The sequence below is a fragment of the Polypterus senegalus genome, chromosome 18 (genome assembly GCF_016835505.1).
Source record: "Polypterus senegalus isolate Bchr_013 chromosome 18, ASM1683550v1, whole genome shotgun sequence".
NCBI classification, from domain to species: Eukaryota; Metazoa; Chordata; class Cladistia; order Polypteriformes; family Polypteridae; genus Polypterus; species Polypterus senegalus.
The window spans coordinates 73,011,217-73,142,309 of NC_053171.1; the positions used below are offsets into that span (position 1 = coordinate 73,011,217).

At 42.3% G+C, this 131,093-nt stretch overlaps 2 protein-coding genes across 2 annotated transcripts; both read left to right on the forward strand.

Annotated features, from left to right (window-relative positions):
- The first annotated feature begins 1,923 nt into the window (after window positions 1–1,923).
- On the forward strand, window positions 1,924–70,501 carry rab15 (RAB15, member RAS oncogene family). The gene is made up of 7 exons (XM_039741170.1): window positions 1,924–2,520; window positions 34,239–34,299; window positions 39,966–40,026; window positions 43,169–43,246; window positions 45,653–45,742; window positions 64,674–64,739; window positions 68,516–70,501. Exons 1-7 carry the CDS (start codon window positions 2,397–2,399, stop codon window positions 68,672–68,674), a joined length of 639 nt encoding a protein of 212 aa, XP_039597104.1. The 5' UTR covers window positions 1,924–2,396; the 3' UTR covers window positions 68,675–70,501.
- Window positions 70,502–91,511: 21,010 nt separating this feature from the next.
- Window positions 91,512–99,868, forward strand: gpx2 (glutathione peroxidase 2). The gene is made up of 2 exons (XM_039741171.1): window positions 91,512–91,827; window positions 99,271–99,868. Exons 1-2 carry the CDS (start codon window positions 91,606–91,608, stop codon window positions 99,619–99,621), a joined length of 573 nt encoding a protein of 190 aa, XP_039597105.1. The 5' UTR covers window positions 91,512–91,605; the 3' UTR covers window positions 99,622–99,868.
- The last annotated feature ends 31,225 nt before the right edge of the window (window positions 99,869–131,093 follow it).

Genomic DNA, 131,093 nt, shown 5'->3' on the forward strand with positions numbered 1-131,093 from the left:
TGGCCTGGGGGAGGTATTGTCTCTCTCCCGGTTTTTCCAGGCGTCCCGGCTGGGTAGGTTCCCCAGCCATCCACCACAATATTCAGCACACAAAAATCACTTTCCCCTCTTAATCCCTGAGTTGTGTTACTTCCACAAGTAACCCATTGATCCAACTCTCCTTCCAGCTCAACCCTAAATACAGGGTGGCCCACGAAAAAGTAGCCTGCCTTCCTGCCAGAGTGGCGCACCTCATCATGAAAGCTGTGTAGACGTAGTGCAAACGTGTGAGTACGAGCTGAGCGACGTATTTCATTCCACAAAGAATCATTTTTGAGCACTTTCTGTAAAGAGTGAGTAAAGATTTTTGAATTTCAAGTTCTTTCTTTATGGAAGGGCGCCTTTTTTCGCCAGGGAGGCGGGCTACTTTTTCGTGGGCCACCCTGTATAACTGTGGCCTGAAAGAGCTTTAAATTCATGTCTGGGACATTAACAGACCAAGGGCAAAGATATGCCGATTAGGTGACTGACAACTCTAATATGAGCCACTTTGTGAGTGTGTGTGAGTGTGTGAGTTGTGAATGTGTCTGTGAGTGTGTGAGTTGTGAATGTGCTCCAGTTCAGTTAACCATACACCTAAATTAAACTAGCTTGGTCAATGGATGGATAGATGAATGGATATTCAAGATGGCATTTTGCCAATGTGAGGAGATCCGGAATTGAATATTTGTGGCCCTACATGTTTGTTGTTTAAAGGTATCATCTGTTTTCCATAAAGAATGTTTTCTGTACTCTTTTTTTGTTTACAGTTAACAAAAGTATAACACACAAAACATAATTCTTCATTGTGTAAGTTATTAATGCCAGTACCAGAAAAAACGTAGGCAGATAGAAAGCTAATGGTCTGAAAACAGGAGTAAAAGATTATGTCAGGTAAGCTAATTTATCTTTTATATTAAATAAAGCAAATCTGCACTTCAAAGCATTCCTGTTTATCAAAGCCCCAGACAGTGAAATGATGGTCAGACGTGCAAGGAAGAATGCTGCTGTACTTGGTAAGTACTGTAAGTGTAGGTGATACTCACAAGATGTCCTGTTGAGCCTCTTTGTTCTGGCCATAAAATGGTAGAGTTGTCTGCTCAGTTTCAGCAGGTGGACCAGTCAGTTACTGGGGTGGAAGAATTTCAGTTTTTAAATTGTGGAGGCTCTGACCCTACCTGGCTTGGTGTAAATGACCTACAGGGAGGAGAGAGAAGATCTTAAGGTACCATCCACTCCATTGCTTGCTCCAGCCTTTGCAGGGCTTTGCAGTTTTGGGTAAAGAAGATGTCAAACCAGGATATGATGTTCAGTGGTAAGATGCTTGTGTAGAAAATCGGCCCACAGAAGACAGACGAGGACAAAACATTCTATGTCAGAAAGAGAAAAAGAGAAAAATAAAAATAAACAAATAGGATTGAAAATTCGGAACTCAATATACTACCTCGTGTGTGTAAATGATTTTATTGGTCTGGTAACTTTCTGTATTTTTATGTCTGTAAAGCACCTATAGTGACAAGAAAAAAGTGTGAATCCTTTGGTTAGAAGTGCATTTTTGTGTCTTAAAATGTGAGCTGATCTTTACCGAGCTTACAATAATAAACAATTAACATCTGTTTTACGTAATAACACACACATTGTTGTCATGTTCTTGTATATAATGAGTAGAGTGGCGCAGTGGTAGCGCTGCAGTAAGCAGCCCAGGTGTCTCGTTCCGGCTTCTCCCTGCGAGAAGTTTCTGTGTATGGGTGGATTTTCTCCCACAGTCCAAAGACATGCAGGTTATGTGAAGTGGCGACGCTAAATCGTGTGTACATGTGATTTATGCGACTCAAAACCGAAAAGCTCCTGGACCTGTGTGACTGCCGCCGAGGGGCGTGCACGAGTACACGCCTGCGCGTACCTGTCAGCAATTCGCGCGCGCTCCGCGGCCACGCGATTAAAAGCAGACTCTGGTCGAAGCGAGGTGCTGCTCAGCGTTGTCGTGTAGGCTTTTCCTTTTATTAATTAATTCATTATAAACTTCTCTCCTAAACGTTTGCAATCGAGTTTTGCTTCCACTGCAAACTAACCCGTTATACTTGGGAGGCGCCGGGCCGTGGTGCATTTTTTTTAGTACCGCCCGCCTGGCCGGCCATCCTCCCTTAGCTCTTCTGCGCTGGCGCTTCTAGCAGCAGGGTGATGTTGAAAGAGCTCCGCATCCTGGGCTGGATCCACCCTGTTTACTCGACCTGCGAAGAGGAATTAGAAAGACTCCGAGCAGAAGGACTTGCCGATGCTGGGCTAGACATGGGAGAGCGAGGCGCTGCCATCGGCGCACCGCTTCACGAGTAACGTTCTGAGTCTCCAGCTCCCTCTCGGTTCTCCCTCCGCTCATCATGGCCAAGCAGTACGATGTCTTGTTCCGGCTGCTTCTGCTGGGCGACTCGGGCGTTGGAAAAACCTGCCTGCTGTGCAGGTTCACCGACAACGAATTTCATTCATCGCACATCTCCACCATAGGTAAGTAAGCGTGTGCAGCCCACCCTCCTGCGCCCTTTTTTCGGGTTTCTCGCTCCTCTTTTGCGCGATTTCGCTCCCGATGTCTTGAAAAGAATGCAAGCACGCGTAAGAAATGGAAGCATCCATTGATTTCATTGGCTGTTCGTTGTTGAATGTGTTTTCGGAACCTTTGTTGATCCTGCTTATGAAAACGGGGTTGGCTTTGTGGCTTTGGCTTTGCTAGGGAGCAGAGGCAGGAGAGGGCACTTGGATGGCAGATTACTCGCGCCAGCAGCTGGCTCACTAGCTACCCTGTTGCTGTGTAACATCCATCAAAGGTTTCTTCAAAGATGGGATTCCACATGGATGAGCTCTGACACCTCAGCACTGGCATGCATCTGAGTGTCCTGGCACTACATGTCAAGAGGTTGTTGTCACAGTTCTGACACCACATTTGCATTCATTCACAAGCTCAGTTAATCCACTTGAGGGTCATTGTGAGACCAGAAATACCCTGGCAGCATTTAAAGGCCTGTTTCTGCTTCTGTTAGTTTGAAATATTGCTTAATATTAAACAAACTGGCAGTATATACAGTAAGTTTTAGATGCAGATCAGGATTTCATGGGCAGGAGCCTATCATGGCAGCACTCTGGGCAAGATGCCAGTCCATCACAGGGCCCACTTGCACACACACACCCCCACACTGTCATTCACACAGGGTGCCATATTGGTTTGATTCAGTTAGAAGTTACACTGATTTTCACGACAACAGTTGTCCATCAGGAGCTTGGCAGTGTAGCACAGTGGTTAAGAAAATGAAAGGAACTGGACTGTAAGCCACAAGGTTGCCCCATGGCAAGTTATGCCACCATTTACCTGAGCCGGCACATTACTAAGTACATATACCAATTTTACTGTGTCTGTATTGTAAAATGCCCCCAGGGTTTGTGCTCACTCTAGAATGGTATGTGATGGTCCCTGCTCCCTTACCTGGCCTGGAAGCAATAATAAGAGATGGATGATATGGAAGAACGCTGCGGCAGCAGATGCACCAAGCATTCCTTCCAGCAGGCCCCAGTATGGATGCCTGCAGGGCAGCATTGGAGTTGTGTTCCGAAATGGCTGCCCTTTTGGGGTCTGTAACAACTGTTTTGCTGGTTTGGGATTTGACTGCTGAGCAAGCAGGGTGGTCCTGCCTAGCCCCAAAGTGCTTCCTAGGTTGGCAATTAAAAGAGAGAGCCATTCACTTTGCACGGCTGGTCGGAGTCGGGAGCATAGAAGGGCAACACTTGTCTGTGAGGAGTAAAGAGAAAAGGAAGACAAAAGGAAAGAGAGAACTGTGTTATATTTTGAACAAAAGATGTGCACATGACGGTATTGTTGGAACTGGGACTGGTGTGGTACATTTGTGTCTGTGGCTCAGTAGTGCCCCCTAGAGGCTACATACACTATATTATCGTTGTGTATTTGACTGATGCCTTTTACTAAGATTAACTGAAGTACTTGGCATTGTTTGGGTATAAATAAACCATGGCTAATGCGTCCTTTGGTAATTCAACATGGATAAACACAACTCATGATGAGACAAAAGTATACTCTTATACATAATAGGGTTGCATGGTATAATAAAAAGCACAATTTTTTAAAACAATACAGTAGCAGCATTTCAGGAAGTAAACGTTAATATTAAACCCTCACCTTCTATGTCAGTAGAAGCCCCCCTGCTTGCTTCGACACAGTCGAGACACTCACGATGACCTGATACCAAATGCTTTGTCATGATCGAGACTTCACTGCCCCTGACATGGTCAAGACCTCATGGGGGGAAACAGTCCAGCTTCGACACTCACTGGATGCTCCGAGAGGGAAGCAGCGTTGAGTGTGCTACACCAGCAAGGATGGAGTACAACTTTGGAGTTATCCAGTATTTGCTTCAGAACTGTTTTGGTACCAGAATTGATAGTGATATCTTAGTTGAAATTTTTGTATCTTAGTCACCAAAACAAAAGCTGTAATTCTGTGTGACCGTGCCAGATTAACTGAGAAGAATACGTGTGCATGCCTTCTGTTTGCACACGCTGATGATGGAATCTTTGTCCCAGTGTGCTCGTGCTGCCTGATGGGAATTGTAGTCCCCATGTTGGCACTCTTTTTTTTTTTTTTTTTGGTTGACACCCCCCTTTATAACCTTACTCCATCGATTTTATTGAGTAATCAGATAAGAAATTCTTTTGCTTTATTAAAGACTGATAGTAAATATACAAAAGAGAAACTAAGACAGGTCTCTTAAAACGAGCTGCTAACTGACTTACTTTTTAGAAATATTTGGTCAGCTTTCTCTTGGAGGCCTTTTTCAGGCATTCTTTCCACTGACTGTCGGATCCAACATTACCACTGGATTGATCCGAACTGGATTGGTTGCCTCAGACAAGAAGACATTATGTTGTCGCAAAGTAGTGACAGCAATGTGGCTGGTAAATGTCTGTCATTTAATTAATTGTAACTCTTTGGATAGTTGAATTTAAATCTATATTTAATATAGTGCCTTACTTCTTTATCTATTTAATATGTATTAATATATCTAATATAGTGCCTTGCATGTCTGTTCTGTTTTAGATTAGACTGCTGAGCAAGCAGGGTGGTCCTACCTAGCCCCAATGTGCTTCCTAGGTTGGCAATTAAAAGAGAGAGCCAGCCGTGCAGAGTGGATGGCTCTCTCATGGCTCTCTCTCTCATACATATCTGTCTATCTGATTTATTGACTTTAATATCTACATTATATAAATATTGCAGTGCCTTGCATACCTAATTGTCTTTAATAGACTCTTTCACATTGTGTCCACCAGGGGTCCACTATAAATCCTTGACACAGCACCAGTCACAAGTTCAAACTGAGCATATTTTATTATTCAAAAGTACCTTTACAGGCCTTATTTGGTGTGTTTTCACGGCACAAAAAATGATTTTAAACTCATCCTTTGTCCTACTGTTCTTCCTTACAGCAAGGTGAGGTGGCAGACTCCTTTTAAAGCTGGAGCCAGGAGTGCTTCCGGTATCGGGACTAAGCCTGCAGGAAGCACTTCTGGGTCAGGCAGAAGGTTCCCATAATTGGAACAGTCTACCCCTCTGGCAACACCCATGAAACCCGACAGGACTGTGCCATGGGACTACGATTCCCAGCATGCCCTGCAGGCAGAGAAAAGGAGGCAGGAGTGCATAAGTGCTGCCATCCATCGTATAAGGGTAGTTATCTCACTTGGACCTTCCATTATTTTGGTGTCAGAGTCAGGTGAAGAACTTCCATCTCTACTTCCAGAAATACCAGTCCATTCATGCTGGTCCATTATGTTACGCCAGTCTCTTGTTTGTTTGGCAATGGGGTTCATGGCTGTTATGTCATCCATTACAGTATCTATCTATTATATAGTGACTTTAGGATCTATCTATACATACAGGAATCAAAGCAAAGGAGGAAGGGTGGGTGTAGGAGAGGTAGATTAGTAGGGTGGGGTTCTTCAGAGGGTGTTAGTCTTTAAGCTTTTTTTTCTTATTTGTATGTTCATCTTTTTAAGCCTGCATTTTATGGGTTCATGTCCAAATATCTGTTAATGGTGTTTTCATTTGATAGTCACAATTCAGCTAGCTGTCTGGCACTCTTAGTATTTGCCTTGAATCTCACTTGCACTGTGTCCCAGTTAAATGTGTGCCCGGTTGAAATGGCATATGGTTATAGCAGAGACTGTGGGCCATTCCTTCTGACAGCATTGCAATGTTCTTGTATATGTGTTGCAAGTATTTTAGGCATTTGCCCCATGTATGCCACTGGCATAGCATGGTATACTGTATATTATGTTTGGTGTCTCTGCTGCAGATTTCTTGCTTTTGGCATTAATAAGAACTGTCCACAGAGTATTTCCTGGTTTATATGCTACATTAATGCCTGACCTGCAGAGGATTATCTATCTATCTATCTATCTATCTATCTATCTATCTATCTATCTATCTATCTATCTATCTATCTATCTATCTATCTATCTATCTATCTATCTATCTATCTATCTAACAGTGCCTTTCACATCTGTCTGGCTATCTATTATATAGTGCCTTGCATAGCTAGCTACCTAGTATTGTGTATCTATCTAGCTATCTTATAGTTTCCTTTGTATTATCTCTCTTATATAGTGTCTTGCACAGCTATCAATCCTTATATCTACTTGGCACCATTTCTGCTTTCTTTATGCACAACTATGTTTTAAGAGTGGCAGTCCTGAAATTTGGAACTTCTTGCCATAGGTTAGGCTTTTTGACCTGAATTTTGGGCTTGCCAAACCAATTGCCGGAGAGAAGCGAGGATGGCTTGGGGTCGGAGTGAGTGGTATGAAATTCTAAAGAGTGATCTGTCAGTGGGGGAATGGTACCACATGGATTGTAGTACTTGAAATCTTGGGGTCCCTCACTCTTTTTGTGGAGGGGCCATATTACCTCTGCAGGGTTATCGTTAAAATTAAGAGCTGCAAGTATAATCTCTTACCATTACACTATGATGGCAATCTGCCTGGCACTGTTCCTCTGTCTTATTTGAAACTGACACATAACACCACCGCTGAGTTGCACCTCAGAACGGATTAAAATCACCGATTGCATTTGTTCCAAACACAGTAATTTTTCTTACTTTACAGCCAACGTTTGAAATAATACCATAATCAAAGCTAGTGAACACAGCCAAATGTAAATCAGTCAGACTTGGTGTCTGCTTGTGTGGCTGTTTCAGCTTCACTCATAAATGGCTGTTCAGAGGGTCCTGAGGAGTGAAGCAAGCGTTACTCGGGAGCCCTCCAACTTTCAATATGGCCTACATGATGACAGGGAGCGCCTATGAGTCTGACAGAATTGGGTTTTTATTGTCATGCATTAAGTCCCTTGAAGCTGAGTGGTTAAAGGTGTGCTACAGAGTAAGTGGCCTGGCCACCCTCTTAAAGGGGTATAATAATGGAGAATCCATTTTTATAATGCAGATGATTTCTTTCCTTCGGTTTCAGACCTCTGCAGTTACGTGTTATTCTACGCTTTCGTAGCCAGCCATCTTTGTTCAGGCTGTTTCTTACATGGGGCGCCTGCTCTGAAGAGTGTTAAGATGACATTTTGAGTGAGGTTTTGAAATTAAGCTCAGGAAGTGTCAGGAGATGTAGCTGGTTTTATACAGGCCCTTGAATACCTGTCACTGTTGTATAGCGCCTTATGTAGTTCCTTTCATATTTAACGTGGCACCTTGCTTAATTCTCTGGTCCTGATGGTCTGCAGGCAGCTACAGAGTTTTGCTCTAGTCAGATTTTTATTTGTTGACTATTAAAGCAATGTGCTTTTTTGGGTTAGTTTGATTTAACCCATCGTCTTACATAATACGCTACCATGGCTGTTCGTTTGTCTGTCCAGGATTTTAAAACACCTGTAGCTCCCAACCCGTTTGACCAATTGACCTGAAATTTGGTACACATATACTACATGATGTGTATTATCTTCTTTTGGGGTGATGATTGACCTCCAAGGTTATTCCTCTTTTTATTTTTATTTTATTTATTGTTGAATCAACTCTCAGCAGCGGCCAGCAGGGCGGTCATGTGGTGCATGTGTACAGGTGCCGTTCTCATTCCCTACCACCTTTGGCATCACTTCCCCTACCTCTTCATATCCTAAATCATTTTTGCGGCAGATTGAAAACTTAAGTGCCAGCTTAAGTGAAAATTTTAAGAAAATGTACTAAATAAATGCAACACAAACACTGACTTAATCAGTTTTAATGCGAAAAGATGCCGACGAAAGAAGAGAAGCAGCAGGCCGCTAGGGTGGGGATAAGAAGAGCTGCTCAGGAAGCAGCAAGCGCATCAACCTCTGAGCAAACGAATGCTAAACGTTCAGAGAAAGAGTCTGAAAACTAGGAATGCTCAAGTCAAGTGTAAGTGCAGTGCACTGTTACAGGTTTATTAAGATTCAGAATATGTAACTCTTTAAATCCATGTTTTGGACCCACTGGTGGAACTGAACAATAATGCAAAAATAAAAAAAAAACAGCATAAAAATCATTCATTTCCTCATTGCTATAGTTACAGTGTTTTTCTATTAAAACCCTGTATCGTGTGCAGTGATAATCACGTTGCAATGTTTATTTTTCCCTCCTCAAGGATGCCTGAATTGCTGTATCGTATCCTGATTCAGTAGCATACAGTTTGATGGACAGACTGTACGAGTGGGCTGCTTCAACTTTTAAATAACACCACATTCCACTTTGTATACTTCATAATTTTTTGTATTTGTTTTTTGCAAAGACAGTTTTATATCTTGCAACTACTGGTGTTTGTAATTTGGATACACAGTATAATTTCTTTACCAACTTTACAGATTCTGACAGAGGGAGATCTGCCCTTCAGAATGATACTTAGGCCAGGGGTCTTCAATAATGCTATTAATACTTACTTGAAAACCGTAAACGTGGAGAAGAAGAATCTTGTTTTTTTTTTTGCTCCTTCAAAATCCATTAATGCTAGATATAGTACCTGTAGGTATTTTCTAGTAATTTCCCTATATACAGTATTCTTTTATAGGTTTTCTAGTGTTTGGAAGCCTTTTAGCTTATTAAGAATAATTGTACAGTTTATTCTGCTGTAACATATGAGTACAACATAACTAGGTGTGAAAATTTGGAATTTTATTTTGAGGAATTGCACATGAATATTGAATGAAGGATAACGAGGTTAGAGCCAGTTAAATCAAAGTAGTAGAAAACAGACAAACCGAGGCTGAGTTTAAAGGGTTAACTGCCCGTATTCGTTTTAAACGGCTACATTCCGGTTAGAATCATCTCCCATTTTCTTAACCAGCTCTCTGTTAATAATGAGGTGCAAATATCTAGAAGGTTGACTGTTCAATTCCCATTACTGCCAGAAGGGATCCTACTTGAGCAAGGTCCTGAACCTTAAAATTGCTCCCGGGGCGCGCTGGACCAAGGCTGACCCTGCACTCTTTCCACCAAAGGATCATGTGGAAAGACCGTTTCCCCTTGGTGGGATTAATAAAGTATCTCAAACTCAAGTAACAAAGGGGCTACCAGCTCTCCAGCTTACACACTTCAGTTTAAACCTGTAGTATGGATCATGCTGCATCTGTGCCAATATAATGTTTTGGAAGGGAAAGACTGAGACCACCAAACACACAGATAAAGTTCTCCAAAAGTGATACAGGTTGTTGAAGAAGAATGAAAGCACTAAAAAGTTATTGTCACACACAGTGGATCAGTGTCTGGGGCTCGTCTAAAAACAGGTAATATACCACCCTGAGCTGACAGGGGGCACTTGTGCTAACCTTCTCATCTTCTTTTCCCTTCACAGACCCCCAGCGAGTGTAACCGACTCCGCCCATTCCGTATTCCAGCTTTAAAGCTGTCAGAGTGAGAGAGGTAGTCTGTTTTGACTCAACTGAGCCAACGGACAGAGTTACGTGTTTTTGACTTAAACGAATTGGCTTCTTGTGTTCACTGGGTTTGTAACAGATGTGCCCATAGCAGCCCTGTTTGTTTCATTTAAATGGGGACGATCGGCTTGACGCGTCAATACAACTTCTGGCACCTGCAGTGCCTTACTTTGACCACCCCATATACAGCACTTAAATCCTAAGTTTTGTTATCTGCTTGGCCTGGCTACTATTTAAGAAATTGGGTCTGATGAAAACCTGCACCCACTGTGGACCTCCAGGACTGGAATTGAGTATTTGATCTATAAAATTGAATTTCTTACATGTGTATGTATTTATCCCTTTGAATTGAATATAGTGCTTTGCATTCCTATTCGTTCACATCTGTTGAATGTGTCTAATTTATTGTCTTGCATATCTGCACTGCCAGTCAAAGTTTGGACTCACCCAGAAATTTTCATGTTTTTGATAGAAGTCAATACCTGCTTTGATCAAAGTTGTTTTAAAAATACAACCCGTAACATCCCTAGTGGGGTTAATGCCTAAAATGACTGATTTATTTTTGTAATTACAAACGAGTATAAGAACTGAACTTGGGGAATGGCAATCCCTTTCAACACAAGTGAACAGAATAACAGGCGTCAGTGGTGGGAATGCAATTAGAAAGGTTTCTCTAATAACCAATGTAACCAGGACTAAGGATAAGCAAAGAGAGCTGACCATTAGGACACTGAAGGAATGGCTACTGACATATGTGAATAATAAATTAAATATCAGTTATTCCATGCAGTAATGGTCATTAGCAACACTAGGAACGTCTTATATGTGGTTTTTTTTTTTTTTAAATTAATTTAATGGAATCTCTCTATTATAAAAGAAAATCTTGAGACAAGACTATTGCCAAGAGATTTTACAAGTCCCACCCTCCTCTCAACCATTGCCGGTTAACAGCCCACGGTCCTCTGCTTTTGTCAGACACAGTTCCTGCTCTCTCAACTCTTATAATTTTTACATTTTCCTCACTTTAAGTTCCTAATAAAAGAAGACTTATGTCCAAATCTAATTGAAGAATTTTATCCTGAAGGGTTATCAAGAGAAGAAATGAGTACACGGGCAATTCTAGCACCGAGAAATGATGAAGTCAAACGAATTAACGCGAAAATTGTCAATTGGTTACATGGCAAATTGGTTAAATGTGTATCAATAGACTATGTTGAAATGGTGGTGATCGTGTGGAAGATGAAAACATCAGCTTACAATACCACGAAGAATATCTACAACTGTTAACACTGTCCAGTCTTCGACTGGCCGAATTACTGTTGAAAGAAGGATGTATCGTAATGTTATTGTGTAATAAAAATATGTGCGTCTTGGGAACTGCAGGTCTGATATTGTGTGCAGCAATACAGGGGTGCCGCAGGGGGCTCTACTTTCTCCGGTCCTGTTCAATCTATATACATCAGACTTCCAATATGACTCGGAGTCCTGCCACGTGCAAAAGTTCGCTGATGACACTGCTATTGTGGGCTGCATCAGGAATGGGCAGGAGGAGGAGTACAGAAAGTTAATCAAAGACTTTGTTAAATGGTGCGACTCAAACAACTTACACCTGAACACCAGCAAGACCAAGGAGCTGGTGGTGGATTTTAGGAGGCCCAGGCCCCTCATGGACCCTGTGATCATCAGAGGTGACTGTGCAGAGGGTGCAGACCTTTAAATATCTGGGAGTGCAGCTGGATGACAAATTGGACTGGACTGCCAATACTGATGCTCTATGTAAGAAAGGTCAAAGCAGACTATACTTTCTGAGAAGGTTGGCATCCTTCAACATCTGCAGTAAGATGCTGCAGATGTTCTACCAGACGGTTGTGGCAAGTGCCCTCTTCTACGCGGTTGTGTGCTGGGGTGGCAGCATAAAGATGTAAGACGCCTCACGCCTGGACAAACTTGTTAAGAAGGCAGGCTCTATTGTAGGAGTAAAGTTGGACAGTTTAACATCTGTGGCAGAGCGACGGGCACTAAGCAAACTCCTGTCAATCATGAATAATCCACTGCATCCACTGAACAGTGTCATCTCCAGGCAGAGGAGTAGCTTCAGTGACAGGCTTTTGTCACTGTCCTGCTCCACTGACAGACTGAGGAGATCGTTCCTCCCCCACACTATGCGACTCTTCAATTCCACCCGGGGGAGTAAATGCGAACATTAATTTTATTTTAATTTTTTTTCATTTTTACTACTATTTAATTTAATATTGTTTCTTCGTATCAGTATACTGCTGCTGGATTATGTGAATTTCCCCTTGGGATTAATAAAGTATCTATCTATCTAATTTATGTCTGAGTGATGGGCTATGCAATAGGACAAGATAAGTTGTATTCAAAATTGGTTGAACAATTCTAACATGTAAAATTTTAACAGGCGACAAGAAAGGCAATGTAGTACATCTTCAGCGGATAACATTAGACACCAAAGGAGATCTTGATATGCCATTCGTATTAAAACGTTTACAGTTTCCCATTAGAATAGCTTTCACTATGACAATTAACAAATCACAGGGACAAACATTCAAAAAAGTCAGTTTATTTATTAGAGAGAAAAAACGATATTCACTCACGGGCAGTTATACGTTGTGTTGTCACGATGCAAGTCCAAACACGGAATCAAAATTCAATGTGATATTGACGAAAAGTTCATTCATAAAATTGTTTTTACGTGTTAATTTCAAATCCAAACAGAATGAAAACATATAGCGCCACGAATACCTCTAACGCAACATTAAACATAATTTTCTTTCAATTTATTACATTTTACTATTTTTTTACTATGATTACTCACTGTAATGTAAAATAGTTCTGTTATGCATATCTAACAATTCCTGTGTAAATAACAATCTGTTTAAATTGTATATCCTCTTCCCCATACGCGAGCGGCAGAGCCATGAAGTGGCTAGCGCGTAGTGCCTGCCCGGGGGTTGGTGAGCGAAGTGAGCAGGGGGCAGAGGTCTTGACGAAAAAAAAGAATTTCTCTTAATAACATGAGCAATTCTGGGTGTGTCCAGACTTTTGACTTGGATTGTTCTGTCATCTTCAATAATTTTGTCTCTTATCTGTCCTATCTGTCTGTCAGGCCATCAACTGTGACAGCCCACTGGGTTACATTTCTGTCAGCCTTTCTGGATGCACTTAATTCTAATACTGAACTCTCCCAGCGGAGTCAACTAATAATTTTTCTGTCTCCATCCTGATTTGTTTTACAGCCTGATAAGTCCAGAGTTTAAGAAAAAAATGGAAAAATGTTGTTTAAAATATTTAGAGGCCAAAAGCATGTGGCGGCCTGCCAATATGTTTTGTTGTGTCTTTTGGTGTGTGATTTATCACAAAGTTCACTGGGAATTCACATGCTGAGTGCAGCAATGATGGGGAGTTTGCTGAGAAGAACGCAGTCAGCTGTAGCCTCTGTGAGTGGGTCGCGTTATCCTGGCCGGTGGCCCTCGTAGGATTAGCTCCTTGAAGAGATGGGATGGTGGAACATCACTTCGGCTGGTTCTTCCTGTATTTGGGGCAGATATACCCCCAAAGATGTACAGGTTCAGCTGATTAGGAACTCCTAAGTGGTGTGATGGGAGTGTGGGTAGCTGAATGTGCCTAGTGTGTCTGCAGCAAGGGAGAGCAGAGTGGTCTGCTGTTTCCTAATATGCCACCCTTTCAGTTTAATATAGGAAAGTGCAAAGTGCTGCACATTTAGAAACATCAGTTATAAATACAAGATGGGAGACACTGAGCTACAGAGAGCAACCCCTGAGGTTTTAGAGGTTTATGTTGACGCAACATTTTCATTACCAAAGCAGCATGCAGAAGCATTAAAAAGGCAGACAAAATGTAAGATTATATAATTAATACACTGAAGGATGTTATGCTCAGACTATATAACACACTAGTGAGACCACATCTGCAATATGTAGTTCTGGTCACCACAACAGAAGACGGACATAGCAGCACCTATAGCTGTGCAGAAGAGAGCATAGAGAACTTAGCAGCACCTATAGCTGTGCAGAAGAGAGCATAGAGAACTTAAGGACATCTTGTATTGTGATAGACTCGGATAATTAAACTTGTTTAGTCTCGAGCTGAGGCGATAGCATGGAGACCTAATTCTGGTCTTCAAAATCCTCAAGGGCATTGATAAAGTAGATCCAGCAGAATTCTTTCATGGTAACAGTGAATCACATTCTCGAGGACTCCAGTGGAAATTAAAGGGAAGTGCACTTAGGGCTGAAGCCAGGAAGAACTTTTTTTAAGCAAAGAGTTGTGGCAATCAACAAAATTTAAGAAGTACCTGGATGAGTTAATTGTTGATGGCTTGAATGGCCTCTTTTTGTTGGTCAAATTTCTTACTTTATGTTTAGTTTAGAAGTTGCTTAGCTAAGTGGATGAACAGCTGCTTACATCCAGTGGCATCTGCTGGCAAATGTACTGGCATCCATCCTGCCTTTTGTCTGCTGCTGCTGTATAGGCTCCCATTACATACGTTGGAGGGGGCGGGGACGCAAAGGGGCTGTTTGCATGCCATAGAAAAGGCAGTTTCCCCTTTTGCTTTTCTCCCTTACATTTGAACCCTAGAGAAGAAGGGTATTTTTGTTAATAATGAATGTAGAGGAACATTTCCAAATTCAATGCTGTTTGTATCTTCACATTGATTCTTTTTTCGTGTCTGCGTATATTATATTTTCTGAATCCATATAATGGCCTTGTGTATCATTTTACCTCGAGTTCTGTGCTTCTGAAGCACTCCCTCCGGGGGTTTTGTTAGTCTTGCCGAATATGAGAAAGCATTACTTAAAAAAAAATGCTCCATTTTTTTTTTCTTTTAACACTTTGTGAATTGTCTCACACCAGACAAGCATCGTCTGCCATGTATGTGACATACTTACAGGAAGAAATCCTTTAGGGCCCTAAGACTAACAAAAATAACCCATGATCGATCACTCACTCCTTGGTGGGTCACATACACAGTCCTTGAACCCTCAAAAGTTCACTTCCAGCGGCTGGAATACAGAGTTGCCCCCATATTGTTGAAAAGTGAATTTCGTTGTAATCCATTCATTCTTCTACTGTAGTAGCACACATCTAACTATGGAGACTGGGCACAGGTCAGGGTCCTTCACCGATTATACAAAGCCTGATCTATCTATCTATCTATCTATCTATCTATCTATCTATCTATCTATCTATCTATCTATCTATCTATCTATCTATCTATCTATCTATCTATCTATCTATCTATCTATCTATCTATCTATCTATCTATCTATCTATCTATCTGAGCATTTCCCATTTGTCCATCTTTTACAGTATACAGTACTTACTCCTATCTATCTTTCTGTCTGTTGTGTAGTGCCTTTCACATTTATCTGTTATATAGTGCATTTCCTATCAATCTATTGCAAGGAGTCAACAGAAGGAGAGAATTAATCACCTATCTTAAAACAGTCTTTTATTCCTGAGCTTTCAACAACTATCAGGTATCATCATCAGAGGATAATGATTAGACATACAGGAATCAAAGCAAATGAGGAAGGGGCGGTGTAAGAGAGGTGGATTAGTAAGGTGGGATTCTTCAGAGGTTTTAGTCTTTAAGTCTTTTTTCTTATTTGTATGTTCATCTTTTTAAGCCTGCATATGATGGGTTCATGTCCAAATATCTGTTAATGGTGTTTTCATTTGACAGTCACAACTCAGCTAGCTGTCTGGCACTCTTAGTGTTTGCCTTGAATCTCACTTGCACTGTGTCCCTGTTAAACGTGTGCCCGGTTGAATTGGAATATGCTTATAGCAGAAGCTGTGGGTCATTCCTTCTGGCAGTATTGTGATGTTCTTGTATATGTGTTGCGAGTGTTTTAGATGTTTGTCCCATGTATACCACTGGGCATGCATTGTAGGGTATACTGTGTTTGGTGTCTCTGCTGCAAATTTCTTGCATTTGGCATTAATAAGAACTGTCCACAAAGTATTTCCTGGTTTATATGCTACATTAATGTCTGACCTGCAGAGGAATATCTATCTATCTATTAGTGACTTTCCTCTTCTCTTTACCTATCTATTATATAGAGCATTAGGGATAGAGGCCTTATTTTAGAATTGTTATAGACCACCCAATGCAGGCAGTAATAATAAAAAGGCAGGTTTACAGGGGTATATTATTGTCATCAGGGACTTTAACTACGCGAATATTAACTGAGCTAACCTTGAAAATAGCAGAGCCAAGGAGCAGGAGTTTTTAGAAGTAATCAGTGACTGTATGTTAAAGCACGTAACACACGCTATAATGTGTGCTCACCGTGGAAGTCCATCCAAGTGTGTGAAGATGACAGGGGCGCAAATTGCATCATGTGATGGATGGAGTGGACCGGAAACGTCACCTGACGCTTGATGTCACATGACCTGAGGGCTCCCTGGGACTTTGACGACGCATGAGGTAACGCGGCACTCTTTGGTCACTTTTGTATACTCCTTTGTGATTTGTTTTTGCAAAGAACTACAATATTTAAATAAAACTAATTAAGCACCAATTTACTAGTAATAGTTTGTTGGATTTGAATGTGAGACATGAGGACTGATAATTTTAGAAACCCAAAAAGGAACAAGTAAGAGAAATGCTGATGAATTTTGCAGGAAAGACAAAAGCAGACAGTGAACAGGCACAGGCGTCCGCTGCCACGTTAAACTGAAATATGTGGGGGATTGTTGCTTATTTTTTTGTTTATATGACGTTTGCTGCACGGAATACGTGTACATATAACGAATGCAGCAAAATTTATAACATTCTACTTCCATCCATCCATTTGCAAAGCCACTTATCCCAATCTGGTAGTGGTGGTGTTAAAACTTAACGCAGTTAGTAACCTGCCACCTCAGCAGCATCTTCAAGAATCGAGCACACCATAGCTGATCCTTACAGGTTTCACTCATCCATCTTCTTAATGCTGATGAATATTTTTGCTTATCCAGGGTAGGGTTGTTTGGCAGCTGGAGCCCATCCCAGTGAGCCCCTGGTGCCAGGCAGGAACAACGGGATCAAATATCAATCCATCACAGGACAAACACACACACACGAGGAGAACATGCAAACTCCACACAGGTACCTGCGAGGTGAACCCTCATCTCCATTGCCCCGCATTGTCCTTGCTTTAATAATATTTAAATTATTGATAATTTTTTACAGCCTGAAAGGAGTCCCTGTGGTGTTGCTTCTACTGTTTTGACCTGAGGATTTATGCCGAAAGTAGTGACACATCCATTTTGTTGGGTTTGGGACTTGGGGGCATAGTGAACCCCACTTCTGGTAGTTTAGGCCTGTTTAAGCAGTTTATTCTCATTTTGCAAGTGCAGATATTTATTGCATTCAAACATAAGATTATGCAACTGATTGCAGGATGAACTCTTTTTCAGTGCACTTGAAAATTTGGTATTTTTATATTTCTACACCAGTGTGGCATATGAACATTAGCCATCCCAAATTACATTCTAAAGATAAGCATTTTCAGTAAATTAAAAAAATACACTCTGACGCTTTACATGGGAGACTATGGGGCATGGAGGAAAACCTTAAAAACTTACTGAATATGTCCAAGACAGTTGTTGAGTATTAATCCAAATCTTTCGATCACACACACACGCACACACACATTATTAAATCGTTTATAAATGTCATGTTTGGAAAACGCCACCCAACAATTTGAAATTTGCCCATTTAAGATGAAGACCAAGTCTGCCTCTACAATAACTTTCACATTTAGTGGCATGGTCTCTTCTCGATTGGCCAAATCACAGTAAACGTGACGTGCCAAGTGGTGTGTTTTCATTTACATGTGCCTCTACATCAAAATGTAAATTGTAGTTGAATCACGCTCAAGATAACTCATCGCCAAAAATTCACTAGAAAGGACGCTAAACTGCCCACGAAATTTCGGTTTCAGAATCCGAAATCTCGGCCTGTTTCCTTCCATGTGATGCTAGAATTGATGCCCTTATGAAGATGATATTACCCAATGTAACCTCCACCTACCATTGTGCAACAAGTGTGTCACGTGTTAATCAGTTAATGTGCGTGATACCATTGTGCAGCAGGCGTGTCACGGGTTAATCAGTTAATGTGCATGACAGCTGTCAAAGGTGGATATATAAGCAACGAATAAAGGGTTAGGAGATAGACACTAACAGCAATGAAGTCTACAAAATGAGCAGAATAGGAGCAGGAATACATGATGGAATGATTATTTCCAGATCCCTTATGCTCTCACAAATGTGTGTCGGAAACACAAATAATGTGGATCAATACTTGATACCTACCTTGACTTGAAAAAATGGTTGCATTTGATATATTTTTAATCTTTCCCTCTCTTATCCATAGCCTCCATTGTAAAGCACCAGTGCAAATTAAATTCTAATTTCTAGAAAAGCTTAACTTTAGAACGCAATTTTGTGTGGCAAATGCATAAATACCATGTTTGTGAATAAATACATTCTATAACCATCTAACACTTGAGACTTCCCCTCTAGTGAAGAAGTGTCTCAGTTGCTCAATAAACCGTATGTCATAAGCTCGGTTTGTTCACATGGAGTGGTGTACACAGAGCCGCAATTCTGACCTGTTGAGTTGTCGCAGCATTTCCGTCTGAACCGTTACGGGCCTCAACTGGGCTGCTAGCCTGCATGTGTGCCTGCCAGCTGAAGGCTGACCTAAGGAAACAGTTGAAATTTCTGGAATGACACTCCGGTCAGATTTGCTCTAAGCAAGTGGGGAGCGTCCAGGAGGGCAGAGACAATGCTTTCTGCAGAGGGAGGAAGAGACAAGGCCTTAGACATAAAGTTGCCATCATCAGTGTCCTTAAGCGAGTGACACTGCGTGATTTGGAAATGAGTGACAAAGAGGCTGTTATGCTTTAGATATGATTCTACTAATGTGTACATCGTCATCATTATTTTCTGTCTAGGTATGCTCTCTGTGTATCACATTTGCAATAATGACAGTGGCACTCTTTTTTTTTTTTTTTTAAGTTTACATGGGGAAGTACTTTTTCCCTGTGCTCTGTCCCTTTAAATCATGAGGAATGTTTAGCAGAACGCTGTTAATTGGGAGTGGGCAACATGCTAATTGCCAGCATACCACTGTTTACAGGTAATCAGAGAGCCTAGCTGGGCATATTGAGGAGAAATATGACCAGCTGTGGTTTAGTTCAGCTTTGGACCAGTCATGTCTTGCTTTGCACAGAGAAGGCACTTAGACCTCTCAATATTGTGCTACCTAGTGTGGCTTCAATCTGTGACTTTTATATCTTGCCGCTCCATGATATGCCCCTTAGTTTTCAAAGAATGGGTCTGGTTGGGGGTGGCATCTCCATGTGATGAGCCTGGTCCTTATAACAGGTTTGTGTGGTGTGATTGTAGTCCTGGCTAGATCCATTGAAAGGTGGCACTGCTAAAACATTTATGGCCATGTCTCAAATGTGGCAGGTACGTAATATGCACAAGCTCCATCTTTAGGTTATCCATCCGTCCATCTATCCATTTTCTTACCTATTCTTCCAATTCAGGGTCTTGCGAGTTTAAGGGACCTCTTCCTTGTTGTCATGGCAACGACTTGTAAATGCCACATCGTTGCCGATGGCTGAGTGTTTCAGCACCTACAGTAAGCATTTAGCAGATGTGTGTGGAAGACTTGCTGCCACGTTTTTCGATGGCACGTGAGCAGAGAGACTACATACAGTATGAAATGTTTACTGATTGATCGGTGGTGGGGGGATGACATCTGCATAGTTTGCTCATGTTTGCCCGCTTTTCTATTGTGCTTCCTCATGTTTCTTTGCTTCTGTTTCAGGGTCTGCTTTTTGTTTTTTGACAGCTTAACAGCATAGAGAAGTGGCCATTGTCGGGATGGCTGATGTCCTGGATAATGTTCTTTACCCCGCTTCAACGTCACTTGCTGTAGATGTTGTGGATGTATGTGAGTGCACACCCAGTGATGCATTTATGTGACGCCCCCACTCTCTGCAATGCCTTGTGTTCCCTGCTGTGTGCCCTTCCCAAATCAGGCGATGATACCTCCTGTCAGGATACTTTTGGTGGAGGATGCATCAGTGTTTAGTATGTGATATCTCTGAGGTGCTAGAGACATGGCCATGCCTTCTTCAAAAGGTGTTGATGTGCTTGAGCCAGGTCAGATCTGCCATGATGTTGAAACCCTGAGGTATCTGAATCTGTCCACCCTCTCCACCTGAGTGCTGTTAATATTAATAAGGTCATCGTGCCTCTGCTGTTTTCTCCCAAAGTCCACAATCCACCACTTTCTCTTGCTGATATTCAGAAGACTGTTGTCCTGACACCAGTGTGACAGCCTCCTGTCATAGAAGACACTGGATGATTGGCACTCTGGCCAGGGTGGATGGTTCCATGCCCGGCCAGGAAACCGTGATAAAGGAAAAGCTATGGATGGACGGGCATCCCAACCGGGTAGATTAGTTATAGTTTTCCTGGTCAAGAGGCTCCCCCAGTACACTAAGTGGTGGTATTCCTTTGGTATGGCTCCTGTTTGGGCACCTGTAGGGCTACATGGTAGCTGTAGATTTGCTGGGCAGCCCTTTTGGCTGCCTCTTGGGGGAGCTACAGTGTGCAGGCTCCCCTGTTATGGGCACAAAGCCCTGTGGAGCCCCTGTGCTGAGAATGATGAGGTGATGAGGTGTGGCCATCTACTCGGACATCTTGGGGTCTACCTGTCAAGGGGTCAAAAACCCAGCTGTACAATGAAGTGCTCTGACAGAAAGCCTGGTGATGAACTTTGAGGGATTTATTGTGTTACTGTAAATGCAGGGCTGCTTCTTCTTCCTTTTCGTCTTTTCCATAATGTTTTATAGGTTTCTGTGTGACTTTTACGTCCGGATGCCTTTCCTGGCGCCGACCCTCCAGGCTTCGAAATGGAGACTGGGTTGTGTTAGATGCAGAGCTGTAGTCTCTAAACAGCATTTGCACATATGGTAGTTCCTGCTCTTGTCCAGGTGGGCCTGAGCTGTATGAAGGATCAGGGTGGGTTATTCATGCGGTCAAATCCATTTAGTGTGTTTATCACAGAATTTTTTTCTATGGAAACATTCAAGGACGAAATTCACAGAATGTCACTCTGCATATTGTCATGAAGTGGTTAATGACAACAAGTTTATCCACCCTGTGGTTAATATCTCAAAGTCACTGTGTGCACTGACCATTTTTATCTTTGACACCATGTGGCCAACCTCGGTTGCTCCACGCTCCATTTGAGAACTGACTGTTGTAGTATAGCATGTTACAAAATGACTCTTTATGTAACGTACACTGGCCAAGTGGGAAGGCGAGCTGCATGTGTTGCATAATATGGCACCTTCCCTACACAAGAACTTTTCAGAAACTTGACAACTTTCATTGCATTCCCACCGCTGGAACTCGAGCCATTGGTAGTCCCTGGTACTTTTGTTTTTTTTCCCCACTTCTACTCCAAGGGATGAATTTTTCATTCAACCAGAAACTATCGTGGGTGGGGCTCAGGAGATGAGTTGTGTTGATTGGTTAGCCACTAATACTGGCGCCATCTTACAAAGCTGCAGTAGCTTGGACTTTAGAGAGTCATTGGTGAAGATGGAGCTGAATGCAGCAAAATGGACAGATGATGAGGTTCAGATTTTTATTAAGTGCGTTTTAGAATTTAAAAATTTCAACACATTTGGCTCAACTGATAATTAACTGCTGCACAAAAGTAGAGTTGTAAAGCAAGACTTTGGAGAGAGATGGATGAAGATAATAATCTCCCCTGTGAAGTCAGAATCACTTTCAAGCAGAAAGGTGCGGGAATCCCTGGTGAATTTTTAAACGTGACACACTTTGCACCTCATCACTCTTCAAAACCGCCTCTCCAGTGTGCCACACCACACACTGTATTGAGGCAACAGTCTCCCCCCTGAAGTTGGCATCTCTTTTTAGCAATAAGGTGCAGAGGAGGCCCCCCGTGAACTCCCAAAGGTGCCTCACATCACACTGCATTACTCTTCTTTGCACGTCACATATTTTGCATAAAGGTTACAATTCCTGTTGTGCGGTGGGAATGCAATACACGAAAACAGCCAGGGACGACAAGTGACCCAGGGCCTACATCACCCAGAAAGTCACTGGTGCCTGAAAACGCCTTGTCACACTTGTGCACATGCCAGGCAGCCTAACAAAATATAGACAAAATATATTAAAAAATAGAATTAGGCAATGTTAATTAACATAGAATTAAAGTAAGGTCCAATGGCCAGAGAGGACAGAAAAAACAAAAACTCCAGATGGCTGGAGGAAAAAAAATAAAATCTGCCCCCTCTGGGCATTCTACCTAACATAAATGGTCTCAGTCAGTCCTCATTGTATTCAGGGTTCACATAGAAGAAGTTAATGATAACGGACATGTGGACTTCTAGTCTTAATTGAGGCGAAGACACAGGTCAGGGGTTGATTAGCTGCACTAACGCCTTTTCTCCTTCCTCCACAGACCACTAGAACAGAAGCCAGACTAGAACTTCACCCACTTCCGCTACCAGACCACACCCTCCTACAGACCTCACTTCCGGCTAGAACCCGCCTCTTCCTCCCCTGCAACAATAAGACCCGATCCCTTAATCCTCCTAGTTAGTCAGTGTTTTGACTCAGTCTCTTATGACAACTCACATTCAGTATTGCTGTTTGTGTGCTGCTACAACATACTGGGTGGACCCCCCACTCCCTTCACTCAAACCTTATTTGTTCTCTTGTCTCCTTCACAGCCTCTAGACACTGTGGCGAGTGGCTGGGGCTGGTACCCAGCCAGGAAACCCAGGAGGACCGGAGGAGGGCTTATGACTCCTCCAGACCACGAGGGGGCAACTGCCCCGGTGGCTTTGGGGACCACGGGAACAGAGCTTAGAAGCTCAACCCTATAGGGGCCCATGGTCACTGCCAGGGGGCACCCCAATGCCTGAGGAGCCCTGGCCCTCAGCACTTCTGCCACACTCAGAAGTGCTGGGGAGAAGAAGACCAGGGACACCTGAAGTGCTTCCGGGTGCGCAGCCCACACTGGGGAGTGCTGGTGGAAGCTAATCAGGAGGCACCTGGAGCACGTCTGGGTTTGTATAAAAGGGGCTGCCTCCCTCCATTCAATGGCTGGAGTCAGGAGGAAGAGAGACAGAGCTCAGGAGGAGAGGAGTGGAGGCGGACTTAGTGAAAGAGACATTTTGAAAGGCCTGGACTTTGGGGGATTATTAGGTTGTGTGTCACTTTGTAAATATGAATAAACGTGTGTTGGTGCTTGAACCATCGGTGTGCACCTGTCTGTGTCAGGGCCAGTTTCCTCAACATGTAGGTCTGCCTTTGAACATAAAAATACTTGGATTAAAGTGTTAGTAGAAAGACATCAGAGTAAAAGTCTCTAGTGATGTTTCAACTGTGTCTAACCCTGCAAGTGTGTATAACAAAATAACCGAGGATTTTCATTTGTGACTGTAAGCAGCAAGCACTTGGTTAAGAGCCATACATACGACACCCAAGGTTGCGTTGTTAGCATTAGGTGCTTTCCCACCAGAGGAACTTTTGTGGCATTCCTGTCACTGGGACTCGGGCCATTTGTAGTTCTTGGAACTTTTTTCACTTTTACTGCAGGGTGTGTACTTTTCATTCAGCCAGGAAATATCGTGGGTGGGGCAGGTTGCTTGTTAGTATAATATTTGTGGAGGGTTACAAAGTGAGTTTTAAAGAATTCACCTCAAATGTATGTAAACATCTGACTCAACTATATGACTACAGTGTTTATTTTTGCTAATGGGGGGGTTAAACTTTTTCTGTTTAATTTTGTAAGATCCATTGCACCAGCCCGTAACATGTGTTTTACGAATCAGAACTGTATAAATGGTGCGTGCGCACAAAAATGTTGTGTAAGAACGTTTCCACACTCAAATCGCGCTGTATAAAACCTACACTTGGCGTAAAGCCACGCACATTTCCAGGGTAGCTCATACCCTGGCGTACGCAGGTTCTGCGCTTGGTTTTGCAGACTGGCGGCACCCAATGTCAAAGCAGTGCTACTGTTCCTGTGTGCTTTATAAATACACTGAAATTAACCTCATATTGTTTATTAGTTTAATGCATGTGATTGTAATTAACCTGTAACAATGTAATGGTCCATGGAATGGCCAAACTATTCCAAATGCCATAGCTGCTTTAGCGTTATTACACTCGCTGCACCTTCTTCTTCTTCTTTCAGCTGCCACCATTAGGGGTTGCCACAGCAGATCATCTTTTTCCACATTCCTCTCACTGCACCACTCAGAGTATTTATATCACTGTATCTGAGTGTGAATCGCAGCAGCAGCTGATCAGAAAGAGAATTATCGGTATACAGCATCAAGCACACGCTGACTCAGCCATGCTGTCTATTTGAACTGCTCTCACATGGCAAACGTTTCAGAGCCTTTCCTGTACTGACCTCGCGGTTCAGAAACAGTTTCATCCCAAGAACTCTAAACGCACTCAATCAATTGCTCCTTGTAGGACTGTTTGTACTTATAAGTACAATCACCTCAGTGTAAACTTGCAATACAGTTATAATATTGCACAACCTGAGCCACTTTATAAAGCACGTATTTACAAATGATGACAATGTCATTTTTAAGGTTAAATGCAGCAAAATATGTTGATTATATTATACAGATAAAACTTTAACTAACCCTAATTTAAATAATCTGTATTGTTAATAATTAAACATGTGAGGACACGGTGCCACAGTCCATTCACGGATTGTTCCTGCCTCGCGCTGTATTCTTGCTGGATCTGGTGCGACACTGGAAGGATAGATGGATAGACTAATTAAACATGTACTGCAAAGATATTTCAATGTCCCTTAAAAGTTTTGAAGAATCGACGTTCTCAGCTTACAGATGGCTTAACGTCTATTACAGAGCTGATTGTGTGGCGATTGGGTATTTGGAAAGAGAAAAGTGAGGACAGGAATTGGAGGTTAGTACGTTTGAAAGAGATAGTACTGCTGCAATAAATTATTTCATCGAAGGTCACGCATGGCGCAGCAAGCATCTTGCGTAAGGCATGAACAATCACTGCACCACCATGTTCCAATGTTTAATAACATGATTTAACTACTATCATCATGAAAATGATATCATGTATACATCTCAGTATTTTAATTATTCAGAGAGCTGTAATATTACGAATGTAATGGATTCTGTGTCCTGTCAGAGGAAGAGAAAGCCAGGTTAAGAAGCACGTAGTGATTCACACACATAGAGCACATAGAAGATCAAATACAAAACTAAGCACTGTGCGACTTTATGAACTTGAGCTTTCGAGTTTCTCCAACACTCTGTCACTCAATCAACTTCCTTTTGTTGTTTATACCACTGTTTAGACCCCAACAAATAGTATGTTTTTCTTTGTTTCCACTTGGTATTCGCTGAAATTCTTCTATTTCCCCCCGTGCTTTTACCATTGCCTTTTCACAGAACGCTGAGCTTAAAGGCTATTTATATTGATTTCCATATTCAAAGAGGCATAATATTGGGAGGAAACAGGGCGAGACAGCAGGCGCTTGCACGTGCGTCTCTTTTCACGCTGACCGGGATTTATGGAGTGGAAAAACATGGAAGTTGGCGAACACACAGATTTGTGCCTCTGGATTTTTTTGTGTGTAAGCACATTTCCACTTTTGTCCGCACGCCATGTTATAGTGTGAATTCTACACACGGTGTTATGCATGAGGTCGCTGGTCTTAATATTTTATGTATCTTGTGATAGACGACTGTCCTCTGTTCACATTGTATGGATCACTCTGTGTGTCAATGTCCCCTCCCCTTAATGTCACACAGTCTGAACAGCCCCCTCGGCGTGACATTATTAAACAAGCTTGATTGTAAATCCTAATTCATACCCGGAAAATCAGAGTGGCTTATAATCGGGTTAGGTCACACCCTTCATTTCTTCTTGATGATTTAGAGTTGTATTCTGACTACATCACCTTTAGGTGTGCTGTTTACAAGCACATCCACACATCAGCGGGGAGCTTTTTATGGTCTGTGAATATTAAACTAAAAACAACAGGAGGCCTAATGGTGGCATTGTGCCGGCTAATAATAGACAAACAGGGTGACTCTTGCTCTATTTTTATGGAGCTCCTACGTTCAAGTGCAGACTCTGCTTAGCATCAAACCTGAAGGCTAATTTTAAGTGTAGAGCTGCCATTTAGTAGACATAGTGTGGCACGTGCAGCTGGCAGGACAACAATGGCAGTGCATTGTTTGGACTTTATTTTTAAGCTGCATGCTGTAGTGAGGAGCGATTGATCATTTATTATATGACATGAGAAAGCTGTGCCCCACTTGCACTTGTTTTGCCTTTTGGCACGTAGTAAACAAATTGGATTGCCTTGAATTTTGGTGCCATTGATACATTGCAAATCTATCCTTGAAAGACAAACACATTCACTGCATTCTTTTTATCCTTTTGTTGAGCTAACACTAGACACTCAGGCATATGAAAAGTCCACGATTCCTTCCCATGGGTGCCTGTTGACTGAATGATCCAAATCATTCTGTGATTTAAAGTTTCCAGTTGTTCCATATAACTTTTTGGCCCATCGCTGGGTTTATAAATCCTGATTTGTTTCCCCAAAGATGGTGGACAACTTCACTGAGTCTGCGTATATGGCCTTAACAAAATGGCTGCAGGCACAATTGTTGTATTTAGCTAATTTCGGCTCCTGCGTTAGCATTCTAAATGCAGTAGAGCAGAACACAACTTGGTATTGGTGATTTTAAGCTTTTGTCTTACAGGCTACTTTTTTTTTTTTTCCCTTAACGGAGCAGGTCATCTCTGTGGCCTGTGTGTTGGAATAAGTGGGGCCAGAGAATTAAGGAATGAATGGAAAGGTCATGAAATGGGAATACAGTAACTTCACGGCAATTAAATATTTAAGCCGACCGGCACTTTGTTTTGTTAGAAGTGCTAATGAATTGCAGGAGAGACGGACAGAGTGCCGCTTTGAATATTTTATGTAATGCCATGTGCCCATCCTTTTGTTCTTTTTCACAGAACACGGACGGGTGATTTGCCTTCTGCTCGTGCTCCACCCTGCTGCATAATAAAGTGGGCCCGAGAAGTCTTCATTTAGATGTAGTTAGACGCACATTGTTCAGCCCCTCAAACAAAACCAAGCCAGGCAGAAACAAGTTGATGAGGTGCAATGAGATACCACCGGGAGGACAAGTCACGCTTGTATTATTTCTGTCAGACATTTCTGGCTTGTTCAACGCTGCACATTGTTCCATGAATCGTTTGGACTGGAGTCTGGCTGGCCAAAGCAATAACGGATGACAGGTCGCTCACTGCCATTCTTCAGCCTCAGGGGACTTCACATAATCCCCCCTGGCGTCGGGGTTTTTTTTTACACAGACCTGATGTGGATTTCTCGCATTTGACATGACGCAACTGTACTTTGCAGTTTGGTTAGCTGTTTTATCACATTCCATATGAAGGCACTAGCACATGGAGTCTTTTTGAGTACCTTTCTTTTGCACTTTTCACCTGGTAGCTTTTGCAATTTACTGGATTTTGTTGATGACTTTAATCAGTACAGCCTGCCTTGAAATGTGTCACCCCGTCCTGCTTGCCACCTTGCGGTTAATATGTTCAGAAAAGCACTTGCTGCTGCCATGCCCTGATCAATCAGCCGTTCTTCTTATGCCTAGACAAGCAGAACTTTATTTGTCCCCAGTGCTCTTTAAATAGATACACTCACACACTGCGGTCTAAACACACTCCAGAAGGATGACAAATAAAAAAAAGAAAATGTCTGACATAATAGTCCCTGTCACAGAAAAAACCCAAATTTTAAAAAGTTTGGTACCAGCATTTTGGGATTTCTGGTACAGGAAATAAACATCATCGTTCCTCTGAAGCACCGCTCCCCTTGCCCATTCATCGACACTTGCTTTTGCAGTTGTGGAACAATGTCCATTTCATAGGCCTCATGAAACTGTGATTAGATCGAGAATAAAACTGGGGAAGCCCCTACCCTTAATGCTGTGACACGAACAGGGCTAAATGGAGGACCCCTCCCCACCCTTATTGCCATGATGCAATCTGGACTAAACAAGCCAGCAGTGTTGTGACATGATCAGGACTAAATATGGGACCTTGCCCCCCTTATTGCTTTGATTCAGTCGGGACTAAACTGGAGACACCCTCCAAACCTATTCCTGTGACGAGATTGGAAATAAAATGGGGGAACCCCCACCCTTAATGCTGTGTCACACTCGAGACTAAATGGAGGACTTCTCCCCACCCTTAACGCTATGATGCAGTCTAGACTAAACGAGCACCCCCATTGCTGTGACACGGTCAGACCTTCCATCCATATTGCTTTGATTCAATCGGGGCTAAACTTGGGACACCCTCCCAGACTTATTACTGTGACACGATCATGACTAAATGGACGATCCCCCCACCGTTATTTCTGTGGCACAATTTGGTTTAAAGCGGGGGGCCCTTTTTATTACTGTGACATGCTCAGGATTAAACATGGGGATTTCTACCCTTATTGCTTTGATTCAATCGGGACTAATAAGGGTGGAGGGTCCCCCGTTTGCTTTGATTTGATCGGGAATAAATGGGGGACCCCACTCTTATTGCTATTGAGACTAAACAGCTTCAAGTTGGAAGTGTAACACGCCATAAGGTGGGCAATTGTGTACCGCATGAGGAGGCTGGAGAAAGATGAGGGTTTTGGAGTTATCCATTATTTGCTTTGGAATCGTTTTGTTCCCAGCATTGAATTCCAAATACTGGTATTGATACCAAAACCAAAATTTCAGTACCGATCCAACACTGGTCCAATGTGATGCAACATTACTTTCTATGGAGATATATTTCAAGCCATTGCTTCCCACACAAGTTTTATTTATTCTGAGAATTTAAAGACCACAGTAGTAGTAGTAGTAGTCTTGTCACACATAATGCAAAGCTTCAGAAAAACTGCGTTCAAATCTTGAACCCTGCCTCTACCTGGGAAGAATTTCCGTGTTTCCCTTCTTTCTCCAGGTTTCATCATAAATCCTGAAGACTTGTGAGGAAGAATTATTGTGACTCTAAGTCAGTACCATATTGAGGGATTATGATTAGTTCTGTGCAGATGTTTCCTGTGGTGGGCTTGGTTTCTGCCTTGTGCCCAGTGAAGCACAGATAGTCTTCAGTGCCTGATCCTGAACTCCACAACAAGCATGTGCAAAATGTGTAGTCAGTAAGTACATCAGTACACGTTCTTTGGTTTTAATGTTTAATATCAGGACCTCCGTGTATTTTAACTATTTCTGTTTTAAAGGTTCATTGTTCAAAATCACTTGGAGTCTGCCTCCTTACTGTATCTTAAAAAATTTAATTATCAAACAGGGTTTTACTGAGTGGAATGGTGTCAGTATCTCAAAGCCAAGTCCTTTTCAGAAATTGGATACATTAATTTGGGATTGTTAACCAGAACAGATTAGCCTCGTCTTCAGATAGTTTGGCACCAGGGAGGCATTTTGCTTGATCTGTTGGGGTTTCATGACTGTGAGTTCCAAGGGTATGTGGTCTCCCAAACCTATACCTATTTAATATTACAGATGTTCTCTTTGAATTTTATTAATTATACTGTTGTTGAAGCTGCTGGTGGGGGTGTTTGTATTGCCTTTTTAATGATTGTAGCAACCGTTTTAGTTTACAGACGCTAAGTTTTTATTATCGCTTCTAAATATGTTGTAGTAGCACTTGCCGTCACCGCCAGTTTAACAGGCCATCCCTATGTCACACACTTGACCACAAGGTTTGGGGTAGCCACCCGTATAATTGGTATCCTGGCTGCAAAATTGTAAAAATGTTACACAGCACTGATGTGCAGAAAACCGAGTCCAAAACAGAACTTAGGAAATTGTGAAAATGTGGAGGCTTTTAAAGGGGAAGACAGGAAGTGAAGTCAGAGGGGTCGGGCCTCATAAGGGTCTTCAGCCATAGGCTTTAGCCCGGACGTGACATCACAGGGGCCGGAGCCGGCAATGTCTTCTTCCATAGGCTCGGACCCGGAATGTGACGTCAAGAGGGCCAGGTGTGATCTGTGAATGGTCTGCAGGAAAGGGAGAAAAAGAGTCAGTGCATTCTGCCACATTCCGGTCTTTAGCTGGCTCCCATACGCACGTGTGTGACACCTAGTAATCTTGGAACAGGACTTTAGAATACACATGTCACCACCAACGTCATACCTTTATCCAACCATCTTCTAAACCCGCTTCTCCGGAGCAAGGTTGCTGGAAAGCTGTTGTCAATCCCAGCATGCCTTGGGCACAAGGCAGGAACTGTCCCTGGACAGGGCAAATATAGGCCTCTACTGTAATATATTGTGGAATGACCAGGGATAGGCTAGCGAAGCAGATGGCCAGTGACCAAAGATTTGTTCTGCTGTCTTCCCTCATAACCATAAACTAATGTTTTTCATCCAGTGTCCCAAGGCAGTGTGGTGCGTTGTGAAAGCTAGCCAGGTATGCTGTGGAAATAATAGTTTAGTGCATATAGGGACAGGCTCATCATGTGGTTGAGATCTGTCAAAGGAGGACAGAACTACCTGCAGAAACTGGCATAAATGGAGCTCCGTAATCTGTATGTTTCAGACACCCGTACTTAGAGCATTTCAGACGTCTCTCCTGGCTTCTAGAGTCCATCTGCCTCGGTGTGTTTGGTCGACCAGTGAGTCTCGCTGGGCTGGTAGATAGTGGGGCATATTGCCTCTGAGGCAGAGGGGGGCAGGCAAAGGGACGAAGCAAGTGGGAGATACCACCAAAGTGCTCACTAAGTTCCGTGATCTCGGATCTGCTTTTTTATGAGCTTCTCCAGCAGTCCCGTCCCTTTGGATAATTGAACACGTGTATGAGACGTCCTATGTTTGGTGTTAGTGTTACAGCAGTTGTTGGTTACACCACAGATAAATGGTTGTGAAACCTGCCATACACATTGGCGGTCTATTTTCTTTGGAATCTGTGCAGAATTGTTTGTTTTTTGTTTTTTTTTTTCATTTCTTGTTGCTTGCAGGATATTACTTAAAGTTTTTATTTTTTATATTTAGAACCTTTAATAACTTTAATAACTCCATTTAAGATGTCTATAATTATATAGTACTAGATGTCCCCTGCGGCTCTGCCCACATAGTAGTGAAACAGGACAGACTTTAAAAATCAAAAAACAAACTGGTATCGCTAGCCAAGTGAAGGCAAGGTCCACTCCAAAATGCAGAGGTAGACCAACTTGAACGGAGTCTGGCGTGTGAGTGAGGAGGGCTCTGCCCGGCTCCCACTCCTGACATCGCGCTTCCCCCTCCCCTTGGCCCGAAGCCTCCGTCTCGGATTAGCAAAAATATATCACTCCTGCAAATGAACTATGATACTTAGCATGATGAGAGAAGTCTAAAAATCAACAGGAACGTTCAAGCAAATTATAGAAAAGACCCTATCTAAATCTGAGAAGCAGTTCTCTTGTGAATATATATATATATATATATATACTCAGCAAAAAAAGAAACGTCCCTTTTTCAGGACTGTGTATTTCAACAATAATGTTTTAAAAATCCGAATAACTTTACAGATCTTCATTGTAAAGGGTTTAAACAATGTTTTCCATGCATGTTCAATTAACCATAATCAATTAATTAACATGCATCCGTGGAATGGTCGTTAAGACCTTAACAGCTTACAGAAAGTAGGCATTTAAGGTCACAGTTCTAAAACGTTCAAGCAAATGTATATATAGTAACAAAGGCGCTATATAGGCACCTGACCTGACACGGAGGCATGTATAAAAATAACCAAACTTTTATTTTTCTTCACCCGTGGGCACACGTCTTCCCCGTGACCCACAGGCAATACACAGTCCAAAACACGACTCCACCACACAGCAATACCACCTTCCTTCCTTTACCACCACTCCTCCTCAAGCTTCGTCTCCTTCCTCCCAACTCTGGCTCCCCGAGTGGTGGTGGCTGGGCCCTTTTATAACCCACCCGGAAGCATTCCAGGTGATTGACCACCTGGTCCTGATTGCACTTCCGGGTGGGGCTGAAGAATTGTCCAGCTGGGCTGTTGGAAGCAGACAGCCCCCCCTAGTGGCCACCCTGGGCCCCAAACAAGCTGTGGAGGACTCCATCTCCCATGGAGCCCTGCGGGTAGTTGGGGAATCACCGTCTGCCAGGGAGGCTGCCACCAAGTGTCCCAGGGGAGGTATTGGACTGCCCATGACGGCTCCCCCGGAACATAAGCAGCTGGGACGTCCCTGCCAGCATGGGACCCGGCTGTCCTTCACAATATATATAAATATATATATGTGTGTATGTACAGTATATTGTGTCATACATGGCTCGTCTAAGATATGTAATACCACCTCAGGAAGAGAGGGGGTGCTCTCAAGAACAGTCTTGTCTTCTCTTTTCCCCATTCAGAGAAAAGAAAATGCCCCTTGAGGGCAACCAGCCCGGTCCCTTCTGATTCAGCCAGTTTGAAAAGAGAGATGTCTCATTTGGACCTGAGAGTCCATTTGTTAAGAACTACTCCAGAAACGGTGCTGGAGGATGATTAGAGGCCATTGCTTGCTTTTGTTTGCTGAGTGCCATTGTGTGCCAGTTAAGGTAATTTTTTTCTTGTTTGATATTGGACGGGGTTTAACCAGTTGGCTCCCCAACTATTTTGGGACTCACTCTGCATTCTCTCACTTTTATTTTTCTATTTGTTTCATGTGGACGATACTTAGTAAGATAAAGAGTCTATCCATGGCCATGTTATTTAAATATAGCCGGCTCTCATTAACAAAATGTCCTGTATGCACTGTGAGACGTCGCCCGAACACCATCAGACTAACACCAGCAGGGTTATAAAACACATGTTTATTCATACCAAAAGTCCCAACATAGTCCCACACAGCACACAGTGCTCCCACACCAAACACCCCTAAACATGGGCCTCTCAAATGTCCGTGGGCTGCCTTTCCTCCTCCCCCCTGAGCGTTGCCTTCTTCCGCCCGATTCCGGCTGATCGCATGAAGGCGGTCCCCTTTTATCACCACCCGGATGTGATCCAGGTACCTCCGATGAACCTCCGGCGACACTTCCTGATGTGGCTGAAGTGCTGCACGAGCACCCAGAAGAAGTCTGGGTGACCCTGGAATTCCACTCGCCAGCACGGTGACCACGGGTCCCAATAGGGTTGAGCTTCCAAGCTCGGTTTCCATGGCCCCCATACTAACCTGGGCAGCTGCCCTCTCTTGGTCCTGGGGAGGTATAGTCCCTCTCCCTGTCCTTCCAGGTGTCCCGGCTGGGTTCGGCGCCCAGCCTCCTGCCACAGCACCTTTACTGACCTGCAGGTAGATATTGCTGTAGACAGGAACTTGAAATGTGCTGAACATGGACCTTTGGCAACTATAGTCGCTTTGAGGGCAACTCAAATGCATGTGGTCGGGGAGAGCCGTCAGTTTTTAAGACAATATCTGATAGGCTGGCGTGTGTTTTTGTGTTGGTGGAGTTGAACAGTCTTCATAACAGACATGTGCAAGTAGCACACTACTTTGAGGAAAAGAAGAGAGAGAGGTTAAGAGCAGGCGCTAATACAGCACATTGCCGCACCCACCGCATGACAAACCACCTCAGGATCTCAGATTAGGACCCGACTGCAGCCATGCGACAGGTGACACCTCAGCACCACACTAGTTCAGATGGAATGGAACAGTGTGAGGTTTTTTATGGAGTGCCATTTCTGCCTCCATCTTTGAGCAAGTCCAGGACTAAATGTACAATAAAGGCTGCTGTTAAATTCTCTTCATTGCAGGCCTACAGAAAGGCTCGCGTTGTGGTCAAGACAGGACAAGATTACAATAATGACCTCCTGGGGCAAGATCCTCCTCACCCCTCACCGTTTCAAATTCCATAAAAATGTGTTAATCCAGCACCCCCGGTGACATTTATTTGAAGCATTTATGACTAACTGCTCATCGTGTCTGTAATCCTTTGGTATCCCTACCACCCCATTCAAATATTTCTCAGTGTGCTGCAAAGAAGTTCACACATAGGGGATACTTTTGTTAAGAAGTCGGTCAACAGAAAGCATGCAAACCTCTTCATACTGTCAATAGCTCAACTGAAACTATGTGCTATCTTGTTTTGTTTAAGGTGTGGACTTCAAAATGAAGACGCTAGAAGTGGATGGGATCAAAGTAAGAATTCAGATCTGGTAAGTAAGCCCTGAGGTATGGTGCCAGCTTCTGTGTAGGCGTGCACAAGTTTTTAAATATGGCTAGAAGCTGTGGTTCTTAACTTTGGTGATAGTTGAGCTGACACAGAGTTACCCAAAAGAAGAAAGAGACCCCCAGGGCAGGGGTCCTCAATCCCAGTCCTGGAGATCCGCAGTGGCTGCAGGTTTTTGTTCTGACCTGGTTGCTGAATTAGAAAGCAATTCTTGCCAATAAAGCACTAACAAGCTATGAAATTAAATTAACTCTGCTATGTCAGGTCATTCTCATATCCTAGATTTTCTTTCCCTTTCTATCATGCAAATGATTTGAAGGCTAAAATGGACGAGTAATTCTCAGTCCTTCACTTTTTTCTCTTCATTTTTCTTCCAAGTATTTAATTAAACCCAATAGTGCAGATAAATACACACCGGTGTAAATGTAAATAAGCTAAATGGAGAAATGCTGCTCTCTCTTGTCATTTGCATGTTATTGATAATAAGGAGCAATTAAAATAGCTGTTTAAGACAAAATTAAGCAATAAGGGCTCAAAATCACTAAAGTGAAGCAGAAGTGTTACTTTAGCAATAAGTGCTTTTTATTAAGCAACTGGGTTGGAGCAAAACCCTGCAGCCACTGCGGCTCTCCAGGACCGTGATTGAGGACCCCTGCCCCAGGGTATTCAGAGGAGCTTTACTCTTGGACTTACTCAAACACACACACTTTAGCTTCATTGTTAACTGTAACGTAGATGAGTGTGCACAAACCTGTCTTGAAGACCACAGTGTCCTTTGTATTGTAAAAATGGACTCCTGCATTGGTAAACAAGTATATGAAAGACAGATTCCTGGCATGTAGAAAGAATGGCCAAGAAATAAGAGTGGAGGTGGTATGGGAGGAATTTGTGAAAGATAAGCTGAGGCTTTTTCACACTTGACATTTTGCCAGTCTTCATTGACCCACCCAGATTTCTGCATTTGCAAAGGATTCTGGTTATGAGATGTTGGCAAGGGTTTCTACTTTTAGCACATGTCCAGATCCCCCTATGGAAGCAGCGGTAGCAAAGTTGCATCTTTATGCAGAATGTTACCCAGTTGTAACACCATGGCAGTGGCAAATATGGACTATAAAAATTATTATATTCTTATATTAGCATAAGTATATACGAAAACTTACAAGTATTAAACTTAGTGTAAGCATTAACACAAATTAGGTATGCCAAGCAAATAGTTAAATAAAGGCACATGCCATATTTCTTTTTTAGTTTAAAGCTTAGCTGAAACCAGCAATATCTTATCAGCCCGGAGAACAGAAAAGGATTGATAGAGAGAGCCCGGGATCAGAGAGGGGGGGGGACACCTGCAAGTTGAAGGCTGGCCAGAAAATAAGTGGAGCAAAAGGTGAGGATGAACAGAAAAACACGAGAAATATTGGCGGTTTCCATATAAACTTGAACGAGGCCAGCTGCAGAAGGGAGTCAAAATAAGCAGAGAATGAGCTGTCTTGAGCGAGGTCAGGATGATAAGAAATGATCATATAAACTGTAACTTTTGGCTTGTTCGGGACTCAACTCGGTTTGGCTTCATTGGGTTGAGTCTGCGTTACCGTTTATTGCAATAAAGCTAATTACTCTGTTTGCCTATCCTCTGACTCCTAGAGCCTTCTTTCGAGGTGAGAACGTCTGGTGCGTTTTCTGCCCTGACATAAATCAATCTCAAATTTTCTGTTAGGTGATTTTGGAGGACCAAGGCCAGTACAGATACTCCAGAAGTTAGGGAGTCAACAAATGATTGTTTTGGTCTAATCCTGATTGTATTTATGTGATGAGAGAGGTTTGTGGCGTTGCATGTTTCGAATAAATAATCATGAGCCTTTGAGTGTGCAAGCTCCAAATGGGCACAGGTGCACAGACCACTCTGAGGTTGATTGGGGTGCTTGGCTGATCGTTTATTCACGTGCAAATGCTGCGAGTATGGCAGTCAAGGGGACAGCACCTGCACCTAATTGACAGTATAATGGGAGCCTGCACATTAGAGAAGAAATGAATGAAAGAAGAACAATGACATAGGAACGGTGGTTAGCGAAAAAATACAAAGAGGAAGGATCAAGGAGGAACCCATGTGATGGAATGGAAGCAGGCATACAGGAAGATGATCCCTATAGTGCTGCGCAGGGAGCAGCAAGGCTCGTTGTGGCACCCTGAAAGACATTGTGAAAATGGAAATAATAATTAAAAAACAAGTGTGAGGTCATTGCCAGAAAGTCAAAAGAAACCAGTCATCAACACTCTAAACTCCGAGTCACATTATGTGACTTTTCCAGAGATGTTCTCCATAATCATAGCCTTCGATGACATAATATTAGTGAGTCAGAGGCACCCTGCGGCTCGTACCGGTGAAGCCATTCCCATAATGTGACTAGCCCAACTAGTCCGAGACTCACTCTGACAAAATCTTGTGTTTCGTTGTAAGGGGTGGGCCTGTGCGCTCAAACAATAAATGCTAATCAGGAAGTACAATGCATATGATGCAGTTAGGAGGAATAGGAAAGCGAGGGTTTTAAACCTTGTAAACATTTGTGTGATATCTCGCATTTTATGTGCCATGTCAGAATGGAATAAGAAACAAAAAGTGGCAGCAATTGCAGCTAATCTCGCTGTACTTGTTAACCATTCAGTACAGTATCGGCTCTGTTAGGCAGCACGTTATTGGTTTTTCAAAAAGGGCGCGCACAACTGTGCTGGAAGGACGGCATGCGATCACTAAATGTGGCCAGCGACAAGATCAGCAACTGCAGTTTGACGTTGTTAATAAGTAGAAGTCGTATAAAGTAACATCGGCTTAACCCGAACTTGTTGTTGAAAGATATATAGACGGATTCCTGACTAACAAAAAGATTTGCTGGCTACACCATGAAATATCCACAAACTTGGACAACCATAAAGCTTTCAACGCCACACTTCGCATGTCATAATTTTAGTCTGTCATGTAGTAGGAATTGGGACATTTAGAATTTGTAGAATTTGGGCAGCATTCTCCTCCAACAGAAGGCTGACTTTCTTTTCTTTTTTCGTTAATATTTATGCATTGAACTAAAACTGTTATAACCAAGCAGTGGGATGCACAACATCCTGATGTTCACAGAGCTGGTCAGATCAGACAGCCACCTTGGGCACCGTCATCTTAAAGGGACGTGCACTCCACCCACCGAGGGGGTGGGATTATAGAAATATGACGATAATGTCCTGCAGTATGTACACATAGGGGCAATGAGGGTGTGCCGCACTTTCCAACAAGTCATTGAAGTCTAATAATACCGACTAGCCACTATGGACAACAAGGGGAAACATCCATCAGCCTTGCCTAGGCATTTATGTTACTATATATAAAACACAGTACAGTTAAAAATACAATCAACATTCCTAAGACAGAATTAAAAATCTATGTAATTATAAAATACACACAACTAATTTACTCTCTTCTTCCCTTTTCTTCTTCTAGGCATTGTCCCACCTAGGTGCTTTCTCCTCTATTTGGATTTTGAAATGCTGCTTCACACAATCACACGAGCGTAGGCTGATGATTTTCATATACTATTGTTTTGGTCTTCTTATGCGGGGACATTTGCCGTCGATTTCAAGGTGGTAGGTGATGCTAGCTACAGTGTTTGGGTATTGCAAGGATGACACGGCTGTACCACTACAGGTGTCTTTCCCGCATTTTCTCGTTGATAGGTGTAGTCCCCATCTGCTACCTGATCGTGCTGTTGCATGTATGGTCGTGGAAGGAGATGCCCAGTGACCAGGAGGCCATAGACCTCTCCATTGTATGAAAGCGATGCTCTGCAGATTTGGTGTTTGGCCAGCATTTACTTCTCTTATCATTCCCTTGATTTCTGGATGTTGCTGAAGATGGGTAGCCAGTGGTTCGACAGCTATTGCAGAAAGCTTTGGCAATGGTAGACAGCCCTATCTACTTCCATGCTGTAGTGTAAAGTAGTCAGAATTGACATTGTTTATACTGAGCAGAGACATTTGGGACAAAGTAAAGTAACTTCATTAAAGTGCAAATTTAGGGTCCAGAGCCAAAAATGTGCAGCAAACTCGGGAGATATTTCCATTTCTCTCTGTTCATTGCTTTTTCTGCAGCCAGAGATACTAAGGCCTCTGGAAACTGAGGTGCTGAGGTGGTAGCTAGAACATCAAACACTAATCTGAGGGTATACAGGTATTGATGCCAGTTTGATCCTGTGATAATATTCAAACGAAGCACATTCTTTATTTTGTTGGTCTGAGACTTTCATAGAAACTGTGATTTCTATGATTCAGTAATAGTTAGTTTTGTAATGTGCACATTTTTTATTCCGCTTTGAACAGAGAGAAATTGGTGTCTGGCAAAGCGTATGAGGTAGGATATGTCCTCCTATTGCTTCTTCAAACATACCTACTATTAACTGTTAATGTGTTGCTTATTTAAGTAAAGCCAATGTCCAATTACGTGACTTTTTTTTGTCATGGGGGTGTGTCAGATTTTCAGATGGCTGTCGCTGATCTCGTTGCTCTACCATGTCACATTACACGACTGTAACTCACAGTGCCAATCTTCCAGTGCAGCTGTGCTCGTCCCTTTTCTGACAGCCAATATCGCATTGCCTGATGGAGCAGCGTTTTACGAAGGGTTAACAGCTGCATTGAGTTCAGAAGCAAACTCTTATCATTTATATCTTTTTTTTTTTTTCCATTCTGTTATAAAACATAAAACACGAGAGGTTCAAAACATGCGTGTTCCTTATTCCTCATTGCTACTGTCACGATTAGGTTCTTGCAATGTGATTTTTGTAAATCTTTACCATTCCCAGCCAGTCTGAGAGCCGTCGTTCACACCACATTGTGAGTTTTTAGGGGCGTGGGCACAAGGGTAGTTGTTGCGACAGGATAAAGCATTGTGGGTGCACCTTTTTTTTATCCATTAGTGCGAGAGGATAAAGGGTATATCTGAGTGCTCCTTTCGTTATCCAATCTGCGGATACAACCTCAAAGATTTCTTTGCTTTTGTGCTCCTTGTGAGTTTCATTCCGTTTGACGTCTTTACCTCTTTTCTCGACTTTGAGTCTTGTCTATAGTTTATTTTTATTTGTTTTGGCCTTCATAATTTTATGCACTTCTCCTAGTTAGCTCAGTAAACATTTGCTTTTCCATTCCTTGGCAGAAAGCTTACATTCTATGCATTGTGCTTCCGGATGAGCGTTTATCGCTTCACTGAGTTGCCATCTCCCCTGCCTACACACTTCACCCCTCTGACTAATGAGCAGATGAAAACGGTTTGATTTTTTTTTTTATCGTCTACAGTCACAGACTAGTTGGTCTCTGTCGTTAGGTGCGATCGGCTTCATGGGAGTGCGGCGACGACTACCTCCAACTGGTTAAGATTATGTGAATGATGGCTACGGCTGAAAGTCATTGGAAAAGTCGTCTAATGTGGCATGGCCTTTAGGTGGCTCATGAGGCTCAAGTTTTAAAAGATAAAGCCTAAGGAGTTTCATATAATGTTACGGACACTAACCAGAGAAAATGTTGTATCTGTAAATCATTTACTGTGTGTGCCCTATAATGTCTTTTTTAGGATTTGCTTAAATAATGTTTTGCCCTTTCCTTTTATCCACCTCACAGGGATACAGCTGGTCAAGAACGGTATCAGACTATCACAAAACAGTATTACAGACGAGCACAGGTAAGACAAAGCAGTCCCAAATGTACTTGATTTAAAGGTGAGGCTCAACTTAGCGGTTCAGTCTCAGTTTGTTCTAAAACTGGCTTTACAGCTTTACGTCTACACACCATTGTGTTTTGCTTAAAAGCTCTGCCCTACTCATATTGAATATTGACAAGTTACTATAGAGTGGCAGAATGTATAGAATCATTTATGATTTTTCTTTGCTGTATAATGTTCTTTCATCTACAAAATGGCAACAGATTACTGTCCTGACTGATATTGTGGCTTAATGCTACATATGTCATCAAAATCGATTAACTTCAGTACTATCTAGGATTAATCGTTTTCACACAAATTCCAAGCCCAAAAATGTTTGGGGTTAACACCAGGGAGGTTAATTGACCAATGATTATTTCTGTCGCCTTTCCTTATACCTCTGCTCTTGTGCCGTACCCACTATCACCTGATATAAAGATCCTACAGGTTATTTGTAATGTCAGTTAGACTTACTTACTAACAAGTGTGGGGTAAATTGCACCAACTGCATTATGGAAATTGCCTTTTGATCTTGGTTTGTTCACTCTAGCCACAATGAAATTGGAAATATCTAATGTGGAGAGAAGAAGGTTCGATAAACAAAAAGTGGTCTGGGGTGCCAACATGGCTTTCCCATGTTAGTAACTTTTCTTTCAAACAAAATAATGCACGATGGAGTGAAAATAACAACAATGCAGCCGCCATGTAGCACACTGACCTCAATCGTCTGTCTTCTGGCAGTGACACACATTCTCATAAAGAGGTTCCTGCTCTGGATTTTCTCCTTAAGTCACAGATGCCTCCATTCAGGCAGATGTACTTTTAAATTCCTGGTGCCATAAGGGATGGGGTTAATTGCCCATCTCTAGGTGTTTTTTCTAGGTATTAGCAACAGCAGCCCCTCTTGGCCCTAGGTGGTACTACATACCAGGGAAGAGTTTGGATGGCGATCCTCAGACACTCATGAGTGACACTAGGTAGCATCTTAACTATAGCATCCCGTACAGGTGGCATAACATGACTCTAGGATGACTATGAGATTCTATTTCACGGTGAAAAGCATCCATCGCCAAGTACCCTACAGTTGTTAAAATGTACAACAGAACTGGGATTGCTTGATTTGTGCTTGATGGTCTCTGTAATGTCATCGCCAGTTCAGCACACAACTCCAAGAGGGTGACTCTAAGAAGTTCAAATTGGCTTGTCATCCAGTCATCATTATGAGCCAGAAAATCGGTGCAATCCCTGAACTCTTGCTCTTTGTGTAGCCTGCCATTCGGGGTATCCTCCAAAAGTGCTAACACTACCATTGCCAATTATGTCATTCAACACAATGCCCACACCTTTTATAGAGGTATAATCGACTACACACTAAAAGCAGTTGTCATTATGAATATGCATTAGTTATAACCAACAGTGAAGACGTTTTTTTTCAATGAATGTGTTAGTTATTTGTGATTTTGTGATAGGATTCGTTGAAGAACATTGGAATTTGACGACATGTCATTGAAATGCGCTGTAAAACCGATTTTTTTCTGTTTACTTCATTGTTTCCGCCATCTGGAGTCCCTAAATGCCAACACCAAAAAAACTTGCATAGAACTTGCAGGTGGTCAAAATTTTTCATAGTGTTCAGTTAATTTTTATGCCAAGTTTCTATGTTATAAGTCCTGACTTTTGCTTAAGAAATTTTGTATGCATGTTTTCAAGTGTAAGCACGTTTTATACTCCAGTATTTCATGGAAATCTTCTTGGAAAGAATGCCCAGCACAACCAGCACAAGTTAACGAAAGCCTGCTGAGAGTTCACTTACTGTATATGAAGTGGAACTGGTTAGTAGGATAACACATTGTGACCTAAAGGCAGGGTGCCCCACAGCCCGGGACTCTAGACACAAATGCACCAACACAGTCAAGGATTCAAATCATGTGACTTTTTATTATACAGTATAACAATACCTTTCACAGGTTATTTCTTCACAGTACAAAATGACCTCTAGTACATACCCTGTAATCTTCCTCCACATTCCTTCAGGCAGACATTCTCTTCTTCTACCCAACTGAGGTCAAGCGGCTTTTTAGGTTGGACCCAGGAGTACTTTTGGTGCCATAGTACTGGAACCCTGTGAAATGGGGAACTCTTGTCTAGGCAGCACCCAATGACCCCATGTGGTAGTCATCCAGGACTATGAAGCCCATGGATCTCTGCAGGCATCCATACTGGGACCATGCCAGAGGAGCACTGCCATCTATAAAACTCCTCCAGTCCAACCTTCCACCCCGATTGGAATAACAATCGAGAACCATCCTGGCCGGTCCATGTGTCCATGTATAATGTCTACCTATTAAGGCCTTCTTTCTGTACCAGGAATTGCCCCTCATCCCAGTTAAGGGTACAAGTCCATCCTTTAGGGCACTAACAGCATTATTAATGAATGATTCTCAAACAGAAGAGGTTCCATATTGTGTTTTATCATCTGCCCTGTCATTCTGTTTATCAGAATGGTAGCCTTTCTGCTTCAGTTAAGCAACAAGCCACTTTATGATGAATCAAAAAAAAAATGTGCCACTCCAAGTTAGACCATGCTGGCAAAAGCCCTTGTTTATAACTGTTATACCTACAGAACATGTACTGGACTAGAATAAAAATTAGCCAAATAAAGCCACCTAAATCTAAGTTTCTGTAGAACAAGAATACAGGTATGTCTCGCTGTACACTTTTTGGTGCCATGCAGGACATGGGATTGTTTTCCTGCTGGATCATCTATTAGATTTGTTTCGCAAGCAAAGGCAGGCGTCTGAATCGATTTGCTTTAAAGTTTGTCTTCCTGATATAAGGCTGACCTTGTATGTGCCTTTCCAGACATGCTCAGTGGCTTCCACATCCTGGATCTGGGATGTCAGCAGCACTGGCACGATTGCCATAAATGACCTGCAGCTATAGTGGCGGAGTCTGTACTACGTTTTATAATTGTCGCTGCTTACAAGCCTAATGTGCATTGAGTATTTAAATACCTAGAAGGACTTGACCTCAGTGTCAAAGTGTCAAGGGGAAAAATTGCTGTAAATTATTTCTTCCTTCGTGTCTGCCTTTTTCCTTTTATTTGTTTTATTTTTTTTTACAGGGAATCTTTTTAGTCTATGACATTACCAGTGAGCGTTCCTTTAAGCATATAATGAAGTGGGCCAGTGATGTAGATGAGGTAAATTCTTTTTACTTGTACACTTGATTTTTTTTTTTTTTTTAAATGTCAACTGTTCTTAGCTCTGCAATGAATGGGTGCCCAGTAATGCTGGGTGAGGCTTCAGCTTTCTGAGAACCTGAAATCTGATGAAAAAATTGATGGTTACTGTTAACCCTGTGATTGTGAATTAGAATTAACAGATTCAGAAAGTGTATGGGTTATTGTTAATCATATTAGAACAATCTAGATGAGAACAGGCCATTCAGACCAAAAAAGCTCACCAATCCTGTCCACTTAATTCTTCTAAAAAAAAAAAAAACGTCAAGTCAAGTCGAGTTTTGAAAGTCCCTAAAGTCTTACTGTTTACCACACTACTTGATCTCTTATTCCATCTGTCTGTGGCTCTCTGTGTAAAGAAAAACTTCCTAATGTTTGTGTGAAATTTACCTATAACAAGTTTCCAATCGTGTCCCCACGTTCTTGATGAACCCATTTTAAAATAAAAGTCTGAAAACTACTGCTGGAAGTGACCATCGAAGGGACAGTAAATACCCTGCAGTAATCCCACATGGACATGTTTTCACTTTTTTTGACAGATGTCCTATATTTCCATGGTGTCACAGGTGGGAAATCTTGAACAATTCATCACTCTCAATCCACCATGTGGTAAACTTTTGCCTTCATCCCAGTGGAGTTTCAGTTTCCCACAATTCTCTGTCCTTTTAGGTTGTATAACTATATGGACAGAGAATTCTGGGAATCTGAAACTCCACTGGGCTGATGGTAAAAGTTTATGATAAAACTGATGCCTTTTCAAGATTGCGTCATTCTTAATGCAACCTGTATATTTTCTGTTCTCCCACAATTTTCTGAATTTCGATAAAATCTGATTTTTTTTAAAGGTAGATACGAGGGGGCACCTAATAATTCATGTAAATTGTCAAACCAATAACTTTGTCATAAAACATCAGTTCCCTTCTGGTCACCTTGAAGTGCCATGTACTTGTCCCAACCCTTCTCCCATTCCTATGTCCCTCCGTTGTTCAAGAGCGTCCCTTTTTCTTTGGATTTCCTTCCATGATAGCAAATCTTCCCATCAGCCATAGCTTTCATTTTGGCAACATACTGTAAATCGGGCAAAGCAACAACCGCACTGTTTCTGGGTAAAGATTCTTGGACTCGCAATGTGGTGTGCTCAGATGCTTTGCTAATTTGCAGTTTTGGCCACGCCACTTGTCCAGGTGCTCTTCCCGTAGATGCCTCAGCACTTCAGTCTACGAGTATTGCATCTCAAGTAGAGTATTCAGAGGGAGTCTCAAAAGATTTATAGCAAAGGTTTTGATTTTTTTTTTTTTTATTTTTTTTATTTTGACAATTCCAGGAAGTTTTGATCCCGCTCTCATATCTATGAAAAATGAGTTGAGCTCCGTGCCAACCGTTTTTTGTTTTTTTAACTTCGACCCAAATAAATGGATCGCTGGATGACCATTGGGTTCTTGTGCTCCAGGCCAACACCTTCCATCTTGTGGGAGGCAGGTAATTCTTGAACTAACGGTGAATTTTAAACCTTAGCAGTGTAATAACAAGAGAAAACAGAGATAAAGGTTTGGGGGTCCACGCCACATATTGTAAGGAAAAACAAGCAAATTAGCAAGTAAAATCAAAAGACCGAGTCCAAAATAGAACTGGATGGGGAGGAAAGGTGTGGGGCTTTTATAGGTGGTGAGCTGGAAGAGGAGGGTCCATGGCAAAGTGTCGGAAGTGAGGTCAGTAGTAGGGTGTGGTCTGGACAGGAAGTTGATACCAGTTTAGCAGGGCTTATCTTCTGATGATCTGCAGAGGAGGAAAAAAAGAGGTTAGTGCACTACATCAACCTACGAGCTGACATCTTACCCCCAGTTAAGTCCTTTGACTGCCTCCTATGCTCACGTGTGTGACGGCAGATATGAATGCTACCTGCTGCGGAGCAAGATACTTGTACCAGCTTCCTTCAGTTTCCACAGTGGTGGACTGGACTGTGCCCTCTTTTACTAGGGTGGTCCTGATTGTTGGATCCTAATGGGTGTTTTAATGTAATGTCCTTTTCGTTCCAAACTTGTTTCCAAATTCTTGAACCTAGCCTGAGCATGGTTTCTAAATGCCACCTTTTGTTGGCGGTGGGCATTTTCCTGGAACATCTTCAAATGATGGGTTTTCTTGTAAACTGATCCCTTGATATTTGCAGGAGTGTAGTGTAGCACTTTCTTCCCACGTATCTGTGAACTGGTAAGGGGCAGCAGGCCTAGTGAGTTATCCCACCCTTATCGGACACTTTTCTATCTTAATTTGTCAGTTCCAGGAGGCCACAGAGAGATGCGAGAAGATCTGAATTGATGACCTGCTTGTGGCATCAGTGTGTCTCATTTTTCTTTTCTGCTTTGCCAGTATGCACCAGAGAAAGTCCAAAAAATTCTGATTGGGAACAAAGCAGATGAAGATATGAGAAGACAAGTGGCCACAGACCAGGGAGTGAAGGTGAAGTATTTTTGAATTTCTCCCTCATGTTCTGCATGTACCACAGTCGCTTTTGATGTCCAAGGTTTTTGCTGTCCAGCTTTCTCATATAATGGTTGGGTTTCTCAAAATAAAAATAGTGAAGAGGTTTGGCTTTTGAGGCGGTGGTGGGAGGCTGGAGCTTCCTCTACTACACTTGCCTAATGTAGTCAGGCGGTAAGCAGTTCTGTTTTCTGCAGCTCCTTCCTGGAGGTGAGAGGTTAATGGTGGTAGCACAGCTCACTTCCTTTTTCTCAGGTGTTGGACTTGTGTTGTTTATTATGATGGCATAGTGTGGCATTTTAGTCAGACGTGCCAACAAGAACTGCTGTGTACTCTGTACGTGTGACAATGCCATGACCACCTCTGCTACTCTTACTATTTGGAAGGACAATAGAAGGAATAAGCAACATCAGTAAACAAGACTTAGCAGTTGACTTCCCTATTGGTGAAAGGGGCTACAGAGGCTCAGTGTTGTGGTGTCGGGATTTGCTCAAATATTCGCTGTACCCAAACCTTGGACTACCAACTGAAATGATCTTTTCAAAATGTTTATTACTGTATTCACACATGACACTAATTTCTCTAAGTTTAGCCATTATGTGGTGTTTATTGGAGAACAGAATTTATTTCCCTTTCTCAACTTAGTAAAATTACCAGTTCATCATCCATTACTTAACAGATTATACAATAAATACTGAGAAAATATCGGCTACTAATGTGAGCAATCTACAATGTTTTGAGTGCATATGTGCACTGAGGTCTTCAATGCAAGGATACCACGCCAGCCTGGCGCCTCTGTTCAACCCCGGCTTTCACACTGTACGCCAAGAGTCTTGTTGTTTTAAGGAAAGTTGTTCTGAATATTTTTTCCAATTTAAAACCATTGGTTCAAACATCTTGCAATTAAGCTGTTAAACTATTATTTTAGTTGAGCTGCTCCAAGACAATCACTGCAGCATTTATTTGTTTTTATTTATTTGTGCCTGCTGTTTGTGTTGAGGTGTTGATTTGCACAAGTGAGATATTGAGCCTCTCCATCCAAAGAACTCAATTGCTCAGGCACAATGCAATGCAGATATTGAAATTATCAATGTAAAACTTCACAAACAGGTAATCCACCTTAATAAAAGGAAAAGTGTGTATGTCTGTGCATTCGTACGGATGCTATGTCTCTGTCATTCCAAAAGGTGGCGCCTCACATATTTGTTTGGTAACAAAATGCATTGCATTTGTCATTCCAACAGATGGCGCATCACAAACATTAACACTACTTTTGCAAATCCAACAGCAAATGGCATATAATGGAGACATATGCATTGTGTTTGTCATTCCAACAGATGGTGCATCTCAAATATTAAAACTGCTTTTACAAATTCCATACCAAACTGCGCATAACAAAGACCTATTCATTGCATATGTCATTCATATAGATGGCGCATCACAAACATTAACACTGCTTTTACAAATACACGCTCAATGGCATATAACAGAGACCTATCCATTGCATTTGTCATTCCAACATTGATATATAACATATATTAGGTTTACGAAAATCTTTCACCTAAACCATTACATTTGCCAATACCAAATGGCATTTAACAGAAACCTCTGCATTCCATTTGTTGTTCCAACTGATGGTGCATCACAAACATTAACACTGCTTTAATGAATCTGATGTCAGATGTCATATAACAAAGACATATGCATTACATTTGTCATTCCAACAGATGGTGCATCCCAAACATTTGTAGTAATAAAATGCATTTTATTTATCATTCCAATAGATGGCTCCTCACAAACATTACATTTACTTTTTTGGCTGATCCCTTTCTCCAAGGCGACACAACATTTACAATACAATTGGTTACATTTCTTTTGGTTTTAACATTGCTTTTACAAATTGCATATAACAGAAACATATGCATTGCACTTTGGTGGGCTGGCGCCCTGCCTGGGGTTTGTTTCCTGCCTTGCGCCCTTTGTTGGCTGGGATTGGCTCCAGCAGACCCCATGACCCTGTAGTTAGGATACAGCGGGTTGGATGATGGATGGATGGATGGATATGCATTGCATTCGTCATTCCAATGGATGGTACATCACAAAAATTTGTGGTAATAAAATGCATTATATTTGTCATTCCAACAGATGGGGCACCACAAACATTAACACTGCTTTTATGAATCCCATACAAAATGGTACATAACAGAGACCTATGCATGGCATAGTGCACTACAAATGTTAATGTGGAGGTCTGTGTTGATTACTTGGATTTCAAGTCATCTTAGATGGGTAGCACAGCTAGTTAGTAATATTCGAGTGGGAAATACATTTAAATGGAAGCAAAAATGTTTATAGGTTTTTTTTTTTTTAATATTGTTTTGCCATTGTTATTTTTCTGTACATGGCTCCAATGTCATTATGGTGTAATAATCCTCCTCCTGAGTCCCAGTGTGTTATTGATTTTCTTATTTGGTTCCTCGGATTAAAATGTTGTAGGACACCTGAATTAGATCCTAACTTGAGAATAAGGCACCTGGACTACAAGACCAGGTGATTGAGCCACTCTCAACACCTATTTGTGTCCTTCCCTGTTCAGAATATGAAAAAATCAATATGAGGTTAGAAGAAAAAGATTCCAAATCCACTCATGACGCTCACCCTGCTTTTACACAATTTATAGTGAGGTAAGCGGTATTTTAGATGGTGTGAACACACTTGCTGATGGTGCATGAAATCGCACATGGAGGCGAGGTGGGATTGTTTTTTTCTTTTTCAGTGTTGTTTCCAATCTCACATCGAACCAGTCGCAGGATTTGATTTTTAGTCTTTCAATCTTGGGGCTACTTCAAAAGATTACTCTGGTTTCCCTCCTTAACTCCTCTACTGCAGATAACCAAACTGTTTCAATAACAACCAACCTCAGAGCCGCTGCACCACACACCACCTGCAGTTTCATGGCCGAAGGTAAGGTTAGGGGTTAGTGTGGTTAGGGTATAGTGTAGACATGCAGTGACGACACTCCCACTGTGAAACTGCTGGTGCAGTCCTGTGGTGTGACTCTACACTTGGATGGTTTGCAACTATTTTTCGGGTTTTCAGAAGACAGAGAGCGAGTGAGTATACCTCACTGAAAAGCAAGGAAACGGGCGGCGTGCATGGAACAGCCATAGCCTCAGAAGAATTACAGGCAAGGTGGCGGAATTCTGAACCAGTTGTCCTTTTTTATAATGAAAATGCTGCTTGTAACCCTTTCCTTATAATGGTAGCCTCATTGAGTACAGATGGGAGCAGGATTGACAAACTCTAACCACTTAGACTGCAAGCATCCTTTGTGTTCAAAAACAGAACCTGTAGCATTAAGAACAGGGCTGTTAAAAACTGATAAGACTGCTCAGAAAATGGTGACGTTCGTGGCCGGCCATTGTCTTTTAGCCTGCTTCAGTAGAAAACCTCAAGTGTACGGACGCCACTCTTGCATTATCACGTCGTCTTTAATTTCATGATCCTGGCTGACAGAGCAGTACATTGTCGTTGTGTTCCACCCTTACATTTTCACACTCTTAAGAGAAACAAGAGGACAACAATAAAGAGTTGGGGTACCAGCCTGGTAACCCTGGGTAACAAAAAAACATGCAATAATTGTGGAGATATCTTTTCAGACACAAATTCGGGATTAGAACTGACAAAGATGGTGAGGTGATATCAGAGGTCTTCTAGCTGTTAATCATCCGGTCTGCAGAGAGAGGAAGAGAAAAGGTATTAGGACACAGCACCAGCAATCCTAGGAGCCCTCCAGCTGTCCACTATGACCACATGCACAACACCAGGACCAGAGGCCTCATGCATAATACATAGAATTCACACTAAAACATGGCTTAAGGACAAAAGCGGAAATGTGTGTATGCACAAAAAAAATCCAGATGCGTTAATCTGTGTGTACACCAACTTCCACTTTCCCCCACTCCATAAAGCCCGGTCAGCGTGAAAAGTAGCACACGTACACACACCTGCTGCCACTCCCCAACTCCTCTCAGAATTACGCCTTTTTGAATATGCAAATCATTATAAATAGCCCTTAAGCTCAGCGTTCTGTGAAAAGGCAATGGCAAAAGCACAGGGGAAAATAGAAGAATTTCAGCGAATACCAAGTGGAGGCAAAGTAAAAACTTACTATTTGTTAGTTTAAACAGTGTTATAAACAACAAAAGGAAGTTGATCATGCCATGCGTGACCTTCAATGGAATACTTTATTGTAGCAGTACTATCTCTTTCAAACGTACTAACCTCCAATTCCTGTCTTTCCTTTTCTTTCTCCAAGTACCCAATCGCCACACAATCAGCTCTGTAATAGACGTTAAGCCATCTGTAAGCTGAGAACGCCGATTCTTCAAAACTTTTAAGGAACATTGAAATGTCTTTGTAGTACATAGAATAATTATTCTATCTATCTATCCTTCCAGTGTTGCACCAGCCCCATCAAGAATACAGCACATGGCAGGAATAATCCATGAACGGGGCACAAGCTCCTCGCTAGCGCTGTGACACCGTGTCCTCACATGTTTAATTATTAACAATATAGATTATTTAAATTATTTTAACATTTTATCTGTATAATGTAATAAACATATTTTGCTGCCTTTCATCTTAAAAATGATATTGTCATCATATGTAAATAAACGTTTTATAAAGTGGCTCAGGTTGTGCAATATTATAACTGTTTTCATAAGTTTATAGTGAGTTGATTGTACTAATAAGTATCAGCAGTTCTACAAGGAGCACTTGATGGACTGATTGAGTGCGTTTATAGTTCTTGGGATGAAACTGTTTCTGAACTGCGAGGTCCGTACAGGAAAGGCTCTGAAGCATTTGCCGTATAGGAGCAATTCAACAGACTGTGCACATGGCTGAGGCAGCGTGTCTTTGATGCTGTATATTGATAATTCTCTTTCCGATCAGCTGCTGTAGAGCTGTGATTCCACACTCAGATACAGTGATATAAATAATCTGAGTGCTTCAGTGAGAGTAACAATGCTAAAGCAGCTATTGTATTTAGAATAGTTTGACCATTCTATGGACCATTATTTTGTTACAGGTTAATTACAATCGGATGCATTAAACTAATAAACAATATGTGGTTAATTTCAGCGTATTTGATAAAACCGCGTCAGGGATGTGGATCTAAAAACGAAAGGGAAACCACACAGAAACAGTGGCACTACTTTGACGCAGGTGCCGCCAATTTGCAAAACCGAGTGGAGAACTTACATACACTAGGGTTTGAGCTAGCGTGAAAATGTGCGTGGCTTTACGCCAAGCTTAGGTTTTATACATCACGATTTGAGCGTGGAAACGGACATACTCAACATTTTTGTGCGTACGCACCATTTATACATTAAGCCCCTGGTGAGTAACATGGCTTCTTAACAGACTTTGTTTACATGTGCAAGTTCACCTTTGGCAAAATGCTCAGACTTCGTTAAACTGCTTTAAAAGAGTTAAATGTCATTCTCAACACCACCATGAATGTGAAAACAAGCCTGTGTCCATTTTCTTTATAAATAAGGGTACTCCTTCTGTGGAGTGAATAACATCCATCCCCTTTTTTACAGGTGGGACCTGAACCACTGGTGGTTTGTGGTACAGACTCCCATCGCATTGTTTCAGTGTATCGATAGCAAATAGCTACATTAAAACTAAACGGACACTTTGTTAATATGCTTCTGTTACCGGACTGCAAGCAGCACACTCTTCTTTACTTGGCTGTATGGTTGAGCCCTGTGAAGGAGCGGCATACCAAGACGTGTGCTTCTTGAGTTGCATCCAGTGCTGCTGAGTTAAGAATAATACAGGGATTTTTACTTCAGTAAGATACAGACATGGACAGATCTGTTGGTACCCCTCCATGAAAAAAGAAGGACCCACAACTGTCTCTGGAATAAGTTGAAACGGACCAAAGTAATTGCCCCCATCATTGTTTATTGTGTATCTAACAAAAACCAGACTTTTGATTCCACAAAATATTTCAAATAATAACACAGTCAAAAATGGCTTGAACAAAAATGATGGGACCTTTCACCTAATATTTTGTTGCATAACCTTTAGGGTTTGTAATCCTTGCAAACAAGCGGTTCCTGGAGCGCTCCATGAGACTTCTGCCTGCCTGCAGGTCTTCTGGCCCACTCTTCCTGGGCAAACTGCTCCAGCTGTGTCAAATTTGAAGGGGGTCTTCTCCAGACTGCATGGTTCAGTTGTGTCCATAAATGTTTGATAGGATTGAAATCAGGGCTCCTAGAAGGCCACTTCAGAATAGTCTAATGTGTTGTTCTTAGCCAGTATTGGGTGCTTTTAGCTGTGTGTTTTGGTTCATATCCTGTTAGGAGGATCCGTGACCTGCAACTGAGACAGAGCTTTCTGACACTGGGCAGTACATTTCACTCCAGAATGTCTTGATAGTCTTGAGATGTCATTGTTCCCTGCACAGACTCCATGCACCCTGTGCACAATGCAGTAAAGCAGCCCTGAAATATAACTGAGCATCCTCCATGTTTTTTTCTTTGACATCTGTGATCTGATAGAGCTGACTTGCCAAAAAAGCTTGAGTTTTGTCTCATCTGTCCAAAGGACCTCCTCCCAGAGGCACTGTGGCTTGTCAATATGCAAATTCCAGCGTGACTTTTTTATGTGGAGTCCTCCTGGATCTTCTAACATTCAAACAGTGATGAATGGTGCAGTCAGCCACTGATGGACCTTGACCTTGGAGTTCAGTTTTTATCTGTTTAGATGTTTTCCATAGCTTTTGGTCTACCATTCTCATTCTCCTCCTACTCATTCTGGGGTCGAATTTCCAGGGAGGCTGGCTATAATCCTGTGGACCTTCAACTTCTTCACTATATTTGCAGCTGTTGTCACAGGGACATCACGCTCCTTGGAGATGGTCTTCTAGCCTTTGCCTTTGCCATTGCCAAGCTGGTCTGTCATTTTCTTTCTGATCTCTTCAGACAATTCTCTCCATGTTCAGTGTGGGACACACGATGTCAACAAACAGCAGAGTGTCAACTTTTCTCCATTTCTCCACAATTGGAGACGTGTGATACGAATTCAAGAAAAGAGCAAGTCTGAAAAATCACTCAAATCCAATTATTTCAGATCTTTTCCAGGGATCCCAACAAATGTGTCCAGGCCATTTTAGAAGGTCTTTGTAGAATAAGCAACACTTAATCTCTTGTCACACTTGCATTCCTTTACTCAATGACATACCAAAGGGATGCAGGTAGACAGGGGACAATTGCTCTTCATGTCATCACTTTTTCAATGAGCTGGAAGGGGACCAACTAATTTGCCCCTGTCTTTATACACCTGCTGCTTTAGGTTACCACCTTAAGAAGTAATCGGAAAACGTAACACACATTACTTTTAACGCACTTCCCCCAACACTGCTCCTGCGATTGTGCTACAGAGTTTAGTTTAGTACTGTATAATTCAGCTCATCAGCATAAATTTACTGATTTCTTAAATAGTGAGTCAGATTATTTTGTTCAGGATAGGGAATAATGCCATCATCCAAGCATTTGCCTGAGGAAATTAATTTTGGTGGACACTTCTGTGTGTGGCTGCTTAAAGTGTGTGAAAAGCCAACACATGCGCAGGCTTTCAAAGTGCAATGGACTTGTACAGACTACAACATCCTCAACCGGTTTAAGGGTTTACATGGCCACATAACCAGGGTTACTTGCAGAGAAACTAGCCTAGTTTCTCAGAGACCAAAACTCAGTTTCTCTAACCAGAATTGGCATTTAAGCTTGTGAACTATTAAGACACTTGTACATGCCAAGGCCCACATCAGGCTGAGGACCGTTCTGTTTTCAGCTTCCCAGAGTGACGCTTTGATGGTATTGCTAGAGCTCAGTGTTACAGCAGCTAATTCTCCCTTTGCTACAGGTGGTAGTAGTGAGAGTGGGATCCAGATTGGAAATCCTCTCCAGTACATTTGAAAAGTTATGAAGTAACACACCAGGGTTATATAGCGTCATCATGTAACTCGGGGAGCCCCACATAAAATAACAGGACTTCTCTTGAGCTTGGACCCTAAATTCTCCTTGTTGGCAGGTTAATATCATGACATTTTACTGCTTCAGTTTGCAGTTATTAACATATGGTAAGAGTATCGTTTAAAGGTTTTATGAAGCACTAGACCAAGTGCCCGCCATGCCAAGGTGTATTTGTAGAATGGGTTATGGAAAGAAAGCAAAGGTTAGTGTGTTTTTCAAATGGTGACCCTGTTGTTCTTACTAGAAGTCCCATATATCATCCACACTGCCTCTCTGTCAATGTCTCTGGTCCTGTGAGCTGAGAATTTGTTCTTTTTTTTGGTCTGATTGGATTGCAGAATTGTGGTAACTCTTTGTTGGGTTGTAACTGTGACTACTGCCATGTCTGACTCACCCTTTTTAATTCAAGGTGGACGGTTTGTAGTGCTGGACAAAACAGTAGTTTATCAACAATCCTTTGATTCTCCTTTGTGTTAAGCTGATATTCCACTCTCGATCAAGCCTCACACAACACCCCCTGCAAAAGCGCACCATACTCCATTTTATATAACAGTAGACAGAAGCAGCACTCGCAGTGTTACCCTGTATGTCATGTTAAGCTCTGGTCAGTTTGTCTGCCAGTCACACTTTAGTATGGTGGGATGTTTCACTTGCTCTGAGCCCACAGGTGGCACTGGTGTACAAACTGTAGCAAACAGAAAAAAAACCACAGGGACCCCCAGGGTCAAAGTTTGAGTTTCAGAGTAGTCTATCTTGTCCTCGAGAACAACTAATGCCAACTTGGATTCCAACCGGTCAAGGAGTGTAGGATTGTATAGTGACAGACAGACAGACAGACCTTTTGTTTTCTTTACATAGCAGATGTCAGTCAGTGATCTTTGTGTACATGCAAACATGGTGACATTCTTCTCATCCAGTCGGTGTAAAGTGGCACATACGGACAATTCTCCTCTAAACAATACGAGGTGAGACACAAAAATAATCGGATTGGTAAAAAAAAAAAATATTTATTGATGAATTCCAGCATTCTAAACATTGTCACCTTCTATATACTCCCCCTCCTGATCTCTACACCACTCCATACGTATCTTCCATTGATTGAAACACTGCTGGAAGCCTTCTTGTTTGAGGCTCTTTAACAGGCTTGCCATTTCTGTCTTCATTTCATCCACTGAAGAAAAATGTGTTCCCTTCAGGTGACTTTTGATTTTCGGGAACAAGTAAAAATGACAGGTAGCTAAACTGGGCGAATAGAGAGGATGATCGAGGACAGGAATGTTCTTGTCAGTCAAAAACTGGTTTATGAAAAAAGAGAAAATTCGAAATTTGATGTTGAATCGTTGTTCGAGTCTTTTTTTTTTTAATCCGACATTATCATGGCAACTTGTGTAGCGATTGTTGTGCAAATACTGTCTGGGCTATTCACAGGATCTGCCTAGCCGGTTGGTGGTTTGAAAGACAGTCTAGGAGCAGATAGAGTTCTATGATTCACAACCAGCCGACCTCCAGACATTGTTCCAGGAAAAGCCCCAAGCCCCGTCCGGTTATTATTGTGTCTCACCTCGTATTGTGTGTCTTGCTCATGACAGATACATAGCAGTTGCTGTCTTTGCTGCACAGTACGTAGAGTTACATTTATTTTTGTAGACATCTCTTATTAATAAGTACACAGTACTGTGAAAAAGTAATCTCACCCCATGGAAACGGTTGTCTTTTTCAACATATTTATTTGATCACACAAACGGCAGATCTTCATGCAGACGATGCCTACAGATTGGATGGACTTGATTAAAAACACTGGGGAAAAATTGCTTTTTCAATCATTTATTCCACAAAAATATCAATAGATGTAATGGTCTGCTGTTGAAAAAGTAAGTCCACCCTTGGCATCAGAAGTGGGTATTACCCCCATCAACAGAAACAACTTTGGTGGGCATTTTGCATAACTGCCCACCAGTCTCTGGCATCACCTTTGAAGCACTCCTTCTTGATAAAATTCCTTCAGTTACAAGGTTTGTGACTTTTCTTGCATGCCCTGTCCCTTTCAAAACATCTCAAAGGGATTCAAGTCAAGGGTTTGAGTAGTTCAGTCCATAACCCTCCATTACTTCTCTTTGAGCCATTCTGCAGTGGAATTGCTGGTGTGCTTCAGATCATTATCATGTTGAAAGGTCCATTCTGGTTGAACTTCAGCTTTCAGGGCAGATGGCCCTGCATTCCCCCTCAAGCACACCTTAATACGATGCCAAATTCATAGTTGACTTGATGACCACAAGCTGCCCAGGCCCTAAGGCAGCAAACAATCTCACACCGCAATATTTCCACCGTCATCTTTCCCAGATGGTATGAGACACTTCTCCTGAAATGCCATCAAACATGTCTAATGTTACTGTGAACAAACAACTCTATTTTTGATTAACCTGTCCAAACCACATTGTCGCAGTTTCTGGTCTTTCCCTAGGTGTTCGATGTCAAACCGTCATCTTGCTCTAATGATCCTTTTTGGACAGCAAAGGCTCTTTCCAATTAACACCATGCACCACATGCAGATCCCACAATGAATTTTTGGGATTTCTACAGACTTCCTTTGGTATCAAATGGTCAGCCTTTGGACTGAAATTGCTTGCCCGACCAGTCCTGGACAAATTAGCAGTGGTTTGATGTGTTTGCCACTTGTAGATGATTTTCTTTGCAATGGAATGATTGATTTCAGATATTCTGCTGATCTTTTTCAATCCCTTGCCAGACTCCAAGACATTCACAGCCTTCCTTCTGAGGGCCTTTGAGAGCTCCTTTGATCTTGGCATGATGACACCACACATGTCAATAGCCAAGAGAGCATCAGAATCTGTATCTTGTGCTTAAATACAGCACTGTCCACCTGCTTACTCCTTAAGGAGGTTCTAATCATTGGCACCTCATCTGGAACACGATTCCAGTTTGATGGATTTGAAGTGGTGAATAATGGAGGGGTGATCTCTCTGTTTGTACACAACGATTCTGCACTTTGGTTCATTTAGATTATGAGAATGAATACATCAGGTCTGTTTTGGTTGTCATTTGTTCACATATATTCCCTGTAGGCTCTGTTTGCAGGAAGATCTGCTGTTTTCCTGTTCAAATTTGTTGAAAAAGTCGCCAATTTCCATTGGGGTGTACTTACATTTTCACACAGCTGTGATACAGCACATGAGTGGTTGCCCTTAGGTTCCTAGTGTGCGATTAGGTGCCTGATGCGATGACCTTTGAGTTTCCTACTCCACAATACACATGTCCTTCAATGCCCGAATGTTTAAGCTACCTTAAGTTTTGTGAATCTGTGAATTTTGGGAATTGTGGAGAAGGCTGCTGCTTTTTCAGGTTAATCTGGCCCATCCATTATCAAACCACTTTAATCCGGTGAAAGTGGGGGATTAATGATGGCGTATAGGCACATTTTGCTGCCTTTATTTCTTAATGTCAACTCTTGCTTAGTCTTGCGGGATCAGTCACGATTCTCAAAATGAGAATACATGTTCGGGGACAACATATAGCACCTTTTGTGCTGCAAAGGCTCCACCCACAGGTCTAATTCTGACAAAACTCCGCCCCCAGGTTCTCCAGTCTGTGCATTTTAAACCTCTGCTGGGGTTTCAGAGAGAGAGCAGAAGAATCTGAACAAAAAGACTTGACGCCGACAGAAAAATCAAAAGCTAAATTGCTGTAAATTGATTCAGGAGCTCAGCAGCACAAAGTAACTGAAGCTAAATGATTAATTTGCACGTTGTAATGAGCACAGTGGACACAGACAGACACACAAGCACGTAGTCCACCACAGCTACTGGGCTTTGTATGTTTGAGAAGTGCCTATGTTTGCTATGTTATCTTTCTGTCATTTTATCTATGACATCACTATATGACATAACAACAGCAAATCGAGTTTAGATAAGCATTGTGGTCTGTGAATTTATAACGTGTTAAAACGCTGTGGCTATTATCTGGTATGACATGTTTGTATTTAGACAGTAATGTTCACTAACTTTATTTACTTGTTTAGACGTGCAGTCAGAAGGTGTGCAGCCTTATCTGTGCTTCTACTGTTATTATAAGGCATATTTGATGATTTGGGTATTTAGAGAGTTGAAATCTGCATCTCCTGTGGCTCTTCACTACCAGCTCTCTTAACGCCAGTCTTTTGAGCAGAATCTGACATACCGTTTACGTCAAATGTGTAGCGTGCAGTTAGTGTTGGGCGGTATACCAGTTCATACCAAAAAATGTTTTTTATTTTTCTTATTATATGGATTTTTCTTATACCACAACACCGGTATAAATAGCCTAAACAACGTTCGGAACGTGGTGCAGGGGGAAACTGTTTAAGGGGGGACCTTTTTCACTGCTGCACCGCTAAACACGCAACAGAGTTACATGCGTTAGTGGAGGTATTGAGCGGTGAAAATGGACAGAGAACATTCTGAAACTGAAGCTGTAGCAGACGATAAAGTTGAACATGATGACACAGTAGAACTTTTGCTGAAAAAAGGAGCTGTGTCTGTTGTCTGGAGATACTTTGGTTTTAAAAGGTCGGATGTGGACCATTTATGTACAAATGTGTAAATACTGTTTCTATACTACTGGATAATACTGCAAGCCAAGTTGTACTTGTTTTATTTTTTTTTTCAATACTGTGTAATGTACCTGTGTAATAGTGTGAGATGACATGTTGACTTTATTCTCGACATTTCCACTTTAATCTCGACGCTTATGACGAGAATGAAGTCGACATGCTGACTTCGTTCTCGGAATTTGTCGTTAAAGTAGTACATCGTAAACTAAACTTAATCTAAAAATGAATATTTAATTTACTAGGTTTTCTCAAACCCCGTCATAAGTTATGTAAGCACATTAAATGGTTTGTGTTTTCCCCGAGCCATGTTAATCGCTATGTGCTTCTTAAACTAACTTCCTCTTGCGCTGGAAGTTGCACTATTATTTATTTTACTGCTATTATTTATTAGTTTAAATATTATGCAGTTTAATGATGGTAAAGTTGTTTAAAAAGTCAGTTTAACATGTCAGTGGACAGGTATTGTTAACATTAACAGAAAGTGTAGTTGGTTTACAAAAAATATCCATCCATCCATTGTCTAACCCGCTGAATCCGAATACAGGGTCACGGGGGTCTGCTGGAGCCAATCCCAGCCAACACAGGGCACAAGGCAGGAACCAATCCTGGGCAGGGTGCCAACCCACCGCAGGACACACACAAACACACCAAGCACACACTAGGGCCAATCTAGAATCGCCAATCCACCTAACCTGCATGTCTTTGGATTGTGGGAAGAAACCGGAGCGCCCGGAGGAAACCCACGCAGACACGGGAGAACATGCAAACTCCACGCAGGGAGGACCCGGGAAGCGAACCCGGGTCTCCTAACTGCGAGGCAGCAGCGCTACCACTGCGCCACCGTGCCAGCCCTACAAAAAATATTCACTATTTATTCCTTTTCTAAGACATGTTCAGTGCAATACAATCTTTGACTGGCACCTCTGGATATTTTACTAAGTCTAAATGCCTCTTTGGATGGTTGAAAATATGTTGTCAAAATTTTAGCTTAAGTTGTTTGCAAAACATGTTGAAAAAAAAGGTTCTATATTTTGTCTGCAACTGTCATGCAATGTGATTCCTTCTCTTCATTAGTGCCACCCCCTTGAAAACTATCACTTTATATATTAATACTTGTGTGCACATTAAAATGTTTTTTTGTGCAATGTACAATTCTCATGACAGTGGAATAGGTTATTCTTAGCCAGTCTTCTGCAGTAACTGCAGTGTAAAATGTGGTTAACATCCACTCATGCATGGGAAAAAAATACCTTTGAATACCGTGAAACCGGTATAATTTTGAAAAATATAGAATATAGAATTTTGGTCATACCGCCCAGCACTAGCAGTTCATATTTTCATGAATATAGCTGACAGTTCTTTCAAACTCACATTGACTACTGCACCATCGTCATAACGCGAAACAATAGAGAGCACACAATGCATCCTTCATGTTTACCATTCATCCATTGATTCTATCGAATACCAGTGCATAATAGGATAGTAGGGAAAGGTTTTTCCCTTGCATCAGGTTATGTTTGTTTGTAAGACGTGTAATGTTCTCTCTGCACATACGACATACTTTTATGTGTTTTAGGAGACTTTTCAACTGTTCATCGTAATCAGAAGCTTGCTCTCTGTTGGACCAGGTTAACGTGAGCACCTCTGATGTTTGAAATTCAAAATCACCACCTCCATTTTGAGCGCCACCTCCATGAGGCATTGGATTGGATTAGAAATGTGACACCCGGTGAGCTGTCTAATTGTTCTCACCCACTTTTAAGCAAAGTTCACTCTTCACTCCTGGTTGTCTTCAGATATACATATTGTACGTCTGGCTTTGGCGAGACTACCTCTTACCTGATGTAGTATTGGTTCAAGTATTCCAAGAAATGGCAAATGTTGTATCCCGTTCCATCCTTTTTTATTTTTTATTCTTCCTTCAGTGCTGGTCCTACATGGTGACAAGTGTAATCTAGCAGCAAAATGTGTAAAACAGTTTATTTGCCTCTTCCTTTATTAGATACTAGCCTGGTGACCTATCAGAATAAGTTTTAAAATATTTGATATCTCTTGCACTATGTGTACCTTGTTTTGGTAACCTCTCCTGACCAGTGCTTCGTCCCCTGAGTGTGTTCTCATAAAGCCTAATTATTTTCGAAGTGCCTTACTCACCTCCAGTCCGGTTTTATACTTGATGCCTTTAAAAGCGACGCTCAGCCTTCCTCCTACACCTTTACTCCTCCTCGAATGTCTCACATTCGCACTTCCTCTTGCAGTCATGTCACCAAAGCCAAACTGACCAATCAGATTGCTCCGATGGACTGGCCGCACACACACACACACACACACACACACACACAGATGTTAGTGTTTTATTATACAGTAGATGTTTGTAAGCAGTGAGGCCTTTACATTTGGACTGCAGGTTGATAGGACTGGGGGTTAAAGTACCACCCAGACCACTTCACTGGATATCATTTTGTGCACTCGCCTTTCTGTAACTTGTTTGGAGTGACGCGAACATAAAAGACTTCATAATAAATGAATGACTGGCTTACCAGAACTGTTCACATGCAGTGACAGAGTTGGCCATGAGGGGGCTCCAAAGAATCATATTATATCTCCGCATGCTCCCAGCCTCTCTTCTCTCACTCTCTCTCAGGTATTTGAAGTTCAAGTCCTGGTTTTATATGCGTTATACAAAGCTCTTTTATATTATGTTGATTTTGTATTGTATACAATTATTCTTTCTTATATACAAGGACCATCATGCCAGTCTACCACATTTAAGGAAGGTGTGTTCCAACTACTCCTCTGCCTCCCAGGTAAAGCATATGTTAGGTTGCTGGAGTGTAAAGTCCGTCTGATGGTTGAGTCAAAGATACGGGAGGAACAACGTAGATTCCATCCTGCAGTTCTTCTCCCTAATGCAGTTGCTGGAGGATGCATGAGAATAGGAGAACCCAGTCTAAAATGTGTTTTGTAGATCTGGAAAAAGCATATGGCTGTGTCCCTCATCATGTGTCATTGGAGGTGCTGCAGGACAATGGGGTCAAAGGGCAGCTCTTGCATGATATTTGTTTCCTTAATAAATGCAGTGAGCAACGTCCGAATACTTGGCATTAAGCCAAATTTGTTTGTGGTGGATATCAGACTCCATTATGACTGTGTCTTGTCACCACTGTAGTTTGTGGTTTTCATGGACTGGGACATCAAGCTGCTGCTAATTTGGAGGGTTTCATTGTTGCTTGATGCAGAATACGTCATCTTTGCCTCTATTAAATGTGACCTTTGGCATGCATTTGAGCAATTAACTGGTGAGAACAAAGTGACTGAAATGAGGATCAGCACCTCCAAGTCTGAAGTCATGGTTCTCATTTGAAAAAGAGTGGATTGCTTTCAATAGGTGAAGAGAGAGCAACTGCCCTTAGTGGAGGAGTCCAAGACGAAGACATTGCATTTATATAGTGCTTCACATAGAGAGTGGAGAGCCCCTTCAACCACCACCAATCTACTGCGTCTACGTGGATGATGCGATGGCAGACATTTTTGTTGATACCCTAGCATCTCGTTAGTTTTTCGGTGGTTATGAGGTGAGAGATATAGTTGGCCAATTAGAAATGGAGGATGATTAGAAACCAGAATGATAAGGCCATGGTGGGCAAATTTAGCCAGGGCATCTGTTCTTTTATAAAATTGGTAGGAAACCCTACTCTTCATGAAAGATTTCCAGGGAACTTTTATGACCAGAAAGAGTCAGGACCTCAGTTTTACATCACTTCCATAGGTAAGCACCATTTTTGCAGCACAATGTCCCCATCACTGCACACACAGACCACAGGGTAAGTGCCCTCTACTGCCTTCCCCAACAGCTTTTCCAAGATGGTCTCTAATCCAAGTACTGGCCAGGCCTGAACCTGCTTAGGTTTAGGTGGATGTCGTGTTCTGAGGTACAGGTGGTAGAGCTGAACTCGGCAATCTCAGGATCTTATTTACAAGCGATGGAAAGAGGGAACATGAGATCTTCAAGCAGACTGACGTGGTGGCAGTTGTTCTGTGGGTGCTGTACCAATCCAGTCTGAAGATAAAAACACTTGCTTTGCCAATTGAGCTATATTTCTATCTTCACCTATAGTCATGAGCTATGGATAATGACCGAAAGGACAAGATCCCGGGTACAATCAACAGAAATGAGGTTTCTTCGCTAGGTGGCTGGGCTGACACACTGTGATACAGTGAGAAGATCAGCAATTTGGGGGATCATTCCTGATCTACAGATCGAGACGAGCCAGATGAGGTGTTTCGGGCATGTTGGAAGGATGTCGCCCGGGCTGTTTCCTCTTGAGTTGCTCCAGATACATCCCACTGGTCGATTAGGTCTCTCAGCTCTTTTGGGAATACAAGGGAATTCCAAAAGGAAGAGTTGGACTCTGTAGCTGGGAATAGGGAAGTTCGGGTTGACCTACTTGGGCCTGCCATTACAGTGATCCTCACTAGAAAGGGCAGTTAAGAAAATAAGAGGAGAAAGTATTATTCCGTGGCACAGTGCTAATCTCAGGACTATTAATTCTCTTTGATTTGGGATTCCCACTAGGATGTACGATTGTCTCCTCAGTTAGATGTATATAAGACATGCGTTGGTGAATACTAGAGGACATAAGGCTATGTCAGTTGAACTTTATGGAGGCTGTACCCACTTGCTTGTCCTGGAGGTCTGAATTCTTTGGAGATAAGATGGTTTCCCAGACAGCATGTAAAGATTCCTGGTTTGCAGAAAAGTGTTGTCACCTCACAGTTTCCACAGATTGGATGGAAGTAGATGCTTCCTACAAATTACTGGTTTTGCAGACCCCCAGTTATTTTGCCAACAGGATTTCAGCTTATATGGCTTTCAGTGACGACTACTAGAATGGTTAGCACGTCTACGGACTCTGAAGATGAAGACTTTGCTTCTTCACATTGTGAGACATGCCCGAACACCACCAGACAGACCCCGCATCTTTATAAAAAAAACGTTTATTTTCTTTGAAATACACAGTCCCGCACAGCCCACTGTGCTCCTATCACCAATCGCCACTCCTCCGGGCTTCTCTCTCTGTCCTTGGACTGCCTTTCCTCTCTCCACGGGAGCCTTGTCCTGCTCCCACTCTCGACTCTAGCTCCCAGACTGTAGGAAGGGGGGCTCTTTTATTCTCACTCGGATGTGCTCCAGGTGCTCCCTCTGATGACACTTCCTGGTGTGGCGGAACTGTTGGGAGAGTACTCGGAAACGCTCCAGGCCTCTCTGGAAGGATCCTCCTCCATCTTCCTAGGTGTGGTGGAAGTAAACAATTCCCGGGCCCTCTGAGAGTTGGGGCGCCCCCTGGCAGTGCCCACAGGTCCCCACAGGCTTGAGCCTCCTTGCTCTTCTCCCATGGTTGTCCTCAAATCCAGGGCGGTTGCCCCCTCGTGGCCCGGAGGACATACATGCCACCTCCTGGTCCTTCCAGGTGTCCCGGCCAGGTCGCAGCCCAAGCGACTCACCACAACATGTACCATGGATCTTGGTCATTTTTGATAAAGGTGAGTCGCAGGAAGTTGTAGGCATCCACGGCGTGATGACATTGATTCAGGGGGGAGTATAATTGGGGCTAATTAACATAGCCGATTGAGTTTATACAGTCTATAGAATATAAGATGTCTACAACAAAACAAGTAACCAAGTGGCTGCTGGCGTTTGTTACAAGGAGATGATCAGAACTTTCTAAGTTTCCATTCCACATATGGGATGGTCCAAAAAGCTAGGCCACTATTAATTCCATGTAACCTGATAATTAGGACCAGAGCCAGGAAAAGTAGGTTCCAGAAAATCCAAATGCGTTTAAGACCTTGACTGCGTTTAAGACCTGTGCCTACAGTAGCAGTAAGGAGTTTTATTTGTAAAGTGCCTTCTGAGATTCTAAAAGATTTTGAGTCAACAGAGGAGAAAGAATTGAATTAATTTTCAAACACGTAAAGGAGATTTACAATGGCCTTGACTTTTCAGGATACAGAACTGGGGGTGGCCATCTGCGTTACAGAGAGAATTGATACAGACCTTCCATACCTGAGCATGGTACTTGTTCACTCTTCATGCATCCTTCCTCAAGTTCTTTTCCACTTTCCTCCTTCAGCTGCAAGGGAGTGGAATGGCCCAATGGTTCCTGTCCATGGCCTCACTCTGTTCAAAGTGGATTGTGGGTTGTTGGTTTTTGTGGAATCCGCTCACACTCGTTTTCTCCCTCTTGTGTTGCAGCTTGCAAAGGAGTATGGGATGGACTTCTTTGAGACAAGTGCCTGCACCAATTATAATATTAAAGCGGTGAGTAATTGGTGTGCCATGTGGAGATTGTTTGGTAACGTTTTGATGTGGGGAAACTGGATTAGGTAGGGGTGCTATGATACACTGATCTTGCAACCTTTGTGACCAATGTCCCTTCCCTCAACGTTCTACCCACACCCCCTTGCAGAGAAAGGATATGGAATTGAGTAGGTGGGTCCTCCAGTTATATCAGCAGCTGAGAGAAGCCCATTGCAATTGGCTCCACAGTCCTGGCTCTCCTGACTTTCAAAGTTCCTGGTGTGGCCATCACAGTTGTATGTGGTCTCTCAGGTGATCCATAGGTGAGCCTCACTGTGCTTAGGGTCTCCCAACCATCTTTGACCACCTTTAATCAGAAAAAAATCTTCAGTACAAGATGTTTTTCTCACTTTACCATATGACATTACCTATTTGCCAGCTGAAAACTGAGGTAATCAGATTTACCGCAGACTCCCATCTTTTTGTTGTTACATGTGTTTTGCATGCTGCCATTTGGTATCTTGACTTGTGTTGTACTTCTCCAGATTTACTGGGCGAAAGTGACTCCCTGAAGTGATAGAATCGGGCATAATCCATTTCTCTTGGGGTGTCACAGTGGTCACAGGCTTCAGTACCTGAGCATTGCTTAATTTATTGTCAGTTGTAAATCTCATTTAAACAGATGTCTGGCCTCAACATTCAACATGGGGAACAGTGGGTTTTTTGTCTCACGTCTTTGTATGCCATTGGAAAATATTGTGCGCTGAAAACAAACAAAAAATAAAGTTGTATGCATCCCACACCTTAGCGGAAACGTCACCAGAGTTTGAACAAAAAAAATAAAAGGTGGCCATGTCTGTCAAATCCCATCTTCTGCTGCAACATGCTAGTGACAAACCTTCAGATCAAGTGTTATACAGTTAGATCCATAAATATTTGGACAGAGACAACTTTTTTTTCTAATTTTGGTTCTGTACATTACCACAATGAATTTTAAATGAAACAACTCAGATGCAGTTGAAGTGCAGACTTTCAGCTTTAATTCAGTGGGTTGAACAAAAAGATTGCATACAAATGTGAGGCAACTAAAGCATTTTTAACACAATTCCTTCATTTCAGGGGATCAAAAGTAATTGGACAAATTAAATAACTGGAAGTAAAATTTTCATTTCTAATACTTGGTTGAAAACCATTTGCTGGCAATGACAGCCTGAAGTCTTTAACTCATGGACATCACCAGATGCTGTGTTTCCTCCTTTTTAATGCTCTGCCAGGCCTTTACTGCAGCGACTTTCAGTTGCTGTTTGTTTGTCGGCCTTTCTGTCAGAAGTTTAGTCTTCAACAAGTGAAATGCATGCTCAATTGGGTTAAGATCAGGTGACTGACTTGACCATTCAAGAATTTTCCACCTCTTTGCTTTAATAAACTCCTGGGTTGCTTTGGCTGTATGTTTTGGGTCATTGTCCATCTGTATCATGAAACGCCGCCCAATCAATCTGACTGCATTTAGCTGGATTTGAGCAGACAGTATGTCTCTGAACACCTCAGAATTCATTCGGCTGCTTCTGTCCTGTGTCACATCATCAATAAACACTAGTGTCCCAGTGCCACTGGCAGCCATGCACGCCCAAGCCATCACACTGCCTCTACCGTGTTTTACAGATGATGTGGTATGCTTTGGATAATGAGCTGTTCCACGCCTTCTCCATACTTTTTTCTTGCCATCATTCTGGTAGAGGTTGATCTTGGTTTCATCTGTCCAAAGAATGTTTTTCCAGAACTGTGCTGGCTTTTTTAGATGTTCTTTAGCAAAGTCCATTCTAGCCTTTTTATTCTCGAGGCTTATGAGTGGCTTGCACCTTGCAGTGCACCCTCTGCATTTACTTTCTTGCAGTCTTCTCTTTATGGTAGACTTGCATATCGATACGCCTACCAGGCCCTGGAGAGTGTTGTTCACTTGGTTGGCTGTTGTGAAGGGGTTTCTTTTCACCGTGGAATTGATTCTGTGATCATCCACTACTGTTGACTTCCGTGGACGTCCAGGTCAATTTGCATTGCTGAGTTCACCAGTGCTTGCTGTCTTTCTCAGGATGTACCAAACTGTAGGTTTTGCCACTTGTAATATTGTAGCAATTTCTCAGATGGGTTTTTTCTGTTTTCGCAGCTTAAGGATGGCTTCTTTCACCACACCTCAGATCAACTACAGGCCTTTTATCTGCTTAATTGATAATAACATAATGACGGACTTGAACACACCTGCCCATGAAATAGCCTTTGAGTCAATTGTCCAATTACTTTTGAGCCCCTGAAATGAAGGGATTGTGTTAAAAAAAAATGCTTTAGTTGCCTCACATTTTTATGCAATCATTTTGTTTACCCCACTGAATTAAAACTGAAAGTCTGCACTTCAACTGCATCTGAGTTGTTTCATTTAAAATTCATTGTGGTAATGTACAGAACCAAAATTAGAAAAACTTCTGTCCAAATATTTATGGACCTAGCTGTATCTGTTGTCTTGCCATTTGCAGACTTGCCACTCATAAAAAGAACTGTTATGTATTTATGCACAGGTAATTTTCACTCATTCATAGTATTAGTATTATAATCAAAGGAATATTATGACCCAAAAAAAACTGACGCCCTGGTTCTTTGTGTTAAACCTCACACCACTCTGCCTTGCCTCTCTGATCATTTTGAGGCCCCTACATGTGTTAATCCCAGCCTTTTACCATTTTACAGATCAAAATCTGAGATGAGTCCAGCTACAGACCTCCGCGATTCAGTAACTCTGCTGGACAGCCAATGGGATTGCAGGATTTTGTCATGTGGTTTACTTGACTTGAGTCAAATAACTCCTTCCCCAACCCTAATCTTAACATAGGGTGACCAGATGTATTGGATTTCTGGAGGTTGTAAGATCTTATGGATATTTACTTCTTATTGGTTGAAACGTCTTGACAACTCTTGCATGAAATTTTCAACAGTGATGTAACTCTTGTTGTCACACAACTGACTAGTCAAATGGCCAGATATAGAGATGCCATCAAGAAAGTTACTCAACAAGAGGAAACCATTCAGGTCGATTGTTGCTCGTTTCTTAAGTTAATAGCTAAGCTGACCCAATATCTCATCCAGATCTTTCTCAAATCTTTACCTCCATTGCTCAGTGGTTTATTCCAGATTCCCACAACTCTTTGTATAAAGAAGTCCTTTCTGCTTTTTAGTCCTAAATGCATGCCCCCTTAATTTCCAACCAGTGTCCATGATTCAAGTTGAAAGAATTCAGCTGGATCTCCTCAATCAATGCCTTTGGGGATTTTGAAGATCTGAATTACACTGTGCTCAGCTCAAGACTAAAGAGGTTTAATTCTCGGAGTCTACCAGAATATGGCATGTCCTTGAATACCGGGCTACACCCGGTTGTTCTCCTCTGCATGTCTTTAGGTGCTGCTCTGTTGTTTTTGTAGCATGGTGACCAGAACGGTATATGATACTCCAGATGGGATCTCCCCAGGACATGATACCATCTGAGCATAAATGATTTGCATTTAATGATGTGTAGCCTTTTGGTTTAAAGTATGGTTCATTCCACCTGGTACTTAAAACCATCTGGGTAAGCTAAAGGACCATCTTCTATAGACTTTGGATATGTTGTGATGTTAGAGCTCCCGAGTGCTGCAGAGAAAACATCTTGTGTCTGTTTGGAATGTAGGCCTTTGAGCTGTGTTTAGAGTAAATTGTAGAATTAAGTATTTATTTTTCATGGTGTGTAACATGTTCTGCCTTTTCTCCCTCAGTCCTTCACTCGATTAACTGAACTAGTCCTTCAAGCACACAAGAAGGAGCTGGATGGCCTCAGAGTCTCCATCAACCACGAACTGAGTATAGCTGATCTAGAAGAAGATGACGGCCAAGGTGACAGACCGGGCAACTCCCAGAAAGTCTGCTGGTGTTAGGGATTCCAAAAGACGGCAGTTTCTCACATTTCTCCATCGTGAGGAGGCATTCATCTAATTTGGACTGAAGTTCAACTCTTCCTTTTCTGAAGACTAAGAAATGTCCATTGATTTTTTTGCACAGATTAGCTGAAGCTCCTGGTGAATCTTCTCCAAGTGCTTTATCTCCCGCTTGTCGGACACAAGAATTGATTTATTAAAGCTAAGTTACAATAAAATAAAGGGTATAAAGATGGAGGAGGTTACTAAATACTCATGATACACACCACTAAGTGGCTCAAATGAGAAGCCTGAGCGCTGCCATAGTAAGGATGATAGCATTTGACGCGTACGTCCACAATAGACACCCAAAGTCTCATGAGAGTTGGAATTGCAGAGAAACAATGGCCTGATGGGATTTGTGGTGTGCACCAACGAAACAGAATTGTTGCTTGTGAATGGAATTCCTCAGTAGACCTTTTGGTCGATAAGCAGAGCTCTGTAACATCGAGATGTTGGGACTTTGACCAAGGGTGTATTCTGCTTTTCCATTTTTTTTTTTTTATTGATAATGCTTTTTTTTTGTTTTGTAAGTTTATAATTAATATTTATCCAGGTTTAGGTTAAGCCTGTCAAGGTTGTGGAAGTGTCTCTTATCACCTCTCCCTCACTTTGCATGCAGGCAGGCGAGACATTAATGGAGAAACCTGTGGTCGTTTGTTTAATTCCTTATGCTTTAGACTTTGGCCTTGATTTTGAGACGAGAAATGATAGCATTAACAAGAATGCATTGTGGCGTGAATTTCTTTTCAGATCGTTTCAGTGAACCCACAATAAAAATTTTGTTTTTCAGGGTCTGAAATTCCAACCACCTCATAAATCCAAGGTTAAACAGCTAGGAGTTCTACCTGTATTATTATCTGCCCGTTACAAACCACACCAGAAATCACACAGCCTAATCCAAAAAAAAACTAAAAGCTTAAATTCAGAAGTTCAAGAAGTTGGAAGAATTAAAAAAACAAAAAAAGGACCATGGGAATTTTGAACTATTTTAAGTAGATCCAAAGGCTTATTTGTGGACATTATTATGTGGCTTCAAAGCTGAATCTCTCTTACCTCACTGGTAGACATCAGAATGAAATCTTCAACTAAAAAAAGGGATCAGCCTACCGCTCCAACATCTTATTGCCTTTACGTGCATTGCCAGGTAGTTTGTATGTTCTGAAAGGTGCAGCTACTTGCTCACCACCAGCCCCACACATTGTTTTTTTATTTGATGCTTGGTCATGCCCAATTTTTGCCAAGAAGAGCTGACATCCATGAAATCGATTTTACCATCTATGGATAATGGCAACAAATTCTTCCCTCAAAACAAGGGGTTAAGCTTGGAAAATATTTTGCGCCTTTTGGAATCCGAAGACATCAGCCAGTTCTGTTCTGCACTTCTTTATTCACACTGATCCAAGAAAAGCAAAGTTCCCAAATCTAAGGAAGTTGTAAATCATGATCCTGCCAGGTTGTGTTAACTGATGATGGAGACAGGCCAAAAGCACACTGTGTCCATGTCAGTGGACATCAGTAATTAGGGCTGGTGAGAAGCTACTCTCGTGTTAATGACGAGTTCCTTGTATTACATGACTCGGAGGAGGGTGAAAATGTCAACCTCCGTCTGTAGACGCAGCATCTTCATGTGCTTATCTAATTATTAAATCTGTTTTGATGTTCTACATGTTGATTTCTCCTTATAACATGGACAGCTGTTAGAGCACATTTAGAATGTTTGTCTGTGCGACTTGCTAACATGTCATTTGCTGCAGTAATAAAGAGAAAACTGTTATCTGCATTTCATATTTGGTCTGCATTTCTGTGTTCAGCCTTCATAAATCAAGGAATGAATTCCACTTGATGGGTTTCATTTTGTCGTTGTGGCACACCTTCGAGAGGAGAACCCCCAGGATGACTTCAGGGACTGAAAATGGGAGGCAGAGAGCGGTAATCACTCATCCATCCAACTGCAGTCATCTGAATGTGCTTAGACCGTTTTAGAGTTACAGTGCAGCTGGAGCCCACCATGGGTGGTTTGCCAGCCCATCATGGGGCACATGCAGGGCCTCAGAATTGTGAGCTGAAAGTGCCAGCACACCCTCCAGGCACAGTGTGATTGTTATATGAGGTCGGTTCATAATTCAAGATAGGATGATAGATGAATTCCTTTTGACTTGTGGAGATCTTTGCACCTCATGACAGGTGGTGCCCCATCTCCGCAGAGTCATTGAGGAGGCTGTTCTGAAGGTGTAACATCCTGTGCTTACAGAAGCTAGCGAGAAATAAAACCAGTCCTCACACCATGCTGTGCTGCTATAACATGCTGCCTACTCTTAGTTTTTGATGAAACAATATCTTGCATCAGTTGGTACCCCCATCTCATCGGCTTTCAACATTGTGACATAAAGGACACATTTTGAATATCCCTCCCAATTTCCTACAGTAGCTTACTCATCTCCTCGCTGCTCCATCCTACTTTGTTTTACATTTCTCTGAGTCACATGTGTTTCTCCTTCCAATGAACTTTTGTTTGAGCTCCCCGTATCTCCATTAGGGAGTGGCGTTTGATCTTTACGGATGTGATGGTATCCACCTCATCCAACTCTGACAGGAGATGTTGAAAGCACTAGACATTGCTGGGATAGCGTGGTTGACATGTCTATTCTGTGTCACTTGGAATGGCAGACTGGTGTGGTGGTCCCCATATTTGAGGATGTGTTCCAACTTCAGAGGGCTCACACTCATCGGTTTCTCCGATAAAGTATATGTTAGGTTGCTGGAAGAAGAAAAATGGCTGATGGTTAAGCCAAAGATTCAGGAGGAACAATGTGGATTCTGTCCTGGCCGTGGTAGAGTAGACCAGTTCTTTTTGCCTGGCACAGTTGCTGGAGGGTACTTGGCAATATAATAACCCAGTCCATGTGCATCTCTCATTATGTGATGTGGGAAGTACTGCAGAACTATGGGGTCACAAGGCCATTCTTGTGTGCTTTTCATCCTGCACGTGAATACAGTGAGCGCCGTGTGTTTGGCCGAATTCATTTACTGTGGGCATCAGTCTCTGTCATGGCTGTGTGTTTCATGGACAGGGCATCAAGGTGGGTGTCTGGTTGGGGAGGCTAGTGATAGCATTGATACTTTATGTAGGTGACATTGTCCTCTTTGCCTTTTTCTGACCGTGACCTTTGTCACTTGCTTGAGGGATTTGCTGCTGGAATGATAATCGGCACCTCCTAATCTGAGTTTATGGTTCTCTCTTGGAAAACTGAGGATTGCTCTCTCCAGCTGAGGGGAAACAACTTCCCTTAGTGGAGGAGTTTAAGTATCTTGGGATGTTTTTCACAAGAGATGGAAAAAAGGAACGTGAAGGAGGTTGGAGCTGTAGCCACAGTTCTGCGGGCGCCATACCTATTCATGGTGGTGAAATGGGAGCTGAGTCTAATGAAAAACTTATCTGTTTACCAGTTGACCTTCCTTCCTGTTCTCTCATGTCCATGAGCTGTGGGTAATGATCAGAAAAAGATGAGATCATGAGTTCCAGCATCAGAAATTAGGTTTCTTTGCAGCGTACATGGGTGGACATTCCAGATTAGGTGAGAAGATCAGAGATTCAGGAGATTCCCCAGAGAAGATTCGCTGCTCCTCCAGATCAAGAAGAGCCAATTGAGGAGGTTTGACCATGTCATAGGGATTCCCCCATGGTTGGTCCCTCCCCACCCAGAGCTGCCCCAGGCATGTCACACTCTTTTTTTTTAGACCCCGTGGCAGACCCATGACACTCTGGAGGGGTTTTACCTTTCAGATGACTTAGGAACACCTGGTAGTTTTCTGGGAAGGGAGAGAATCTGTAACTAGGGGTCATGGAACTCTGAGTGGACCTGCTTGTCCTTCCGCCCTCCATGACCCTTACCAGGAAAAGTTGTTTCAGAAGGGAATAGGATGAGATGACAAGTGATGATAGGTTAGAAGATGGATGGACAGATGGGAATGAATCAAGCGACGGAATCCACTGGTAACTCCATAAGCAACTATCATCTGAAAGGGTGTATATTGGTAGAGTAGCATCAGGAACCGTGATAAGTCTTTGACTTTCTGCTTTTAGGTTTCCATTTGACAGGCTTATAGATAAGTGCAATGAACTGTTGTAGGATGGCAACACAGCTTAGCTTCCAGGCCTTTGCCTATCTGCCAATCTGGCCATTTCAACGATCTGCTATGAAGCCTTTACTCCAAACTGTTTGGAATTGGTAGTTGAGTATTTACAAAGGGTTCTAGCCACGTTATGGTAACAGAATACATTTAAAAATGTTTGATATCTCTTGCTCTGTGTGTACCTTACCTTGGTATTCTCGTGTGTCTGAACATCTCTTGACCGGCACTCCATCTCTCTAGCACATTTCCATAAAGCCTGCTTCTCTGACTATGTTGTTTCAAGAGGCCTTGCTCACCTCCTCTCCGTTTATCTACTTCCCATCTGTGGTGTTATGGGTCCACAGCTTGCTTAGTAAAGGCCATTTAAATAAATGATCACCGCGCTCGCGGTTTCGTGAGGGGGCGTAGTGGTTGTAGCAAGCCACGGGGCGATCTGCGGTGTGGGCATTTCTCACCGTGTTCACAGGTGAGGAACTGCCCACATCCGTGATTGTTCCCGTGGCTAATGTGCTGCAGCTGCTATGGCCGCTTGCTGTATAAAAGAAGCGCAAGTCGGTTAAGAAAAAGGAAAAGAATGAGAGAAAAGAGAAAAAGAGAGGATGAAGGTTATATGGGAGGGAGAGAGGAAGCAGGTCAGTGCAAGAGAGAGACATGCGATGCGTGTGCGTGGACGAGCGATCGAGCGCTCGAGCAGCTGCGAGAAGTCTGGGTATTAGGCCTACACCCAGGTGTTGATGTTGAATGTCGCTCCCGCTGAGCGATCAGGTAGTGGGAGTGACCAGGGGAAGGCGACTGGCCGCAGAAGACCGGAAAGACAGCGGGAGTCGGGAGGCTTGGTGGTGGAGTCCCCAACATGAGCGACCTGGCCGTTGGTGGAAACCAAGTCTCGGGACTGGGATGAGTGCCAGACCGAAGCCAGGGATCGGGAGGTCTCCAGTCTCGTGTGTGTGTGTGTGTGTTGAAGAGGGCAGCTGCAGAGACAGTCTCGCCTGCTGCTAAGCCCAAGCGGGATAAGCAGGTGAGACGCTAGCACAGAAGAAGCACCGGGCTTGTTGTTGTTGTTTTTAAAAACTGCTTCCTAAGGAACATTTTAACCTCTGGTTTTAAAGGATTGTTTTTTTCTATTTATTGATTTTAACCTCCACGTTTTCTTTTACTGGATTATTTATTTAATGAAGATTATTGAAAGCACTGCACTTTATTTGAACACTTTGTTTTGTTGACTGTTTTAATAAAAGCACTATGCACCTTTTTGAACCATCCCCTTGCTCAGTTGTTATTGCCTCCACTGACTAGCTCACTCGGTGACATTATCGACGGTGTTGGGTTCAAGGGCTTCCAAATATCAGATGGGAGCGTGGAGCCAGAACTCGCATCGTCACACCATCTTTGAACGTGACTCTCAGGATGCCTCCTATACCTTTAGTCCTCCCTGTGTACCTCACACTTCCAATTTCGAGTGCATCACCAAAACCAAATTGACCAATCAGATCACCCGGAGGGAGCAGACACACACCACATTTTATAACATAGTGGAGTAACAGGGGGTCTAACAACAAAACAATGGCAACTGCCACCTCCATATATGGAGTGTGTGAACCACTAGCAAAGTAGTTTGAATGGTCAATCACAGCTGAATGTTCCATTCCTGCTTTTTACATTGCCATCACTTCCTTCCTTACGACTGTTGTTGCCCATCGGAACAGGGCTGCATCTCGCCATTACTCCAATCAGGATAAGATGCGAACGAAACAAAACATTTCCGTTCAGTTTGCGCTCTCCTCTGGGCTCAATTTGCAGCTGCCCCAAGGGGACTCGTAATGAGAGCTGGCAACTGTCTTCTGGGTAAGTCGAGCGTTACTCTACTAGGGTGGGCAGCTGGAGAAAAGAGCAAACCGAGCAATTAAAAAGGAGCCCTTAAGCTTTGTGCATGTGACTTGCTTGTGCTGCTCATATTAATGAGGCACAGCTGATGCAAAAGCAAGAGGGCATCAATAGCTTACAGTGCATCATCCATCAATTGACTTTATGCATCTCTTTAGGAGTAGGTGGGAGCCCATCCTGATGGCATCGGGCACTATTAGGAACCAGCAAAGGACCAAACCCCCAGGGGACACTCACCCTTACAATAGGCTAATTCCAGGTGTCCTGGAGTTGACCTGTAGAAGAATATCTCATCAGCCAAACCTGCTTCACTCCTTTCTGTCTTCACAGCTCATGTTCTCCTAGGAAAAATGATTTCTGGGGGTCTGTCACACTCGTACTAAAGAATACCAACCAATTTGTCACTTAAGACACTGAGAAGAGTACATTTGAGGCATTTACACATGTATAATCCAACTGAAATGTACCTCCACCCACACGGTAAAGGAATGACTATTTCCAGGCTGGGTTGTCTTGTTTGCACAGGTATTACTGAAAGCAAAGTGGTGGCATCCTTGTGTTACTTGTAGCTGTGGCTGAATACTTTTGGATCTGCTCTCTCGTCTCTCTGAAAGAATATTTCTTGTTGACTTTTTCAGACATTGTAATGAAGATCAAGCCAAGAGCTTTATACACTCTTGCCATCAAGCCTAAATCCAAACTGCCCTTTCCTCCCTGACTTGCTTTTTTTAAGGAGTTCTTCCTAGGGTACTTCAAATTGTGTTACATGGAGTTATGACTCCCCTCACACACCCAAAACGGTGACAGCAAATCAAACTTTTCCCTTTCCAATATCTTGCCTCTAATACACATACTAAGGACCCCACTGTTACGCTAGGCCATAATCAACTGAGTGTATGTCATCTCCTCACAGACTCTATCTGACCTGGCTTCTTTCCATAGCATGACAAATTGAGGGCCTTGTGTGTGCTGTCAGCTTGGAATGATCCCTCACTGTCTGGTCTTGGTATGCGTCTATGGTGACAAGACACAGATTGGGGTTTAGTGCCGTCGCAGTGCACCCCAGAGCAGTGGACTAGCAGTGGACCAACAACGGAACAACATGGAGTTGCAGTGGGCTTTTTGGAGTCAGAGACTGACCTAGACCACCTCCTGAGTAGGTCTAACAGACTAAATGTTAAAATAGGAACATCAGACAGTCACAAACATAAAAAAACACTTATGTGCTATTAAAAAATATGGAAATTATATTGTATAATTCCTGTTATTTGCAGCAATTAGGTGCTTATACCTCCAACCACATTCTTGCAACTGTAGCCTTTAACCAGGAGACAATGTCGTCAGATGTTTCAACCCTGAACCATGTTGTCTTCCAGTTGGCGGGTTGGCCTATCTTCTCCTGGCTTTCAGGTCAATTCCTCTCACCTATTCCAAAGCCAACAAGAGGTTCTCTCCACTGACCCTCCACCCACCTTCTTTCTCATCCTGCCAGTCCTGGGGTGATAAACGTTCACCACACAGACAGCGCCAGGAATCCCTTGAACCAACCCGATCGTGAGTATTCAGGCCTGTCACCCTTTTCTTCCCTTCATTGTGAGACCAGGTCTTCATACTTGGTAGCTTTCCATTCAGAGGCCTCTTGGTCACCATTTTCCCATGGTACCATCAATTTGATGCAGATGATCTTCTTCACCTCCACAGAAAATATGACCACATCAGGCTGCAGAGTTGCCTGGACAGCCTGGGAGAAAAGTAACTTTGTTTCCAGATCCACCATCATTTACCTTGACTGCACTATCCACAGGAGGTTCTTCTCGAAGGATGATGGCTTCTCCCCTACCCTGATAAACTAGATGGATCAGACTGGTCTCTCCTGCTCCAAGATGTCTGCTAGCGTTCTGAGGACCTCTTCATGATGCCCTCTATATCTTCTCTTTGTAAAACCTGTGAGTATATGTGCCAATGTGTCACTCAGTCCACACAACCCTTACTACGGGTCCTCCTTCAATCCCCATCTCTGCAGGTTCATTGGTGTTGGTAGGGTATGTTTGAAATGAAGTATAGCATGATACTCAGTCACATATATTAACTCATAGCAGCTGAAAACGACAAGCAATTCATGGAAATACATGTATTGCATAATATAAGAATTAGAAAAATACGGAGCAACATTTATCACAAAAGACGCTGACAAACTTGTAACGGCCGACCCCTTACCCGGCCAGCAGCTACACTTCCAAGCCCCGTGGCCTGGATAAACTACTGAGCTGAATCTAAATAACAAGCCATACCTCTAACAAATGAAAATTTTCCCCACAGTCGACGGTTTAAACAACCACGCAAAAACAGACGATATGTAAAAATAGGTGATTAATTATATTAAATGAAACAACAAGAAAAAATGCAAAATAAATAAATAGGAAAAAATATATACTGTATATATATCCCTCCACCAAACCAACAACACTATATATATATATATACATATATATATATATATATATATATATATATATATATATATATATACACACAAACAATAAACTCTCCCTTGCCTCAGTAACTTATAACAAACAACACGAATAACAATAATGAATGAGATACGGAAATGAATGGTCGTGAACTTGAGTCTGAGTAAACAATCGTCCTGAATGCGGATGACTGGTTAACAGATATGTGGAGTGTTTGTATTTCCCAGACCAAATGGAATAATCTCACCGTGGCGCGTGGTGGATGATGTAGTCCGACCCCGGGGTCTCTTGTGATGAGGGAATTAAAGTAAGTCCGGCGGGATGAAAAACAAACTGGATGCAAAAACAAAAATGGATGCATGTGGAAAACAGCAGGTAAGTTGATTCGTTGCGGTGCAAAATGATCCTCCTTCTCTCCCTCTCCATTTCCTCCTGATTGCTTAAATAGTACTGGCAGATGTAATTAATTGTGATTGACACCAGGTGCTTTCCATCTTGGGGCTGTGGTCTTTTTTCCATCATCCTTCCCCTTGAATTTACGGGGATGACATTTACTGACACACACACACACAAACAGCAAACGGGACGATGGAAACAAAATGCACTTATTACTAACATTGACAATACTATTACTATGTAGCCCTTCTACACACTGGCCCTAATTCTACTCACATAGCCCGTGTCTGATGCACTGTAATTGTTTTTCTTCTTGTACTTACATCCACTTCCATACATTTTTAGGGGCACAATGCTGTCTGGCTGTCATTTTGTAAAACGCACACTGCAGATTCTTCTATGCTGGATTTCTTTGGAGTGTCATGGAGGTTGCAGATGTTCTCCAGATCAGATACAAGATCTCTCACAATGTGTGTTTTATAGAGCTTGGGCTCTACTGTGAAGTTTGAGCTGTGACGAGACATTCTTTACCAATATTGTCCAGCCAATGACTGGGTGTTTGGTACACTTTGGTGACTCTGATTAGGAAAAGCAGGGCGTGAATGACATATGAATGGCATGTAAGTTTTCTGTGTTATCAACTGTCACACACGTGCGACTAGGAGTGAGCTGAATGGACCAAGTGGAGGTGATTACCCGCCGAGCCAGGGGGTGGCGGGGTGCTCTAAACCTGTTTCTGTTAATTCTGCAGATCAGATATGGGAAAACCTGCCTGATTCAACGTCACTTCCGGTTCCAGCTGCCAGACTGATGTGACTTCCGGGTTACGGACTATAAATCCACCATATTGCCAAACTGAGTCAGTTCATTTTGGGAACTCAAACCAGCAACATCAATTGTACTCTCAAAGATCCTTTTGCAGCTAGGAACAATATATGGGTGGCTGCCCCAAACCTTCTTTTAGTGTGTTGAGACTCATCATTTCACACAACGTAATTGGGAAATGAGCTACAGAGGGAGGATACAACTCTGCTAGCTTGTACCTCTCGTCGTCATTACTTTCCATATTGGTATTTCAGGACCCTTTCATACGCTCATAATGGACGTTTAAAATAGCGATAATGATGCTTATTTTGATCTATTGTAGCTTAACTTTTTTATTAAGTTTACATAATGATGTCACTTTTCCCTGTCCTCTATTCCTGCAAATCGAGAAGAATGTGCAGTGGCACGTCAATAATTGAGAGGAGGGTGAATTGTTAATTGCCAGTGCACCACTATCAACGGGCAATCGGAGAGCCTGCTGAGCGAAACGAGGAGCAACACAAGACGAGTTAAATTTGGGACGGACCTTGATGGGCTGTTCAACAAGACAGCACTTAGACCTGAGTACCGGACTAAGTTGTCTGCTCTTGGTCCACTGCTAGAGCGGTACTATCTCAGGTACACTGCTGCTGTCCCGTTGTGTTGTGTGGGTTTGTCTGGGTGTCATTGTGTTACTTCAGGCCCTGGCCCACTCTCCTATCTTCAAATCCACAATCAATTTCATCTCTGACAGCCTGCAGTGCTCTTGATGTTATGATGGAATACTTTCTGTTGCCATATACACACGAACCAATGAATATCAAAGAATTGCTGTGACCCCCTGGTCATTTCTGAGTGCATGTTATACTCATATGAAATAAAGGGAACTATTTCGGGGTCTTCAAGTGAACTCCAACGAGTTCATTTTTTATCCTCCCTTTGTTCTTGTGAAGGGATACTCCTTGTTTCCACTAATATATGTACTTTAGAAAGCAACCTGGGGGCTTCATTGTGTTGCATGGGGAGTCCTTTTAGGGGCTCCTCTCATATATACTGTACACACACTATGACTAGTAAGAGAGCTTTCCTCTGTCCCCCTATGATTCAGTAGCCTACATTTCTGACCAGCTTTTATACACAAAGCTGCGAACCCAACACGTTATTTGAGGACCTGACAGAGAATGTTAGGGTTTGAGGGGTCTCTTCTCAGACACCTCTACCATTGACTCCAGACTCCATTTGCTTTCTTTCATATGACTCCTACTCTTATAGCTGCCTTTTACAAACACACTTTTGAAGTCGGAAATGTATTGCTTGGGTCCCAAAAGACTTACTTTTGGGGTGTCTGAGACAAGTCCCAAAGCCAGCTTAAGGATAGGAAGAATACCTTTACTTGACATGCAATACATGAAAGAGACAAGTGAATTAAGCTGTTGATTGCTCTCCTTCAATACACTTGTTCATTTCAGAAGTACGTGATTAGTTTCATTTCTCATGTCCTTGCAAGTTGCTGATAAATGGACCCTTAAACTCGGAATTCTGCTAAACGCAATTATACTGGTTCTCTTATCAATGCTTCACCTTACACAGAAGTAGCAGCGGGACTAGGTCACGGATCAGGAGGATTTAATTAAACTTCATTCTCTGAGAGCTAAAGGCTAACAGTTAACAGCTACAACTGCCAAGGACATTGGCTATTTAACAGTAAAAATCACCTCTCACATTCACACCCAACCTCCCTGGCTTTTGTTCTTCTAGAATAGCAATAATAAGAAATGCACTTTAACCAATTGATTTAGGTCGGTCTATATTACTGTGTTTCCCTGAAAATAAGACCGGGTCTTATATTCATTTTTACTCCAAAAGATGCACTAGGGCTTATTTTCAGGGGATACCTTATATTTATTTGCGTACAACAATATAAAGTTATCCAAATACAGTCATGTCATCTTCTTCTGGAATATCATCATAACTCTCCACGTTCAAACCCCGAATTCCAGTCTGAATTTCTTGCTACTCCAGCAGCTTTTAGGATCCTACAGGATCGATGTGCGCGCTTCGATGTTTGATGTTTGATTCGATGTGGTGAAGCAGAATGCAGACATACAAATGCATTCGTGGCGCTTCGATATTCAAGCATCGCATATTCCCGATCGTAATGACACGACACATTTTAAAAGTCTCACATACCATCTTCTGTGCCGTCTTGTTTTTTTTTTTTTTAACACCTTTACAATACCATCAGAAAGTATGGCGGTGTATTTGAGCCACAGAGAAAAAGAAAATAAGGTAATTATGAAAATGTCTATTTTGTGATTAAAGTGGAAATTTCAACTTTATATAGAGATAGATAGATAGATAGATAGATAGATAGATAGATAGATAGATAGATAGTTTATTAAGAATTTGTTAGAATTCTCAGATTTATACTTGATATCACTTTCATGATGAAATGCATTAAAATATGTTTGTTACATTTTACAGATAAATCATTAACTTTGTTTAAATAATGAATACTGCTAATAGCTACACATATGGGGTGGCACGGTGGCAGAGCGGTAGCGCTGCTGTCTCGCAGTGAGTCCCGTCCCTTGTGATCCCTGTCTGGAGTTTGTATGTTTTTCTAGTGGGTTTCCACAGTATGCTCAATTTTCCATCTAAAGACATGAAGGTTTGGGGATTTGGTGAAGCTACAATGACGCCAGTGTATGTGTGTGCTTGTGTTCACCTTGCGATGAGCTGATGCCCCGTCCAAGGATTTTCTTTCTGTCTTGCGCCGATGCTGCTGGAATGGGCGCATCCCTGAATTGATGGATCATTAAACATTCTTTTCAGAGATAATGTGGCAAGGTGTTCTTGGAATTTAATTGATGTTTCGGGCATACGTGTCCCATTGCGTGAAGTATAAACCTGGTCTGGGGCGCCTTACTTTTCAGCTGTCGATCTTGACTAGGGCTTATTTTTGGGGTAGGGCTTATATTACAGAGCAGCCTCAAAATCATTCTAGGGCTTATTTTCGGGGAAACACAGTAGTATAAGACAGTTCACGTGATAAGGCAACATAACCAAAATCAGAAGGGGGAGCAGAAGAGTTTACAGATGACATATAACATGAAGGCTCACATGGACGATTAAAATCAGAGTAACACAACAGAATGACGATGGCCGCTTTTAACCAAACTGCACAAAAAAAATGAAAGAAAACCATTAAACCGGTCAGTATTCAGTCCTGATATCCAATTGGAAACAAAAAACGGATCAGCCACATGAAGAATCATACGCCAGGTCAGATATATTGGGTCTGGAATGTATGAGCAACATTTCCGTCTTGTCACCTTGCGGGTTCCTCCCTGACCTGCCAAAAGCACATCCTGAGCCATTCATTTTGGCAAAGTCACAGTTCTTGCAGCAAAAGCCTCAGCTGAAAGTTGTTGAAGGGCCTCAGAGGTGAGATTAGCCACCAGTTGGAGCGCATCGGCCTGTTCATTTATGTGATATTCGGCTGTAGGCCTCAAAAAAACTGTTCCATACCTCAGGCCGTCACTGATAGCAGTTATTTGGGGAACTGAGATGGAGGACACATTTAACCTGGAGGTGGAACAAGGCCTCAATGAACAGTCACATCAGGTAAGCACAAGGAGCACACTCCAAAGGCAGCCACACATTATATCCCTGAGCACTGGCGTCTTGGTCTTTGTCCAACCTGGCTCACACACTCTCCTCTGTTTCAAACCCGGCCCTGCACATTGGAGGTGGCTCCATTACGTTCAAGCCCTGGTCTTATAATGATATTCACACACTGGGTGACGTAGTTGATGAGTCAGGCCTGAATTTTAAATCACATATTAATCACATTTCTACAACAGCACTTTTTCACTTAAGAAATATAGCAAACGTTAAGACCTCTTATAACATTTCAAAATGATGATAAGTTCACACTTTTGTTTTCAGTCGACTAGATTACTGTAATGCACTCCTCTCAGGACCACCCAAAAAAATACATCAATCGATTGCAACAAGTGCAGAATGCAGCTGCTAGAATCCTAACTAGGAAAAGAAAATCCGAGCACATCGCCCCAGTTTTGATGTCACTACACTGGTTACCTGTGTCATTCAGAACTGACTTTAAAATACTGCTTATGGTTTACAAAGCCTTAAATAATCTGCTCCATTTTATATTTCAGAATGTCTTTCACCTTACACTCCAAATCATAACCTTGGATCTTCAAATGAGTGTCTGCTTAGAATTCCAAGAGCTAAACTTAAAAGAAGTGGTGAGGCGGCCTTCTGCTGTTATGCACCTAAAATCTGGAATAGCCTGCCAATAGGAATTCACCAGGCTAATACATTGGAGCACTTTAAAACACTGCTAAAAACACATTACTTTAACATGGCTTTCTCAGAGCTTCATCTTAGTTTAATCCTGATGCTCTGTATATTCAATTAATTATCATTATTATTCATGGTGGTTCCAAAATCTGTAGTAAACCCTACTTCTCTCTCTGGTTTTCTGCGGTGGTGATCTGTGCCACCACCACCTAACCAAAGCACTGTGATGTCCTTACATTGATGGATTAAAGGCCAGAAGTCCACATTACCGTCATCATCAAGTTCTTCCGTGAGGACCCTGAATACCATGAGGACTGATTGAGATCATTTATGTTAGGTAGAATGCCTAGTGGGTGCTGGGTGGTCTCGTGACCTCGGAACCCCTGCAGATTTTATTTTTTTCTCCAGCCGTCTGGAGTTTTTTTTGTTTGTTTTTTCTGTCCTCCCTGGCCATCGAACCTTACTTTTAGTCAATGTTTATTAGTGTTCCCTAATTGTGATTCTTATTATTTATTTTGTCTTTTTTCTCTTTCTTCGTCATGTAAAGCACTTTGTACTACATTGTTTGTTTGAAAATGTGCTATAGAAATAAATGTTGTTGTTGTTGTTGAACTTTCCAATCTCTAAAACTTTTTTACTTTCTCATATATGAAATATAGGGAAAGTATTGTAATCGTCCATTTTGATTTGATGTTAATGATTTTGACGAATCTCGATGTTTTAGACCTCCCTAAGTCTGGAAACACCATTTTTGGAATTATGTGTGTGTTTGTAAAGACAATAACTTGAGTACGCTTTCACTTCGGTCAACCAAATTTCGCATACAAGTATTATATACAAAACGTAGATTTCTATCAACTTTTGGGCTATTTCCGCTAACCAGAAGTGGTACTTTACCTTTAATTCCTGCAGCTGCAGAGTCTGATTTATTCAACTTTACTTTTATAATAATTGTTCAATACATTATTAATTTGATTTGATTTGTTATTGAGGGTTCTTTAATGTCCATTATTTAAAAATATACTCATTGTCTTGCAGTTTACTCCTCAAATATCCATCCCCATATCTGAGTATACAAGAAAGTCGAGATGACACCACTCCCGATTATTTTTTCTTTTACTTGCAACTTAGAATTGTCTTTAAAGCATGTGGGGTCCCAAATGATATACTTGGGGATTGTCATCTGACCCAAATTGTCACTTTTGGTCCCTGAATACCCCAGGTACATTTATGCTCATATTTTGGGACTGTCATTTAGTTTAGTGTTTAGTTTTAGGTCCCAGGTGTCTGATTTTCTTACTTCTATGCTCTCAATTAGCATCTCCACATTTTCCTACTTCTAGACTTTCCCTCACTTCGTGTATCTGTTTGCATTTGGGGTAATCGCTACCCTTTTCTCTCTCTGGAAGTCTCCTAATTATTGTTCTGTCTGGAGGTCTTCTTGTTTTAACCCGGTCCATTTGGAGTTGTTAATGTGGCTTGTGCTTCTCATACTGATAAATGGTCAGATATTGCACTGAGTGCACCCTGGTCCTGCCCTAACCTTCTTCTCTGTAATGGAGTTGATGTTGTGCTGATCCCTCACTTCCTGGTCCTCATGGACTCTTTTATTCTTCTGTTGCTGCTATTAATTTTAATGTGTCACGCTTGGGTTTGGTTGGGTTTTACTACAGGGTGGTGGTGCGGCAGGTGGGCGCCAAGTAGTGGGTTTTTAGGTTATTGTAATTCCTGTCAGGTTGGCTTATATGCCTCTTTAAAGTGTTAGCTTTGTATTTCAATACAAATTTGATCACAAAAAACAAAACAGTGGTGATGATGTCAGTAAGTATGACAATCCTGTAGATGGCAGTAAAGAACCACATCATAGATAAAATTATAATTATATGAAGCGAGGGGTACTAGGGTGTTGTACCGTGTTAGCCATTATGAATGTAGAGAAAAGTCAAGCAAAATGACACCTTTTATCGGCTAACAAAAAGATTACATTATGAAAGCTTTCGAGGCAACTCAGGCCCCTTCTTCAGGCAAAATGTACTTGCCTCGAAAGCTTTCATATTGTAATCTTTTTAGTTAGCCAATAAAAGGTGTCATTTTGCTTGACTTTTCTCTACATAAAGAGAAGGGGGCAATACTAAATTGGCACTATTGTGTGTGTGTGTGTGTGTGTTCATGGGTGTCTGTGTTCAGGACTAAGCAGGTTAGAAAATGAAATACAGAGAGGATTGCTGCAGTGGAGTTCAATCACCACCAGTACTTACATTGGACAGCATAGAGCTAATATTTGGGGCTTTCATAGGCCAAGGTGTTTTGTTGTACATTTCTTTTTTGAAGTTGAAGTCCTTTGACTATGAAAAAACAAATTCCATTCTCCCCCAGTGCTATTTTGTTTTTTGTTTTATTACTAGAAATGTTTGTGCTGCGCCATCTGTTGGAATGGCAAAAAACAATGCACTTTATTACTACGTGCATTACAAAAGGCATTCCAATAGATGGTGCACTGCAAATGGCTAGCACAGCTAGTTAATTTGTAAAGCATCTTTGAGTAGTGAAGCAGAAACATTGTTAACGATGTCTTACCTTCTAAAAATCATTGGGAATGTTACAGGAGTGTTTATTGATGAATGTGTGTTGACAAACAAAGAAGCAACATCTGTTCGGCATCAAGTACATCGCAGTAGGTGGGTAAGTGACAAAGAATAATGATGAAGTAATAGTGAATATAAAAGTTCAAAGTGATAACCACCATAATGGCAGAAACAAAAAGAAGTGCAGCGCCATCTGCTGAACGTCAAGCACATTACAGGATACATTTTTCTGCACACACAAAGTTTTTTGTACGAGCCAAACGGGGATCTCAACCCCAGGACCAAACACATACTTGTTCAGATTTCTTAATCAAGTGTCAATGTTTGCTTTTTGAAAATCAGACCTTATTAAATGTAAATAATGCATTTAAAACCAAACACAATCCTGAACCAAGAGAAACTGAGCAGCAGATAAACATGATGGCTCGTAGGGATGCAAGATTAATTCCAAGAACGCCTCAGAGACAGATGGCAAACAGTATATATAACACCATATAAAAAGCACTGTGTTTACTTAGCAAAGTTACATCGGTGATATCCTCAGTGTCATCGTTACTGTCATCGGGACTAAAAGAATATATTCCCAAAATGGACACGTTCCTCTTGCTCTAGCACAGCGTTTCCCAATCTCGGTCCTGGGGACCCCCTGTGGCTGCAGGTTTTTGTTCCAACCAGATTCACAATCGGTGATAATATTCAATAACAACTGATCTTATTTAATTAGCTGGTCTTTTTTACTCTTCTCTTATTCTGCATTCAGGTAAAACACAACAGAATGGTTTTTACATTTATAAGACATTTAGATATACTTCTATTTTTTTTCTAAAGCTATAAATGCTTTCTATTATTTTCCCTTTTCCTGTGTAGTTTGCTCCCTTCATTTAACCCTAATAGTAACAATTAACAACCAGCATAGCAGACACCAAGAATGATGAAAGCAGCAATGACTTCAGTGTCAGACTCGCTAATTAATAATGAATCAATTAAATAACCAGAACACCTGGAAAAGCAGAATTAAAATTAAGTTGAAAATACTGATAACAACTTAAAAAAATGACATATTCCTCATATACAGTAAATGCTTTTTACATTTTAACAAAAATCTACCAAACTTTGTTTGTAATTTCTACATTGACTCCAAAACACAGAAACTGGGAAATAATCCATCCATCCATCCAGTATCCAACCCGCTACATCCTAACTACAGGGTCACGGGGGTCTGCTGGAGCCAATCCCAGCCAACACAGGGCACAAGGCAGGAGCCAAACCCCGGGCTGGGCACCAGCCCACCACAGCTGAGAAATAATGACTCACTTAATTAGGCTAAGAGTCCAATGAAAAACAGAAGTTGGTTGGAACAAAAACTTGCAGCCATAGGGGGTCCCCAGGACAGAGTTTGGGAACCCCTGCTCTAGATGAACCACTGGAAGAATTAAAATACTGTATGTGATGACTTAGGAACACAAAGAAGTAAATATTTACAAAACATAAGAAGAGTGCACAGCTCCTCATCTTCAACTTGTTTTTTTTTAAATTTGCATTTTATTTTAGAACTGTTGGTCCTCTTGTTTCATTTCTCATAACAAAGTTCAGATAAAGGCCCCCAGTTTGTACTTCCCGTAAGTAAGCAAATGCGCCTCCCGACTTCCTTCTCCTGCACGCCTAGCTGGACCTACACAAACAGCATTTCTTATCTCTGAACTGGTCTTCCTAGGAACAGAGCTGTTGCTAAGCAACCAGCCCTTAGGGTTTTCCCACAAATCTGCCTTTGGAATAATGGAGGGCCATGTGATCAATTTTCACAACAACAATAACAAGAAAAAAAAAAAAAACTTGAGAAATATGAAACCCTGTGTGATCCCAAAGGTGCTCCAGGAGAGCCAGAAGTCACCCTTTAGCTTAGTAAAGGCTTCACTTGCAGATGGCACAGTGCGGTCACCTGTGAAATAAAACTAAATGAATGCCTGAAAAAAAGTTGAATCTACACTTGGAGCAAATTATGTCGAAGGTGCAGCTGCCCACCTGCTTCTCCGTGAAATTATCTCATCAGCCAAGTGTGTGGAAGCTGCACAAAGCATGAAACCCTTCAAGTACAGGTCAGGAAATTCAGTTCATGTTCACATCAAACACCAGAATGGAGAAAAAAAATATGATCTTACTAATGTGGATCGTGGCGTGATTGTTGGTGCCACCAGGCTGGCCTGAGTGTTTCTGTGACTCCTGATCTCCTGGGGTTTTCACGCATGACAGTCTCTTGAGTTTACTCAGAATGGTCAAAAGCAAAAAACATTCTGTGATTCTCAGGTCTGTGGACAATATATGAGGCCAGGGGAGAATGTCCAGGTTAGTTCAAGCTGATAGAAAGGCCAAAGACCATCTCAGAATGCACAGCATGTTGAATCTGGAGGCAGATGGCCTACAACAGAAGATTACAATGGGTTCCACTTCTGTCAGCCAAGACAAGAAAGCTGAGGATGCAGTGGACACAGGCTCACCAAAACTGGACAAATGGACACTGGGAAAACGTGGCCTGGTCCTGATGAATCTCAGTTTCTCCTGGGGTGTACAGATGGTAGGCACCAACAACATGAATCCATGCACACAACCTGCCTTGTGTCCACAGTCCAGGTTGGTGGTTGTGGTGGTGTCATGGGGTGGGGAAGGTTTCCTTGGCACACACGTAAATCGCTTGAATTCCACAGCCTATATGAGTGTTGTTGCTGACCATGTGCATCTCATGGCCACAACTGACCCATCTTGTAATGGCTACCTACAGCATGATAATGCGCCATGTCACGAAACAATAAGTCGTCTCAAGTTGGTTTCATGAACCTGACAATGAGTTCAATGTTCCTCACCATATCCAGATACACTAAAGCACCTTTGGAATGTGGTAGAACGGGACATTCACAGCTTGATATTGTGTGATGCCATCATATCAACATGGAACAACACTTCCAGTGTCTTGTGGAATCCATTGCGTGAAGAATTGAGGCTGCTTTGAATGAAAAATAGGATGCCCCACCCAGTATTAGTATGGTGGTCTTCAGGACTTGCTCGGTGAATGTACTCGTAATGTCTAGTAGGACTACAAATTTAGGCAAAAATGGAAATACATTTGTAGAAAGCAGCTACACACTGTTGGCGCCAGGTTGGATAGACTGGCACCCCAACCAGAAGGGATGATGTTTACTTACCTTGGATGGAAGGCCATATTGCAAGGATGTGGATGGGCAGGCATCCCAGACGGATTGGTTGCTGGTACCATTCGTGACTGGGAGGCCATAATGATCCATGTGTAATTGGTGTGATGAGATAAAAGGACAGCTATGAGTTCAAATCCTTATTCCAAAACTCTAATGAACTCAGAGTAAATCATTGTGCCCTTTTCTCACATGTACTTCTGGCTTTTGAGCCACTTGTTCTCTCGACCACAATGATATTCCCTCGTCCGGTTTTGTTTCACTTTCTTCCCTTTAGCTTTTTTTTATGTGTGTTTTCCAGTTCTTCTTAAAAACAGTTCACTGACAGAACAGGAACTTCCCCCAGGATTATTTAAAAAGATGCAACCCACCCAATGGCTGCTTTGGCACTGCGATTGTTCTTCTTTCCTTTGGGTTTGTGTTTTGCATTGTTATAGGATTCCCTGCTTTTTGACTTCCTAAGGTACTGCTTTTGGATTTTGTTCGCTATCAGGTGTCATGTTTTAGCCAGGGTTTGTTCCCAGGCCGCGGTTCAAAATCTCATTTCATGTCTTTTTTTATTCATGTTGTAGCAGGGTGAATGAAGAGGCAGGACAAAGCCCAATGCTTGGAGTGCCAACTGGGCAAAACACTCCTTTAACTGGAGCAAAAATGAAGAAAGGCAAGAACAAAATATGCAACTTTGAGAGAATACACTCCTCTCTAGAACAACAACTTATTAATTCTGGTTTAGCTCAGCATAAAAACGTGACGCCTCCTTCCGGGAGTGTCTTCCTTTTGAACTGGGCGGACCGCAAGAGGCGGAGCTTCTTTGCTTTAGTGCCCTCAAGAGGTGGTTTCTCAACAAGACTGTTAGCGACAGTGCCTCCTCTCAGAGTGGTACTTACTTACTTGGGGGGCAAACATGGAAGATGACCCTCTGGCACCCAGTCAGTCAGTCATTATCCAACCCGCTATTATCCTAACACAGGGTCACAGGGGTCTGCTGGAGCCAAACCCAGCCAACACAGGGAGCAAGGCAGGAACAAATCCCGGGCAGGGCGCCAGCCCACCGCAGGGCACACACACACAAACACACCACCACACTAGGGACAAATTAGGATCGCCAATGCCCCTAACCTGCATGTCTTTGGACTGTGGGAGGAAACCCACGCAGGGAGGACCCGGGAAGCAAACCCAGTTCTCCTCACTGTGAGGCAGCAGTGCTACCACTGTGCCACCGTGCCCCCCCATGCATGACCATGATTCATAATTATGTGACGACTTTTTCATGTCAGGTCAATTTGAAAGATTAATGTTTGTTTTTTCATCAGCGTTTGTGAGCCAAGAGAATCCTAACAGAGTCTAAGGAATCTGCCTACAGTACATTGGGTTAGAGTATTATGGGGACAGAAGTTCAAGTAGTGGTATTTACTGTAATGTTGGATAACAAGTCCCACTCTTCCGTATCTTCTCTGGCTAAAATACAGACTGATGGTCTTACATCCACTTTCATAGCATGTGAGGCTACACAAAGCTTCAAAGCAGACAGAGCGCCACTAGTGCTTCAGTGACATTCAAAATGTCTGACTTTATCTGCCACGTGGTAGTGAAGCTTTAATACAGTGGGCTTTGTTAAAGCGACTTAAGCTTCAAAGCCATGGACTGAAATGTCCAATCCCTACTTTTTCTGTGATTTCCGCATTAGCTGACCACCTGTTCTGTTCCTTTTGATGATGTCTTTGGCTTTTGTTTTGGGAATTTGGTTGCTCAGATCACTTTTGCTTTTGTCTTTGTGCACCACGCAGCTTCATAGTGATTAGAATACTTCTTTTGTGAAGAATAAATCTTTTATTCTGTAATGATTCAATGCTTGCCTTTATTAAAAGCTGGGGTTTGACAGTGATATCCCCCTCTAGTGGGCAACTTATTGGGATGCTGTGCTCTGTGACTCCCTGTCCCTGACATCATGTTGTTTTTTTATTTTATTATTTATTTTGTATATAAATATAATTATATATTAATAATATCTATCTATCTATGTTACAATAGTGCCCTTCATAAATGCCTATTGAATATAGTGCCTTTCCTATCTATCTATCTATCTATGTTTTTTTTTGATTTGATATACATTGTTAATCCACGAGGGGAATTTGTCTTTGTGCGTGACATTTGGGGGTCAGCCATTGTATCACGCCCCTGGAACAATTTTCAGGGTAAGAGCCCTGCTCAAAGGCCCAACGGAGTAGGATCCCTTCTGTTTTTGTTACTATTTTCCTTTTTCTTCTATCTGTGTTCCCCTTATTTCATTTTTAAAATTGAAAATAAATAGGGGGCTGATTTGTTTTCAATCCTATTTTTGTAAAGTTGATCTATTTGTATGGAATGTTGTGTGATTTCAATAAAATAAAAAATAAAAAAAATTGAAAATCAATCATTAAATGATTAAAATAACTCTTTTTTGCTTTTGTGGTCCAGAGTAATTTTTTCCTCTCTGCCTTTATCACCTTTTTGAACCTGTGCAGGCCATAAGCCTACACCTGGAGTTAGGGCCAGGCCAGGCCAGTCTGAGGTGGTATGATGGATGGCTGGATGTTTTCTTTTGTTGGTGCTCTTGTATCAGAATATCCACTTGATGTTCTTTTGTGATGGTCTGGTGAACAGTGCGTTTGGCTCTGATTCCAGATGAACACATCCATAGGATCTCCTGTCCCTTGTGCTGCCAAGGATGACTTCTCCATGCAAGTCTAGCTTTAGAAAGTGGCACCTGTTAGATTATTTTCACCTGACTCGGTTGGATTCAAGACTCTAGAGAATCAATGGACTTTACCTCGTTTATTGTGTGAGGCCCGTGTTTCAGATTTCATTTCCTCCTTTAATTAATTTATTTTTTTTATACTACATCCCTCTCCTGTTGGAGTGGTGCCAGGTATGTGCTGAACAAACCCCGAGACGGCCGGAGTCGGATCTGTTTACAAAGGCCGCCTTCATTTTCTGCAAAGTCATTCAGCGACAGTGTGTGTGCGCATGTTCACGTGAGCGGCGGCGGCAGGTCGGCTTCCCCAGGTGTTTGCTTTCAGCACTTGTGCGACGCAGCTCTCACAATGGCTTACATCGCCAAGTCCTTCTACGACCTCAAGGCCACCACTCTGGAGGGGGAAACGGTGGACTTCAATATTTTTCGGGGCCGAGTGGTCCTGATCGAGAATGTCGCCTCGCTCTGAGGCACGACAACCAGGGACTACACCGAGCTGAATGAGCTGCAGCAGAAGTTTCCCCATCGGCTCTCAGTGCTGGCGTTTCCCTGCAATCAGTTTGGCTATCAGGTGAGTGGCAACCCAACTGTAGATAAGATGGTTTAGTGGGCACTGAGGAGCAGGAGAGGAGACAGTGGGTCGATAGAGCTTGGAGGTATATCAGTGTCGGGATTAAAAGGCTAGTGGGGGAACTGTAGACACAGAGTGACGCTGCCATCGTGAAAGTGAGAGCTTACCAGACTGGTGCCACATTTTGAAGGTAATCAGGGAATTAATTCAGCTCAATTAATTTCAAGTTATTTGTATACATGATAATATTAATTTATTAAAATTCACTTTATTATTTCACTGTAGTCAAACACTCAGACCCACTTAATCTAATTTACACCACAGTGGGCCAAAGTTAGGGTGACATGGCCGTTTTTATGTATTGTATCTTGTTTAAAAAATTGTAATATTCCCAGTTGTCCACTTTTCAACCGCCTTTGTCTAAATGTGCATAAAATGCTATTTGATTAAATATCTTAAAACAAAGCGCACAAGACTCCATGGGGGACACCAACTCCACCTGACGACTAACAACAAGCTTGATTAGTAAATGTGAAAAATCTGGTCAGCCTTAGCCAGAGTCTGTTCAAGCAGCACTCGGTGCACCACAGGGCCCACTGGCACACATCCATTCATATGTACACGGGCACTGGGAGGACATGCAAATACCACCAAAAGAATGACCACCATGGGATTTTGAAACCCAGGATGCTGGATATCCTGCCGCCTTATATCATAGGATTGCATAAGAAATGGAAACTTACAATTCTGAATCCCACCTAATGCAAATATCCATCCATCCATCTATTATCCAACCCGCTATATCCTAAATACAGGGTCACGGGGGTCTGCTGGAGCCAATCCCAGCCAACACAGGGTGCAAGGCAGGAAATAAACCCCGGGCTGGGTGCGCACACACACACCAAGCACACACTAGGCACAATTTAGGATCGCCAATGCACCTAACCTGCATGTGTTTGGACTGTGGGAGAAAACTGGAACACCCAGAGGAGAACATGCAAAATCCACGAAGGGAGGACCCGGGAAGCGAACCCAGGTCTCCTAACTGCCAGACAGCAGTGCTACCACTGCGCCACCCTAATATCTCTGTTTATTTATATATACAGTATATATGTAACGCCATAAGACATCTGTCCTGTCAGTGTCTGGGCCCCGGCTTGGGCGTTATGTCATCCAGTGTCCACAAGAAGGTGGGAATGTCAGATGTGGCTGGCTTAACAGTAAACGTCCATGCGTCACATCGTCCAGAGTCCACAACAAGGCTGGAATGTCCAATGAGGAAAGGCAACGAGACACACAAAGAAAGAGGGATGTAAGGCATATCAGGTGAACAGATATTTGTAAATGCACAATACCATCGAGACAGATGGACTTACCGTTGAACTGTTAAGCCTGTTTTGATAAACGAATGTTTAGCTACGCTCGTTCTATTGCATTACAACATTCAAAAACTTGTTTAATTTCATTCAGAATCACAAGGGGCTGCAGCACTGGGCTCAGCCCTAGACAGGGGGCCAGCATATCAAAGAGCTGACTCACGTGTACTCTCAGCCACAACGGGTTTTGTTTTAGCGTTTATTTATCCTAATCTGTGTGCCTGTGTGTGCGCATGCGCCTAAATTGTTATATTTGTAATTTGTATTTTATTTGTAAAGTTGTGACAGTGCTCTGAGCCCATACTCCATGATCAGCTCTGACTTAACTTGAAATGCTAGCCCAGTATTAACATCTCTCTCTGGGACTGTGGCTGGGGTTGGGAGCTGTGGACTTATATTGATAAATGCCCTGATTCTGGGCCAACATGCCATGTATCACATTTCTCGATATGTTCTCGAAACACGTTAAAGACTGATGATCAGAATCATACGGACATGTAGAAGCACATTTTCTCTATAGAGACCTAAACCTGGTATATTTTCTTGCAATGATAATTATAGGAAACATTCCAACTATTTTTGTTTTGTTTCTCCTTTACTTATTTCTGAGTTTCTGTTGTATGTATTGCATACCTCACTGACATCTCTGGGTCTTCGCTTGACTGTTTCACTCCTGATTTATTAGGTTTGATGCTGCCATGGCAGACTTCAGATTACAGATTATAATACACAGGCATGTCAAAATTGCACATAAAGATGGTGTAAATGATAAAACGTCTAAGATGCTCCAAATGATACATTTGCATATCCAAATGTCTATAACAGTCTGTGTGATATGTGTAGGTATTTATTTTATAAAAAGTGCCAGCACAGTAAGTACTGTATTTGCGACCAGGCAACTTGTATTTTGCTTTTCGTTTTCAATTAAAGATTCTTCAGTCCTCCTCCCTCTGTGGTATAGATTGGTGTTTTAAAGCACTGGTGCCAGGGAAAAATCTATAAAGGGGCTTTCGAAATTCTGAGTAGGACAGCAATATTTTGGTGGACATCAAGCCATTTCAATAAATCAAAAACTGACTTTCCCCTTCAATCCCAGTGAACAGCAGAGTAACAGCTCACTATTCAAACTTGGCATTAGACTATTATGGACAGAAGTCTTGAGATAACCTTGGTGTTCTGATCCACTTAAAGCTGATGTTTGGTGCATTCCAGGATGGCAATAAAGTGCGTATTGACTGGAATAACGTACACTACCAGGAGAGTCCACTGGCTGGAAGTTCAAATTTTACAAAATGATGGAACATTTGTAGAAACCAACTGAACTAATAAGAAAGAGAGAGAAAATGACAGACAGACAGACAGACAGACAGACAGACAGACAGATAGATAGATAGAGAGGTAAAGTTTGTTCCATATTCAACATTCAAATAATACTTTAACTAAAATCAGTTGAATACAATCACACATTGCAACCTTTTTAACAAAGTTATTCTTTTTTTTCATAAAATGATTCAATTTTTTGTAAAAATCAAAAATAGCTGTCATAATGCAGTGAAAGTCCAAAACCATCATGAAATGTATGTAAATTACACATAAAATGGGCACCCATGTATAGAGTACAACTTCTGAATTTAGCGACAGCTTTTACATTTTTTGTTAATCTGACTCATTTTAAAACTAGCCAACCCGCGACATAGCATACGCTGCATAATTATGTATTGATGGGTGAACACCTCCTGAAAGACACAGTTGTCCAAATGGGGTTGGTTTAGAGGATATGACTGTAGGAGAATGAAAAGATGTAACTCTGGAGAGGGCAACATACAATATAGCGTTTTACATGCTGCATACAGCGATTCACATTCGCGACAAACTGTTTCACACGCCGCATACAGCAATTCACATCCGCGACAAATATGATTCTTCTTAGATGGTGCTGTCGCGTCCACCCACGCTCTCGAAGAATACACACTACCTGGTAATGTGCCCGCTTGCAAGAGTATCCAACAGAGACCCGGCCACCAACTGTAAGACTATGGGACACCCCTCGCAAACTGTTCTACACGCCGCATACAGCGATTCACATCTGCGACAAACTGTTTTACACTGCATACAGCGATTCACATCTACGACATGATTTTTCCTAGATGGTCCTGTCGCGTCCACCCTTGCACTCAAAGCATACACACTGCCTGATCATGTGCCCGGTCGCATGCCACGTCCACCCTCATTCTCGAAGCATACACACATCCTGGTCATGTGCCCGCTCGCAAGAGAAACTCACAGAGAGACGCCCACCAGCTGCCTGTGTGTGTGCCTCTGTCTGTCTCTGGCGCTGCCTGTGTGTGTGCGCGGCTTTCTCAGGCACAGAGAAGGTCAGCTGCTGATAGAGCGTCTCGACTGTTGCAGGGCCTGCATTGGTGAAGCAGGTGAGACGGTAATGAAGCAGAGGCACAGGTCTTATTGTTTTTTAAAGACTGCATCCTTCATTGTGTTTTAACTTCAGTTTTAAAGGATTGTTTTAAGGATCCCATGGGATATCCCTCGCAAACTGTTTTACACGCTGCATATAGCGATTCACTTCCGCGAGAAACATGCCTCTATGAACAGTCAACGTAGCTCAGAGTTGCATGTGGACTCTACGACAGACGAACATAAATGACGCCGGTTTTCCTGTGTCACCGCGTCCGAATTGGTGGGAGTGTTTCTGCGAGTTGTCATCGTATCCAATGGTCTTAGAGTTGGTGGCCGTGGCTCCTTCCTGCGTGCGCCATGGGCGTCTTACCTGTCGGCGGCTTAGTGAATCCACACCCCTTCTGGCGTGCTTTCCATGGGTGTCTTGCCTTAGTGAATTATATATATAGACATTTTTTAAGTAATTTCCAGTCCAGTTAATGTCCAGTCTAGGGTGTTTAAGCTAGAACAGCCAGCAATCCAAAAGTATAATTTCCGATGTGCCTTTCACAACCCAGATTCTGCCTTCTTATTCAAGCTAAGATCCTTCACATTTTTATAAATAGGTCAAAGTCAAGATAAAAAGCAAAGCCGGAATTGGCTAACCTTTGCCCCCTGACCCAAGCGTGTCTCTCTCTCTCTCAGTCTTGTCTCCATAATGGCGTGCTTAGCAGAGCTGAGTCGCCAGTGAGGGCAGTCAAACGTCTTCAGTTCTTGTCTCCTCCACCATCCATTGGTGTATGTAGAACAACAATCAGAGCCCTCGCCAGCTCTTGCTTTTTACAAAGCTCAGAAGGAGCCAACTGACCCCTGGAGCGCAGTTCCTCTCACTCCACACTGGATATCCCAACCACCTCACCTACTCTCCTCCACACCGGCTCATTCCCGACCCTCTGGCATTCTCTCTCTTTCATCTTCATCTTGGTTTCTTCTCCACCCTTTCTCAGTCTTTTTTTTCCTTTCTTTATCATCATCCTCCATTCAGGCCCTTTAACACCCTGTGAAGAAGGTGTACCAAATGATCCACGGAGACTCAATGAAGGGCGGCTGCATTAACTTTCAAACTCCTTTCGAGCCTTTCAAACACGAATCAATGGATATGATTCACCGAAAAGAGTCATTGAAAAAGAACAAATCGTTGGTGATCACCCATCACTAGTGGAAATAAAGGAGAAAATCAAAGGTGGTCTGCCAATGGGTTATCATTCATCTTCTTCTGTGAGCCATCTCAACCATTGTGTTCTTAGGGCTTGTGATATTGGCGCTTGGTTGGCGCCGACCTGACACCGACTGACACCAGAGGCATGGGCAAAATAAACAATTTTAATTTTTTTCAGCCATGAGACACGTCTTCCCTGTGTCCCACTGGCCCTACACAGTCCCAAAACACAAATAAAACACCCCAAATCACACTCTTCTTTCCTTCACTCCTCCCAGGGTAGCTTCATCTTCCTCCTCCCGACTCTGGCACCCTGAGTAGTGGCTGCAGGCTCCCTGTATAGCCCACTCGGAAGTGCTTCAGGTGGCAATTCACCTAAATTAGGCTGCACTTCCGGGTGTGGCTGCATTGCCATCCACATGAACTCAGGAAGCCTTGTAGCTCCCCCTGGTGATGGCCACGGAGCCCAACCAGGATGAGCTCCGGTGTAACATATTACTGACCCCGATGCAACCCAGGGGGGTTGCCACCAAGTGTTCCGGGGGATGTAGCATGCATCCCATGGCTGCTCCCCCGGATCCAGTGTCGAAGGAGCATCCCCGCCGTCCGCCACAGGCTGTAAACATTTAATCAATTCTGGTTTCAAGATTGTTCCATTTTATGGTAATTTCAAAGCTTTAAATATTCAAATTTTGGACTATGAGATGTTTTTTTTTTTAATCACATGTATTACAGTCGATGGATTGGGTCCTGCCTTGTGCCCTATGCTAGCTGGGATAGACTCTAGCAGACCCCCAGGACCCTATTCAGGAATAAGCAAAGACTGAGGTCGAAAATGACAGAACCATATTAGAGTCTACTCTGCTACGCATCCAGATGTACAGCCTGGGAGTCTGCTCTCTCATAGCTCTCCCAAGCGATTGCCTCTTCAGCCTATGCCTGAACAAAGCCTGGACCACCAAGGCAGACCCCAAAACTAAACAATGACTCAGGAAGCCACAATAACAACACAGAAGGGCCTGTCATGATGTTAGGTGTCTTTGCCGTAAATACCTTGAAAAACATAATACCAGATAATTAAGTCATTATTTTGAGGGTCATTTTACGTTTTGTAGTTAGAATTAAGACGTCATTATTTATTTATTTGCGTTTTCCCCGATGCCATTTTGTTTTCTTTATGAGATGCTTTGTTTGATGCTTGTCATGTACGTCCCAAATTCAACATCCAAGGTCACAAATCAAGTGATTTTAGGGGTCCCAGGGTATTAATTTCACTCTTTGGCGTGACCAATGTTATGGATTCCTCTAAGAAACTCCAGGTTCGTTTGAGTTTCTTGTTTATTTAAGATCAGGAATATTCTGACCCAATTCTTATTTTTTTCGACAGCATTCTTTGCTTCACATTTTAGTCTTGTCGCTAGATTTCCTTTTTGTCCTTGTCTTTTCTGACTTAGGGATTCTAACGACACTAGAATTGAGTACACAAAAAATCGGGTACAGGAACACAAAATAGGGGAAAAAATAACAAAACCTCAGGGCTGTGGGGCCTACTTACACACCAGAGGACCCTAGTTACCCAGTGGGGTGTCTGGTGCACTTACCCAATTCTTCATACAGTGCATACTCCTGATTGCCGTCTCATACAAGTCTTTCTCTTTGTCTCATCTCTGGCCTTACTTCCTCCCATCGATTGAGATTTCACGTCCAGTTCAAGGTAGAGCTGGTCACAAAGGGTCTATTATACGATTGAGGGTCAGGATCACTCTCCGGTAATCCTTCCAGTGACTTTCAGGTGTCCTTTCAAAACCTTGATGGGGTAGTTTGGTAAAACTCTACATAGCATTAAAAGAACAAGAGGTTCTGAGGAGTACTACACTTCTTGTCCTCCACAATACTAACAATACTCTTACAAGGCAATTCTAGGCTGCCCTCTAGTGGCTTACGGACCTGCTATATAGTGTTGATAAAACCCTTTGCATTCACTTCTGGGTTGTCCATGTCTCGGGTTTTAAATCTATAATTACTAAAGCTGTCCATACAGCTTTCATGGGGGATTTTTGGAACCATGGATGCAGTAATGGTTCTATCAAAGTATCTGGTAGGTTTTTCCGCAACATACGGCCATTTTTCTTCTAGAAATTTCTTGATTTGTAAAATTTGCCCCAATTCTGGAGACAACACCAGCAAAGCGAAACATTATTTTGAGCATTTCATGTTGTATTTGAAGAATCCCCATAACTCTGAGATGTTCCTCTGTTTCAAGACAAATATTTTACAATATTTTCAACACCAATACATCTCCATAACTAGGCTTCACATTCTGCATGTTTCCATCTCCAAATATTTCCGTTCAGAATTATTACATTCTCGGGCACTGTAGACAACCTGAATTCTGAACGTTGCATTCTTAAAACAGCAGTAACAACTTGGACACAACCTGTTTTGTTTTTGCAGGAAAACTGTGAGAACAATGAGATCCTCAACTCCTTGAAGTACGTGCGCCCCGGCAATGGCTACGAGCCTCAGTTCACCATGTTTGAGAAGTGCGACGTGAATGGAAAAAATACCCACCCAGTCTTTGCATACCTGAAAGACAAGCTCCCGTACCCCGACGATGACGCCACCTCCTTCATGCTCTACCCCAAGTATATAATCTGGAGTCCTGTCCACAGAAGCGACATTGCCTGGAATTTCGAGAAGTTTCTCATTGGCCCAGAGGGAGAGCCCTTCAAGCGCTACAGTAAAAAGTTTAAGACCATCAACATTGAGTCTGACATTCAAAGGCTCCTGAAGCTGGTCAAGTAGAAGGACAAGGAACCCGCAACTCAACTCTCACGCGTCTCAGTTGTCCACCCACTGAGTCGAGGAGGTGGGTTTATGAGACTGTTAACTGCTTTTTCATTCTTTTGAAATTTACTAAATGATGGTGCTCTTCTAAATTAATTATGATTAGTACTTGAGACGCTGTAAATGTTCAAAAGTTGTGGACTGTGCAGTTGACAACTCTTCTGTTAACCTCTCTACTAGCAAATAAAAAAAAGCATAAAATCAGTCTCGAGTCTTCTCATTCTTGAGTTTCACAAAGACTGAATCACACAGTAACACAGTGGTTCTCAACCTGTGGGGCGGGCCCCCCCTAGGAGGGGCGCGAAGTAACAAAAAGAGGGGCACGAAGATGTGAAAAAAAGAAAACAAGAATCAAAAATATGAAAAAAACATCTTTTGAAACCACAACAAATTAACTTAAACTACATTCTGATACTAGAACAATATATATATAGAGTTAGATAAATGTCGATAAAAGTAGGTATAATAAAATATGCATCTACATTTCAAAAAAATGTTGGGGCGTGAATAAAACTGTTATGAAAACTCGGGTCGCAAATACTTAACGGTTGAGAAACGCTGCAGTAACACATTCAAGCATTGCTCTTGTCATGTAGCCGGCAAAGCAGACCTGGGATCCAGCAAACATAAGATTGGGGTACCAGCCTGGAAGCCCCTTTTAATATCACAAATGAAAAAGGACAACCAGCAAATGGCTCAAAACAAAAAGTGAAAATACCAACCACAAAGCAGAAAAAGGTCAGGAGACCTGTCCGTCTTGGATGTCAGTTTGAAATCTGATGCCACCATCCAGGAGTAGGAGGAAGTTATAGGTCTGGTAGAGGAAGGGGCCGAGTCTCCTCTGGGCGTCGGGGTGGGGGTGAGGCATCATCTCTGGGTGAGGAGGAGGAAGGAGAAGAAATTGTTAGCATCAGTGCCCCCCTCTCATCCCAGGGTGGAACCACTAACCTCACCTGAGCCAGAAAAGTGGTCCCCTGGCGCACAGGCGTGACACCACCTGACATTTTGGCTTGTTTAATAAGTTCATTAAACCCAATATTTTTAGATTTTATATAGAGTCTCTCTGTAATTTTATAGTGAAACAGAATTATAAGAACATGTGTGTTTTCTAAAAGAACATTGAAATAGGATCACATCTAACGAGTCAAAATGTTTCACATTTATGTGGCCAGGTTGGCTTACTGGCACCAGGTAGGGTATCTAATACAATGGGCTTCAATGAAATTATGTTACAGTTTGAAAGCTATAATAAATTTAGTACACTTTTCCCATTGTCTCCCTCTAACAAACCTAAGTCCCGTATGGGTTGGTTGCTGCACGTGAAGTTCCTTGTGGGACTGGAAGGAGGTCCCAACCAGAATGGATGACATTCCTGCATGAGACTATAAATTGGGTTGACTGTGGAAAACAGAACATCCAGGGTGGCACAGTCCCTCAATACGCTAGGTGGCAGCACCTCTGGACCAGTGCACCCAATGCATTCACCCACAGGGTATGTTTGAAATTGTTAGTCCTGTTGGGCAGCCCTTCTGGATGCCACCAGGAGGAACATCAGTGGAGGGCTGTCCCTGCTTAGAAGGGCTTCCACCTAGCCCAGAAGTGCCTTCTTTATGCAATGCCCTGGTATTAGACATGCTGGAGTTGGAATTAGGAGGAGGTAGAAGGAGATGAAAGGATCATTTCAGATATGATGCTGCTGGAGTGATTATAAGGTGACTATTAAGGTACAAATGTCTGGGGTTTGGAGCTCGGGTGTGCCCTCTAATTGTGACAAAGAATCTATTTGCTATTGATAAGTTGCATGTTCTGACAATTGCTTACTTGACTGAAAATGCAGCGCAGTCCTGTGTTAAACATTCTATGGTGGTTGGGCTCGAGTGTCTCGATGATTCTTGAAGACGGAGTGGTGGCTCCGAGTCTAGGGATCTGCACTGGCAATAGGAAGGTTAGAATCCTGTAAATGTCAAAAGGGACTCTGCAAGGCCCTTAACCTGCAATTTATGAGCGCTTTGAGTAGTGAGAAAAGCGCTATATAAATGCAAAGAATTATTATTATTATTATGGCTATGCTGTAACAACCCTTGTGATGGACTGATGTCTTGTCCAGCATTGTGTCTTATATTCTGTCTAAGGCTGCCACGATAGGCTCGGGCTCCTGAAATGACCAAAGTAGGTTCAAAAATGGATTAATGTTGCTACTGCAGATTGTGTTTTAGATGAATGGGTCAGAGCTGTAGTCAAGTACACCTCAGTCGAATCCACCCGCAACTAGTCAAGACTGAGTTTAAAGGGGGGGTCAAAGCCGAGTCCAACAGAGTCGACCTTAACATATGGGCACTGGCCGGGGTCCCAGGACCATAGGGGTCCACAATGTTTTTGATGGCTATGCTTGCTTCTATTTTGCTATCAAAACTTGTGCACCAGCGCACTACTTTACCCGGGGGCCTATGATGCGGGTAAGACAGTCCTGGTCTAAAACTACAATTGAACTATTTCCAGCCCAAATTGGCTAATTCTCTGGTGGTACAATCAAGACTCGACTCTGCTGAACCCCTGTATGTTCAACGGATTAAGGCACGGAAAAGGGTCTCAGCAGTGGGAGCGGGCACAACCGCACACTGAAACATGGCAATGGACATGTAGCTCTAATCCCAAACAAAGACTTGAGTACTACAACCCTAGAACTGGAAGCTGTAATGGACAGACAATCACTCATATTCAGATGGGATGAACTCCCTTGACTTATCTGGCTGGGATGCCAACTTGCAAGATGAACAAAATGGTTGGAGCATCCCAAATGAGATAAGTAATAGTCCCTCTCTCGGTTGAGAGGCCACACATATGAGGCAATGAGGGTGCGTAGGCTGTTCCTCCATATGCTGGGTGGCAGCATCTCTTATGGAGAGCCCCGATATGGTCAGCTTGGGTTTTGCGGTCCCACCAAACTGCCTTGTTGGAGTTCTGTGGGGGCTGCCAGAGGAAGCTATAGGGAGTTGAGATAAACAAGGTTTCAACACTGAAAGTACTTCTGGGTTGGGGTTGATAAAGAAGGCTCTTGACTTCGCATGGTGGGTCGGAATTGGGTGAGGAGTTGGACAACAATGGAGGAAAGGGAAGTGAAAGGGTTTACTTTGCTGTGCTGTGCTGGGCACTGCTGACAAGGAAGAAGCCTGTGAAAGGTACTTTGAGTGTATCTGTGATGTGAGGCAGTGCTTGAGGTTTGGTGGGGTGCCGGTATGCCCCCTACTGGTCACAAAGCTCAAAACTGCATGAGGGAATGTCTCTGTGTGCATGAATAGGTCTGGGCCTGTTAGTCTCTTACTTTCATTCGGTGCTCTCTGTGAGTCTGAAAGGGAAAAGTGGCTTAAAAGATGTGTTAATGGGTGGGCTATGTGCTGTATTTTTAAGATAATACCCAATCCTTCCCCGCCACCTTTCTTTTTCTTGCAGACTCTCCTCCATCTGTTTTCCTTTCCACCTCCCATCCTCAATTCCTTTCTCATTGATTTCCCCCTTGGCCTCCATTCACAGATTCAGTTATGTAGCCCTTTTCTTTTCTACGCCTTTCATTTTCTTATTAAAGATGCAAAAGCTTAGCGGGCTGATACTCGGATTACCTCCTCACCAGAAAATGATCCATGTGCTTGTGAAGAACTCATGCAGTTTCGGAATTCTTTGTGAAAGCCGCTGCAGACAAGTGGGACCCGACCGATTGCTTCTCCTTCGACTGAACTGACATCCGCTCCTGTCGTTCTAAGTGGGACTGCCAGGGTTTTGCTAGTCATAGCTCTCTGGTTTTCTCCTTCAGCCTCATAAACCGAACACCACTGCAGACGCTCATTTGGTGGTCCGGCTGTCTCTGTTACACTGGCTGATAGCTCAGAGGTTTCACTCAGTGACATTATTAGGTGTCACCTTTCTTTTGACGAACCCTAGCCCTAACTCTTTTGAAATTAAAAATATCACCCTCAAGAAAGTACTTACCTCCTCAATGCTGTAAACACCTTGACAGAAGGCAAAAACCAAGAAGACGTGAGAGAATGAGGCAAAGGGATGAAAACTGAATCAAAATGGGGCAGACAGAAGCATTTTCAGATGACAGGCAGGAGTCAAAGGAACCATAGAAGACCAAAAAACGACCATCAAAACCTATGCAGCCCTGTTCTGGATTAAGCAGGTTACAAATGACATGACATTAGATTACTTGATCGTCCCCACGTACATAGGAAAAGTACTATGGCGGCATCAAACTTTTGACTTCCACGCTTTTAATAGTTTTATACCATACTCAATTTGACCATTTTGGCATGGTGTCTGTGTTTGTGTGTGTGTGTGTGTAAGAACATGAATCTGTGGACATGTTGGGTTAAAAACAAATCACCCAATTTGAAGAAAACCTGGCAAAGTTTTCAGCGTTGTGTGACCAGTATGCCCTCAACCCCAAACACCACTCGACAGACACGGGTCCCGGGTTCAAAATGTGCTTCCTTCATTCAATACAGTAACCATCACTATTGTGTTCAGCAGACCAACACTCACGTTGGAATCTCTGTGTGTGAACTCGTCCATCCTTTCATTGACTGTGGTGTTGAGTCCACTTATTTGTTACGAAAAAGCTTGTAATCCCGGGCCATCTTAAATTCCTTCGCATCTCTCCATTAGCGTCTTTTGTTTTGTAAATGCATCGATTAACACAAGCAGCATCCCCCTCAAAGCCACAGTCAACTCGGGCACAAAGTTCTCTCTGCTCAAGTCTGTTTATCTGGGTGTGAGGTACCTGGAGTTGTATATGTTTAATAATCCATCCATTCATTATCCAACCTGCTGGAAAGGCCCTTTTCTCTTTGTTCTTCCAAAGCCCCTGGGTACTAAGAATGTCCTAATGTTTTGGCCTTTTGGTAAACCATGTTGGTTCAAAGCTCATTTCTTCTGTCCTATCCTATAATATCCCATTTATTCTTCAAGTTTTCCTTCTTTTGGATCCTTTGGCTCTTTCCTCTGTTCAGCAGAGATCATTCTGTCTGGGCATAGTCATTGCAATTAAGTTGGAAATCTCCTGACTCTCTCGCCTTGAACTTCTGGAAATCCTCCCTCTACATCCTTGTGCTTCTTGAGCTCTCTGTTGCAACCATCTCAAATATGTCTAAGAAGCAACCGTGTATACCTCTTGTTTGGACTCACCAGGATGACACCTTCTCATCCTTGATTAACTTGTGTTATTTAGGGCTTTTGAATGAGATGGGTGCCATCCAATGGGTGTTTTATTTTGCATTACTGTTTTCATGGCTATGTTTGATATACTGCAACTTGTATTTCCATATATAGCTTAATAAAAATTAAAATAAAAAAATTAAATGTGTGGCTGGCAAGGTTATTATAGTTTTGCCTTTTTATATTAGTTTGTATTTCTATTTTTTTCCGACCTTACTTGGAAATTCAGTTTAGTTTTAGTTTAGTTTTTATTTCACAAACACATTTCTACTTTACTTTTATATCTATTAGTTTCAGTTTTAGTAATTATGGCATGGAGCTCCTACAGAGTGTAAAGGCGAGCCCTGACATAGACAGATGTAGGACACAGGTTCAAAGCACACAGGGCTTTTATTTAACGTCTTCCCCGTTCCCCCAAGCACAACAACACAGTCCCAACACCAAAACACAATTCTTTCTCTCTCTCTTTCTTTCTCTTCCAGCACTCCTCCTGGCAGGCTTCGTCTCCCTCCTCCCGACTCTGGCTCCCGGATTAGTGTCTGCCGACTCCCTTTATAAGCCACCCGGAAGTGCTTCAGGTGCTTAATGGCTCATTTCTGGCTGCACTTTCAGGTGTGGCAAAAGAACTGCCCACAAAGGCTCAGGAGCCACTGCAGTGCCCCCTTGAGGCACCCCCAGAAACCAATCAGGGCCGAAGAGAACTCCATCTCCCATGGGGCCCTGCAAGTATCTGAGGCACCACCTAGCCACCTAGCATCCCAGGGGAGGTATTATACATGCCTGTTCCCCGGACCATATGCAGAAGAGGCATCTCGGCCAGGCAAGGGCCCAGACCATCCACCATAATGCCCCTCTTTTAGCGGAGCCATGTTGGGTGAGGCGATCCATCCAGAGAAGGCTGGTTTCCTCCAGGACGGGGAACTGGCGCTATTGGGCACACGGGTCCTTCCTGAAAAACAATAAGAAGGGGAGGTGCCGCCCCTACGCCATCCCCTGGTTTTAAACGGACAGCACCTCCAGAAGTGACCCCGATTTTGGCACGCATAACAGCGCCGCCCCCTTTTCTGCTCTCGTGTTCTGCGGATGTGAAGCCCCAGTTTGTCCCAGGCCTAGCCGAGGTTGGTGAGCCCTCCACCACCTGCACACTATTGGAAGACCCGCTCTCCCTTTTCCGGGTCTTCCTTTTGTTCTGGGGCGCAACGACAGTCTGGGTCCCCTTATGGGAAGAAAAGAAACTCCACCCCATCTGCGCCCCTGTGGACACTTGCAAAACTGCCGCTGGCATTTGGGGCGAGGCACTTCTGCAGCCGGCACCTCACATGCTCCTCTGCCATTCCCGGCCCCACTGAACGACTGGTCGTCCCATTTGCGTTCAGTGTCGGGGTAGCGGCTACTCCATATGTGGAACTGAGCGGTATCGGCACGCATTCGCTCTGCGCCTCTATTCCATATACAGTACAGGTGTTACTTGCACTGCCACATCACATTGGCTGGAGAATCCCGTGGTGCTCTGTCTCCGCCACTCCTGCATGGCCATCAGGGGTGCATCAATCTTCTTCTCCAGCCTCTCTACTGTCTGCTGAAGCAGACCCAGGACTTGCAAGATAGACTGTATGGGCTGGAGCACACCCTCCAACTCACGTACATCTGAGAACAGGTTATTTAATTCGGCCCACAGTGGACTCGGGCTTCCTCCATCCGTGTCCACCAGCCAAGAGCCATTGGGGCCCTGCGCCTCTATGATAGGCCCAGTCGGGTGTCCTTCAGGATCAGGGTGGAGGTCCATAGTCCATGCCTGTACTCCTTTAGCGGCAGGGTCCCGGCGCACACCCTCCAACCCCCTTACCTGTTAATGGAGGGTTTCCTGGCCCTTCACCGCCTCCTCCATTGGCATAACACCACCGGGTAGAGAATCCAGGCATGTTCTTCGGGAGGCAGCAGGACCAGCTCCCAATCGTGCTCACTCGATGCACGCAAGCCACCAACGTGGATCTGGCACTGCACTACCTAAAAGATAGGCACACTGAGCAGAGAATCCGTCCTCAGGTCAAATCTCCCCTGAGGCCAGAGCCTACCTGCTTTCTGCAGATACCATTATCCGGAGTGTCCGTCTTCCGGGCGGCCTCTCCATGCAGCATGCTGATCCAGGCCTCATTGTCGGTACTGTACATGTGGAAGTCAGCTGCTATCGGACCTCGCCTGGATCTCCTTTTCCCCATCGATTCTGGAGCGGTGCTTCATTGAGACTCTTTTGTCCCACAGCCAGCACGGCTTCAGCACGTGTTTTCAAGTGTGTGTGTGTGCGCGCATGCGTGCCTCGCTGTGCTGTGTCAGGCTGTCAGAAGATAGATGTAGGGCACAGGTTCAAAGCACACAGGGCTTTTATTTTCTTTTTTTTCCCCCCTTGTGGAAATGTCTTCCCTGTTCCCACAAGCACAACAACACAGTTCCAACACCAAAACACAATTCTTTCTCTTCTCCAATACTCCTGGCAAGCTTCATCTCCTTCCTCCCAACTCTGGCTCCCAGGTTAGTGGCTGCTGGCTCCTTTTATAAGCCACCCGGAAGTGCTTCAGGTGCTTGATTGCTCAGTTCCGGCTGCACTTACGAGTGTTGTGGAAGAACCACCCACACAGGCTCAGGAGCCACTGCAGTGCCCCCTTGTGGCACCCCTGGATACCAACCAGGGCTCTGCAGGTATCTGAGGCACCACTGCCATCCAGAGGGCTGCCATTTAACAGCCCAGGGGAGGTATTGTATTGTATTGTGTCACAATCAGACAGAACTATACACTTAACAGATAGAAATTTAATGTTAGTGGAAGCTTACTACACTACATGGTTTGCTATCTGGTTTTGTTTTTGTCTGATAAAAAAAAAAAAAGCATAATCAGAACCAGATACTGAATATGAACAATTTCACACAATTTTAAATTTTTTAAAATATTTTCTATGTCACTTGTGCAGAACAAATCCCTGTCGACTATTGGCACATTTTATCTTTCTTTTATTGCACAAAATGAGCCAATTTGTAATGAAATTTATGCAAATTTTAAGGTGTGAGGGTTTTTACTCTCAATATCTACAGCACACAACATATCCTGCTCCAAGACAATATGCTGGGCTTTGTTATTTTCTACCAGCCGTACTGATCTCTGATTCCAACTCAGGCACAAAAATTTCATAGACAGAATTTTGTACCTGCAGGCCTGAAAAGATATAAAAAATAAGAAAACAGAATCTATTGTGTTCTGACAGTTGTGATCATGAAAATCGTGGGGGCTTAGGATGAACAAGGGTCTTAGGCTTGAATCAGTGTGCAGACCCCACCTCACTGTATTGAGGGAAACAAAGAAAAACAAGCATGTAGTGTGAAAGTTAGGGGCAGTGAGACTTGAATAGCCCACCAGAAGAACAGTACAGTAAAGCCATAATGAGCAGAGCAAGAGCAGGTAATAGGAGCACGGACAGGCATAAAACGACAGAGACAGCAGCTGAGATTAAGAACAATATATATGACATTATCTAAACCTGTTTATCCAGAGGGCGGCATGGTGGTGCAGTGGTAGTGCTGCTGCCTCGCAGTTAGGAGACCCGGGTTCGCTTCCCGGGTCCTCCCTGCGTGGAGGTTGCATGTTCTCCCCGTGTCTGCGTGGGTTTCCTCCGGGCGCTCCGGTTTCCTCCCACAATCCATAGACATGCAGGTTAGGTGGATTGGCGATTCTAAATTGGCCCTGGTGTGTTTGTGTGTGTCCTGCGGTGGGTTGGCACCCTGCCCAGGATTGGTTCCTGCCTTGTGCCCGGTGTTGGCTGGGATTGGCTCCAGCAGACCCCCTGTGTTCGGATTCAGCGGGTTAGAAAATGGATGGATGGATGTTTATCCAGAGCAGGATCGCAGGAAACCTGGAGCCTACCCAAGCAGGTTTGGATGCAAGGCAGGAAAAATCTCTGGTATGCAACATGTATGATACAGCTGATATTAAGAACAAAAAGAATATGATATTTCAACTATCTATTTTGAGAAAGAGAGAAACATTGAAAAGAGGGAGACAAATATTTTAAAATATAATTCTGCTAATGGATTACTTTCACAATATCAGGTATTTTGAGTTGTGAATATGAACTAAAAAAGATAAATTAATAAATATAGCATAAATACAAAAACACATTAGTATGTTTAGTTTTTCATCACTTGGCAGACTCTCTTCACCTACCTGCCTTTGTTTATATCGCTTCTTTGTTAAAGGACATTTTTAAACAAAAAATGATTGGTTAGCAACAATATGCGGATCTTGTATGATGACCTTGTGCTGTTTTATTTTCAAAAATCGGGAGTGGTCTCCCCTCAAATTTCTCAGATACTCAGATATGGGGATGAATATTTGAGGAGTAAACCACAAGACAATAATTATATTATGTACATTAAAGAACCATGAACAACAAATCAAATCCAATCAATAATATATTGAACAATTATTATAAAAGTAAAGATGAATAAATCGGACTCTGCAGCTGCATGAATAAAAAAAATCGAGTATGTGTTCAGGTAAAGTACCACTTCCGGGTGATGAATTTGGCCCAAAAGTTAATACAGATCTACAAATTTTGGTGTAACAACCACATGCATAATTTCATCCATCTATCTAGTTGCATTTTTGAGATATTGTGTTTAAACACATACACACATATAATTCCAAAACACTGTATTTTTGGACTGAAGGAGGTCTATAATGTCAAGATTCATCAATATATCGAGGTCAAATTTTTTCATGATTACTATATTTTCTCTATACTTCGTATATGAGAAAGTAAAAACGATTTCTCCTGTGGGAAGTGGCAGGTGAATTGCTGTCAACAAAAAGGAGACACCTGAGAAATAAACTGAAACGTTACTCACTCATGATTTTTCTTTCCATATGGTAAATGTTTTGTTGACTAGCACATTCTGATTTCAGTCATTTGAATTACATCTTGATATACAACAAGCACAAAGAAAGGCGGCACGTAAATCGCTTTCTATTACACACGATTTACGTGGCCGTATTCATCTTGCTCTGCAAACGCTGTATGAACACCCGGCCTCCGTCACCAGCCGCCGTTCACTGGATGAATATGTGTGGGCGGTTCGTGGTGGATGACTTTGTTTTACACTTAAAACTTACAAGAGCAAGAACATTCATTCAAAAATTAAAACTAAAAATATTTTGGTAAATTTTATTTCAGTTAGCCTTTACAGCTACTTTAATAGTTTCATTTAGTTTTAGTTTTCCATTTCAGTTTTGTTCAGTTTACGAAAATGTTTTTTTAATAATAGTTTGTTTTGATTTTTGTTAACTATAATAACCTTGGTGGTTGGCATATCTATCTTGGAATTCGGTGCCTGGTCGTTGTCTTTGTGGAGTTTGTTCTTCCCGTGTTCCCCAGACACTGTAGGAGTCTCAGGTCACTGGATCTTCTATTTAATAAAACAGTATGGTCTGTGTATTCATCTGGTTCCTCCGAGCAATCTCATTAGACAGTTTGGCTTTGGTGACGCAATAAAAAATGAAAGTATGAGTGTGAGACACAAGTGAAAGTGTAATGGCGTAGGAGGCATGCTGAGAGTTGGCTTCACTAATGAGAAGTATAAAAGCGGACAGAAGGTGTGTAAGGCACCTCGAAATGACAGAGTCTGAGAAGTGGGCTTTACAGGAATGCGCTCCAGGAAGGAAGTGCCAGTCAAGAGAGGTTCAGAGGCACATGGATGCCGAAAAAAGGTGCTGGAGGTCCACTTAGGGTTGGAGACTTCAGACATTGTTCGATATACTCTTTGATACGCAACGTGGCTAGTGTAATACATAAAGATTCATGACTGTTTAGTCCCTGCAGTGGGCTGGCGTCCTGCCCGGGGTTTGTTTCCTGCCTTGTGCCCTGTGTTGGCTGGGATTGGCTCCAGCAGAACCCCGTGACCCTGTAGTTGGGATATAGCGGGTTGGATAATGGATGGACTGTTTACTCCAGTATGCAAATCAACACCACTGAACTCATCATCTACTCATCGTCTCATTGTGAAATGAGTGCCCTCAGCCTGGGCAGAACATGGCACCCCTGCTAGTGCCGTTATAAAAGGAAACTTGAACTTTAAATTCTGGATCATCATTTGGCCCGTTTTTGAGAACCTGATTTTATTTTTTAAAAGTGAGAGAAAATTGGACTTTAAGAAAAGGGCATGTATGACATGTGGACCACTTTGACCATGCAGGTCAGCAGCAGGCCACAATGAATGTGACACATCAAAGAGCGGGTGCCACGTGTTCATCTGTTCCAACAAAGTGCACTGGCACAGGTCGAAGACACCCTGTGACTGAGGGGAGCAATTGTCACATCTGAGGTGGTTTCATATCACGATGATGACGACACTTAGTGGGAGAGAGCAGGAAAGTCCTGCTGCATGGGAAAGAGGGGCTGTTTGTTTTGTAGCAAATCTGATATTTGTGTTGTGTTAATGAATCTGACATGTTCATGACCGGGTGACAGAACGTTAATGCCAATGCCGTCCATTGAAAACACCAGAGATTAAATTGTGCCATTGGTGTCCTTGAGCATTTAGAAAGGCGCCTATAAATAAATAAAATGTATTATTATTGTTCTTTTTTGTCTTGTCTGTATATATAAAATAGTAATGAAAAGAGACGTCCCAAGGTCTGCGCCACCAAGCTGTAATTGCTTATTATAGAATGTAACAGTTTTAAGGATGTAGACTTGTAGCAGTAAGCAGCAGAGAGACACTAAGAGGAATGTGATGGACAAGATAAAAATGCCACAAGTGAACCTGTTAGGCTTCATGTCCTCTTGGGTTCCCTCCCACATTCCAAAGACATGCTGGTTAGGTGGGCCGGTGGTGCTGAATCAGCCCCTGATGTGTGTGTGTTCACCATTTGATGGACTGGTGCACGGTCCAGGGACCTCATGTATAAACGGTGTGTACGCACAGAAATGTTGCACAAGAACTTTTCCACGTTCAAATCTCGATGTATTAAACCTACACTTGGCGTAAAGCCACGTACTTTTCCACGGTACCTCATACCTTGTCGTACGCAAGTTCTCTGCTCGGTTTTGCAGACTGGTGGCACCCAGGGTCAAAGCAGTGCTACTGTTCCTGTGTGGTTACTCCTTATTTTCCTGACGCGGCTTTATAAATGCACTGAAACTAACCACATATTGTTTATTAGTGTAACACATCTGATTGTAATTAACTTGTAACAATATAATGGTCCAGGGAACAGCCATAGTATTCCAAATACCATAACTGCTTTAGCGTTGTTACTCACTTCTTTTTCTTCTTCTTCTTCTTCTTCTTTCAGCTCCTCCCGTTAGAAGTTGCCACAGCGGATCATCTTTTTCCATATTACTCTCACTGCACCACTCGGAGTATTTATATCACTGTATCTGAGTGATAATCACAGTAGCAGCTAATCGGAAAGAGAATTATAGGTATACAGCCTCAAGGACACGCTGCCTCAGTCACAGCAAAACGTTTTAAAGCCTTTCCTGTGCGGACCTTGCGGTTCAGAAACAGTTTCATCCCAAGAACTATAAACGTACTCAATCAATTGCTCCTTGTAGAACGGTTTGTACTTATAAGTACAATCACCCCACTGTAAACTTGCACTACAGTTATAATATTACACAACCTGAACCACTTTATAAAGTGCGTATTTACATATGATGATGATATCATTTTTAAGATGAAATGCAGCAAAATGTTTATTAAATTACTGTATACAGATAAAACTAACTTCATTTAAATAATCTATATTCTTCACTAGGACTGTCATGAAGGATAGAATAATTAAACATGTACTGCGAAGATATTTCAATGTTCCTTAAACGTTTTGAAGAATCGGCGCTAAGCTTACAGATGGCTTAACTTCTATTACAGAGCTGATTGTGTGGCAATCGGTTACTTGGGGAAAGAAAAGCAAAGACTCTTTGGGCGGCCACGGCAATATATAACTATACTAATAAAAGGCAAAGCCCTCACTCACTCACTCACTGACTCATCACTAATTCTCCAACTTCCCGTGTAGGTAGAAGGCTGAAATTTGGCAGGCTTATTCCTTACAGCTTACTTACAAAAGTTGGGCAGGTTTCATTTTGAAATTCTACGCATAAGAGTCATAACTGGAAGCTATTTTTCCCCATATAATGTAATGGAGTCTTGAGTTGGAGATGGCCGTGGGGGGGGCGGAGTTTCGTGTGACATCATCACGCCTCCTACGTAAGTACGTAGAGCACAAGAAAGAACTCCAAACAGCGATGAGCACAAAATGCCATTTCACAATTGAGAAGGCAGAAAAACATTATGAAGCAAATGATGCATACAAGCATATTCATAAGTACAGCTACTGCGGAAACAAAGCACGGCGTGAACCGTAAGTTTATATTAAATTAAGTTCATAGACAGGCTGCCACTAGCATTTGTAATTTAGTGCCTGCCCATATAAGGCCGTCCATCAGCGGCAATCCAATACAAACACTGCCGGTAAATGTTCACGGGTGAAGGACTGTGCTTATGCAGAGGAAGATGAGATGGTCAGGGTGGTGTTTGGCACAAACTCATTGAAACTGCGAGAGAAACTTTTAAGTGCGGGTCTTAGCTGACATTACGAGATGGCACCAGTACAGCTGGGAACCTTCGATGCAAGAACACCAAGCGGCTCACGTGAACTGACGCAGTGCACAGACAAAAAGCAACAGTTCCAAAGAGTGCTGAACAAAACCGAATTACACAATTGAGAAGGCAGCAAAAAAATATGAAGCGTCTTATACATAGAATCATATTCATAAGTGCAGCTACTGCGGAAACAAAGCACACGGTGGAAAAAGTGAATGTCCTGCTAAAGGAAGACAGTGTAAAAAAAAAAAACCCGTGCATGCAGTTTGTCACATCACAGATAAAAGGAAGACGAGCTGTTTATTGATGCAGTAAGGAACTAATCGATGAATGAAACCTCTTATCTTTACAACGATTGACAAACACGGAATGTAACTTGAACACATCCTACAAATACGAGCCTGATTGAAAGAAATAATGATAATCAAATCCTTGATGACAGCAACATTCAATAACACTCACAAAACAATTACTGTATATTGACAATCATGTTACGTTATTTTTAAAATGTTCCCTTTTTTTTCATAACTTCTACTTCTCCAACGGGTATATATATAAATGTATATATACCCGATCTACAATACATACTTTAGCATAGACAAGCCACACGCTGTGCTAATTGACAGCCGACATTCGACGATTCGAGAGGGATCACTGACTAACGCGCGCTACCGATTCATTTTACCTTCGATCTCCACAAAAAATATTAGGTTACAGAATCATGTTACGTTATTTTTAAAATTTTCCCTTTCTTAGCACAAGCACAGCTGAGAAGCTTCCATGCATGTACTCCATAAGCGCGTTAAAAAAATAACGCATTTAATCACACTTTCAATTCCAAGCAAGCGGGAACTTTTGTCAATGCATGATTTCCTGGTACATCCATTACACTGATGCACACATCACAGCTACAAAAATGTTAGAGTCGGAATAAAGCGCGTTCCTACGACTGATCATTTCGACTTCCCGTAAGCCTTGATAAAAGCATGGTTTTGTGCACACTGAAAAGCAAGCAAAATTAGATGCATTACAGAAAGCGGACTTTGTGGCTCTTACTGGGGATCATTGGACTTCCGTGACCGTTAGTAATTCTAAATACATCTAATTACAAAATGTTCAATGATCACACTGTTTTAGCCTAATGTACAAAATAATTTTGGCTAATGTTACTCAGAGTTTAAAGAGTAAGCTGGTCAAATTACCTTTTATGTTTTGACTTATTTTTTAAGAAGAAAAACTGCACTTTATGTTGAAATTTTGGTTATTATTATTTAAAGACAATACTATTCTGAAAATGTACTTAAAGTACTTAAACTACCACTTTATTTTTAAGTCTGCCCAATTTTAACCAGGGATGATATTTTTGTTTCTGTTTTGAATTCAAATGCAGTTTAAAAGCTTTTTTTCCAGAAATTAAAACAGCTTCAGTATACAAAATTCATGTCCATGTCTATTATTTGATTCTGTCGCCCACTAAAACCGTTTTAAATTAAAAAAAAACATTTGCGATTTGGGGCAAATTTACGTGTGCGATTACATACGATTAATCAAGATTAATTCTTACACAGCCTCTAATTAATTGGATTAATTTTTTTAATCGAGTCCCACCCCTAATATATATATGTAGATTTGTATATATATGTTGTATATACAGTGTGTATATATATGTTTATATATGTGTCTATATATATGTTGTATATATCAGCAACACTCATGACAAAACAATTACATTGTCAATCATGTTACGTTATTATAAAAATGTTTCCTTTTCTTTTTACTTCTCCGCTGCTAATCGCAGGTATATATATATATGTAATATAAATAGATAGGACAACACTCATATCAATGACAAAACAATTACATTAACAATCTTACGTTATTTTTAAAATGTTTGCTTTTCTTTTTCATAACTTCTTTAACACACTACTTCTCCGCTGCGAAGCGCGGTATTCTGCTAGTTGAATATAAAACAGAAAGAGAAAACAACAACACAGCTAAAAACGCAGCGACAAATTTCGACAAAAGTTAAATGCTTGTGTCATGAGCACGAGGCGGCTATGCTGTGTCCGCAATGGACGTGGCCATCCACCGTGCATAAGCTACTTTACTGACGTTGGCGGGCAAAGGAGCCACCGATTCTTCCTCTGCCCATTGCCACCACAAGCTTCGAGCCGCCCCCGAGTACTGCTGCAATAAATTATTTCATAGAAGTGAAAAACATGTTTAATAACGTGCTTTAACTCCTATCATCATGAAAATGACATCACGTATACATCTCAGTATTTTAGTTATTCAGAGAGCTGTAATAGCGCGAATGTAATGGACTCTGTGTCCAGTTGGAGGAAGAGAGCCGGTTTAAGAAGCAAGTAGTGATTCACACACAGATCACATACGAGTAGAAGATCAAATACAAAACAAAGCATTAACATGCTACTTTAATTACGATGTGATTTGAGAAACTGGTTAATTAAACAATTTTAAGATTAAGTTTGATGTTCTACTTTAATGACAAAATAAACTGCGTGAATAAAGTAGAAATTTTGAGATTGAAGTTGACATTTCGTGCTTTTTCCCCCACTGTGTGCCTTTTTTTCCCTCTGTACCCTAATAAGCTTTCATATGACACTCAGACAGTGGGCTACAACTCGGCTTTCACGGCAACTTTGATATGTGACTTCTTTTTTATTTCCAGCACTGTGCGATTTTGTGAACGTGAGCTTTCAAGTTTCTCCAACACGCTACTCGATCAACTTCCTTTTGTTGATTATACCACGGTTTATGTTTTTCCTTTGCCTCCACTTGGTATTCGCTGAAATTCTTATAATTTTCCCCTGTGCTTTTCCCATTGTCTTTTCACAGAAGGCTGAGTTTAAGGGCGATTTATATTAATTTGCATATTCAAAGAGGCGTAATTCTGGGAGGAGTTGGGGCGTTACATAATGTTACTTTTCACGCTGGGTTCGGCGTTTATGCAGCGGGAGAACGTGGAAATTGGAGTACGCACAGATTCCTGCATCTGGATTTTTCTGTGCGCAAGCACATTTCGGCCTTTGTGCCTACGCCATGTTATAGTGCGAGTTCTACGAATGGCGTTATGCATGAAGCCCCTGGACATCCACGGAAGACAACAGTGGTGGATGATCGCAGAATCATTTCCATGGTGAAGAGAAACCCCTTCACAACAGCCAACCAAGTGAACAACACTCTCCAGGGCCTGGTAGGCGTATCGATATCCAAGTCTACCAGAAAGAGAAGACTGCATGACAGTAATTACAGAGGGTGCACTGCAAGGTGCAAGCCACGCATAAGCCTCAAGAATAGAAAGGCTAGACTGGACTTTGCTAAAGAACATCTAAAACAGCCAGCACAGTTCTGGAAAAAAACTCTTTGGACAGATGAAACCAAGATCAACCTCTACCAGAATGATGGCAAGAAAAAAGTATGGAGAAGGCGTGGAACAGCTCATTATCCAAAGAATACCACATCATCTGTAAAACACGCTGGAGGCAGTGTGATGGCTTGGGCGTGCATGGCTGCCAGTGGCACTGGGACACTAGTGTTTATTGATGATGTGACACAGGACAGAAGAAGCCAAATGAATTCTGAGGTGTTCAGAGACATACTGTCTGCTCAAATCCAGCTAAATGCAGTCAAATTGATTGGGCGGTGTTTCATGATACAGATGGACAATGACCCGAAACATACAGCCAAAGCAACCCAGGAGTTTATTAAAGCAAAGAAGTGGAAAATTCTTGAATGGCCAAGTCAGTCACCTGATCTTAACCCAATTGAGCGTGCATTTCACTTGTTGACGACTAAACTTCTGACAGAAAGGCCGACAAACAGCAACTGAAAGTCGCTGCAGTAAAGGCCTGGCAGAGCATTAAAAAGGAGGAAACCCAGCATCTGGTGATGTCCATGAGTTCAAGACTTCAGGCGGTCATTGCCAGCAAAGGGTTTTCAACCAAGTATTAGAAATGAACATTTTATTTCCAGTTATTTAATTTGTCCAATTACTTTTGAGCCACTGAAATAAAGGGATTGTGTTAAATAAAATGCTTTAGTTACCTCACATTTTTATGCAATCGTTTTGTTCACCCCACTGAATTAAAGCTGAAAGTCTGCACTTCAACTGCATCCGAGTTGTTTCATTTAAAATTCATTGTGGTATTGTACAGAACCAAAATTAGAAAAAAGTTGTCTCTGTCCAATTATTTATGGATCTAACTGTATCTACCTACCATATAATTAAACACTAAAGAGAGAGAGAGAGAGAGAGAGAGAGAGAGAGAGAGAGAGAGAGAGTGTGTGTGTCTGACCCCATTGAGCAATCCGATTGGTCATTTTTGCTTTGATAATGCAGTTGGAAAAAGGAAGTACAAGCGTGAAACGCACAAAGAGGACAGAAGGCATAAGAGGCCTGGTGAAAGAGCCACCTTCCAAGACTTTAAGTATTAAAGCAGACAGGAGGTGAGCGAGGAACCTCAAGAATAATGATGAGTCTCATGGGAAGGAGCTCAACAGAGGAAGAGCCAGTCAAGAGAGGGTAAAAGGCATAGGAGGATTGCTGAGAGTCACCATCAAACACAGGACATTCTGACAAGAATACAGATGATGTTTTCACAGCAGGTAATGGAGGCCCATCTACAATTTGTGCCAATGAAAAAAATCAGTGGGCCCCTAACAAATACCACAGTGTTTGCCCGATTCTATGGGGCACACATACAGTAGCAGGACAGGACAGAACAGAACTCTAGTCTGGAGTTAGTAGGGTAATGTTTGACGAGACAGGGCTGCAGCCTGAAGGGGCTACACCTTTCATTCTTTGTATTTTGAGACTGAAATTAAAACCTTTGGGATTCCTGTGATACACTACAGGAGATCCCATCCAAGTTCTCAGCTGTTTTAGTAAGTGACTGGTGTTTTAACTAGCATTACTAGCTGGGTGGCTGATTGGATTTCAGGTGCTTTTCTTCTTTCATGGAGTTTTATCGAATGAGATTTTATGCCAGTATTGCTCTCTCTTTACGCTGTTATCTTTTCCATTTGATTATTTTACTTTATTATTCATACAGTATGAGTGGGCCATTATTCTGTTTACGTGAGTGCTGTTTGTCTCAATACTACGGCTGAGAAGGCGGATTTACCGCGCTAAACAAATGTTGGGTGGTAATTGGGGGTTTTCATCTTTTTGAGGTCCCTGGCACTGAGAAGCCCCCACCAGGACAGGCAAAGACCACTCTGCTCAGCCGCCCTTTTTGTCTGGTGCTGCTGACCTTTCAGATTCAGGAATGTGAGAAAGCCAAATACCATCTGCCAATACACACCGAGGACTTTGACTTTCAACACACGTCAAGCGTGCCAAACTACAGCCCAAGTCCTGACTTCAGAGGCTGTAATGGCAGTTTGTTACCCACATCCCACACCAGTGCAGATATCTGAATGATACACCAAGAGGGTCTTCGCTGTGTGTGCACATCATGAGGCTGAAGCTGGAGACAAATACAGGAAAACCATTCTGTACAAACCAGACTGGTCATTGAGGATTCTATCATTTCATGAACTCACCTGATCATCTTTCCAAATTGCTCACAGCAGACCTCAATGACTTTACTGCATCTTCTGCTGCACTCTGCTCCAGTACGGTCACAGGTCCATTAGGACAGTCCTGTGTGGATTTCCTGCTGGGGCGTTCCTTGTAGGGTTCCTTTCAGACAGGGCACACTTCCTATCGCCGTCAAGGAGCAGAGGCATCTACACTGAATGCAGCTTACATGAACATTGTGTCTGCAGTGGGATGAACACGACGATAGTGGATTAGCAATCAATGCATTTTACGAATGAATACTCAGAATGAGCCCTTGTGCTTTTGGTCTCCAAATGTTTTACTCACAGCCAGACAGATTTAATTGTTGATGCACCGCACATCACCATCAATCAACAGTTTCCAGACTGACTAGTGCCATTGAGTTGGGGTGGGCAGCCCAAACCAGAGAGCAACGCAGTCCTCAGCCGTTCAGCATCAGTAAAGACGACTGTGGAAGGACAATGTGTTTGCCCATAAAGCTCCTAGTAGTTCTGATAATATCAGAAGGTTGCATTTTGGTTTAAGTGGCATATGAACTGTAACACCTATCACCCAGTTTGGCTGTAATGACATACCACCCTGCTGACCACCATTACACTCTGGACATGGTCTGAGGGTGGAATGCCCAGGGCCACAACAAGTCTTTAAATAAGATTGTGATGCTAGCACCAAGAGAACCTTGGGTAACAGAGAAGGAGAGGCAGACACAGACAGCCGGCAGGCATACCGACTACGCCATTCACTCTGCTGGATCTCTAAATGGGCTTTCTGGCACACGGATTGTGCACTGAATGATTATTTCAAACAGAATTGCTATAAAATGATCTAACATGTGCCGACTGCTTTGCTGCGGTTGCTCATTCCTCCCTCCCTTTGAGGTGCTGCTGCCTCTCCAGCATGGAACAAGTGCTGCCCTGGATAAGCAGGCTAAGATGATGGATTAATGGGTGTCTGTAATGCCTGTTCAGTTCTTGTTACTTGATTAACACAAAAGGCTGAATCCTATGCTTGAGTCCCAGTGGTCCTGGCCATGCCCTCCAAGGTGGCGACCTGTGGTAGAAATGAAACATACTGTTGTAACGGCCGACCCCTTACCCGGCCAGCAGCTACACCTCCAAGACCTGTGGCCTGGATTAATTACTGAGGCTGAATCTAATCAAGCCGTACCTTTAACAAATTAAACTTTTCCCAACAATCGATGGTGTAAATATGCACAAAAGAAAAGCAGATATGTAAACTTAAACTGATAAATTGAATTAAATGAAACAGAAAAAAAAAAAAAATATATATATATATATATCCCTCCCCCAAAGCAGCAACGTGACAACAGCCTATATGAATATAACAAACCCTCCCTGGCCCTTGTAACATATAACAAACAGCACAAATAACAAAAATGAATGAGATACGGAAATGAACGGTCGTGAACTTGAGTCCGAGTAGCAATTGTCCTGAATGCAGATGACTGGTTAACCGACATACGGAGTGATTGTATTTCCCAGAACAAAATGGAACAGCCTCACCGTGTATCCTCGGCGCGTGGTGGATGATGAAATCTGACCCCGGGGTCTCTCGTGATGAGGGTATTAGAGTAAGTCCGGCGGAATGAAAAACAAACTGGATGGAAATGTGCGATGTGGAATACAGCAGGTACAGATAGTTAGGGGTCGTTCAAAATGAAAGTCTCCTTCTCTCTCTCTTTTCCCTTTTTGTTCCCTCTTGATTGCTTTTATAGTCCTGTGATGGATGTAATTGATTGATTGTAAACCGGTGTTTTCCAGGTTTGGGGCTGCGGTCTCCTTCCATCATCCTTCCCCTTTAACGGGGACGGCATTCACTGACACACACAAACAGCAAATGGGACGATGGAAACAAGATGCACGTGGTACGAACACGGACAACACTATTACTACTATGTAGCCCCGACACACTGTATTGATTAAAGAAAGAAACATAAACATATCCTTTACCAGGACAAATCTGATAAACCTTTTTGATTCCATCTGTATCATTTATTACTCTAGCATGAACGTGCTGTAGAGGTATGGAGGAATATTTGGGACAAAATTAAATAAATAAATGCGTAAATAAATAAAAGTACTGTGAAATGTGAGCATAAATAAATAAATGTATCATGAAATGAAGCCTTAATAAATAAATGTATCATGAAATGAGAGCATAAATAAATAAATGTGTCACGAAATATGTTTTTCGTTGCTTATTTATTTATTTCATTTTGTCCGTAACATTCCTGCAAACCGTCATGAAATACGGCTTGAAATAAAACTGTCACTTTCACTCGTCAAAGTTGAGAGGGTGGGCTCTAACACGCCCTCTAGTTACTGATTGGTGAATCGATAGCACAAGAATTAATTAGAAAAATGCTTACTACTGCCGATGAAATGGATTCTGCCGAAAATATTACGTATTTCAGAGAGAGAATTGAAGATTTATCGGCAGAAATTACAATGTTGGCTGCCCTTTTAGACTCCGATATAGATGAAATTATTTTTGAAATTATCGAAGAACAAATGGAACGGACTCGACTACACTCCAGTTCAGGTGACGCAGTTTCCTGCTCTGGACGTCCATCCTTTGACATTCCAGCTGAGTCAATAGAACACCTTCCGTTATGCGGTTTAAAAGTACGACAGATTGCAGATCTATATGGTGTGTCGGAGAAGACGATCACAAGGCGAATGAGCCAGTTTGATATACGGTAAGCTGCAACGGCTGTATTAGTTTAGGTACTTTGACATGGAATACCCAAAGCAGCACCAACTAATATTTTGAACTGAGTATTTGACCCTTGTTTTACGAGTATAAAGTCAGGTGAATATTCGCAGCTACTTTTTCAAACAACTGTACAGCTCTGATCAGTGGTAAAGTTGTTCAGTTCAAAATATTAGTTGGAGCTGCTTTGGGCATTCCATGTCTGTTACAGTTGGTCAGAATGTTCAAAATATTAAGGGTGTAGGTCAACAAGCAACTGGATTAACATAACAGTGTCGATCAATATTACTAAATAATATTACAATCATTTACTCTGCTTGGTTTGTTGATCTACACCCAAGTGGCTTATTAAAAATAAAAGTCTGTTTTATTATACTCTTGTTCTTCTCCTATCCTTTGGGTTGAGCCACCACCCTTGAAATTTCTGTGTGGGTGACAACTGTCCAATCTGTTTGTTTACAGGACAGCTGCTGATATCTTCATCATCTTTTAATACATTTTGTGTATTACATCAACCGTTCTCCTAGTACACTTGTTCAGCCATATCAGCAGTCTCTTCATGACATTTCTAAAACAAATGCTTATATATTTCAATAAGCACCACAGACCAAAATACTTAACTACTGTTACCTCTAAATTATTCTCTCACAGACGTACACATAGCTAAATTAGCCATGTGCAGCAAACATGCAAGCAAAACATGTCTTAAAGGAGCCCAGCCTCCAAAGTTGTAACAGACAGACATAGTGGAGCGGGAGGGAGGCACAACAAGGCTGATTATCCTGGCATGCCCAAGGACAGGAGTGTTTACTGAGAACATGCGAGAAAAAAAAAAGGAGTTGCCAACGTTAAAGACAGGGAAGAGCAGGTCTAAAACCCAGTACCAGTCAACCTCTAAGGGTACAGAAATGTGAAAAAAGAGGTTTTTAAAAAAAAAAGTCATAAATCCTGAAAAGGACAGGAAGGCCTCAAAGTGAACAAAAACAAGAAAAGGAAAACGTGAATCAGCTTGGTGACGAAGACCTGGCAACATCTTTACAACCTCAGGTTGGCCTCCCAGGGTAGTGCTGATGTACTTCCCGTGAAATCTCAGCCAGCTCAGTCACTTCTGTTGTGTGCACTGCAGTTGTGATTTTTCGTTAGTGGAGAGAATGTTCGAGAAAAAAAAGCTTAAGTTTCAGCATACAGATATCTCTACAGCTGAACATAGTAGTGTACTTTTATGCCGAGTGTCTGGAAAGTACTGTACAAAAAGGCAATTAGTTGTCATGCATTTCCCTCTGATGGGAAACCTGATCTAATGGATCGTTGCTATCAGGAAAGAGAGCTTTACGGTTAGTCCCCATACCTGAGTTTGTAGCCGGCATTTTTAAAAAAGAGGATTTTCATGAGACAAGGCCGCGACTGTTGAAGAAAGGAATGGCTTGTGTGTTGTTTGAGTGCAACAATTTCTCCGTTTCACTTCCAAGACCGGGGGTTTAGAGAGGAGAAAGCGACTGACAGAGGATGACACACCAGGGGCCTCATGCATAACGCCGTGCGTAGAACTCGCACTATGAAATGACGTAAGCACAAAAGCTGAAATGTGCTTACGCACAGAAAAATCTAGATGAAGGAGTCTGTGCGTTCACCAACTTCTTCCGCTACATAAATCCTAGTCAGCGTGAAAAGTAACACTCGTGCACACGCCTGCTGTCCTGCCCCAACTCCTCCCAGAATTACGCCTCTTTGAATATGCAAATCAATATAAATAGCCCTTAAGCTCAACATTCTATGAAAAGACAATGGGAAAAGCAAAAGGGAAAAAAGCGAATACCAAGTGGAGGGAAGGAAAAACGTACTATTTGTTGGTTTAAACAGTGGTATAAGCAACAAAAGGAAGTTGATCAAGTGACATAGCGTGTTGGAGAAACTCGAAAGCTCAAGTTCACAAAGTCGCACAGTGCCCAAAATAAAAAAGAAGTTGTCAGATATCAAAGTCGCCGTGAAAAGGCGAGTTGTAGCCCACCATCTGAGTGTCATATGAAAGCTTATTAGGGTACAGAGAAAAAAAAAGGCACACAGTGGGGAAAAAGCACAAAACTTTAATCTCGAAATTTCCACTTTAATCATGTAGTTTATTTTGTCATTAAAGCAGAACATCATAAACGTAATCTTAAAATCGTTTAATTTTCTAGTTTCTCAAATCCCATTGTAACTAAAGTAACACGTTAAATGCTGTATGTGTTCAAAATGTGTGAATCACTACATGCTTCTTAAACTGGCTTTCTCTACCTCTGACAGGACACAGAATCCATTACATTCGTGATATTACAGTTCTCTGAGTAATTAAAATACTGAGATGTATACTTGATATAATTTTCATGATGATAGGAGTTAAAGCATGTTATTAAACATGGAAACACGGTGGCATAGTGATTGTGCGTGACCTTCGATGAAATAATTTATTGCAGCAGTAATCAGGGGCAGCTCTAGGCTCGTGGTGGCCCTGGGCAGAGAAAGAATCGGTGGCCCCTTCACCGCCAATGTCAATATGGTATCTTATGCACGGTGGATGGCCTTGTCCGTTGTGGACACTGCATAGCCGCCTCGTGCTCATGACACAAGCATTTAACTTTTGTCGAAATTTGCTGCTGCGTTTTTAGCTGTGTCGTTATTTTCTCTTTCTGTGTTATATTCAATATATATTGGCATGGCGGCCTCTGGGATTTGGCGGCCCTGTGCAGGTGCAAACTGTGCACCTGCATACGGGCCACCCCTGCAGTACTGTCTCTTTCAAACGTACTAACCTCCAATTCCTGTCCTTCGTTTTCTTTCTCCAAGTAATCAATCGCCACACAATCAGCTCTGTAATAGACATTAAGCCATCTGTAAGCTTATATTAACAATATAGATTATTTAAATGAAGTTAAAGTTTTATCTGTATAATATAATCAACATATTTTGCTGTATTTCATCTTAAAAATGATGTAAATATGCGCTTTATAAAGTGGCTCAGGTTGTGCAATATTATAACTGTAGTCCAAGTTTACAGTGAGGTAATTCTACTTATAAGTACAAACAGTTCTACAAGGAGCACTTGATTGAGTGCGTTTAGAGCTCTTGGGATGAAACTCTTTCTGAACCGCGAGGTCCGTACAGGAAAGGTTTGAAGAGTTTGCCGTGTGAGAAGCAGTTCAAATAGGAAGCATGGCCGAGGCATCGTGTGCTTGATGCTGTATACCGATAATTCTCTTTCCGATCAACTGCTCCGAGTGGTGCAGTGAGAGTAATATAGAAAAAGATGATCTGCTGTGGCAACCCCTAACGGGAGCAGATGTTAGAAGAAAAAGAAGGTGCAGTGAGAGTAACAACGCTAAAGCAGCTATGATATCTGGAATAGTTTGACTAATCTGTGGACCATTATATTGTTACTGGTTAATTACAATCAGATGCATTAAACTAATAAACAATATGCAGTTAATTTCAGTGTATTTATAAAGCCGCGTCAGGAGAAGAAACCACACAGGAACAGTAGCATTGCTTTGATGCTGGGTGGCGCCAGTCTGCAAAACCGAGCGGAGAACTTGCGTACAACAAGGTATGAGGTACCGTGGAAATGTGCGTGGCTTTACACCAAGTTTAGGTTTTATACATCGCGATTTGAACGTGGAAAAGTTCTTACGCAACATTTCTGTGCGTACGCACCGTTTATACATGACGTCCCAGGTGAGGAGGAGAAGGATGAGAAAATCCTCAAGGGCCATGACAACGCTTCAGCTCTGGATCCAGCAGTCGCTGACCTTGTGTTTGATGAAAATATGTCACTCAGAGATGAGATCCTCCAGCCGAGGAAACAAATTGAGACCCTTACAATGAAGCAGCGGTTTGCTGGCTCAGACAAAGACATTCTCTGTTTTACAAGGTAAGATGTCCAGTAGACTCTAATTATTATGTACCAGTAACGGCGTACTGCACGATAACGTGCAGTAAATACACTTGACTTGAGCATTCCTAGTTTTCATCCTTTTTCTCTGTACGTTTAGCATTCGTTTGCTCAGAGGTTGATGCGCTTGTTGCTTCCTGAGCAGCTCTTCTTTTCTCCACCCTAGCGGCCCGCTGCTTCTCTTCTTTCGTCTGCATCTTTTTGCGTTAAAACCAATTAAGTTAGTTTTTGTGTTGCAATTACTTAGTACGTTTTCTTTAATTTTTCATTTAAGCTGGCAGTTAAGTCTTCAATCTGCCTCAAGAATGGTTAGCGAAGGTGGTAGGGAATGAGAACGGCACCCATATGCATGCGCCGCACTGCCGCCCAGCTGTTGATTCTACAATAAAATAAAATAAAAATAATCACATTGTGTACCAAATTTCAAGTCAATAGGTGAAACGGTTTGTGAGCTACGGGTGATTTAAAATCCTGGCCAGACAAACAGACAGTCACAGTAGCGTATTATATAAGAAGATTAAGTTTACATACATATTCACCTGTCCCTGAGTAAAGTTTAATGACTAATTGAAATACTGTTTTTTTTAAAGATGCCTAATGTAATCACATATTGGTCCTGTGTAATTTCATAGTTGACACAAGACTCTAACACATCCAGATCTTAACTTCATAATTGTGGATGTAGCTTGAAACATACAGTTTGAAGCGCCTTCTCCTGTTTATCTCCTGATGTTTGGCACAATGTTTAAATAATTTGGCCTTCACCATTTACCGTAAGTCTGGGCACGTCTTGAAGCAATCAGGTGTTAAACGCCATAGCTAGTCTGTTTTGATATTAGCGCCGGAAGTGAAGAAGCTCGCCGACGCAGAATGCAGAAGAGAGTGTGCATAGAGCCTATTAGTAAAGAATGTCTCGATGCATGCTCAGTAATCGAATAGAATATTAGTAAAGAACTTCCACAGATCCACCACTGAAGGGATCCTGACAGGAAGTATCACTGGTGTGGAAACCACAAGGCTCTGCACACAGCGGTGTGGTCAGCTGAAGTCATCACTGGGTGTGTGCTCTCTAACTTTGAGGTCATCGACACCCAGCAGTGTCTGACCAGGGCAAGGCAAACGATCAAAGATGCCAGCCGTCCACACAATGGCCTCTCCACTGTGCTGCAGTATGGCTGCCTAAAGTCCACCTCGGAGAGACTGACAAGGATCTTCTCACCACCGACCACATGCATCTTGAATGACGAAACTGTCTACAAATATGTGATGCCCTGTTGGTGACTCTCTCACAATTTATTTAGTTACTGTTTAATTTTTATGACATTTGTACAAGTCCATCTGAGGTTTTTGATATTTATAACATTATGCATTACTGTTATTGCCCTTTAATATTTGTCTGAAAAGCACAGTCACCTCAGCATTGCACTACACATTGCACCGTGTGTATAATTTGTATAATGTGACGGAGACAATTTGACTTTGACAAGCTAAAAATCTACCCTGTTAGGGTTGCCAGACATCAAAGATGTCCTTCATCCATCAGACATTACAAAGGTCCTGCAAAATGTTGGGCTTTTGCACCAATCTGTTAACTGTGCTTGGGTGTGCTCTTACAGATCCTGGTGCTCTAATGGCATTTTACTGGGCTCTGTGGTCCCTCATAGCTCCAATGCCTCACAAAGAACCATTTCATTCTGGGAAGGGCTCTTTGGACTTTGAAAAAGGCCCTGATATATGGACATGATCTGGCATTTTGTACACTGGAAAGTCAGAGTGTCCACGCTGCCCTCAGCAATGGCCGCCAGTCAGGTTGTTCTTATGTTCCTTCAATGTTCCTCTGCTGCAATCCATCAACTTTGAAAGACATGGCTGCCAATTATACCGCCACTCTTTTTGATCACGTCTGCACTCTTAAAAATGAAGGTGCCAGAGAGGTTCTTCAAAGGGAACTATTTTTGGTCCTAAAAAGACCCTTCCACAAGAAGGTTCCAGAAAGAATTGCTAATTTATTTAGATCTATCACAGGCTCCATACAACAAATAACCATGAAGAGATGATAACAGATTTGTAAAACACCAATGGGTCCTTATTTTAAAAGGACTCTTGCAGCAGACTAAGTTCAGGTTTTCTTCATCTGTTAGTGACCTTTTACTTAGCCTACCATACGTTAATGATTTTGTGTTTTTTCTTGATATTAGAAAGTTCTTCAAAACACAAAAAAACAACTTCATATGCAAAGAACCCTTCCCAGAATTAAAGTGTTTGGTTAAACAACGTCTCTATGAGGAACCACACAACCCAGTAAAGAACCAGCATATTTATGAGTCTAGATGTGTTCAGCCACCTTGAGGACCATGTGAACAAATCAAGAAAACCTGAACTTAGCCATCTGAATTTTCTAAATCTGTTATTAGCCCTGTGTTGGCTGGGATTGGCTCCAGCAGACCCCGTGATCCTGTGTTAGGATATAGCGGGTTGAATAATGGATGGATAGATAGATTATTTATGGATTCTCTTATGGATATAGAGGTTCTTGTGGACCTTCAGGTGGATGGTTCTTTTGGGAACCACAAATGGCACCAGACTCACTCTGGCACCTTCATTTTTACGGGTGTACCAGCAATATACAGTTATGCGTGTTTGTAGCTGTGTGGGCGGACCTCTAAGTGGGACCCCCTTCACCTGCTCTTTGATACAATGTGGGTATCTCAATGTCCTGACACTGTTAAGAGACCCTATTAGTGAAGTTTTTAACAAGATCCTCTGTGTCCTCCTTTAGCCTCGCTGGTGACAGTCAGCCCTACCCATGAGCCGGCTAAGTGGTCTGTGAGTTAGTTAGTCTGTAATACTTATAATTATGTTGTGTTTATACAGCGCCTTTTAGACGCTCATTGTGTGACCAACTGTGGCCAAGACTAAAAAACTGCCTATCCGCCGGATACGTGTCTGGTCTGCTTCTTCTGGACCACCGCTTACTTCAAAGTCAAAAGTCAAAGTGAACTTTATTGTCATCTCAACCATATACATGTACACAGATGGACGAAATTGCAAAGCTCATGGTCCACAGTGTAACGACATGAAGTGCAAATAATAAATTAAAAATAGAATTAAAAAATCAAATTTAAAATGAAAACCCTTAACGCGCACACGTACCGGTCCCGGGACATAACAGCGTTTTAAAAACGTTACAGTAATGTGTGCCTGCTCATCTGCCATGCATCTCGACATACTACCCATCAAATGAAACTTCAAAGTCTCGTCTTACCGATGATATAAACCATTTTGACACACAACAACCACAGCACTGACACTAAAGCCTTTTTTACAGAGAAGTACATACTTTTAAGAGTTGACTTTCCCTACCTTTGAAGACGCCCTGCAAGTCAAACATCAATATTTCCGAGCAGTATTGATCCCATTCTGTCCGTAAGGCTCCAGCGAATATAATCCAGTAAAACGATTTAGGTCCAGAACACACGATATATCCTCAAAGGGACAAAAACTCCAGAAAACGTTTCATAACTTGAGACCACCTACGTAATTTTTTTTCATTTATATCGATCATATCAGACGTAATTTGTTTCTGTCGGCGATAACCATGCTACCGCATGAAACACGGAAGTGTTAACTTCTGATTGACACCTAAGTTGGCCAATTACGACGGGTCTGGGGTTGACTGGCACCTCGTATAGCCAACGAGTGTCACAGACAGCTGAAGGATGACGTACAACTCCAAACCCTGGTAGAATCTACCAGTTTGATTGGACACTGTGACTGACACTCAAAACTTACAGCCAATGAGCAGCCGAGCATTTTGATATGCAACTTGCCATACTAACTTGTAAACAAACGATCGAGCTGCGAAGGTGGCATTTGTGCCAGTCTGCAGAGTTGGTGCGTGGTTGTTTATTGTGATTTCGCCAAGTTTTTTCGCATTTTAAATATGAATAAAGGTACCGATAAACGTAAATAAACACTCGATTAAATAATAGATGCATGTACGCGGCGTGAAAGTATTCAACCGGCCCAGGTGACGTCTAATGGCAGAGAGCGACATGTGCCACGCCTTGTGCTTTCTGCTTGCTAGTGATTGCTGCCATCAAGTGGCACATGGAAAACGCTGAGCTGTGTTGTAACAGTTTGTAAAAGAAATGTATATAGTTTGTGTGCATTTTACAAAAAAAAAAGTAAAAAATAAAAAATATAAATATATTTTTGGCCCATAAGACTTGTATTGACTATTTTTACATAGAAATGTGTATTTTTTATTGTTTTTATTATTTTTATAACTAATAGAGTGACACTGTGTGTAGATATAGATTCCTTTAGGTGTAAGCTTTCAGTAGAGCCCTCATTGATATCTGTGGGTTGAAGCATTCAAAAGTTATTACACTTTTTCCATATGTTCCAAAATGTGGATAATGGTCCCTCTAAAAAGCCCCTGGGCATGCCCACATAAAAACTGGTGTAAAAATGTCATTTTTACAGGTATTCTTTTCAAATTTGAAATGTGAGTAGTCAACAAGTTATTCTGTTGGTACATAGTGTGTTTCTGTCCCCACCTACCTACTGCAGCTTTATTTTCCTTTATTTTCATAAAAAAACTTAGGCGAGAACAAAAAAATTAGTTTTTTTGTGAGTTCTAATGTGCATAACTTTTGATCAGTCACACCTACAGTGATTCTGACTACTAAGGGTGAAACTAGAGAATGTTACCTTTACAAAGAGACCAAACATGTGTTTATACTCCAGATAGTTCAATAACAGCAATGATTCTAATTTGGAGAGGTCGAATTACAAGCGATTTAGCAAAAATGACCCCGCTTGATAAGGGGAAGACAAGACATTGTGCAAAGACAAGGCAATATTAACATGTATTAAGTAATATGAACATTGAGGCAATGTATGGTAATTGCAATTTAGATACATAAATATAGTCAATAGATATGTAATATCCATCCATTTTCCAACCCGCTGAATCCGAACACAGGGTCACAGGGGTCTGCTGGAGCCAACCCCAGGGCAGGAACCAATCCCAGGCAGGGTGCCAACCCACCACAGGACACACACAACGAGGCCAATTTAGAATCGCCAATCCACCTAACCTGCATGTCTTTGGACTGTGGGAGGAAACCCACGCAGACACGGGGAGAACATACAAACTCCACGCAGGGAAGACGCGGGAAGGGAACCCGGGTCTCCTAACTGCGAGGCAGCAGCGCTACAACTGCACCACCGTGCCGCCCGATATGTAATATAATAAATAATTTCTGTATTATCTATATCTATTATTTATCAGTGTATGATAATAGTTGTTTA

Coding starts and splice junctions, on each gene's coding strand:
- rab15 (XM_039741170.1), top strand. CDS start 2,397: ATGGCCAAGCAGTACGATGTCTTGTTCCGGCTGCTTCTGCTGGGCGAC. Junction 2,521..34,238: donor ATCGCACATCTCCACCATAG/GTAAGTAAGCGT, acceptor GTTTTGTTTAAG/GTGTGGACTTCAAAATGAAG. Junction 43,247..45,652: donor GGGCCAGTGATGTAGATGAG/GTAAATTCTTTT, acceptor CTGCTTTGCCAG/TATGCACCAGAGAAAGTCCA.